Here is a 139694-nt window from a genome sequence, read left to right on the forward strand (position 1 = left end):
TAATTTTTATTTAATTTTAATTACAATTTAATTTTTTATATATTATTTAATTATTAAATCTATCTTTTGTTTTATAAATTATTATTTTATTATTTATTTTCTATTACACAAAAATGACAAAATACAAGATATAAAGGCAAATAATTAAAGAATGTGAACAACGACTAGGAGAATTCATCGAGGAGTGAAGGATGAGAATTGAGAAACAAGGGCAAAGAGCAAACAACCACTACTTAAGTTTCTTTTTGCTGTGGCTAACATGAAATTTTTTAATTTTTGTTTCAAAATTTGTAATTTTTATTATTATTATTTTTTGTTTATCAAATATAGGAGATTCGAACCCACAACCTCTTAATTAAGTATGAAAAGATTATATCATTTGAGTTATAATTCATTGGCAACTTTTATTATTATTTAATTGTAGCTAATTGAACCGTTTTAATAAAAATTATACTTCAAACAATATTTATATACTTTTAATACATGACAAAGATTGTCATAACTAATAAAACAAAATTTTATATATACAAATTGAATACATTATTTTTACATGATTATAACATTTCAAGAAAAAAGACACAATGCTAAAACAATCTATTATTTATATTGATAAACAAAAATAATACAAAATATTAATTTAGTTCTAAACTTCTTTATAATAGCAAATAAGGTTTATTCTAACATCTTATACAATAGATAGAGAGGAGAACGCATTTTACTCACAGTTTTTCTTTTTTTTTTTTTTTTTATAAGTGTTCATGGTGGTGTTAGATTGTGGGCTAGTGACAAATTATCAAGTTTTAGTCACACACAACTGAGTTGGTTCTATCAGGCAGAGGACGAAAAGGGTGCAAGAGAGGGAACGAGTGCAAGAGAAGGAATGAGGTTGGAGAGAAAAAGGAGTGAGAAGACATAGCTCATAATAGAGTTAATACTCAATTTAGTTCCTAAATTTGCACGCGAGTCTCAATTTAGTCTTTAAAATTTTAATTAACTCTATTTAGTCCCCCAAATTTTATAAACGTGCCTCACATTAGTCCCTGAGACGATTTTTAGTTAAAAAACGTTAATGGGCGTTAAAATGAACAATCAAATGAGACACTTAAACATGTAATATGATATAGTTTTAGTTTTGGCATTCAAATAGCTCAAAAATGATGTCGCATCACTTGTTTTGTTAGGTAAAGTTTCAATAAACACCACTTATGATGTTTTTTTGTTATTTGAGTGTCAAAACCAAAATGATATTATTTTGTTAAGTAAAGTTTCAATAAACATTACTTATGATATTTTTTGTTATTTGAGTGTTAAAATCAAAACGACATCATTTTACAGAGTCTAGTGTGGCATCCGTCTGTCTATGACAGCGTTCTATTAATGTGTATATATTGAAAATTCTTTCAAGAACTAACATGAGTCATGTTCGTAAAGTTTGGGGACTAAATAAAGACAATTAAAATTTTAGGGACTAAATTAAGACTTGTATAAAAATTCAGAAACTAAATCGAGTATTATCCCGCTTATAATAAATAAATAATAAAATAATAATTTATCAAAAAAAGAAATTAAATAATTAAATAATATATAAATGATTGAGTTGTAGTTAAAATTAAATAAAAACTATTTAGTTATTAATAAAAAACTTTAAAAAATATATTTTGTTATTAAATTATTTTATGATTCAAATATTTTGGGACCGTTAAATCCTCTGCAATTAGTTAGTAAACTAGTTTGGTACTTTCTGAATATAAATTTCACAAGATTCACAAAGTCAAGCTTCTAATTTTTTTACTCAATGATGAATAAAAAAACTCTCTCTCTTATGTTTTATATCAGTTTCTCTTTATATTAGTTTCAACAATATATATCATAATATGATTTGGCAATTTGTTATAAAATAATGATGTATGAATGACACATAACATATAAATATATACAAAAGTGTCATATATTATAATACGATTTATTTACCTTTTAATTTAAAATTGCGCATTGTAAAATAATTTATTCATATAGCATCTATTTATCATGGTCATAAGTGAATTAAATTATATTAAATAACTTAATTTTAGTCATTAAAAATAAAAAAGTGTGAATCAATAGTGAAATAGTACTGTGAGATTCCTTTGATAACAAAGACACAAAAAAATGAAAAGAAACACAAGGATATAATAATACATAAATATAACATACATAATTTTTTTTATTGTATTTAGTAACAATACATACAACAATATATTAAATTTCTATTCATATCAAAATACCAAATTTATTATTATCAAAAATATCACCACCATTATCACCACTACTATTTGTCTATCTCAAAAAAAAAAATTAACATAAGAGTAAATTATAATCACAGTAACAATCAACCAAAACTAAAAAAATCAAGAGAATGAAAAAGATGGATGACGTCAATAGAATGGGAGAAAAAAACAATGACTACTGCGAGTTGCTGGCGTTGACAGTTGTGAAATGGAGGAAAATGAGTAGGAACGGCACACAAGTATTCCTGTGTCACGAAGGGTGAGCGCTACAAGATGTTGTATCGTGAGGGGTGGACGATGACGACTTTACGACGCGCGCGGCGACTTTCTATTCGTGAGGATTGGATGGCGACGACGTTGCGGCTGTTTTAATGATGGGCGACAGATCTTGAGGAGTGGCTAAGAGTTACGGTAGTAGAGAAAGGAGTGATTGAAGTAAGATGATAAAAGTAGAAGAAGATGGAGAAGGGAAGGGAGAAGGAAAGAGAAGAAGAAACATTAATATAATTTAGGGTTAAAATTGAAATTTAAAGGAAAAAAATCAGTATCTTGTATCTATGTCTTAGTGTCTCAGCTTATAAGTGGTATATAAATTTTGTATATTTATGTTTATCTATATCTTTACGGGTCCATCGAATTTCTAAATCTCACCAAATCGAACGAGGAATGTATATTAGCGTGTCCAAGTCTTAGACTTGATTTGGTAAAACTTTTCAAAGAGATGCTTGTACTTTTTAAAAGCTCAAACTCATCATTTTGTGTTTGGTAAGTAAAAAAGACCATGTACTTGTGCTTGCAATTTTTAAAAGATCGAGATTTTTTTTAAGGCTTAATTTGGTAAAGCTTTTATTTTTCAAAAGTACCTTATAAAAGTTAGCTTTTAAAAAATGGCTTTTTAAAATTTATAGCATTTATGTTTAGTAAATCAAATAAAAATAGCTTTTAATAAACACAAATAACATTAATTACGTTTGGTAAAATAGTTTTTAAAATTTAAAAATACTATAATAAATATAAATATAAGCATTAAATTTGAAAATTAGTTAACGTATGAGGTTATATTAAACTTTTAAATTTTAAAAAGTACAAGCCAACTTTAAAAAGCTCTATCTTAAGTATTTTCAAAAGTATCCCGATATTTTAAAAGTTGTAAACATAAATATATGATCTTTTTGATTTATCAAACACAAAATAAGGAGCTTGAACTTTTAAAAAGCACAATCACATCTTCAAAATTTTTTTACCAAAGCAAGCCTTAATAAAGAGCTTTTCAAAAAATTTTACCTGCTCTGCTACATGATTTGGCTGTGACATGTCCTTTTGGAGAATGAAGATGACAGATTGTGTATGAAAATCCATTGTTTGATAATGGATTGCGTGATTTTCTAATGTTTGATAATTGATTTCATTCGTGTGCATTATTTCTCATCTATTTCCCAGTGTTTCCTCTGTACCAGGGAACTCCTTAAAGGACCACTATATTATGCTGCTACCATTACTTTGGCATCGGTAATATACTGGAGAACTTCACCTATTTTCATAGCTGCAATTTGCAATCTGTGCACAGGAGATGGTAATGTTTTTATGCACAATTACTTATAAGTATTAAATTTGTTACGGACCGCTCTAGGTCTAGTCCACCTACTCGTCGGGTCGGAACAGCACCTCCGATCCAAACTTAAACCAACAATAAGGAAACCCGACGGGTCGATTCTCGGATACCCGACCCGGGCAGCATACGGCCACACTTTTTGTGCGGACCAAATCCCCACCTAGCTAAAATGGTCAGGTCGGAGTCATCGGAACCGGATCCGAATCTCCAACCCGACGGTTAAGACTGCCAACGCTTTCCCATGTGAGCAGGAATAGCACAAAGTATCCTGGACAGTGGGCCAGGTCACCTTTAGGCCCACCCAACACGGTATATAAGGGGAGAGGTCAGCACTACCCCCAAGGTACACATCATCTTACCTAATTTTGCTACCAACTCGTACGGACATTGACTTGCTCGTTAGAGTGTCCTTGCAGGTGGCCACCCCCTCCCCGCTCCACACGTTTCCTCTGACGTCATCAACATCCGAATCCTCACTCCACGTCAATCTAGGGTCTCACCCGTTCTTCCGTGTCTAAGCACCCGACCTATCCAGGACTCGAAGTCTCCAGGTGACGAACAATTATAAATAATAATTAAGCAATGTTATAGCTCACATTAAGTTAAATTTTAGAGCTTAGGGTTTAGAGGACATTGTCGGAAGGTGATTTGGCGATAAAAAGATTCCTTATGAAATAAATACTGATGTTGATAAATTAAAATAAAAATGCAGATGAATTCTGTTAGAGTTGTACAGATAGATAAATTGGTTAGCATTAGTAGTAGTGGAGTGAAATTCTGTTAGAGGAAGAGTAGTGGAATTCTGTTAGAAGAATTCAATTATTCAATTTTTCTTTTTTTCTTTTGTAACTATATATATAGTGCACAACATTTCTTATAGGGTTATGAATGTTCATTCAATTTGGTCACTGAATATTCATCAGTCTCTTCTTCTCTCTTCTCAATTCCCAATTTCCTTCTCTTAATCTGCTGTTATTCAGAGAAGATCTGCAATTTGTTTTTCTTTAGCATTACATTCTGGTATCATTTCACATGGTATCAGAGCCTGCTGAACCCATGGGAAACAATGACAACAAAAACTCGAATCCAAATCACGGATCTGAAGCCGCTGCAGATTTTGAAAGGTTTACAACATTCATGAAGTAATTCTCTCAGTTTCAAGCACAATTCAACAAGTCACCTTCATCGATGCTCATATCAGATCCTTTGAGCCCTTATTTCTTAAATCCAGTAGAAAGTCCAGGAACAGCACTCATTCCTCTTAAACTCACACCTCATAATTATTATCAGTGGTCTCATGATATGTGAAGAGCTCTCAGATCTAAAAACAAAATAAAATTTCTTGATGGATCAATAATCAAACCAACAGAGCATGAACCGAAGTATGAAGCGTGGGATCGATGCCACAATTTTCTCATTTCTTGGATCAATTTGTCTCTCAGTCCAGAAGTTGCAAAGAGTGTCATGTGGATCACTTCAGCTGCGGATCTATGGAAGGACTTGAAGAATCGATACTCTCATGGTGATATTTTCAGAGTTGCTTCTTTGAAAGAAGACTTCTATGCTGCTAAACAAGGTGATCTCTCTATCACTTCCTATTTTGCACAATTAAAGTCAATTTGGGAAGAATTTGAAAGTCTTAGAGCCATTCCTAGCTGTATATCCTGCTCAGATAATTGTACTTGTGGATTGAAAGTTGTTAGAGAATATGCTTCAGAGGAATTTGTTGTGAAATTTCTAAGAGGATTAAATGAGCAGTATGCTGGTGTGAGGTCTCAGATCATGTTATTGAGACCTCTTCCAAATACAGATACTGTTCTGGAAATGCTAACACAGCAGGAACGACAGCTATCTACTGATCTGTTAGACAACAAAATTGTAGCAAATGCCTTTGATGTGTAGGGAGCAACTCAGTCTACTTTCTCCAAAGGAAAAGGGAAAGAAAAGTCCAATTCTGCCACAGGCAAAGGCAGTCACTCGCAGAAAACCTTTGGAAAAGGTTATACATCTAAGCAATGTACTTATTGTAACCGAATTGGATATTTAATTGACAATTGCTACAAGAAAAATGGATTTCTAGCACACTGGAAACAGAAGATAGCTAATCATATTAACACTGAGGGTGAAATTGAAGATTCAGGTGTTGATATGGCTGATTCTGGTCATGAGGAAAGGAATAATGAAGTTCAACTTGCTCTAACTCAAGACCAAAGGGATACCTTAATGGCTTTATTGCAGCAATCATCCATCACAGTTTCGAGTAATGTCAACCACATCACTTCTTCTGCCACCTTAACTCAACCAAAAGGTAGACACATTCTTAGTGCATCATGTTTTTCTGCAAATTCTTGGATTCTTGACAGTGGTGCCATTGATCATGCTTGCTTCATCCAAGATTTTTTTAAAACTTTCATGCATATTAAACCAGTTTTAGTAAATCTACCTGATGGGTCAAAAACAACTACAAACATTTGTGGAACTGTGCAGTTGACAGCAAATTTGATCCTTACCAATGTTCTTTTCATACCTCACTTCAAATATAATTTAATTTCTGTTTCAAAACTTACAAAATTAATGCATTGTGAAGCCAGATTCACTGATTATTCTTGTGAGATACAGGAGCTTCCATCTTTGAGGATGATTGGGCAAGCTAAAGTTATTGGTGATCTCTATGTGATTGAAGCAACACCTCAACAATTGTCATGTCCCTCTGTTAAAGCTTTTTCTACCTCATTCAGTATACAACAAAATCAGGATTTAGGATTTCTCTGGCATGCCAGATTAGGCCATTTACCTCATACTAGGATGATTACATTAAAACAATCATTTTCATTCATAGAATGCATTAATTCTTCTCATGTTTGTGATTCTTGCCATTATGCAAGACAAAAGAAGCTTCCATTTGCTATTAGTAATACAAAGTCAGAAAACATATTTGATTTACTGCATATGGATATATGGGACCACTTTCAATCATTTCCACATCTGGACATAAATATTTTCTTACCATTGTAGAGGATAAAACTAGATTCACATGGACATACTGCATGAAGTCAAAATCAGAAACCAGAAAATTGATTCAGGATTTTATTCAATTTGTTCAAACTCAATTTGTTACAAATATTAAACGAATTCGAAGTGACAATGGCCTTGAATTTAAAATGGATTCTTATTACCTTTCAAAAGGAATCGTTCATGAAACCTCTTGTGTTTAGACCCCACAACAAAATGGTGTTGTGGAAAGGAAACATCAACACATACTGAAGATAGCACGAGCACTTCTTTTTCACTCAAATGTGCCCAAATGTTTCTGGCAATATGCAGTGCAATATTCAGTACACATCATGAATAGATTACCTAGTGCTGCTCTCAAAAATCAAACTCCTTATAAAGCATTATTTAGTTCAAAACCAGATTTAATGCATTTAAAAGTGTTTGGTTGTTTAACCTTCGCATGCACACTTACTAATGGAAGACATAAATTAGATTCAAAGTCTAAAAAGTGTGTTTTCTTGGGTTATAAGCCTGGAACCAAAGGGAGTATACTCCTGGATTTAAAAACTAGAGAAATCTTTCTCTCCAGAAACACTGAGTTTTATGAATTGGTTCTACCTTTTAAACAAATTTTGTCCACTGAACCTACCATTGATAATCCAACACTTTCACTAATTGAACAAAGCACTAATTCTGGTTCTCATTTACATATGGATCCTTTTCTTATTTTTCATGATTTGGACCGTTCTGAATCTGTTTTACCTACTGCATCAACTACAGCTTCTAATGATCAACATCAAACCTTCACACCAGCATCCTCATCTAAAACCAATTCACCTTTGCATGATTTAAATATCTCAGAGACAGCTGCATCACCATCTTATTTGCACAATCATCATGATTCTGACCCTATGGTTTTACCTAATGCATCTCATCCTAGTTCTGCCATTGAAGTTTCAAATTCTGTCGATGTTGCTGAGCTGAGAATATCAACATGGACAAGAAACCAACCCTCGTATTTGCGAGACTATCACTGCCTTGCAGTAAATTCACATAGAGATTCCAAGCACGCTGTTGCTCCATCCTCAACATGTAAGTATCCTATATCCCACTATTTGTCTTATTCATCCTTTTCCCCTAAACACCTAGCCTATACTCTTGCACTCATGAATCACCCTGACCCGAGACATTATTCTAAGGCTGTCATGCATGATTGCTGGAGAAAGGCTATTAATGCAGAACTGGAAGCTCTTGAATTAAACAAGACCTGGACCATTACAGCTTTGCCTCCTGGCAAGAATGCAGTTGGCTGCAAATGAATTTTTCGTACTAAGTTCAATCCTGATGGTACTATTGAGAGACACAAAGCCATGCTAGTTGCACAAGGATTCACACAAATTTCAGGTGTGGATTACATTGATACCTTTAGCCCGGTAGTGAAGATGAGCACTGTGAGAGTGCTTCTTGCAATGGTTGCTGCCAAAGGTTGGTATCTACATCAACTTGATGTAAATACAACCTTTCTTCATAGGGATTTACATGAAGAGGTTTATATGAAGATGCCTAAGGGATTAAAGTATTCAGACCCAAGTTTGGTATGCAAGCTTGATAAGTCATTGTATGGCTTGAAGCAAGCAAGCCGTCAATGGAATATTAAACTATCTGCTGCTCTCGCGGAATTGGGATTTCATCAATCAGAGAATGATCATTCTTTATTCACCAAGTCTGTTCTAATGAAATTCACAGCTATCCTTGTCTATGTTGATGATCTTGTTCTGGCTGGGAATGACTTGGATGAAATCAACTCAATTAAAGGCTTCTTGGACAACAGGTTTAAAATCAAGGATCTTGGTATTTTGAAATTCTTTATTGGGATGGAGGTAGCAAGGAGTAAAGATGGAATTGCTTTCTATCAAAGGAAGTATGCGCTTGATCTAATCAATGACTGTGGTTTGTTGGGTGCGAAACCGGCAACAACACCCATGGAATACACTACCTCATTGTCTAGGGACCAAGGGACACCTCTACTTGATGCTTCAGTATATCGTAGAATGATTGGAAGGCTGCTTTACTTGACAAATACCAGACCTGATCTGAGTTATTCAGTCGGGTGCCTGTCTCAGTTCTTGAATTGTCCAACTGATGTGCACTTGAAGGCTGCTTATCGTGTGATTCGGTACCTCAAACAATCTCCAGCTACTGGACTTTTTTTCTCTTCTCAGAATTCTTTCACCCTATCAGGATTTACTGATTCAGATTGGGGAGCTTGTAAAGATACCAGGAAATCTATAACTGGTTATTGTTTCTTCCTTGATTCCACACTGATATCTTGGAAGAGCAAGAAATAAGTTACAGTCTCTCGATCATCCTCTGAAGCAGAATATCGTGCCTTGGCCAATGACACTTGTGAACTTCTTTGGCTACTGAAATTGCTGCATGAATTTCATATTCATCCTCCTTTGTCCGTGGACATTTACTGTGACAATAAGTCTGTTTGTACATTGCATCGAACCCAGTTTTTCATGAGAGAACCAAGCATGTGGAAGTGGACTGTCATGTTGCTCGAAATAAGTTTAAAGAGGGTGTTACAAATTTGAAACACATTGCTTCTTCTAATCAACCTGCTGATATTTTCACTAAACCCCTAGCCCCAGGACCTTTTGCTCACCTTTTGTCCAAGCTGCAATTACTTGATCTACATAAACCAAGTACTTCCACCTTGCGGGAGGATGAAATAAATATTGATGTTGATAATTTAAAATAAAAATGCAGATGAATTCTGTTAGAATTGTACAGATAGATAAATTGGTTAGCATTAGTAGTGTAGTGAAATTCTGTTAGAGAAAAAGTAGTAGAATTTTGTTAGAAGAATTCAATTATTCAATTTTTCTTTTTTTCTTTTGTAACTATATATATATATAGTGCACAACATTTCTTATAGGGTTATGAATGTTCATTCAATTTGGTCACTGAATATTCATCAGGCTCTTCTTCTCTCTTCTCAATTTCCAATTTCCTTCTCTTAATCTGCTGTTATTCAGAGAAGATCTACAATTTATTTTTCTTTAACATTACATTCTGGTATCATTTTACACCTTACAATAGAAACAAGTCCTATGCTGGTTCAATTGCAATGGCAGCAACTAGATTCTTAACTTCCATCGGGTAACTTCCTATGGACTCTTTTCGTTCCAGGTGGTTAGATGACATTACACTTGATGTCTGTTTGCTTGTAAAAATAAACTAACCTACCTAAGATTTTGGTTATATGATACTTGGCACACTCTCTCTTTTTTAAAATTCGATATTAATCTCGTAAATATGGCACGATCGGAGGTTCTTGTCGTGTGTGATATCTTCTAACTTGAGAGGAGGTCAATGTAATTTACTTTTATTTGTTTTGCACTACAAGGTAAGATCTATTTAATCATGCCATTGTTAACAGTTACTATTTTGACAGGTATATGAGCTATTTTTCGTGGTTTGGATACATGGAGGGAAGCTTGAAGTTGGTTCCGGGTTTTCTAATCGTGTCTGTTGTCACGGCACTTGTGGAGTCCCTTCCTATCAGCACCGAACTCGACGACAACCTCACGGTTCCCCTCACTTCCATATTGGTCGGAAGTGTCATTTTTTGATAGTAAGACCAAATTGTAGTAACAAAGTAAGCTAGTTTAGGAGTTGTTCTTTAGGGCTGCGTTTGTTTACAGACATTGAGACAGGGACACTGAGACACAAAATCATGTTTGGTAGAGGAGACATGGATAGAGACAATATGTCCAGAGACACTGAATTAGTGTATTTTGTGTTCATCGTGACAGGAAGGACACGGAGACACTAACAAGGGACACAACTTATTTTTTATTTTTTTCATTATTCTTGTTAATTTTTTATAATTATATTTTTTATTGTTATATTTTTTATTTCAAATTTTTTGAATGAAAAAAAATGAGAATAAATTGAATTTTTATAATTTATTTTAGTTTATCACCAAACAGAATATAAGAATACAAAATTTTATATCTCTGTCTATCAGTATCTTATTCTATCCTGTTCTTAGAAACAAACGTAACCTAGAGATCTCTTCCACTTTTAATCTAATTGTTATTAGAGAATATTTAGATCCAAAGTAGCCCCATGTGTTGTGTTTGGTTATAACTGAAAAAACGGGGGTGATTGTTATGTTCACTATCAATAATAATATTGTACATGTTCAGAATATGAATGCATGCTTATAATTCTGATTCACAAATTAGACTTTGGATATGTTAAATTAATGGGCAAATTAAACTCTCGAATCCAATTAAATACACCAACAATTGGTTTATGGTAGAGAAGAAACATATGTATATGTGATATTACTAAGTATTGGATGTTAATGAAGGATAAACTATAAAAAATACACTCAAATTTTGCTATCGATAAAAATTTTCTTAAATAATTTAAAAATGCAATAGAAATATTTAACATTAAATATGTATTTCTCAAAAGATGTTTTAAAAATTAAATTTTGATGCGGTCTTTATAAAACAATTTCAATCAAACTCTTTTTTCACTCTAACAAAATTCATTTTTTAATACTTTTAAACATGTTTATTTCTAAAATATAATTAAAATATTTTTTTAAATAATAAAATAAAATAATACAGTATATATGAATAATAATTATTAATTAAAATTAAATATAAATACAACATATATTATTTATTTATTATTTGTTGCAGATCTATAGATATGATCACCAGGATATATATATGATATACGTTATTCGATCCGATTTAATTATTTTGCGAATCAGATCATGTCCAAAGTTACATATTGGATGTAGATAAATACCACTAATTTATATATATGATTCTATTTATAAACATATGGATAAAATAACACACATTACACATAAATATATAATAACTTTGTATATGCATTATGCATATAGCATTTGTGTTAAAAATAAGATTTTCAAAAAATAAAAACTTAAAACATTTTATTAAAGTTAAAAAATCTTCTAAACAAATTCTTTTCTATGGCATAAAAATTTATTCAAAGATAAAATAAAATATTTTAGTATTACATTATAAAACTATAAAAGGATTAGTTTTCACCCAAGCAAAAAATTGTTTTTATTTAAAAAATCATTTAAAATAATAAGATTTATTTTCGGATAAGTTTATCGAAACAGATTCTTAATCTTTTTAGATCTTTCTATGATAGATGCTAATTACTAATTTACCTCTTATTTAATCTATCATTTTTCAAGTCCTTTCTTTCCAAATTCTTTTGTCGACAAGCACCAACGGCTAGAATAGCATCGTCATGGTATAATATAAAATGCTAATTTCAAAAGTTTGAATCTCAAAATCTCAACGCTCTCTTTCCTCTCAAAAACTCATTTTCGAGCAACTATGGCGGAAACGGCTATTGAGAAGGTGGATCCAGAGACGGAGTTTCTGGCGTCGAAGAGGCAAACCGGTTACGAGTGGGAAACCTTCAAGGAGAACGTGAGGCCTCTCAAAAGAGGCCGCAACGTTAACCTCTTGAACCACGCTCTCAAGTCCTACACCGATAACAACCTCAAGAATTCCCTCTACGAACACCGAAGGTCTCTCTCTCTCTCTGTCTCTCTCACTCTCTTTCTCACCGCATGTTTTTGTTCTCAGTTTCTTTTTGCTTTTCTCTCTCTCTCAGGAAACTGATTGAAGCGATTGACGAGTACAAAGGCGAAGATCCTCTTCTGCCGTGGCTGCAGTAAGTATCATGATTTCACGCATATACCGATTTACTTATTTATTTTTATATTTTACACGAAATAAATTGGATTGCACATGCATAATTTGTGATACGATGATAGAAAGCAATAGCTCAACTTGATTTTATTTACCGGCTTGCACAGACATAAATTGTGATGCGATGATAGAAAGGAACAGCTCAACTATTGGATAGCGATTCTGTTGTTGTAGATGTAACTATTAGGTTAAGGATACTAATTATCGATGGGTTAAGTGTTAATTTTGAAAGAGAGGAATATTGTATGTTGTTAGATGTGAAATTTTGTTGTGCTTTCATTTCTCGATATTGTTTTTGTTTTTTTTTTAGTGAAAACAAAAAAATGAAAATACAAACCAAACATCAAGGCCTCAAGGGTGCTTCCTTCACAACTAACCCTTGATTTATTTTTATTTGGAACTGAAGGTGTATCAAGTGGGTTCAGGAGGCGTTTCCTCCCTGCGGCGATGGTTCTGGGCTTGTGGTGATCTACGAGAAGTGCGTGCAGGCCTTCTGGGATTCAGATCGCTATAAGGATGATTTGCGCTACCTCAAAGTGTGGCTTGAATACGTGGGTTTCATTCTATGAGCATTCTCTTTGTTTGAATAGACTTGCTGCAGTTTGTTAGTTTTGAGAACTTGTTTTTGAACATTGAGCAATTGATGATCTTGCAGGCGGATAATTGCTTAGATGCAGAAGTTATATATGCTTTTCTGGAAGCAAATGGAATTGGAAAAACTCATTCTGATTTCTACATTTCCTATGGGTTGCACTTGGAATCTAAGAACAAGATTAAAACTGCTAATCGGATATTGGAACTTGGCATATCTAGGTAGTGAGCCTCATCTTATGAAACTAATTGTTCACTGTTTCATATTCATGCCGGTTGAATGGTTCACTACCATACTACCATCCTAAAATCATGATTATTTGACTAAATAGTTGCTGCTATAAGTAATTTGTAACGTGTGTTGATTTTTTGTGAGAGGATTATTACTTATATTTATATTGGTTTGATTGTGCATAGTGTCTGCCCTTATGATTTAATGTTACACGTACAAAATTTGAAAGGTGGAAAGTGAGATTGTGTCTGTGTTCTTGAGAGGAAAAGAACTCCATTTGTTAGATTTGGACCTTGATGCCGTATTTGGATTCATTGATGATTTCTGCATATGGTAAAGTTGCAACTACCATTTCTCATTAAATTGCCTGTTCTGAAGGAATGCTCAACCTGTTGAGAAATTGAAGGCTGCTTATAGAAAATTTGTTGCACGTTCAATGGCAAGGTCAAAAGCGACAGATGTATGTGATGTTCCCTATTTTCCTTATCTATATTCTAGGATCTATATGCAATTGTTTAACCCTAAGTTGCTTCCACTACGTAGGATTCAATGGAGAAACCACCAGCACCGGTGCGTAGCTTTGGAACTGTCCTTGCCAAGGGACAAAACCGTGAGTCCATTTTCTGTACATTACCTTCTGTCTCAAATTTTGGATGGCAGGTAATTTAACTAGACATGGAAATTTTCTTTGTATCTTGCAGGTACACACCTAGCCCCTTTCAGGTCCGATCCATCTGATAGTAGTAATAGCAGGTAATTGTACTCTTTTTTGAACTGGGCGATGATTTTGCGGGAAATGTGTGATATCTGCACTCTGTAGATGATTTTGTATTGCAAAGCGCTTGTAATTTCCTAAATGATTCTACATGTTTTCCCTTTTATGCAGGAGTGGAGCAGCTCCACTTTCCGTTTATAAAGATTCAGTAGGATGTGATGATTCCATCCCTCATCAGACCGACATATCAAACTCTTGGCACACACTTGGGCCTCGAGCTGAAAGAAACAAGGAAAATAATGCAATCCCTGGCAAATGGAAATCTTACAAGGTGCAAAATTTCCCACACAAACGTTGCCTGTCTTTTTTTCTATGGTTGATCGTATTATTATATTCTTCTTACATTATTGCACTATGATTTCAGATTCCACAGCGACCTGGAACTAGAACTGGAATAGCTACTGCAAGTGCCTGTATTCCAGTGTTTGTTGATGAAGAATGTCAAGAGTAAGTGGAATCACTAGTTTTGCTGTTAGGTTTTCATAGCCATGCTTCCATACTCAATCTTGTTCTTTCCAAATCAGCTCAGCAAAAGGGGGTGAAAATTTTCCATACCTTTGGAATTGTCATATTAGCGTCTAGCCAATAGCATGAAAGAACAAAATGAGTATGCTTTAAAAAGAGCAAAGCTTTTAGCTAAAGCATGTTTTAGTTATAGTAAATACTAGCAAATAGCATGAAAAAATTTCAGCATTCTTATCATTTTTCATCATTCATTTCCTCATATTTTTGGGTACATATTGCAACGGTCCTTGGAATTCTCAATTGCAAATAGGATGAACGAACAAGTCAATTTAAAGCAAGAGCAAAGCATAGCTTAAAACATGTCTATTTTCAATGAGTACTAGCATGATAGTTTATATGCCTCTGTTCATCATTGATATGCCAGTTAATTATTGTTTCCATTAGAAAGCATTGTATACAGCAGTTATTGATCCACCAATTTGCATGACTTACACAGATCACAAAACGTGAAAGAAAAGAGTAAGAAGTCCTCATGTTTGCTGCAGCTTAGGTGGGAGAACGAAAAGGATTTGAAAAGGTAATGCCAACCTTGGAATTTGTGCACTATGATCATATACCGATGTGTTTTCCAGATTTGACGCTTGTGTATTGTTTCTTCTCCCCAGGGAAACAGAGCAAATAAGGAAGAATCCATTACGCAAATTCCCACAAAGCAGTCTCCCCAGATAATTGAAATCGTTGAATCATGCTTGATGAAGCACTTTGCCATCCTTGTCTTAAACGAATTTTAGTAGCTTTCACCTAGAAAGCTTGATCCACGTTTCCTTTTTAAGTTTGTAATGGAATTTCATGTTTGGTTGGGTTGGTTGAATTGAGAATATGCCCAAGTTTGTAATACAAGACAGACATATTTGGTTGCTTTGATTCCATTTCATTATTTGGAAATAAGTTGTGAAATTTATGAATCTGTTGTACTAGTTTTAATATCATTCCTCTAATTGCACTTCTTAAGAATTACAACTACTATAAGATTATTTAAAGGACTGTCTTATATATACCACGGACTTTTGGCACCTAGAATTGACGGGCATGTATCTAATTCTCTTTTAGTAAACTAAAAATAAATAATAAAAATCTTAACCTAATAAGGCTAAGATAAATTCAATTCCATAGATCATGAAAACTCATTTATTCAGTTTGAGTTACTTTCAGATGGGAAACTGCATAAACTCAACATTCTTATGAAAAATTCATCCTTTTTCTTTTATGAAAATCCTTTTTCTTTTTTTTTTTGGAGGTGAAGTGGTTGTTAAAGGTTACAAAAATAGAGCGATTTTTCTAATCTAATTAATATAAAAGTACATAAGAATATAATAATAATAAATTTTAAGTTTTTAATATATCCAATGAATTGAAAATTAATAAAAATAATTTTTAATAACTTTTAATCACACGTTTTCTTTTATAATATTTTAAAATAATAAAAGATAAATAGACTCCTCGTAATATTTTACAAGAACATATAAATTTACAATTGGACTTGTAATAAAATTCAGTAATTATTCCACCAATGACTATTAAAACCAATTTAAATAAATACAAGAAAATAAAATTAATAAATTTTGAAACAAAACAAAACAAATGGAATAAATTTTAAATTCTAAACGATAACCCTAAATAATAAATACTAAATTTTAAATCTTAAATCCTAAACTCATAATTAATTTTAGGATTAAGAGATTTTAGGAATAAAATCAAAATTAATTTAAATTAGATATTAATTTCCTAAACAAGTGGAAAGTGAATATATAAAAAATAATATAGTTAACATTTTAGATTTAAAACCGGATTAAATACTTATGAGTGATTGATTATATAGCATTTTTCCATAAATTTATAACAAAAAATACATGCATACCATATTTTCAAAAAATCATAAAACACTGAAAGAGAAACTAATTATGGCATCGTTATCTATACATAATTGATAATTATTAGCTACTAGCATGTCATTTTAACTATTATTATTCGTATAGAAAAAATATACATTCTTTATATATTTTTTAAAAATAATTTATTTTTTATAAATAACTTTTGATATCAAAAAATAAAATATCACAAAACTTGTTAAAGATTAACCCTTCACTTGTTCCGTTCTTAATTTTTCCATAATAATCCAATCTCACAAGGACTGGAAGCAGCGACACCTCCTTCAACTTTCTCTCAGATCCGGCTTCTTCAGCCTTCACCCATTTCACCAATTACCTCTCCTTTCTCACCAAATAAACCTCCCTCTTCTCTCTTACATTTAGGGTTCCCAAAACCCTATCAAGAATACACAAAACCCTATCAAGAATAACACGGCAAGAAGAAGAGGAGGCAGCATCACATCATGGCGGAGCACCTTGCATCGATATTCGGAACAGAGAAGGACCGCGTCAACTGTCCATTCTACTTCAAGATCGGAGCGTGCCGCCACGGCGACCGCTGCTCCCGTCTCCACAACCGCCCTACGATCTCCCCAACTCTCCTCCTCTCCAACATGTACCAGCGCCCTGACATGATTACCCCCGGCGTCGACCCTAACGGCCAGCCTCTCGACCCTCGCAAGATCCAGCAGCACTTCGAAGACTTCTACGAGGACATCTTCGAGGAGCTCTCGAAGTTCGGCCACATCGAGTGCCTTAACGTCTGCGATAATCTTGCTGACCACATGATCGGAAACGTCTACGTCCAGTTCCGCGAGGAGGATGAAGCCGCCGCCGCACTCGCCGCCCTGCACGGCAGATTCTACTCTGGCCGCCCTATAATTGCTGATTTCTCACCTGTTACTGACTTTCGTGAGGCCACGTGTCGCCAGTTTGAGGAGAACAGCTGTAACCGTGGCGGTTACTGCAATTTCATGCATGTTAAGTTGATTGGTAGGGAGCTTAGGAGGAAGCTTTTTGGCCGGTACCGCGGCGGAGGAAGGTATCATATTAGCCGCAGCCGAAGCAGGAGCCGGAGCGCGAGTCCGCGGCATAGGAGGGAGAGGGATTACGATAGGCGTGACAGGGAGAAGGATTATAGGAAAGGGAGCAGGGACAGGCATGATAGGGACAGGGATAGGGGAAGGGAGAGAGATGGCAGCGGCGGCAGGAGGAGGCATGGGAGTCCTGGGAGGAAGAGCAGGAGCGGCAGCCCCCCGGCGAGGGAAGGGAGCGAGGAGAGGCGGGCGAGGATCGAGCAGTGGAACAGAGAGAGGGAGGAGAAGCAGTGAACCTGAAGTGATTGTTGGTATTATTTTTGAAGTGGTTGTGAATCTTGATGAACCTAACATTGTGTTTTTTAATTTTAAGTTGCTTTGTGACTTGAGGTAATCATTTTTACTGGGTTTTATTTCAAATTTAGTATGAAGTTTCAACTTCTATGAAGTCTGTGTATGTTATAGTAGGGTGGAAGTTATGATAGAACTTCTTATTTTTACTTAGTTTCTGAAGTGTATTTTGTCTTTTACTATGTTGTTGAGCATCCGTATGGTATTGTTCGAACTTTTGGATAGTAATAAATTAAGCGTTAACTAATGATAACATGCTAGCTCGTGGTTAGTTCAGCCTAATGTTAGGTAGCTTTACCTTTAGGTGATTTTTTTAGAGGATCAATTGGTTTGCACACTGAATAGCTTTGGTTTATGTCCTGTTGCAGTAAAATTTCAATCTTGTGTGTGTGTGTGTGTTGTTGTTGAATCTTGATGATGCAGTTTTGCTTTTAACTTTTCAATGTGTTAAATTTGATGCTAAGCCTGTCGATGCCAAACATGCTAGTATGTGATGATTGACCTGAATTTTATTTTTTTATGTTTTTTGGGGGGGTGGGGGGGTGTCGAGGCTCGAGTTTGTGAGAGCAGACTTGATTTGAGTGTTTTCCTAAGTTGGAACCTTAAAACAAAATTTATGAGGTTAGAATATGTATCTTGTTAATAATAAGTAGGTAAAAAAGCTTGGACAAAAGGTCTCTCCTTTGGGGTTGGTGATGTAGACTGTGTAGTACTACTCCCTTACATTTATATTGTCTGCCTTCTGGATGATTCAATTCCTGGTTTCGTAGTGGTTGACAGTGATCTGTTGCAACTGCTTATAGCATCTTATAGTACATGCGTACAATAGGCGATCGCACATGACACGTGGTTTGGCTGTGGCAAGATAGCAACTTTCATTCTGCATCGACAGATAAATGAAGCACCTATTCATTGAGACTTTCTCCATTTGAGTCGCATCTATTCCATACAATTTCTTTCATTCAGGCTATTTTGGAGGAGTATCTGTTCTGATCTCACATCCTATTTCTCATGCTCTGTCATGCCTGTTTGGATCGGTGAAGTGCTTGATGCTACTACCTCTGTTGTTGAAAGTTGGAACTATTGGGCAGTCTGTGATACTGCAGCCCTCTTTTCTAAATCTCTATTCTTTGCTTCTGGGTGTGGGCTATATTGCTTTCCCAATAAGCAATACTTCAGTTGGTTTTTCTTCTGCATCCCATTTTTCTGCTGCACTTGTCCACTAAGTGATTGATTGATGTCTATTTGTCACTAGGTTGGATTTTTGTGCTGTCAGATATACTCTTCATTCTCTCCTTTTCATTCACAGGAGTTAGAGGCTCACATCATACTCATTTTCCTGTGTCAGTGATCTACTTTTCTTCCTTTTCTGCTGTCTCTATTCTAATTTCGCCAGTTTTTGTTTCCTTTTCCTTTTAACACCCTAAAAATACTTTCAAATTTCAGGACCTTTGTTGTTTTTTGTGGAAGTCTTTAAGATGACTATCTAGTTTAATTTTTAAACCGTATTGAGCATTTCATAGTAATGTGATATGCTTCATGTTTATTGAAAAAGCTGCACTTCTCGTATATGCCATTGCTTTAGTCGTGCAAGCCGCCAACTACTGCAAGTGTGCTATTCACCGTTAGACTATTGGCAGGTGTCTATTTTTATGTAGTAGGAGCATTTCTGTGTTTAAACTGCTGGCAGCTGGCAGAAAAACACTCATCAGTTTCTTCCTGCTTGTATATATTTGCTGTTCCCTTTTTGTTCAGCTGTACAATATCAAGAACTTCACATGCGTGCCTTTTCTCATGTAGGATAGGTGCTTAGGGGGATTGGTTGTGCAGCTGGTGTTCTTGGGATGTAGGATTTGCAGTTCAAAAGATTAACCAGATTGGGGTTGAATTGCCTCCTGTAAGATGCATGTTTCCCTTTTCAGTTGTTATTTTTATTTTTGAACACTGGTGATTAATTATAAGATTGAATCCTTTTCTTCGCATGTTAACTCTAGCAGGTCCACCTGTGAATTATAACATGCTTTCTTTGTTGTCTTTACAGCACTATAGGTGTATAAAGGCATGTTTTGAGGGAAGTGTTGTTGATGATTCCAAGTGTAATACTACAAATATGGGACAACTAAGATGGGCTATTTATGATCTGTGGGATTTCTTATTTCTGCCGCTTAGGCTATAGTGGTGTTTGAGCTCTCCTAATTCCTAGGCTGACCAGATACAGCTTAGTCTTTGCCATCAATTTGGCTACTCTGATTGCTTTAGGTTAAGCACTGCAACCTAGTTTTCATCGGCTTCTTGAGCGAAGGTATCACATAAGAAAAAATTGTTGTTCACTCGTCAACAAGGATGGCCACTAATAGCCTATGATGTAGCAGTAGGTACCTGCAACCAAAATCCAAGAAAATGCCAGGTAGTTGTATACTTGGCGTACCATATTCCTAGTTTTCGTTAGGCTTCCTCTGATGATAGCTTAAATTTCTGCTGTAGGGTGTAGATTGATACTTAGGAATTGGCTGGATGTTTGTTATTTTATGGGTAATAGCATTGCTTCCATATGTGTGCACTATCCATGGGGAAGAAGTTTGAGATCAGCTTTATTCAAATTAGGAGTCCCTTCTTAGCATAAGTGAGAGAATTTTTCAAGCAATTCTCTTCTAGACTATTTACAAACTCTTGAGTGAATTTTGGTATCCTCAAACAGGACTAAATAGGCATAGGCTTATTGTGGATTGATTAGTGAAGTTCATCCAGCAGGTCTAAATACTTTATACTAGATTGCACAAAGTTTGGAGATCCCTGTAAAAATTCGTCGTGGATTACGGCGAGAGCAGGCATCATGGGCATTTCTTGGAAAAGGAACTCTTAAACATTTGAAGAAAGGATTTATACTTATTCACCATGTGTAGTGCATTATTGATACATGGAATAACTGTTGTGCATTTTTGCATGTTCTTAATGAGAACCTTTTTAAAGGATCTGAATATGCAAGTGTACACTTCACATTTACATCTGATTCTGCCTGTTGGGGCATACATTATTAATGCTACAGTTTGGTTAAACCGTTAAAGGTTAGTTGCCTAGTTTTAATGTGGTTTCTAATGTTACAGACTTAGGGATTTATGTGGTCGTTTTTACTTGAAAGACCATTGGGAATGGCTTCGGTTATCTTGGATTGTAGTCAGTTGTAATATAAGCGAAATATAAAATATGATTGGAAGACTCTTGTATTGTTTGGAATTGTTTCATGAGTTTTTGATATCCATCAAGCGAGTGTTGATAAGTTTTACATGAAAAATTTAGACCAAAGCCAGAGTCATCCACCTTTTGTCCAAGGAGTTAAAGTTCCTTAACCCAATGGATGTTATGGGATATGTGTTATGGTCTAGTTGTGGTTAATTGCAGCACTCACTGGGATGATCGGATGAACTATATGCCAGTATGTTATGTGTTTTCTTTGGTGGGTCAACAGCTCTGGGATGCCTCAAGCCATGCATAGCTGAGAAAAAATCTTTAGGCTTCAGCTGCTTTTATTGATGAAGAGCCGTTGGGTCTATACTCTATATTGTGAATAAGTAGGTTGAGCAGAGTGATTTTTGTATTTAAATTCACTTGCTTTTGATATGTTATTTAGGTTGTTCTAACTTCTAACATAACTTGACATTACCAAAATTAGCCACTGCTTTTTGTGGAGCTAAAGTGTCAAAAAAATAAAAATAAAAAACTACACTTGTTGTCATTTACCTGTGTATATTTTCTATTTTCGTATGTATGTGTCATCTTTCTAGACATTTATCTTTCACTTCTTTTTCTTCTAAAAAAGTTATTTATCTTATATTTTAATTTTTAAACTTTTAAGTAAAGAAGCTTTTGAGCAAGCTAAAGTTAGGCATAAAAAGAAGCATATAATAGCCTATTATTAATAAGCCACAGATGAGATTATGCTCTGGGTCGAAGAATTTAACGAAGGCTTGGTTAAGATTTAAGAGTTAGAATTAGAGTTAGATTGGCTTCCTTACTCTCATATTGAGCACACAGGAATTCCATGCACTGATGACTGATCCCACACAAAGATGGATTATTTCTCCCATAGGTTAAATCAATTTTGATATGATATCAAATTTATCTTATGCTTGGTGTTGAAGGTCTATATCATGCCTTTACCTCATACTCTTTTTATCTTTTTCTTTTTTAATAGTTTTTCATAGTTTCATTGTGATGTTAGGTTACTTATTTACTTTTTTAGAAAATTATGCTTGCGTTCTATTCCTTGAAAGAACACCATTAAGTCTAGTTACGTTCAATTTTTTTTTTTTTTTTTTGGGGTAGGGGGCAGGTTATATATATGTGAGTTTTGATTTTATTTGATTTTTTCAAGTTAAGAAGCACCTATATTATGGTGACTTTAACTTATTTAGCAAAAACGTTTTTAAAAATGGTTGCATATTAAAATTAGTTACCAAAATCAGTCATTATATATTTATCTACAAATATATATTGTTTAGCTCATGTTGAATTGAATTTGTATTTTGTATTTTAATATATATTTTTTATTCGTGGTCGATTTTGGGATATATCTTGTATGATCGAATATTTTTTCATCCGACACTTGAACTGGAATCTTGGTTAACCAATTTTAACCAATTTTCATTTGCAAGTTTATTTATAGATGATTTTTAATTGAGATTAAATTAATATTTGGTTATTGGGTGAAGCCGTGAAGGTGCTAGATATGCATTTTCAAGGGATTGGAATCCTTTCTCACATTAGTTATAGTTACTTTTATATTAGTGTGCTTGGGTGGAATTTTTATATTTTAAATACAAGGGAAATATAAGAGAATTTAAATGATGTAATTAAGATTTTTTTTTTAGTTTTTTGTTTGGTTAAACTAATTACATTAGTTGTAGTTTTAAAATGTTTTGTTTTTTTCAAATAGTTAGATTATTTAAATTTTAAATTGGTTTTTTGAGAAGATATTTATTTTTCCTATGACAAGAATTCATTTAATCTAACTAGTACGTTATGTCCTATAGTAAGATTTTGTTTAATCTAACACGTACATATTACTTCATCATTGACGTAACATATTCATACTATTTCAAAACGATAGGTCTTACCACACAAAAAAAAAGCTATAGGTCTTATGTTGGTCACATAAGACAAATCTTGAGCTGCGGAAAAGAGGAGAGGAAAAGAGAATTTAATAAAATTAATTTTATAATTTTATCTTAACATAAATAATTTCCTTTTCTATTCTATAGCTAGAGTATTGTTGAGATTTAAAATTTTTTACACAAAAAATATTTTGAGGATTATTTTTATAAGTTTATACTTTAAAAAATGGGACTCTATGAAGTGGAGATATCAATGTGAACACTCATCAGCGGCTAACCATGTTTGAAATCAGAGGAAAAGAATATGAGAAAGAGCCAAATAAATGGAGAAAGAAATGTGGTGCTGGTGCAACATTATTGAACGAGACAACCAAAACCAAAACGTTATTAATCTAGTGTTCTCGAATGCTACAATGAGAATTAGAAGGGAAAAGCTATATCGTAACACAAAATGTCAAATTTTTTAGTTATTAAATTAATTATTATATATTTATATATTATTTTTAATTTTTTTAATATATATTTTAATATATTATATAAATAATTAAATTAATTTAATAGTTAATTTTTAATATATAATTTTTTAAAATGAGAAAGCAAATTAAACCTATTTTTATTATTAAAATTGAAGTGAACTTAACATATGTCAGAGTGTTAAATTAGAACAATGCCAATAAACATGTAAAAAGGTCAGAATCATACAACCACGTTCTTATTAAATATCTCTAAGGCCATGAAAAAGCGATGATAATAACAATAACAATAATAATAAGTCAAATGGTATAGTCTCTTCATTTTTACTTAGAAATATCAAATTTGAGTTTCATTTAGGGTGACAAAAGAGCCTAAATTTATCGGGCTGGCCCGTGTAACCCGTAAAAAAAAGTAGATTGGGCTGAAAAATTGAGACCATCACACATCAAAAATCCGTCTAACCCGCATCGCTTAAACCATGGGCTTTGGTGGACTTTCCTGTCAGAATTAGGGTTTTTTAAAAATGCTCTAATTTAGTGTTTTGAATTATGTTTTATGTTTGATTGATAATATTCTAAACTTGTAGGTGTTTAATTATATATTTTGGACAATGTTAATTTTATTATTTTGTTTCAAAAAACTTAATTTATGATTATGTTTATTACATATTTGTAATTATAAAAACTTTAATGTCTGTGAATTTAAAAATTATAATTTTCTTATGTTTTTAAAAATTATAAATTTATTAAAATAATTATAAAATTATATATATTATTTAATATTTTTTTAGTAATTTATATCATTTAATACTTAATAATAAAAAGAAAATGAAATTTAGTGAATTTACCCCACCAACCCACTATTAAGTGGGGCGGGACGGTGGCCCCTAATTCCACCCTAACTTTGAAAAAAATAATATATCCAAAAGTGAACTGTTACTGTTCATTAATTCTGGCCGCAATGGTCTACCAACGTTGGCAATCATTGACTAAAAAAATAAAAAGTAGAGAAATCTGATATCACACGTTTAATAGTTGACAAAAATATAACAGATTTATTTAAGTATAAAAACTCACAAGACATTGAGATTTGAGACACCAAGCAATAATAACTCTCTCTTCATCTCCACTTTAATCCATCTTACATTTCTGTCTGATCTCCATGGATTCTCAAATCTTTAACTTCCTTGCTTTCATCTTCTTTCTCTTCTTCATCATTGCTGCTCTGAGAATAAGAAAGAAAAGTGATGTAATTCCAAATATACCCCAGGACCATGGAAGCTACCTATCATAGGAAACATACCAAATCTTGTTACATCAACTCCACATAGAAAGCTAAGAGATTTGGCCAACAAATATGGACCATTGATGCACCTTCAACTTGGACAAGTCTCTACCATTGTTGTTTCCTCAGCAGAGTATGCTAAAGAGGTTATGAACACACATGACATCATCTTTGCTTCAAGGCCTGCAGTTCTAGCAGCAAAGATAATTTCTTATGATTGCACAAACATTGGTTTTGCACCCTATGGAAATTATTGGAGGCAGTTAAGGAAGATTTGCACCTTGGAGCTCTTGAGCACGAAACGAGTCAATTCGTTCCGGCCAATAAGAGAAGAGGAGTTCACCAATCTTGTTAAGAGGATTATGTCCTCAAAGGAAGGATCAGTTAATCTTACTGAAGAAGTGCTTTCATCCATATATGGAATCGTTTCGCAGTCTGCGTTTGGAGGCACAAAATGTGGGGATCAAGAGAAGTTCATATGCCTTGTGCAACAAGCAACAGCTGTTGCAGGTGGTTTTGATGTAGGAGATCTGTTTCCTTCTTGGGAATGGCTTCAACTTGTGAGTGGATTGAGGCCTAAGCTTGAGAGTTTCCAAAGACAAATTGATGAGATATTGGAAAACATTGTTAGTGATCACAAAGAGGCAAAGTTGGAAGGTAAAAAGAGCAAAAGTGATGAATCACATGAAGATCTTGTAGATGTTCTCCTTCAATTTGAAGATGCTACAAATCAAGATATTTGCTTAAGTAGAAACAATATCAAGGCTATACTCTTGGTAAGGATAATCTTGCTCTTGCTTACTCTTTAGTTTAAAGCTTCTTAGTATTTTTTGGATGTAACATTTAGTAATATGGTAATGCTAGAGAGACAATAACTCTGTATTTATGATTGCTTGCTTTGCCTAACATCAAGTAATGAATCACTACTGTTTAGGATATCTTTGGTGGAGGAAGCGAGACATCGGCGCATACTATAGATTGGGCAATGACAGAGATGATAAGGGATCCAGGAGTAATGGAGAAAGCACAAGCTGAGGTCAGAGAGTTATTCAACAGAATAGGAAAGGTTGATGAGACTCTCATCAATGAACTCAAGTATTTGAAATCAGTTGTGAAAGAGACACTAAGGTTACACCCTCCAGCTCCTCTTTTGCTTCCAAGAGAATGTGGAGAAGCCTGTGAGATCAATGGATATTACATTCCATACAAAAGTAAGGTCATAGTGAATGCTTGGGCAATTGGAAGAGATCCAAACTATTGGAGTGAGCCAGAGAAGTTTTATCCAGAGAGGTTCATTGATAGTTCCATAGACTACAAAGGGAATAATTTCGAGTTCATTCCGTTTGGTGCTGGAAGAAGAACATGTCCGGGCAGCACATTAGGCTTGTTAAATGTTGAGCTGGGGCTTGCATATTTGTTGTATCACTTTGATTGGAAGCTTCCAAGTGGAATTAAAGGTCAGGATCTGGATATGTCTGAGGTATTTGGAGTTACTGTTAGAAGAAAAAAAGACCTGCAATTGGTTCCCATTGTTTTTAGTCCTTTGCTTGAAACACAAACATAGGTAGATGCTATGCTTTTGATTAAGAAATGCTATGCTGTGTATCTGCTAAGATTCAGTGGTCATTTACTTATGAAATAAGGCTGCATGATTTTGTGATCATTGTTATTGATTACAAAAGAGTTGGAGATTTTGTAATGCAGCTAAAAATCAATTGCAATTATAAGTATTAATAGTTAACAGATTCTTTCTAGCTGAATATTAATTGTTATAGTTAATTTTCATTGATTATTGTAAAAAAAAATAAAATAAAAGAAGATCGTCCACACATAATTTGAATGATAGTTGCTTGCTTCTTGTTGTTATAAGCTATGATGCATGGACAATGACATGGATACGGGACACACGAAATGATACAGGATACACTGACACAAATTTTAAAATCTTATAAGACACGGGGACACATATAAAAGAGTAATTCTCCGCATCCAAGCAATTTTACATCCAAGTTAATTCAAGTGATTTGAGTTACGTATTTTTTTTTCCTGTTTTCTCCCACCCCCCCTGCGCCTTCTTCTTCTTCTTCCCGTTTTCTTCTCCTCCTCCTATTTTACTATTTTTCAATTTTGTTACCATCGTCACCAACAATACCTCTTCCTCTTCCTCTTGGAATTTCGTCTCCTCTTTCCTTTTCATCCTTCTCCTCCATCATCATTATCATCATCATCATTATTGTTATGTCTTCTTCTAATACGTATTTATATAATGGACAATTTTCGGTTCATTTGGTATTATACAATAGTTTCGTTTTGAGCTAATTTTTGGTTCATTCGAGACTCAAGTATTTCTGAATTCAAATTTATATAATGGACCATTTTCAGTTTATTTGGTATTATACAATGATTTCGTTTTGATAATATTTTCGATTCATTCGATCACCACAGAGAATCAGAATCAATAAAGATGTTAGCAAAATATTGGTGTTGTTGGTGATGACGATAACGATGATGGAGGAAAAAGAAGAAAAGGAAGGAGGAGATCAAAAAAATTCAAATAAAAAAGAAATAGGAGGAGGAGGAGAAAGAGGAGGAGGAGATGAATGTGGTGGTATGGTGGTGGTGATGATGACGATAATGAAAAAAAATGAAGAAAAAGGAGAAGGAGAATGAGAAGAATCAGCAGGAGGAGGAGGAGAAAGAAGAAGAAGACGAAAGCCCCGCAGCATAAACTAAATGACTTGGATGTAAAATTGCTTGGATGTGTAGCAGGATTCCATATAAAATATATATTATTTTTTAGATAAATCATAATGATATATCATTTAGACACAGCAGGCACGTGTCGAACGAATGCCAATGAGTATCGTTGTTCGAAATGTGTCCGACAAGACAACTCAGCAAAGTATCCGTGTTTCACAAGAAGTGATAAATAGAAGACCAATACTATGTATGTGTCTATTAAGATTGACTAAGTTTTCCTTTTTAACATTCTTAGTTAATCTTGATTAATATTGTGTTAAAATTGTTATGCAAAAGAAGAAAAAAGCGGCTAGGACTCTTCAAAATTCATAAACTTGAAGATTCTTTAAAAGGTTCCACTCAAGGAAACGATAGAAGCAGACAAAGATACAATAATTTCAACTTGTAGACAAAAATATAACAGATAAAGATAAGTATAACAAATGACAAGACAGTGAGACACCAAACAATTATAACTCTCTCTTCTTCTCCACTTCACCAGCACTTTAATCCATCTTATGTTTCTGTTTGATCTCCATGGATTCTCAAATCTTTAACTTCCTTGCTTTCATCTTCTTTCTCTTCTTCATCCTTGCTGCTCTGAGAATAAGAAAGAAAAGTGATGTAATTCCAAATATACCCCCAGGACCACAGAAGCTACCTATCATAGGAAACATACCAAATCTTGTTACATCAACTCCACATAGAAAGCTAAGAGATTTGGCCAACAAATATGGACCATTGATGCACCTTCAACTTGGACAAGTCTCTACCATTGTTGTTTCCTCAGCAGAATATGCTAAAGAGGTTATGAAGACACATGACATCATCTTTGCCTCAAGGCCTGCAGTTCTAGCAGCAAAGATAATTTCTTATGATTGCACAAACATTGGTTTTGCACCATATGGTAATTACTGGAGGCAGTTAAGGAAGATTTGCACCTTGGAGCTCTTAAGCACGAAACGAGTCAATTCGTTCCGGCCAATAAGAGAAGAGGAGTTCACCAATCTTGTTAAGAGGATTATGTCCTCAAAAGAAGGATCAGTTAACCTCACTGAAGAAGTGATTTCGTCGATATGTGGAATCATTTCGCGGGCTGCGTTCGGAGGCACAAAACGTGGAGACCAAGAGAAGTTCATATCGCTTGTGCTACAAGCAACAGATATTGCAGGGGGTTTTGATGTAGGAGATCTGTTCCCTTCTTGGGAATGGCTTCAACTTGTGAGTGGGTTGAGGCCTAAGCTTGAGAGTTTCCAAAGACAAATTGATGAGATATTGGAAAACATTGTTAGTGATCACAAAAAGGCAAAGTTGGAAGGTAAAGGCAAAACTGATGAAGATCTTGTGGATGTTCTCCTTCAGTTTGAAGATGGTACCAATCAAGATATTTGTTTAAGTAGAAATAATATCAAAGCTATACTCCTGGTAAGGATAATCTTGCTCTTGCTTACTCTTTAGTTAGAAGATTTTTACTTTTTTTAATGTAATCACTACCTTGCTTTGCCTAACCTCAAGTAATTAATCATTACTTTTTAGGATATGTTTGGTGGAGGAAGCGAGACATCGGCGCATACTATAGATTGGGCAATGTCAGAGATGATAAGGGATCCAAGAGTAATGGAGAAAGCACAAGCTGAGATCAGAGAGTTATTCAACAGAAAAGGAAAGGTTGATGAGACTCTCATCAATGAACTCAAGTATTTGAAATCAGTTGTGAAAGAGACACTAAGGTTACACCCTCCAGCTCCTCTTTTACTTCCAAGAGAATGTGGAGAAGCCTGTGAGATCAATGGATATTACATTCCCTACAAAAGTAAGGTCATAGTGAATGCTTGGGCAATTGGAAGAGATCCAAAGAATTGGAGTGAACCAGAGAAGTTTTATCCAGAGAGGTTCATTGATAGTGACATAGATTACAAAGGTAATAACTTCGAGTTTGTACCGTTTGGTGCCGGAAGAAGAACGTGCCCTGGCAGCACATTAGGCTTGCTAAATGTTGAGCTGGCGCTCGCATATTTGTTGTATCACTTTGATTGGAAGCTTCCAAGTGGAATGAAACATGAGGAATTGGACATGTCTGAGGCTTTTGGAGTTGCTGTTAGAAGAAAAAAAGACCTGCAATTGGTTCCCATTGTTTTTAGTCCTTTGCTTGAAACATAAACATAGATTAGATGCTAATATGCTATGTTGTGTATCCTTTGATCAAGATTCTGGTCATTTACTTTTGAAATAAAGCTGCATGATTGTGTGATCATTGTTATTGATTACAAAAGAGATGGAGATTTTGTAATGCTGCGAAAAATCAATGGCAATTTGTCAACAGATTCTTTCTAGCTGATATTAATTAATACAGTTATTTTTCATTGGTTATTATAAATAAAAAAATTGTCCATATATAAGTTGAATGATAATTGTTAGCTTCTTGTAGTTATAAGTAGTGATATATAGAACACGAATACTATATATGTGTTTATTAAGATTGACTAAGTTTTCTTTTTTAATAATCTAATTTAACCTTGATTAATATTGTATTAAAATTGTCATGCCAAAGAAGACGAAGAAAGAAGTCAAGACTCATAAAAGTTCATAAACTTGAAGATTCTTTATAAGATTCCACTCAAGGAAACGATAGAAGCAGACAAAGATACAGTAGTTTCAACCACCCTCCTGTTGCAAATATTCAAATAGCAAGTCTTGACAAAAACCTCTCAATAAAAAATGAAACAGGTTAATGAAATCTCAAACTCAGAAAGCCTAAGAATACTTAGTTAATCATATATATAGTACTAGTCTGGTAGAGTTAACAATACCTAGTTGGTTAATGCACCATGGATTCTCTACTCTTTGACTTTCCAACACTCTTCTGCTTTTTCCTCTTCATGCTTGCAGCACTTAAACTATGGAAGAAGAAGAATCTCAATCAAATTAACTCAACCTCAAACATAGCCCCAGGTCCATGGAAGCTACCTATCATAGGAAACATACACCATCTTGCTACATCCACGCCTCATCGAAAATTAAGAGACTTGTCCAAAATACATGGACCTTTGATGCATCTACAGCTTGGAGAGATCTTCACCATTGTTGTTTCCTGAGCAGAGTATGCCAAGGAGGTAATGAAAACACATGACATGATCTTTGCATCAAGGCCTCAGATTCTAGCTGCAAAGATTATATCATATGATTGCACAAGCATAGCCTTAGCACCTTATGGAAACTACTGGAGACAGCTAAGAAGATTTGCACATTGGAACTTTTCACTTCAAAGTGTGTCGATTCATTTCAGCTGATAAGAGAAGAAGAGTTCACTAGTCTTATCAAAAGAATCATTGCTGCAACAAATAATAATAATGGATCTCCTGTGAACCTCACTCAAGAGGTGTTTTCAACTATATACACTGTCACTTCAAGGGCCGCGTTTGGCATGAAATTCAAAGATCAAGAAAGATTCATATCGCTGGCGAAAGAATTGGCGAAGGTGGGGACTGGTTTTTCTTTAGGAGATTTGTTTCCATCAGCTAAATGGCTTCAACTTCTCTCTGGCTTGAGGCCTAAGATTGAGAAGTTGCATGGACAAACGGATCAGATACTGCAAAACATCATCAATGAACATAAAGAGGCAAAGTCATCAAAATCCAAAGAAGGACAAGGTGAAGTTGAAGGTCTTCTAGATGTTCTCTTAAGATTTGAGGATGGTAATGGATCAAACCAAGATTTCTCCTTAACTAGTAACAATATCAAGGCTATAATATTGGTAAGCATAGTCATTTTTCATGCTGCTATGTTGGATTCCATTTGGTTATCTTTATTATTAATCCATTTGGATAATAATACATCTCTTGATAATACACTTGGTAATTGACAGTAAGAGAGAAATTTGTGAAACTTACCCTGTGAACTTAAATGGTTAAATATTGTAAATAAGAGCAACCATTTTGTTATTTCCAAGAAATAATGGGTATAGTTGTTTATAAATAGTTAAATATATTCATCAGTTTATGTGCAAAATGAAGCATGAATAGTTCTTAAGGCTTTGAATTTGCAGAGAAATACAGTTAGAAATTGTCAATAGTACTAGACTGAGATACTTAACTTTTTCTTCTATTAAAATTCACTTATTCACAAGAAATTCATGACATAATAAACCGGTAACCTTATTATTAGTTGTGCTTGCATATTTGTTTCCATATTAGATTAACATCACTAATAATTACTTTTTAGAATATCTTTGGTGCTGGTGGTGGGACAACAGCAACTACAATAGATTGGGCAATGGCAGAAATGATAAAGAACCCAACAATAATGAAGAAAGCACAAGTTGAGGTGAGAGAGAACTTCAATAAGAAAGGAAGTGTTGATGAAACTTGCCTCAATAAACTCAAATATTTGAAATCAGTGGTCAAAGAGACTCTCAGATTACACCCTCCAGTTCCTCTTTTGCTCCCAAGAGAATGCAGATCCGAATGCGATATAAATGGCTATCACATACCTGAAAAGAGTAAGGTCATTGTGAATGCTTGGGCAATAGGAAGAGATCCAAACTACTGGAGTGAACCAGAAAGGTTTTATCCAGAGAGATTCTTTGATAGCTCTATTGACTATAGAGGGAACAATTTTGAGTACATTCCATTTGGTGCAGGAAGAAGAATGTGTCCCGGAAGCGCATTAGGCGTGATAAATGTTGAACTTGCCCTGGCATATTTGTTGTATCACTTTGATTGGAAGCTTCCCAGTGAAATGAGAAGTGAGGAACTGGACATGACTGAGGCACTTGGAGTTACTGTCAGAAGAAAAGATGATCTGCAACTGGTTCCCATTGCTTCTTATCCATTGCTTGAAGCATAAACCATATGCAAGTACAACTGTTGGAAGTTGATATTTGTTATCTGCTTCTGAAATAAAGCTACCTTCATTATTGCTACTTGCAGCAGAGTTTACTTTCTAGTGAATAAAATCTAGAGTGACAATAGATTCTAGCATAGATCACTTCTGAATCAGTTTGTTGCAAATGTAATCTAAATAAATTAGTTTGTGTCAAATGACTATTCAAGTTGTGAATTTGAAAAGTAGTTACTTCTGCTAAAGTAACAATACATGATTGAAGTCCTTCATGAACCTTTTTTACACAATCAGTACATCAAAATTAAACGTACTAAAACGTATTAGTATATTATTACTAATAGAGGGGCCTATTAAAAAAGATACTTTAATATATTTTTTCTGACAAGTTCTTCATATGATACAATTTAAGCAATAGATATAACGGAAATAACAAAGCAGCAAACAGACAACGAAAATTACCAAGTCTTCTTAGTTGCTGGAGAACTAAATCGGCTAAAACAAGAAGCAATAAGCAGAAACCAAAGCCTCAGTAATTTTCAACTCATCAAACAACAGCTGTTAGTTTTTTTATCTGTGTTGCTCCATGGATTCTCTGATCCTTGACTTGCTAGCTCTTGTCACCTTCATAGTCTGTATTGTTTTGGCCCTGATAATTGGAAGGACTCTCAAGAAAATTGAGTCAACTGCAAACATACCCCCAGGGCCATGGAAGCTACCTATTATAGGAAGCATACACCATCTTGTTACATCCAAACCACATCGAAGATTAAGAGATTTGGCCAATATATATGGACCATTGATGCAACTTCAACTTGGAGAGATCTCAACCATTGTTATCTCTTCACCAGAATATGCTAGAGAAGTAATGAAAACCCATGATGTTGTGTTTGCATCAAGGCCTAAAATTCTGGCTACAGAAATAATGTCTTATGGTTCAACAAATATAGTTTTTGCACCTTATGGAAATTATTGGAGACAGCTGAGGAGGATTTGCATGTTGGAGCTTTTCACCCCCAAAAGGGTCAAGTCATTCCAGCCAATAAGAGAAGAAGAGCTTACCAATCTCATAAAAAGGATTGCATCGGCGAAAGGATCAACTGTCAACCTCACTGAAGAAGTACTTTCATCAGTATACACAATCAATTCCAGGGCTGCATTTGGCATGAAATGTAAAGATCAAGAAAAATACATTTCAGTTATAAAAGAAGCAACAATGGTTGCTGCAGGTTTTGATTTAGGAGATTTGTTTCCTTCTTCCAAATGGCTTCAACTTGTCAGTGGCTTGAGGCCTAAGCTTGAGAGGCTTCAAAGACAAAGTGATCAAATACTGGAAAACATCATCAATGAGCACAGAGAGGCAAAGTTAAGAGCCAGAGAAGGTGAAAATGAATCAGATCATGATCTTGTGGATGTTCTACTAAAATTTGAGGGTTGTAATGCATCCAGCCATGATATATGCATAACTACAGATAACATTAAAGCCATCATACAGGTAAGTTTTAAAAAAAATTTGTAAAATCTAATATATCTTTGCATGAATTGTAAAATAGCTACTTTTCCCTCTTGTATAGTTTAGTGTTTGCATAATTTTTTTCAGGTGTCCCCTTGGATATGTTCGCAGAATTTAATTTTGATGCACTGTTAGTGTGAAGTAGTTTTACACGTACATCTAATTACGTAATGTCACATCAGTAAAAATAACTACATCTCACATTGACGAGTCATCCAAAAGAACGGATGTGATTGCACGAGTATGTAAAATGCTTTACACTGTCAGTGCATCAAAAATAAACTAATTGATCATTATGTACTTCTTAGGACATATTTGGAGCTGGAGGTGAGACAGCATCAACTACTATAGATTGGGCAATGGCAGAGATGATGAAGGACCCAAGAGTAATGCAGAAAGCACAGGTGGAGGTGAGAGAGATATTCGACATGAGTGGAAGTGTTGATGAGACTTACATGGATGAACTCAAGTATTTGAAAGCAGTGGTCAAAGAGACCCTCAGGTTACACCCTCCAGCTCCACTTTTGATTCCAAGAGAATGCAGAGAAGCATGTGAGATTAATGGATATCACATAGCTGTCAAAAGTAAGGTGATTGTGAATGCTTGGGCAATTGGAAGAGATCCAAAGTACTGGAGTGAAGCAGAGAGGTTTTATCCAGAGAGATTTATTGATAGTAGCATTGACTACAAAGGAAGCAATTTTGAATACATTCCATTTGGTGCTGGAAGAAGAATATGCCCAGGCATCACATTAGGCTTGATAAATGTAGAGCTGGCCCTTGCATATTTGCTGTATCACTTTGATTGGGAGCTTCCTAATGGAGTCAAATGTGAGGACTTGAACATGACTGAGCAATTTGGAGTTACTGTTAGAAGAAAAGATGACCTGCAATTGGTTCCTGTTGCTTCTTGTTATTTGCATGAACAACATAAATAACACAACCAGAAGCTATAGCTTTTGAAATGAAGAGATTTTGCTGTGAATGTTGCTTATATAGATTTGTATGTGCATGAATAATACAAACTGATTAATGAAATGTGTGTGAGATGTTTACTTCAATATTCTCAAATCTTGTGCTAGATGAGTTGATTTTTAATTCAACCATGGTTAATTAGCCATAAAATTTAGGTGTAATTTTATGAGAGATTCTGAGAAGGGTTTTTTTTGCTTCATTTGAAACCAGCCCTGTATGTGATTATGTGAGTGGTAATTGTTAACGTTACAAGTGTCAGGAGTAAAATCTATTCTTAATATATAAAAGTAGATACATAAGCATGCACCATATTACTTTTGAGACATTTCTTTTCTCCTACTAATGCCATGTCAGCAATATTGCTTACTTGGCACAATTTTAGAATCAACCACTCAATTCTTGCCAAATCAACTATTATTTCCAAATCAGCAAAAAAATAAAATATATAAAAAAAAACTAAAAAATAGAATCCAATAAATTTGTAACCTCCAAATATATTGAATTCATATTCCTATATTTATTATATCTTACCGTTATAGACAATACAATAAATTTATAACCGCAACAATTAATTTATAAATTAAAAGTTTAAAAAATAAAAATTATATTTTATTACTATAATTATATTTATTATAATCATTTTAATTTTTGCCAATGAATTATACCTCAAATGGCATAGTCTCCCATATTGGTCGCGAGTTCGAGTCTCTGTATCTTTGGTAAAAAAAGTAATCATTTTAATTTTTAGAAGTAACACTAGGTACAAAGAACTATTATTGTAGTTTTTACTTATTATTAAAAACAAATTCTATTTTATTTTACCAATATAAATTTTGAAAAGAATATTTGAAAACTAAAAAACAACAAATTTATTAAAAGAGTATCAAAACGAAACCAAAAAATATATGATATTAGACATACATTTTCATATTAGATACAAATAAAAAACTAAAAAATAGAATCCAATAAATTTGTAACCTCCAAATATATCGAATTCGTATTCCTATATTTATTATATCTTACCCTTATAAACAATACAATAAATTTATAACCGCAACAATTAATTTATTAATTTTTATAAATAACTCACTAAAGGTAATAAACGTCAATATTACAAATGTCATAATAATATTATTAATCATAATAAATTTTACGTTATAAGTATTTAAGTTTCATACCATTTAAACTACATATATAAGTCTCTTATCACTATTCCTTCACATAACATCAAATTTAGCACAAAAAATTTATTTCCGAACTGTAATGAGAATCTAATGATCAGGTATGACAAAAAAATCACAACATGCATCATACATTCATACTTACTTAAATACCATATACCTAATAATAACATAAATTGAATATTGGAATAGGAAAAGATCTTCACAATTTTAGCAACTATAAACGAAATTGATGACAAATTAGGACGGAACTATATTAAATGTAAAAAGGGTTAGAAGAAAGCATATAAAAAAAAAAGAAACAATTACATTTGTGGCACATGTAATCAAACACTACAATATCCAACAATAAGGTAACTCTATATACTTTTCATAATCTCATCTATCAAATTATTAGTTGCTAGCCCAATACTTATTTTAGGTTCAGAATTCAATTAAAAGTTTTAGATCAAAGTGTTACAACAACTTTTGTACTATTTGATGGCAACGCAAAAAACTTATTGGGCACAACTTCTTCAAATCTAATGACATTTCAGAAAAATAATGACATTAAAGCACCATCTCATCAAGAGATTAAAGAGAAAGAAAACCATACAAATTCAAGACACATCTTATAAAGAAGAACATACATACAAAGATGGAACCAAATAACACAATAGAAAGTGCATCAAACTTAACAATTCATAAAGAACATGTCTTCACAAGAACCTACGACAAAAAGAAGAAAGCACCAACTCTAACAACCAACAAACAAAAAAAGGAGGTAAGTCCATTAACTAAAACAAATACAAAAATCAAACCACCAAATAAAAATGTCACTTTGTACAACTCCAACATCCAAATCTTTTGTACTACAAATTATTTAAAATAAAACACCTTTTAAATTTAGCTTCAATTTACACATATTTAATTTATTTCTACAAAACATGACAATTTTTAATATTATTATATACTATCATTAATTTACCGTCCCGCGTATTGCGCGGGTCTCATTCTAGTATGAAATTAGTTTCACATCGAAAAAAATAAAGAAAAATGGGAAGTTTATAAAATTAGAAACCCAATAATTTATTGTCTTAAAATTTTGAATTAGATGTGATATCTCAATGAATACAGTTTGTGTTTGAGGGGGAGATTTTAGAAGAAAAATTTTTGACTATCATATTAATATAACATTTATATTTGAGATTAATTTTTTTTATGGGTATAGTTAAGCAATTTGGTATATATTTCTATATATTCTATTTATCAAATCAATTGTGTCAAATGATTTTCTCCATTTTTTTGAAAAAAAAATAACTAAAACTTTTATTCTCATTTTAATATTATTAACTTCTAGATGCTTTACCTTGATTTCCAGTTCTAGATGCTTTAGCTTTAACAACAGAAGGCATTGTAAGGAAAGGGATAAAACTATTCTGTTCAACTCAGAGAAAATTAAATCTCTCTTCTCAAGTTTAACTTAGTCCCTAGTTTTGGGCTGGGGAAAAAATCACATAATTGGAAGTCACCAAAAACCATGGCGTAGAATGTTAATTTCTCGTTGCTTGGGAAGGAATCAACCATAATGTTACGCAATTTGTCAAAAAGAAAAACACATTTTAGTTATTTACTATTATCTTTTGAGTTCTAGCAGTCAACATTCCTGAAGAATATAATTGACTTTGATTATTAAAAAATAATTTCAATAATTCATTAAAAATATACGACTCTAGGTATGAACATAATTTGAAGGAGGTAAATAACAACTCTAGCTAGATTTTTAAAAGTAAAAATCAATTCAATTTTCTTTTTCTTATTTGATCCAATATAATCTGATATATAAGTTTTTGTAGTTTAGAACTTTAGATTGAATTATTTTAGTCGATTTAAAAAAAACTAAATCAAACATATTTTACATTTACAAAATGTTAATTAATTCAAAATAATATAGGAATAAAATAAAATAATAGAGAGTACAGGATGAAGAGAAAAAATATAATAAAAAATCATAAACATTGATTATTTGACTATTGGTTCCCACCCTTTTTTTATTTTATATTTCAAAATTTAAATTTCTTTAACGTAGTTATATTAATGATAGTTATATTAACTATGTTTAATTAATTTGGGTTGGTCGAATCGTGAGCTTACTTGTCTACTTCAGTTCCAATCTACGACGGATCAGTACTTGACAAATACCGTAAATAACAAAAAAAATTAACTATATTAACATGTCTGACAAATTAATTTTAACTTTTTATAGAATAATTAGTTTTGTTTTACATTATATCAAAATAATTTTTATGAAGCCACCAAAAAAAAATAATTTTTATGTTCCAAATCATGCAAACAATATCTTAAACTTGCAATTTGCATTATTTATTTCCTCTTCCATCCTAATCTTTTCGTTTTGGAAAGACCTTTTTGTGCTAATCATCATGATATACATGGCAAAAAGCAGTTGGCAAGTTCATGAAAATCATATTTTAATATACCACTTGAGTCAATTTAAATTATATTTTATATTATTATTCTAAATCAACACTATCTAGCATAAGTCTAAGTTTCATTCAACAAAAACTTGTCCAAATCCCTTTCATCAGCTTAATGGTGGCATGGCACCAAAGTCCAAAATCATATTCACCAACATACCGCACCAATTATTCCCAAAGCAAAAAATATTCTTCATTCTAGAGGGGGAAAAAAATTCTTTTATTGGAAAATAATTATAAATACAAATTCTTTGCACCCTTCTTTTGTTCAACCCTGGAATATGACAAAAAGCTGACAACGGTAGGTTGAATAAATTACAAAATTTAAACCATGAGACCATAGATTGTAGCTTATTTTGTTTTTTAATTATGTAATTGGGGTTTTGATCTTTAACAATAAAAATAGAATATATTTCATAATTAGTTGTTTATCTTTTTGAAAAACTTTTAGGCAAATGTTAACGTATTTAAAAAAAAAAGTGTACTATTTTTTGAAAATATAATTTGATATTTAAGGTAAAAAAGAGAGACAAACATTTTTAAATTTAAATTATTAATACAAAATATAATAAATTAAGAGTTAAGATTCATTAATAAAGAGTATAATATTGAATAAGAAACATTTAAAGATGAGTTGATTTTCAAAAATATTATTTCTACTCAAAAATAGTTATTATAATTTTGTGTATAAATACATATATTATTTATTTTATTTTTAATACATATTTTATATTTTAATATATATTTTATATTTGTTAGAATATAATTAGGATCAATTAGTATTATTTAATATATTTGAATATTTATTGTAGGAGATTACGTTTTTATTATTACAATTCTCTTAACACCTATAAATATCATTTTATATTGTATCATTTTAGACAACAATAATACACAATTCTCTTGTTTCTATCATGGTATCCTCCTCGATTGTTTTTCTTGCGTTGCACAGTAGTTTTTTACACTTTTTTTATATGCCATTTTCCCTTACCTTTTGTCATTCATTTGATACTTTTTACCTCACTAACTAGCCTGTTCTTTCTGTCTTTATTTTTTTCGAGTTGAATGATCAAACACCATTGTCATCCGCTGCTTACCTGTTCTCATGAAGAAATCATATAGTTTACACTCTCTTTCGGCAGTTCTGTGTGCGTTCTCTTTTGACAGTTCTATCTGCGTTCTCTCATGGCAGTTCCGTTTGTGTTCTCTTGTGGCAGTTCCGTCTGCGCTTCCTTCAGACAAGCGGCGCTTCCTTCAGACAAGCGGCAGTTCCGTCTACGCTTCCTTCCGCCTGTTCTGTCTGCACACTCGCTTTATTAGTTTATGCGGTTTTTTTCCATTTATTTCATTGTTTAAATAAGTTTCAAAATCAAATTGTCACTTGAGTTTGAAGGAAGATGTTAGAATATAATTAAGGATCAATTAGTATTATTTAGTATATTTGAATATTTATTATAGGAGATTAGGTCTTTATTATTACGATTCTTTTAACCCATATAAATACCTTTTTATATTGTATAATTTTAGACAATTTAAATACATAAATTCTTTCTCCCGTTTAGTCTATTGTTTTTAACAATATTATTGGCTGATTTTGACATATATTTAGTATGATTAGTTAATTTTAATATCTTTTAAATTACTACTGTAAATAACTAATTTGGATTTATGGAGTGGTTAACTTATTCGTTCGCTTAAACAAGTGTTTTTTTAAATGAACTCAAATTCGCGATAAATTAGTCCTTACTCTGCTGGATTGGGAATACGGTAGACAACTAAAAAAAATTACTACAATAATATATAATAAATAGTTTATGTTGGAAAAGAAAAAAAAAAAGAGAAACCAAAGGCGTGAATGGGTTCTTGCTAATAAAAGGAGAGAAGAGAATATTCGGATAATGGATAAAGGACCCGAATCCGGTGGGCTTGTTAGGTTGTTGAAATGGGTCACTGGTTTTGAATTTGAAGAGAAAGTTGGGTAAACCATAAAACCAAGGTCGTAGTAGTAGGTGTCTTCTGTTTTCTCTTCTTCTCTTCTCTTATAAAAACAAGGGTACCCAACACTCTCCTCAGTTACACTATCACACATCACACACACTCTTCTACCAACAACAACAACAACATCATCATCATTTGTTTTTGTTCATTTTCTATATTCTCTCGCTGCAAAGCAAAGCAAAGCAAGGAATATTGTGAAATCCATGGATTCTGACTATGGTATTCCCAGAGAGCTCTCAGATCTTCAAAAGATTCGATCTTTATATGAGCCAGAGATTCCTCCTTGCCTACAGGTACGCACTCTTTTTATTCTCTCATCAGATCTCATTTTAACAATTCTTAATTTACTCTCTCTGGAATAAAGTTTATTTATTTGTTTATTTCTGATTTGCATGGAAATGGGGGTTGATTTGACCCTTTTGGTTTCAATTTTAAATTCTTTCAGGGAACCACTGTGAGGGTTGAGTTTGGTGATGCAACCACCACTGCTGACCCAGCTGATGACCCAACCATAAGGAGGGCTTTTCCAAACACTTATGGACAGCCTTTGGCTCACTTCCTTAGAGCCACTGCTAAGGTCCCTGATGCTCAGATCATCACTGAGCATCCACCTATCAGGTCAGTTTTCCAATCATTTCATCAATCCTGTTCTTAAATGATTTGGTTCTTATGATTCTGAATCTTTGTTGGTGTTGGTTGCTGCAGGGTGGGGATTGTTTTCTGTGGGAGACAGTCTCCTGGTGGACACAATGTTATTTGGGGTCTTTACAGTGCACTCAAGATTCACAACCCTGAAAATGTCTTGCTTGGATTCCTTGGTAATTTTCATCATGGATCTCTTTTAAGCTTCTGTTTATTTACTAAAAATATATGAACTTTGTGTATTGATGTTACTTTTAGTGTCCTTGTTTTTTATAATTTTATGTACTTATCTTAGCCTAATATAAAAGTTATCACTTTTGTACAATTGAGTAAAATTAGGTATGCATACACTTTATGTGTTTGTTACTTTTATGCAGTGTAATTCTTAAAGAGTACTTATCTTTACCTTAAAGTAAAATAGAGTATCTGTTGGGAAAATGAGTAACTAGATTGGAGTGCACTTGTTTCATTATGCAGGTGGTTCGGAAGGTCTATTTGCGCAGAAATATCTTGAGATAAATGACGAAATTCTCTCAACATACAAAAATCAAGGTTGGTTGTGACAAGTAAAATTTGCTGCTATTACTGGTTCAATTGTTTGTCTGAAAATTTTTCACTTATTATCATTCTATGGCTGTTAATTTTCTAGGTGGTTATGATTTGCTTGGACGAACAAAAGATCAGATTAGGACAACCGAACAAGTTAATGCTGCACTTGTTGCATGCAATAGTTTGAAGCTTGATAGCCTTGTTATCATTGGGGGTATACCTTTGTTGGAACTTTATATGTTGCTTAACTTTGAGCTCCAAAAGAGGTTTCTAACCATTGAGATGTATAATATTTTAGGTGTGACATCAAACACGGATGCTGCGCAGCTTGCAGAAACTTTTGCAGTAGCAAAATGCCCCACAAAGGTATATTACTGGTTTCTCTGGACTTTTGTAATTATGTTGACCTATGTGCGAAACAATGGGATAATATATTTTGTTGTTCCAATTGATTGGTTTGAAACTCATCAGTTTTTTATTATATCATAAAAGACTAAGGTATTTGGGATTGTGCAGGTGGTTGGTGTTCCTGTAACTTTGAATGGAGATCTTAAGAACCAGTTTGTTGAAACCAATGTTGGTTTTGATACAATTTGCAAGGTACTTGTCCTTCGATCTTCAGTTTGCATGATTCTCAAGTTTCAACGTATGATGAAGCACAATTAATATGGTTCTTATAGGAGATATGTTGCTATTCAGAAGCTTGTAGTGTTGATTATATCACTTATTATAAAATGCAACAGTGGACAACTTGTTTTCAACATGATAGGCAAATGACTTTTGTGCCATGTCAGCTTGGAAGATTGTACTATGAAATAATGATCAATTGATTTTTATATGTTGTTTCTGTATAATTAGGTGAATTCTCAACTCATCAGCAATGTCTGCACTGACGCCCTCTCTGCAGAGAAGGTAAAGAGGCACATTCATATGTTTATATTTTGTTTGCTTGTGTAAGCTCTTTATTCTAGTTAGTTTTCTTCTCACTACCTTTCTGACGAAATCTTCTTTTCCAGTATTATTATTTCATCCGTCTTATGGGACGTAAGGCATCACATGTTGCATTGGAGTGCACCCTCCAGTCCCATCCAAACATGGTTAGTCTTTTCTTTTCTTGCATCCTTCATGGCTGATCATGCTAATTGCTATAGTTCCTTGCTGACAAACTATACTTTAATAATGTATCTGTGCAGGTTATTCTTGGTGAGGAGGTTGCCGCATCAAAGCTTACCCTTTTTGATATTGCAACACAGATTTGTAATGCAGTTCAGGCTAGGGCAGAGCAAGGTGTGGATTATTTGCAGTTCCTTGACTCGGTCTTTATTTATTTCCTTTCATTTCTGAGATCCATATTCCTTTGTCTTTGGTCAGACAAATATCACGGAGTAATCCTCCTGCCGGAAGGACTAATTGAGAGCATTCCTGAAGTGTATGCACTCTTAAAGGTAACTCCCCCTCCTCAGCAGTCTGGCCCACCTGGGCATGAAACATTTCGAATAATTTATATGCATTTGTATACTGTTGATGAAAATGACGGTACCATTTGAGTGTGTATGGAACACAATTATAAAGGAATTGAATTGATTTTACTAATCAATAAAATTTCAGTGTTTGTAGTTTGTAATTTAAAATCCTATCACTTTTGATGGATTTAGATGGAAAATGATTTACTTTATTCTTGATATATTCTATATCTGCAGTTGTTATATACTTATATTGGTGGATTCAGAAGGATAAAGAGAAAAATGTAAACTAGTAAAATCATTAAATCAAATCAAATAGATTTTAGTTTTGATGCTTTCCAAAGATAGTAAGTGATTTTTAAATCAATATATATATATATCATTCAAAACACAATTTTATTTATAAACCATTTCAACTCAATTCAATATATATTCAAATCATTACAGTTTTTCCCCATTCCAAACACCCTTTATGTCATTGATGTTAACTTAGCTGTTATCATTACAGTTTTTCTGTCTTCCATGATAGAGTTTAATGTTACCTCTATCATCTTTTTGTTCCTCAGGAAATTCATGGTTTACTCAGACAAGGTGTCCCCACTGACAAGATATCTTCTCAGCTTTCACCATGGGCATCTGCTTTGTTTGAATTTCTTCCACCCTTTATTAGGAAGCAGGTTGGTTCATTTGTCATGTTAAAAACTGACCTTGTGTAAATTTGGCTCTAATGTGTAATGGTAATGATAAATCTAACAATGATATTAATGTTGCAGCTACTCCTCTACCCTGAATCAGATGACTCTGCACAGTTATCTCAGGTAATAATCAACAGATGATTTGTTGTTTAGATAAATTGTTAGAATTTTAGTCCCTTCATGTCTTCTTTTTAATATCTTGCAGATTGAGACCGAGAAATTACTAGCATACCTTGTGGAGGCCGAGATAAACAAGCGTCAGGTATGGTTATTGTTTCGGTTGCATTGTCTTCTATTCCTTATATTTTGAAGTGTTATGTATTTGATTGTCTGTTCCTTTGTGGTGTTCCCCACTGCAATGAGTCAGATTCCTTGTAAACAATATGGTGGATGCTTTTCCAAAATATTAGTGTTGATTTGAAATTATCAAGGATGAGTTGGTTTTGCACGGCTTGACCTTGAATTGCACTTTCTCCTATCTAGTTGGTTCCAATTTGATCCTTGATGCCAAAAGTAACCTGGTCTTGGACTCTTGGGCCTTAATTGCTTCCTAGTGACATGAAGTGTAAATTATCCTTTTCTGCCTGGATGTTATCGACAGAAAGAAGGCACTTACAAGGGGAAGAAATTCAACGCAATTTGCCATTTCTTTGGTTACCAAGCTCGTGGATCTCTGCCATCGAAATTTGACTGTGACTATGCATATGTAAGTTGATTTGGTTTCTTTAGGACCCTTTCTGATCAGCATCATCTATTCATGTTTCCCTATTTTATTAACAACTTTTCGATATTATTCTAGGTTCTCGGACACATCTGCTACCACATACTGGCTGCCGGTTTAAATGGATACATGGCAACTGTAACTAACCTTAAGAATCCTGTGAACAAGTGGAAGTGTGGTGCTGCACCAATCACAGTATGTATTCCTTTGTTCTTTTCCTGACAACAAACACTTTGATTTTGATACCATCGGTCATGGTGAATATTCACTTGTTTCGTTTGTTTGCGATGCACTTTAGGCTATGATGACAGTGAAGCGCTGGTCTCCAAATCCTGGAGCCACATCAATTGGAAAACCTGCCATTCATCCAGCTACTGTGGATTTGAGAGGCAAAGCATATGAGTAAGACTTTTGATTGCATCCCGGCATAAATGTTTGATTGATTGAACAATTTTCTTTGTTAATTCTATTGATTAGTTAGTTTATTTATTTGATTTCATAAGATTTAATTTACTTTCGGAATTTGGATCCAATAAAGTTTGACCTAATTTAAGTCTCAATAGTTTAAAAATTATATTTGCAATTAGGTTGACTATTTAGATGGAGTTTTGATTCATGATTGTAACTTCCCTTTCACTATGTGATCTAAGTTCTTGATAGTTAAGATGGGCCTAATCTGATGCACAATGATTTCTTGGTTGCAGCCTGTTGAGACAAAATGCCACAAGCTTCCTCATGGATGATATCTACAGAAATCCGGGTCCGCCTCAGTTCGAAGGCCCCGGTGCGGATGCCAAGCCCATAAGTCTTTCTGTTGAAGATCAGGACTATATGGGTCGCATCAAGAAACTTCAGGAGTACCTAGAACAAGTCAGTGCAAGAACCTTTTAAGACATAATTATCTTATTCAGTGTTTCATAATGAAATCTTCAAGCTTGTGCTTCATCTGATTTGTTTTCTTCTTCTTGTTTCAGGTTCGAACAATTGTAAAGCCGGGATGTCCGCAAGAGGTACTGAAAGCAGCGCTGAGCGTCATGGGATCCGTCACGGAAGTTCTGGCCGCGATGTCTGCATCTTCGAGCAACAACCTGTCATCTCTGTGACAACATGTACTCAATTTTCTGATGTAGCCATTTTTGCCTTTTTTTTTTACACTTTTTTTTTTCATTTTAAGTAGCTAGTTGATGGTTGGAAATAAAAGTGTAAAATCTGACATGTTGCATTGTCAACATGAAAGATTGCTGCGAGTGTATTCAAAAGTTTTGGCTCTATAACGGTACTACTACATAACCTGGGTTGATTCTTTTGAGTGAGTGAGGCTTCTACGTGACATAACACATTCTTGGACAATGTAGCTTGGTTTTTTGTTTCAAGTGAGCTCGTTTTTTTTTTTTACAAACTTTTTATGAAAAAACAGTAATTCACTTGTTTTGTTTAGTTTAACTTGGGCAGAAATGAGAAATCATTAGAGATTAAAATTTAGTATCGTGTTTGATTACAGTTGATGAAACTTAAGAAATTTTAAAGAGATAAAATTGGATATTGGAAGATAAGAAACGTGAACATGTTATGAACGCGGTTTAATTAACCATGTGTGTTGTTCCCTAATCCCTTCATCTCTCTTTCAAATGACAAAAATATATGGGATATCAAAATTCAAGCACTAAACTAAATTAATTCTTATGTATATATTGTTTAATTTATTTTTAATATATATTTTATATTGATAATTAATTTAGTAATTAAATTTTTGTATTGATAAATATCGTTGTTTAAATAGTGAAGAAAGTAGAACACAAATTTGGGTCCTTTTAACCATAGGCTACTAATTTGGTAAAATATGTATTTATTTATTATTTGTTTTTTGTTGGCATTTTTGTTCCTACTATTTTGAAAACAGTAACCAAATGTAATCTTACATTTATTAGTTATGAATGGAATTTGGATAAGGATTAATATAAAGTGAAAATTCTTGTGTATTTAACTTGATGTGAAATTAATAATTAAAAATAATTAAATGATAATTTAGTTAAAATTATAAAAATTATGAGTATATATTTATTTTGGTCCTCAAAAAATTTTAGATCATATACTTTAGTCTTCAACTTAAATTAATTACTTAATTGGTCTTTAATAATTAATTCCGTCAGTCACTTAAGTCTTTTGCAATTCTAACAGAAGACAAAATTGTCCTTGATAACTCTAACAGAGGACAAAATAGTCCTTGGCAACCTCTGTACAAAAATAACACTGTTCTCTCTTAATTTTCATCATATCTGGCATAATTCTAACAATCTAACATTGCAACTTCAAGTTACATGTGCATACTCTACAACTTTAAGTTCACAAGAAGAAAAATCCTCAATTTGTTTTCAACTAATTCATACTCAGGAAACTAATGACTATATCTCTTAAGTACTTATCGTTTTCGATGGATCCCATGAATCTAGACAGTAAGTTCGATTTGTTAAGACCCTTCGTTGTCGTCGACATCTCCCTCCTCCTCTACCCTATTATTTCTATGGCCACATTATCCACCACTCCGATCGCTTCTTTCATCTTCTTCTCCGAATTAATATTCAGTAATTGCTTCGGTTTCCATGAACGATGACGGTGACATTGCTTGCTATACTGATAGTTTGGATGCAAGGTTGAAGCTGTCTACCAGCTTGGACCTAGGAAGAGAAGGAATAAAGCACTTAGAGTCTATTCTAAATGAGAATTTACATATGATGTTTAAGGAGAATCTTCTCGTGATGTTCTAGTGTCCAACAATCTATATTGTTTGGTAGATAGTGAAAAAAGACGTGCCATTAGGGTAGTTGTAAAATTCGATCTTGAAAATGTGGTGGACGTTGTCGAAATTGGAAGTGATGCTGTTATCAAGGATGTGGAGGTGTATGTTTTTGGTAGGAGAAGTGTGGAGGAGGTGGGTATACTATACTAGTCACAGATATCCATGACATGTTGAGGTAGGTGTGACACGCGTGACAGTTATATCATGGCTTGATCTTGGAGCTGAAGAGCAGGAAGGAGAAGATGGAAAAGAAGATTGTGAAGGTAAAGAAGGAAAGTATAAATGTTAAGGTTATACGTATATGATGGAAATTAGGAGAAAATAGTGTCATTTCCGAATAGAGAAGGTTAATGGTCATTTTGTCCTCTATCAGAGTTGTCAGAGACCATTTTATCCACTGTTAAAATTATCAGGGATTATTTTATGCTCCGTTAGATTTGACGGAGCAAAGGATCTAAGTGTCTGACAGAATTAATTGTTAGAGACTAATTGAATAATTAATTTTAGTAATTTTTTAAAGACCAAAATAAGTATATACTAAAAAATTATTAAATGATAATTTAGTTAAATTTATCAAATCATTTAATAATTTTTAGCTATCAACTTCATATATAAAATTAACTGTAACTAGCTGACTTTCCATCTACATATAATCACTTGATAACAATTTTATTAAAAATAAAAACACATGGAAGTGGGGGTGGGCTAGAGTGTTAACAAGCTAAAAGAAGTAGTAATAAGCCACAAACACCCGCACTCTGTTGCTTCTCTGTTATCTGGGTTGCTCCTCCGTAGACCTTAGCGTAAGGGGGTTCACTGTATCGCATAATTTTCTAACATTCCAAAATGCGCCATCGCAACGTTCCCCAATCCATGGACCTCGAGATGGAAGCCACAGGATTCGAATCCGAAGAAGAAGAAGAGGAAGAAGACGATGAAGACGACGAAGAAGAACAACATCCTCAAACCAATAACAACTACAACAACCCTTCTTCCTCCAACTCAAACCCTAACAGCACCACTGAGCCCTACATCGGCATGGAGTTCGACTCCGAGCTATCCGCACGCGCCTTCTACAACGCCTACGCGCGTCGCATCGGCTTCAGCACGCGCGTCAGCGTTTGTCTCCGCTCCCGAAAGGACTCCTCCGTCATCCGCCGCCGTGTTGTATGCTCCCGAGAGGGCTTCCGTCGCAACCCTGAGAACCACGACCCTAAGCGCCATCGCTCCGTGACACGTGTCGGCTGCAAAGCTCAGATCACCGTCAAGAAGAAGGGCCCACTCGGCAAGTGGTACATCTCCAAGTTCATCAAAGACCACAACCACGACCTCGTCCCTCCCGATAGGGTCCACTGCCTCCGCTCGCACCGCCGCGTCAACGGTGCCGCCCGCAGCCTCATCGATACTCTTCACGCAGCTGGCATGGGCGCTGCCGAGGTCATGACGGTACTCATCAAGGAGTCTGGCGGCATCGACAACGTCGGCTTCACAAAAGTTGACTGCCAGAACTACATGACGTCATCTTCTAAGAGGAGCCTCGGGAGTGGGAACCAGCTTGTCTTCGATTTCTTGAAAAAGATGAGTGAGGAGGATCCTTCTGGATTCTTCTACTCCTTCCAGGGCGATTCGGAGAGTTCCTCAGGTAACATCTTTTGGGCTGATGGCAATGCCCGGAGGAATTATGAATATTTTGGAGATGCTGTTGTTTTCGATATGGCGTATCGGAGGGGACGCTATAAGGTCCCCTTTGCGCCTTTTACTGGATGGAACCATCACGGGCAGCCGGTGCTCTTCGGCTGTGCCCTGATGCTCAACGAATCCGAGGCGTCCTTCGTGTGGCTTTTTACCACATGGCTTCAAGCAATGTACGGCCGGCATCCTGTGTCCATTACTACTGATCAGGACAGGATAATTCACTCTGCTGTCTTGCAGGTTTTCCCGGATACTCGTCACCGGTTCTCCAAGTGGGACGTGTTCGGTGAGGTTCAGGAGAGGCTGATTGATGTGTGTGGAGTGCATCCTGAGTTTGAGTCTGAGTTTCGACGGTGCGTGAACTCGGCAGAGACAGTTGATGAGTTTGAGTCTAGCTGGAAGTTCCTCGTTGGGAGGTATGAGCTTCTGGATAATGAATGGCTTCAGTTGATGTACAGGAATCGCCATCAATGGGTGCCTGTTTATCTCCGCGACACCTTTTTTGGCGATTTGTCTGCCATCCATGGGAGTGATACTAGCAGCTCGTACTTTGATGGGTTTATTAATGCCACGACTACCGTCCAGACGCTGATTAAGCAGTATGAGAAAGGAGTCGCGGATCGATATGAGAAGGAAGTGAAGGAGGATTATGATACGCTGAATACCGCACCAATTTTGAGAACTCCTTCTCCAATGGAAAAACAAGCGGCTGGTCTCTACACGAGGAAAATATTTGCAAGGTTCCAAGAGGAATTGGTTGAGACCCTTGCATATGCTGCTACGTTGATGGATGATGCAAGATCACAAGCTACTTATCGAGTGGCAAAGTACGGGGAGGAGAATAGGGCGCATTTTGTTAGATTCAATGTCTTCAGGAAGAAAGCTAGCTGCAGCTGCCAAATGTTTGAGTTTGCAGGTCTTGTCTGTAGGCACATATTAGCAGTTTTTAGGGTCATCAATATTCTTACGCTTCCGTCCCATTACATCTTGAAAAGGTGGACGAGAAACGCAAAGAGTATCTTGTTGGATAAAGGAGCTCGAGAATTGCAAAATAGTCTGGAAGAGTGTTACTCCTCTCGCTACGATAGTTTGAGCCGGGAAATTATGAGTTATGTAGAAATGGGGGCAGAATCATCGGATACTTATAGCGTTGCACTGAATGGTCTACGTGAGGCTGCGAAAAAGGTTGCGGATGCAAAGAAACCTCGTCCAGCACCCGTGCAAAGTACTTCAGATAATAATGAAAACCATGAGAGTAGTCAATCTAGTGATACAGTCAGTACCTTTTCCCTTCCAATAGAAATTTTCATATTCCTTTTGATGTCATATTTGTTAACAAAGCATGCATTATACTTTGGACTTGTTATAGTTTGCAAAACTAGACTCGATTCATTATTACACGCACGTACCCAAACATGCAGTTTGATTGCTTTAAAATCTGGTTACTGTCTCAGCTTATCTTGCATATATGTAATTGTTTATATTTGATCATATGTTTTTCTCTTAAGGATTGTGAGAAGGGAGTTAAGTTTTGAATAGTGACAGACCGGAAAAAAATTAAAGGGGATGTTAAACAGGACACATTTGTTATTTAAAACGCAGTGATGAGCATACATTGCAATCTATTATCATGCCCAAGATAGTGGTTTTAGTGGGTTGTTTTGGCTGCAATTTATGAATCAAAAGGATAATTTAGGTATTAGGAGGAGTAAATAAATCAACAGAGCTTGATTTATGTAGATGTCGACTTCCAGATAAAATAATCCGATAGTTAAAAGTCTTATGAGGGTGTATTTGAAATGGATGTCTTTCTTTTTGTTGAGCATGAAAGATCTGTTGGAAATCTAGACATGCTTATGACTGGACAGCTTTTGCATCAATAAATGTATGTGTTACCTATTAAGTTTATTTCATATTAGACACTATAATTAAGAAAATTAAGAATTGATCTTCTGTCCCTGTTCTCAGTATTAGGTATATATATATATGGACCTCTATTTGTATCAATCTGTTCTGAATGTCTTTTTGATGCATGTTGAATGGTACATTTGGATTTTAATTTCTAAAGAATGCCAGCTCAGATATAACATCCTTATTGAAGTTAAAAAAATTTTCTTTGTAGGATCAGGATAAGAAAATTCAAGAGTTGACTACTGAGTTAGAGGGTGCTCGGCAGCGATGTGAATCGTATAGGCAAAACCTGTTTGGCTTACTAAAAAATATGGAGGAGCAGAAGTTAAAAATATCTGTTAAGGCTCAGAGTGTTAGGCTAAATCTAGGAAGTGAATTGGTAGCTGAAGAAAGTAAGTAGCTGATGGAGGTAAGTTTGGTAACTGGATTCATATCTAGGTAATTGGATTTAAATCTGATATCTATTGGTGCATATATGATGAAAGATGATACAGATGTTTTCTGCAATGAAAGTAGTTAGTTACTTTGTTCATAGTTATTTTGTAGCCATAGCTGATCCTAAATTGTATTTAAGGGTTGAGGTAAATGTTACGGTTTCTCTAGTATCCTTACTGTTAGGCAGAATTGAGTGTAGAAAATAAGGGTAGAAGGGAAGAACAGAATAACTGAACAGAATATTATAGATTTAAATGAAAGAAAAACAAGAATAATTGACTTTCGAGAGGTCAATTCTCTCCCTCTAGATTTTCACTCCACTTATTTTCCTCCTACTAGCTTTCCCAGCCTACCTATTTATAATATCTAATCCTATAACTACTGTCCTAAAGATGTGGAGTTTCAGAATTTAAAATTTAGTTTGCTACTTTTTCTCCTCTCCTTTTATAAGTATATTTAAAAGGAGTTAAATCCCTATTATCTCTCTGGTTTGTTGCAATACCCCCCATGAAGAGCCACCTTGTCCTCAAGGTGGAAAGAGGGAAATGTTGTCTTAATTTTGCTGCTGACTCCCAAGTATTCTCGAAATCTGGCAGTTCTCTCCATTTGATAAGGACCTCAAGATCTCCCTGATTGTTGTAGCGGCTGTCAATGGCTTGTTCAGGTTCTACCAGCAATTCCCCTTCTTCAGTGAGTGCTTCGGGTAATGGTTGAGGATGTAAGGAAGGTCCAACACTTTTCTTCAACTGGGAAATATGAAAAACAGGGTGTATTCTTGCTGTGTCAGGTAATTTCAGCCTGTAGGCCACTGCTCCAATCCGTTCTAGCACCTCAAAAGGACCATAAAACCTTGCACCTAACTTTTGATTTGATCTGGCTGCCAAAGATTTCATCCTATATGGCTGAAGTTTGAGATACACAAAGTCTCCTACTTCAAAAGACACATTACGTCGTTTCTTGTCTGCACTTTGTCTCATTCTGTTCTGAGCCCTATTAAGCTGAAATTGGATTTCATCTAGCATCTGATTTCGTTCCTCCAATAAGACCCTTACTTCTTCTACTGAAGATTCCATCCCTCCTCGTAATAAAGCTGGAGGTTCCCTGCCATATAAAGCTCGAAAAGGTGTCATCCGAATAGAGCCATGGTATGAGGTATTATACCAAAATTCTGCCCAAGAAAGCCAAGCGGGCCATTGTTTAGGTTTAGCACCAGTTAAGCATCGCAGGTAGGTTTCCAAGCATTTATTCACCGCCTCAGTTTGGCCGTCGGTCTGCGGGTGATAGGCCGAGGACATCTTCAAGGTAGTACCGGCCTGTTTAAAAACTTCAGTCCAGAAAGCACTCATGAATATTTTGTCTCGATCGGAGACAATTGATGATGGAAAACCGTGGAGGCGTACCACTTCCTTAATGAACAAAACAGCAACATCCTTTGCCGTAAAGGGATGTGAAAGTGGGAAGAAATGAGCATATTTAGTCATGCGATCCACCACCACAAATATTGTATCCATTCCATTGGCTTTGGGTAATCCCCCTATGAAATCCATTGAGATGTCAGCCCATACATTGGAAGGAATTGGCAGCGGTTGTAGGAGACCAGCAGGTTGCAAGGTAGAATGCTTGTTCTGCTGACAAATTTCACAGCCTTTAATAAAGTTCATCACTGCTGCCTTCATACCCTCCCAATAAAGGATAGCAGAAATCCTCTTGTAAGTTCTAAAGAAGCCCGAATGGCCTCCCAGCCTGGAGCTATGAAATTCCAACAGAATTTTTGGAATCCATTTAGAGGTTTTTGCAAGCACTAACCTCCCTTTATATTTGAGTTTTCCATTTATTAATGCAAAATCGGGTGTAGTTTCTTCCCCCACTAACAACTTCTGCATAATCCCATTTAATTTCTCATCAGCCAATACTTCAGCCTCCATATCATCCCATTCTGCTGCCATGGAAAAAGACAGGGAGGAGAAATGAAATTTCCTAGAAAGGGCATCAGCCACCCTATTTTCTGTCCCTGCCTTATATTTAATGTCAAAATTGTATCCCAGTAACTTGGATAACCATTTCTGCTGGCCTTCGTCTGCTACACGCTGATCTAATAAAAACTTCAAGGACTGTTGATCAGTAAAAACTGTGAACTGCTGTCCCATGAGATAGTGTTTCCACTTTTGAACAGCTAGAACAATTGCCATCAACTCTCTTTCATAGACAGATTTCTGCTGGGCTGTTTCCGAGAGTTTTTGGCTCATAAAAGCAATTGGCCGACCCTCCTGCATCAAGACAGCACCCACTCCCTTTCCGGATGCATCGGTTTCCAGCTGGAAAGGTTTAGAAAAGCATGGAACGGCTAAAACCGGAACGGAAACCATAGCTGTTTTGAGCTTTTGAAAAGCAGAGTCAGCATCCTTACCCCAATTAAAAGAGTCCTTTTTGAGAAGTTGGGTGAGAGGAGCAGCAATAGTACCATACCCTTTTACAAAGCGGCGATAATATCCGGTTAAGCCCAAGAAACCCCGCAAGCTGCGAATATCTTTTGGTGGAGGCCAGTCAAGCATATCTCTAAGTTTCTTAGGATCAGCCGCCACCCCTTCGGCAGAAATAACGTGGCCAAGGTACTCAATACTCGGTGCTTCAAAACAGCACTTCTTTTTATTTACCAATAAATTGTGTTGCCTCAGTACCTCAAAAATATTCTGCAAATGACCTCTGTGGCTAATGAGATCCTTGCTATAAATAAGGATGTCATCGAAGAAAACTAAAGCAAATTTTCTGAGGAACGGACGAAGTACAGTGTTCATGAGGGCTTGAAAAGTGGATGGAGCGTTTGTGAGGCCAAAAGGCATTACAAGGAATTCGTAATGGCCGTCGTGGGTGCGAAAAGCTGTCTTATGAATATCCTCCTCCTTCATTCGAATTTGATGATATCCGGATTTGAGATCCAATTTGGAAAACACTGTTGCACCATCGAGCTCATCCAATAGCTCCTCTATAATAGGAATAGGAAATTTGTCCGGCACCGTGATCTTATTGAGGGCCCTATAGTCGACGCAAAACCTCCACCCACCATCCTTTTTCTTTACCAAAATTACCGGGCTCGAGAAGGGACTTGTGCTGGGCCGAATAATCCCAATCTGCAGCATTTCATCAATTATTTTTTCCATTTCTGCCTTCTGATAATGTGGATATCTGTAAGGTCGAATGTTTGGGATCTCTGCACTGTCTTTTAGTACTATAGCATGATCGTGTGTTCTTTGTGGAGGAAGACCATATGGGGACTGAAAGACATCCTCAAATTGCTGCAAAATTGCCAAAGTTGCTGACGAAACAGATAGTTGGGCTTCTGTAGAATCGGCAATGAACACAGGGGTTACGAGAAAGCCCTCTTCATTATTTCTCAGGGCATTTAAAGTCACTTTTGCACTAGCTCGACTTCTCCCTAAAGAGGGATCACCATGCAAAGTCACCTTCTTCCCATTCAACATCCAGCTTAAGGATAAGGCGTTATAATCCCCTTCAAATTTGCCCAAACTAGCAATCCACCCCGCACCCAAAACAACTTCAGAACGTCCCAATTCCATCACCAAGAAGTCCTCCACAATAGAAATTCCCTGTACCAATAATTCCACTTTTTCACAGCCACCTAACCCATGCTCTATTGCTCCATTTCCAACCTCAATTCGGAAAGGAGGCAGGTGTACCAATGGCAAACCCAGTATGGAGACAAGAGAAGATGAAATAAAATTCGCCTCAGCCCCTGGGTCAACCAACACGACCACCCCAACACCATTTATAGTAGCTCGTACCTTCAAAGTTTGGTGTGATGTAAGTCCCCAATAACTTAGAGAAGAGAGACGAAGAGAAAGACTGTTAATGGTTACGACAGGTTCGTCCGAGGCCAAATCTTCGCAACAATCCTCGGGTTGTTCATCCTCCTCCCCCAGGAGAATGAGTTGTTGATGTCTGAACTTGCATGTGTGGCCAGGATTCCACTTGTCCCCGCAGCGGAAACAGAGACCTTTGCGCTGTCGCTCACTCCATTCCTCATGTGAAATCCATCGTGATGAAGGCTTTGTGATATTAGTGGTGGAAGGGGCCGAGGAAGTATTGGATTCTGTTTTACTATGAGGGATGGATGTGGGCTGTTTAGTTATGGAAGGAGATTGTGAAGTGTGCTGAGCCCAATTATTGGATCTGGCACCGCTCCAGCCCAAACGGTTAGTATTTTCATTTCGTCTTCCTCCTGGGTGCGTTCCTTCTGTACGCCACGCTTCATTCCTCGACTCTAACATCATGGCCCTATCCATCAGGGCCTGGAGGTTTTCAAACTCGGCAACTCTCATCTCCGCTTTGATCGACGGTTTGAGTCCTTCATGGAACATGCACAACAAGGTATCTCCCCCCAAATGTCTATGTGCCCTAGCCGCTATCTCAAAGTCTCTCCGATACTCCATAACCGACCCATGCTGTCTCACCTGCAATAATGGCGCAAGAGGATTCGCATCTGCACCAGGCTCAAATCGTTTGAGCAAATCTTGTTTGAAACGAATCCATGAAGGGAAGGTGGATTGAGACTCCCACCATTCAAACCATGTTAAAGCTTCCCCATGAAGTGCAAGCACCGCGTACTCGAGTTTCTCTTCCACCTGAATCCTTGATATGCGAAAATAACGATCCATTCGAACCAACCATCCGCTCGCATCCGAGCCATCAAACGAAGGAATGTCCACTCGGCGATTGAGATCACCCCTGGTTGGAGGTGGATCTCGCTGACGCCCGCCACCCGGATCGTTGATGCGCGAGTTCCCACCGCTCGAATCCTGTTGTGGGATTCGCATTACTAATTCATCCATCCTTTGCGTCATCGTTTCCATTATTCTGTTTTGTTCAGAGCGAAACTCATTCAACTGTTTCTCCAGACTCTCAACCCGATCCTCCATCGCACCTCCGCTGCGTGTGGAAACCATTCACAGGAAGAAGCCCAGATCGAACGCTCTGATACCAATTGTTACGGTTTCTCTAGTATCCTTACTGTTAGGCAGAATTGAGTGTAGAAAATAAGGGTAGAAGGGAAGAACAGAATAACTGAACAGAATATTATAGATTTAAATGAAAGAAAAACAAGAATAATTGACTTTCGAGAGGTCAATTCTCTCCCTCTAGATTTTCACTCCACTTATTTTCCTCCTACTAGCTTTCCCAGCCTACCTATTTATAATATCTAATCCTATAACTACTGTCCTAAAGATGTGGAGTTTCAGAATTTAAAATTTAGTTTGCTACTTTTTCTCCTCTCCTTTTATAAGTATATTTAAAAGGAGTTAAATCCCTATTATCTCTCTGGTTTGTTGCAGTAAATTTCTGGAAGGAGGTTTGAAGTCATGAAATCTTCTGTTAGTCTTTAATAGTTGATTTTAAGTTAACACAAATTTTGCAATTCTTTTTAGCAGTTACCTAAGCCATAGAGTATACGGCCTGAATGATGATAGTAGTTAGTTAATTTGATTTTATTCTCACTTTAATGACCTGAATAGGACTTGTCTTTAGGAAGCTAACCACTGTTATCTTTTGAGGTAGGAATCCTCTTTTTGATAATACTTATTTACTTGGTTTCCTTGAAGGCATACTATACATACTTCTCAAGAACTGTTTTAAAGATGGTAAAAAAGAATTTAGATTGTGAAGTGTTTTTCTGACTGGTCACTCATTAAAATTTCTAGTTTATATACAACCAAATAAGCATGATAATACAACTTGAAACTGTACAAGTTAAATGGAGCAAATGGCATACACCATCTGCTATTGGAACAAAATGTAACAGATTTGGATCCCTTAATTGCAGGGAATTCTTGTTTGTGAGGTTTGATTTTTGGAGGAGGAAGGAAAAGGCGTGAAGTATAAAGTGTAGTCTTTCTTTCTTTGGACCCTTCCTTTTCATCGCTCCCTCCAAAATTCCCACTAGCACATATCCCTAGGTTCAAAAGACTTATGATACAAGCCACATGAAATACGTTGACCAAAAGGTTAGAGAGATTGAAGCCACAAGGTAAGACCACAGCAGGATGACAGAACACTCTTTCTCTCCTATCCCAAACAATTGAGTGATAGCTCCTACACAAGATACATAGCATGATAGTTTTAGCTCCACGTCAATTCAGATATTACCTTAGTGTTAAGTACTATTAGTGTAGCATAAGCACCTATATTCATGGATGGTGGAACTGCATACTGGATCAGAAGAACAAACTGATACAATGGATCTAACTGCACCATGCCTAGTTGAACTGCCCATTTAATAATGAAGATTCCAGACACAGGAAGGATTATATATCTTGAAATGATGATGCCTATAATGATACTTTTATCAATTTCTGATCCTTTCAAACCTGTAACAAACCTAACCACTGTTAGGTTCCTGTAATCTTATGTAATGGGGAATTTAAACATGAAAATTGAGGAGTTAGGACTCTTATGAAAAAAGGAAAAGAAAATGAAGCATTAGGAGACTCTCTGTCAATTACCACCTTTAAGGAGATTTCCCCCAACTATCAAAGTGAGAGAAGGAATCGCTGCATCTCTGCCATCATTAAAAGATATTATTATAAAGGAGTGGATTAAGTCAACTAGAGAACTGAAACCAATTTTACATCTCAAATATATAGCAATGCAAGACTATAGTTTTATACCCTAAGAAGGATGTTGAGTCCTGAATCACATGTAGTGGAGCTTCATTGCCAATCAAAGCCTTTTGCATTTGGGGGACCAATCCAACCATAAACCCAACAATCTACACAGGATGTCTCAATGTTAAATAGAACATAGATTTAAGTGTTAGATTAGCTTATTTTAGGTTCATAATCAACTTTTTTCTCCCGCCATTGAGGCTATTTTCGTAAAATTAGATATTTGCTAAATCTGCTCTAAGTACTCAGAAATTAACTATGTGAAGTAATTTCAATAGTGAATGGTTAGGTCAATAACAAGCTGTTTTATCTAATTCTGACTTTTGATTCCATGAATGAAATTTTCATTCAATGTATTGTCTCCTTTTTCCTCTTAATAAATTTAACCATGTTCTAGACTTCTAGTGTTTGGTACAAGTTGTTCAACCATGTTATTAGCTTTCATGATTAAGGAGATGTAATGTAAACCATACCGCTCCAATGGTGGATGGAGCAAATGCTTCTTTCAGACTGGCCTTTCTAAGGAATAATTGCAGACGCTTTGACATGTTAGCTGTACCTGCCACCTGCCATTCAGCAGTCTATTCAGTACTTTGCTTCAACTTCAATAATGCAGCCAAAACTAGTGAAGTAATGTTGTATATTGATGTTTTATCTTTCAGTATTTGTTTATCACTTTATCAATTATAGATATGAAAAATTTAGTGGTCTCACAAGAAAATGTGGTTCCCTATTTCATTTGGATATTGGATTTTAATACGAAAGCTTATTGCATTCCAAGTATAATAAAGGTGAAATAACAGCTATGGCCTACATATCTTAAATTACTGCTGTCTACTATTTTATTTGACTATTTCTTTCTTTTTTCTTCCTTTTTTTTCAAAAAAAAAAAAGACAATTTACTACATAGAACTATTAGATAGAGAGATGGGGAAAAAAGGGGAAAGAAACATGAGGACTAGCATTTGCGTAGTTGGTTTTTGCATTGGAAAAAAGAAAGAGAAAAAAAAAAAACCTCATGTGTTGCTTCAGAGGTAGTGCAGGGTAGGAGAACATATTGATCCTTAACATTCTTGTTGGATACAAGTAAAGGTTCTGAACAACTAAGGAGCTCTGGTTCTGAGTACTTTCTTGGAGAATCGTTGTGGTCGTTTGCAGCATTATTGCAATTGCTTGTTCCTCTTGTAGAGACCCTGACTATGTTATATACATAGGTCCACAAATATACGTTTCCCATCTGAACTATCACGATAAGCGCACAAAGTAAATTATAGTTTAGTATGAATTGAGTTGGAGACTTGAAAGGGTTGAAAAGCTAAATTCTAAGTTTGTCAATAATAATAATAATAATAATAATAATAATAATAATAATAATAATAGATAAGTCTTGCATGGGAATTAATGTTATAATCCAAATTCCATTGTGTTTTTATATCTGTGATTCTCATAAATTTAACATGATTTATATATGTGCAATGGGATGGGAAAATTACATTGTTACCAAGCAAATTTATTTTAGAAATGTTATTTGCATTATTTTCGTATTATATGCTAAGTTGATATACATTTCTCTACTATTTAAGGGGGGCGTGAGATTTGTCTCATTTAATGTGGAATCTAGTTTTACATTTTGTTTAATGGTAAATAAATATGCATAAACTTTATATGCAAAATAGAATGTGTAAATTAAATAAACAATTTTACCGCAAGTGAGAGGGAAGCATAAGCTATTCCATAGGTGCTACAAGTATGAGGATCCCCAAACGGGCTTCCTTTTTCTTGACACACTGCTGGGACTATAATCAAAAGCAAGTTCCCTAAATTACCTGTTTCAAGAACCAAATAATAACAATACTCAGGTGATGCCCACATATTTTTATTTAAACAAATTTGAATAAAACTTTAGTGCGCGTTAAAAATACCTGCAGCAGTGCAACCAATAATGATACCCCTCAGATGCTGAGGTGCTCTGCTTAGGTGAATAACCAACAATCCAAGAATTGAACCAATCACAAATGTGATAAGTATGTTTATTGGCATGAACCACCTATGTCACACAAATTAAAAGACTGGTGTCTCAAAATACAATACAATAATGGAAAATGTACTGAGAACATAAATGGTAATGACAATTAATATAGAACTCTTAAGATAATTGGTTGTTCTCGCTTTGAGTTGACAAATGAATGAAACAGAATCTCACTCACAGTTTCACCATACTATTGTATGTAATTGTGCTGGCTAGATTGTCTGCTATCAGGGCTGGATTTAATACGTAAAACGCTAACTGTTGATGCATAGAAAAAACTTATAAGCAGTAACCAATTTGAATATATAGAAATGGACCAGTATTTTTAAAAAATAAAGGAAAAGTATGTGGAACCAAAAAGGGATCAGCCAAAAAATAAACAAAACAATATTAAATTAATTAATTTAATTTTTATTTAATTTTTAATGTTTGTTATTAATTGCCGTTTTGAATAAAATCTTTCATTGACTAATATGTTTCAAATCCCCAATAATCACTCCTGGGATCACGAACCCTTTCAGCAAGCCCGATCCAAAATTTATTTTCCCTTTTGTCAAACACAAATTCGAAAAATACATAAAAAACATCCATTTAATATGAAAAAGAAACATTCTCATACTTAGTAGAAGAAACATCCATATATATTAACTCGTAAAGATTTTGAATTCATTGAAAGGTATTTGGCTGGATTTTGGCTGATATGCTTTTGGTTCCCTAACTTTACTCAAAAATAAATGGAGTTAGAAGAGTTTCAAAACATTATAGTATGAAAGAGAATAACACATAATGAGTGAATAAAATAGAAACTCACAATATTTAAGTGCTTCCTTGCATCTGTTCCCAATATATTAATACTATCTAAAGCAAGAAATGAACCAAGTGCTGTGATTAATAAAACTTTCAACACCGGCATGGATGAAGCAATGAAGATATCTATAAGCCCCATTATCTTTATTTAATCTAAGCTTTAACTTGTAGAGTGCTTATATATATACAAGTTTTCTCAATGTCAAGTTGTCAAGTAGCCAAGTATGCTTAAAAATACTCTTATCATAAAGGAAAGGTGCAAATAAAAGTGCAAAGTAACAAACTCTGATCTACGTTGTAGTCTTGACAACATTCTAGTTCCAACCTTATGTGAAACTAGTGGATGAGTTCTGTCCTCCACTTTCAGCTGACTAAGCCTAACAACTATGGTCCATATTAAAGATTTTGCATGTTATATTTTCTTTATGATGAAATATTAAGGTTAATAATACACAAACGCCAATCTCTTTTCCATGCTACGAGGTATGAATGTCTAGTTCTTCTTGTACACTTTCACTGGCCTATATATCTCTATGCTGGGGAGGTTCTAACTTGAGAGTGGGACACATCCTCAGTGCCCCACCACAACAAATTTCTATTGTTTTAAAATTAAAGTTCCAATTAAATAGGAACCATAAATTTACCGGACAAACAACTGCATTGATTTTTTTTTTTTTTTGGGTGCAACTCGCGGTAGAGACAATCTTAATATTTGTCTCTTATTTTTTAGATTATCTCTTCAGAATGAATATTGTTATTTTTATTTTAATAGTGTTTTATTTTATTTTATAAATTTATGTAAATATACAATATAAAAAATTATATATAATCATGTATAGCGTGATATTATCAAAAATAGAAAAGACAATATTATTTTCTTTATTTATTTTGCATTTTAAAATCATTCAAATTTAATATATTTGAATAAAAAAATTTTGTTTAAATATATCTATTTCTCATTTACTTTAAAAAATAAAAGAAATAACTAATTTAAAAATGAATGAAATCAAGAAAATGCTAACTTTCACTTTTTTTAATAGAAATTAACAAATTTTACTCTTTTAGTTTGATATAATTATCTTTTTTATACTTTTTCTTTATGAACTTAAATGAGGATAACTCTTCTTATAAACAAATTTATAAAGCATTAAGTACAAACTTCATAATTGCTCGCTCTAAAATAGCTGTGTAATTTTTTTGGGTATTTTTCCCGATTGATAAAACTTTTTTGTAATGCATTTGAACAATAACTTGAAAATTTTCAACTATGAGTAATCTAGGTCATTTATTAGCAAAACCCCACAAATAAATGAAAGAATGTATATTAATATAAGAAAGTATAATTTATTAAGGGAAGAAAAACTAAGCATGTAATTACTATAATGATCTACAAAATTAAATAAATAAAAAACATGGGAGATTGTCTATAAATAAAAATTGAACTGTGATAGTATTTAGGGAATGAATTCTCTTAATTTTTTTAATTGAAAATTTAAAATATGATTTCTAATCCTTTAATATTTTTTCTCATATTCTTTTTAATTCAACTAATAAAATATATGATAAGAGATCATACTTTACATTCTTGAATAAAAAAAAAACTGAGAAGATCTAATGTAGTAGCATTCATCCTTTAGAGGATAAAAGTTAGCATTGCCCTTAATTAAATTCCCAATTTTAAATAGCACATATATTGAGAAAATAATTGAAAAATTATTAAAAAAATTACAATACATTAGTTATAACCGTTATGAAAAAGAATAAAAATAAATAAATAATTAGATAGAATCTACATAATTGAATTTCTTTTTCTCTAAATAAGATCAAATACCCATAAAGTCTTCATACAGGCATACAGCACAATTGCATATTTTCTTATTTGCAACAATACAATAAAAAGGAAAAAAGGAAGTCGGGACTTGTCAGTCAAATAGAAGCAAAAATCTGCTGAATGAACAAACTGATTCAACTCCTCAAAGTTCCACTGCTTCTACCTTTTTTTTTTCATTATTTATGTATTTGTTTATTTATTTTTTTGGGAAGTACTCGTAAGTAACTGGAATACTACTTGCATGTAAATGCCATAAAACATCATTATCATACTCTTTTCTTCTTTTATTTTCAATGTGACAATGCTCTTAGCACTTAGCAATTGGCATGCATATTATATATATAACCTAACTGTAAACTTAAGGCAGGGAAAAAACTCAAAAGTGGTTGTTGAAAAAAAAAAGTTGATGTTAGATTTGCTTCCTTTTCTCATGTCAGTGTATCCACCAGCAATATTGTCAAGAAGGCTTCATGGGCAATAGATCTGCTATTGATTCTGCTCCATACATCTTAACCAGTTCAGCCTGTTCCTCAACCAAATCACACACTTTCTGTTAGTATTGTTTCCTTGATATAAAAAGCTCTTTGCCTTCACGTTTAAGCATTTAGAGATCATGAAAAACGGAGCAAAAAAACCATCATGAGAACAAATTCAGCCATGCAACAAACAGTTCCATGTTTCCACAAGTACTAATATAATTGATAACATGGAGTACCAATTTTACCAATAGTTTATTCACCTATGTTGCAAACTTTGTAGCGAGAATATAACATAAGGCTTATCGTATAGAATGAATCTAATTGCTTCAGTAGAATGAAAGAAATATGACTAAGAAAAGATATTTAAATTAAGCACCTGGATAGAATCGTTTTCATTGCTGAGATCCATACATTCCTCTGAAAGCCTTATAAGCATGTGTGTGAGTGAGGAATTTTCATCCTTTAAATTGTCCATGTTTCCACGTAGCTCTTCGCATTCTTTCTGCCAAATACAAACGTTTAAGACATCATATGGAAGACTGATTAAAAAATCACTATATACAATAGTATATGAATACAAAGCTAGCAAAAATAGGCAAAAAAAAATATGACAAGAAAGAGAAGCACGAGAAAATTTACTACTTCCACTGTGATAGTATAAGAATTGAATCAACAACTCGATTTTAACCTTTTATTTAAACAGTGCTTAATTCTTAAAAGCAAAACATTTCATATTTAATTGACCATGCTTGCTGCCTAGCAAGTCATTTTACTGGTATATATAGTATACCTGTTTTCTTAACCTTGATCTCTTGGCTGATTCGCGATTAGATAATCTTTTTCTTTCTTTCCTTATTTCATCATTTTCCTGTAAAAGAAATAAAACAAGATGCACTTGGTAAGAAACAATAAGCCTGATCACATGGGTAATAATATTGAGGATACCTTGGGCAAGGATTTACTTTCAAAAGTTTACAAAGGATAACCTAGTTTTCAATGCAGCACAGATCTCTAGGTAGAAGACTAATAACAAAATGCTAGTAGCATTTTATATGAAAGGCTCTTAATTGACAGGAACAGAATATGGAAAGCAGAAAGAACAAGTACAAAATTACTCATATGAAAACCTTAGAGAATTTGAAGATATAACTTCTTTAATGATCACTTGAAATGAAACAAGAAAACAATATAAGAGCAATGACATAAAATGAATCTCATAGATTTAATGATAGTACAGGACAGATAGTGTAAATATAGTAGTATCTAGGATCGTAGTAATTTAAAAATAAATGTCAACAATCATGCTAGGTGTACACCAAAATCAGCTACTAAAGTCAACCACCAGAGTAGAATATAGATTGGAATATAAAGTATACATTAAAAATGAGTTAAACTATATTTGTATTGTACACAAATACACAGTGGCTGATTTTAATGTATAGATAGCATTTTTGAAATGCCAAACACCGATTAGTTCATCATCCTCATAAATTTTACCAAGCATTATCAGCCGAGTATCTAGTCATATGATATACCAAGGTTAGCGTTTACGACAGTAAAGCGCAGCTTAAAAAATATATCTCATGCTTAAAACTCAATTTAGATTATAGCAAGCATGAGATATATGTTTTAAGCCGTACTTTACCATCATAAATGCTAACCTTGGTAAACAACCATGTGTCAAAGGAATTTACAAGATAGGTCTAAAATTGAAAAGCGGAAAACCAGCATGTCATTTCTTTCTTTTGGTTGGCTTTTCCGTCTATCTCAAATTGAAATCTAAAGTTGATTGGTGGCATTGCATATTATAAATTTTGTGATTAAGAGATAACCACTTCAACAAGGCCTTTTCAGTACACCATAGGCATGCTAATTCACAAAGAATATTACTCAGTATCTCCGTTAATAACTAGATTGTGTTCTTTGTTTTGTTTAATAAATTAATCAAACAGGACATGTAATTCCCAAACCCTTTTAAAAAGAATTTTACCAGTTTTGCAAGTTTAGCAACACTGGCAGAAGCATTCAGACCAGCCATTGTATCCTTGTGTTGTTTTCTTGAATTTACTGCATATGGGAAAATGCAAGATCATTAGTCAAATTAACTACACTAAATTCTAGTTACTTTAAGTGCATCTTGTCTTCAAAATACAGCAGATAATAAAACATGAACTTTCATCCCTTTTCAGAACTAAATCACGGCTTTAAAGTATACCATTTTCAGACACCACATTGCATTTCTGCTTTGGTGAAGGGAAATCCTGCAACAGAAAACAATCAGTTAACCTTAAGTATTAATAGTAAAAAATATGTTACATTATTCAATTGTACACGTATTAAAGGGCCGGAAAATATAAAAACTCAATTTATCCACATACATGTTTACTGTCATGGCCTTCATCTGAAGGTTCTTTGCCTCCACTTGCTCCACTCATGTCATGGTTTGGAGTTGAGCAGATGATCTTAATTTCTTTTGCTTCCTTAGTGATTGAGCTTTTAGATTGTAAGCTTCCATTACATTTTTTAATTGAATCCTCGTTATTTGCACCAAACATCCTTTGTATTTTTTCAGAAAAAACTGATGCAGCATCCTGATCAAAATGCGAAGCACTTGTATCATACATACGCAGTTCTACTTGTACAAACTCGTATAACTATAATTTTTTTTATGGTTAACAAGAGCTCAAATTGAGCATGGTAGTCCAAAACTTCCTCAAAGAAGAACCAACACAAAACAAACAGAACAAACAAAATACCCCAGTAGCTTCACCAAAAACAAATCTAAGCTAAAAAACTTAAATACCCTCAAAGCAACACCATAACTTAGCAGACTATCCAAGTATCCAAATACTATCCTGTCATACTTGAAGTACCATATTAGCATAGTCCAACACCTAATTCCTGATCCTTTGCACCTCCTGCATCATCTCATGTTAAAGTACTTTTCTAAACTTGAACTCCATGCATTGCCAATATTATATCTGCCTTCTGCACTTAAATATCATCTGCATTTCTAAAACTATATCACAGTCCAGCATCCATTTTCTCACCGGTAAACAAAAACTTCAAATAGTCAACATCTTATCAGATAGATTGCTCTAGGAGAATGAATTATTCATGAACTATTAACCAGTACAATATGAAAATATGCTTAAATCCCTAGAAAAATAAATTACAAAATAGTTCAAATAGATTAAGGATTACCCCAGCAGGCCCAACTACTGGGACAGCACTTGGTTGTTGCTGCTGATTTGGAATCACTCCAGCTATAGCAGAATTATTAGAAATCCTCATGGACTCATGCAAAAAATTATATTGAGAGATGGTTGACTGCACCAAACAACATAGAATTATAAATTGAAGCACATGATTTATTGTTTAGTCATAGTCAAACAGAAAGCAACCTAGTACAAGAAGCATTAACACTACTATATCATTACCTGTTTTGGCCAAATGAATTGGCCAAAGTAAGGACCATAATGCGGGTTTAAGAAGGGGATTGGAGTAGAACCAGCATTATGATATGCCTATTTATAAGAGGCATAAATTATTAGTTATTTTATCTATGTTTGAGTAAAACTAGCAATAGCTTATATTGTCTAAAAACCAGAAAATCATTCAAACCTGCATAGAACTAGTCCAATGTGGCTGCAAAGACCTGTTTACAGTTTCCTATTAAGGGAATTAAAAAAAAATAGAGAGAGAAAAAAAAAGTGAGTTATGAACAGACTGCAGATAGAAAAACCTAGCTGAGATGCTAAATAGAATGTTTTACTGACATCTTTAGGCTCCATAAATTTGAAAGATGCACCAAGTTTATCAGATTCTTCTGTTCCCATCTACCTCCAGAAACTTGTGAACTCTATCTTCCTAAATGAAAAATAAATAAATAAATAAATAATTCAAGAAAATGAAAATCCAGTAACAGCCTTAGAAGTTAGAAGCACACCAATCAATCAATTGACTAAACCCAGCCACATTAGCGTTACTTGTTAATGGTTGTTTAATTTTTAACAGATTCAAATGCTCAAGGAACAATGACATTAAATAATTGCACAATGAAAAATAAAAATTAACTTATTTGCAACTTATTAGTAAAAAATTACCAATCAGCTTCTCTTTCTCCCTCAATTTTTTCTTTCTTGTGTTTTCCGAGTAAAGCCAATAACCCGAATCAAACCATTCATACGAGTGAAATCAATGAGATTAGCTGAAAAGATTTCATGACAAAAAAAAAATTCAAAATAGAGCATCCTAATTAATGCCGATGGATTAACCAAATCAAACAATTAACACGAAATAAGATGTCGCTAATGTTTCCAAAAAAGAAAAAGAAAATGCGAAACAAAAACTCAAATCATGTAATTTGAATGGCTACTAAGGCATTAACCGGAAAACCGAAACAAAAAAAAGGTTTTTAAAAAAGATTAACTAGTGAATAGAAATTGAGAAGTGAAGAAAAGCTTCAAAAATTTACCAGAACTGAAAAGTGGAGAGAGAGAGAGAGAGAGAGGTGTGGCGCGAAAGGGTAACGCAAGCGATATATCTAAAATAGAGTATTCATCACGATTTTATTTTAATTTTCATTTAAATCTTTTCATAGAAAATGATTTGATTTTAATATACATTTTTTATTGAATTTATTGGCACTAACAATGGTAAGATGATCACGTGTTATAATCACTCAATTAATTAGGGGTATATTTGGAAAAGTTCTGCAATTAGATTTATTTTATCAATCTTTTATTTATATTTGTATTTGTATACTTTAGCTTAAAAAATTCAAAATAATTTATTTCGTTTTTGTTGTATGAAAAACACTCTATTTATAAATTTTTTGTTTATATTAGCTTAACAAGGATATTTTTTTAATTGTAATGTTAAATTTAAATATAAAATATTTTAATTTAAAAATTTGATTTTCTAGAAATAGGGATTAAGACAAAAATATAAAAATTCGATCCTTTAATTTTTGAAATCGAACATTTGAATTTCTATTTAAAAAAATTTAAAATTAGCCTCCACGGTAAAGCCATTCCTTGACTTTTCCTAATTTTTTTTCTCCATATTACTAATTCCTACACTTAAATTTGTAGCGAAGGGAGCTCCCCCATAACCTTGTCTAGAAGTGCATATGACCTGGATCGATTCAAAAATTTGGTCCGTACTCAAATATTTTAGAATTAATTTAATATAATTTTATTAGATTTATGATTGAATAAGTGTTTTAAAAAGAGTCTCGATCATTATTTAGAATTGAATTTTGAATCGAAATAAATTAGACTTTACTTGGTCTATATATATTTTAAGAAGACTAAAAAATATATATATTTTAAATTAATTCTAATATTATGTTATATTAATTATAAATTTATTATTTTATTTTTTTATCATATTTATTGAATTATGAAATAGATAAAAAAACATTAAATTAAAATTTGTAGATAAGTTTAAATATGAATATCAACTTCTCAATAACAAATATTTTTTTTTGTGAATGTTATAGTGTCTATCACTTTATATTTAAATTACTAAAAAAATAAATAAATAATATTTAATAAATTTTACATGATTTATTTTTTACTTTAAATATTTTATTTTTTATTTTAAAAGAGAAGTAGACAATTTAGACATCATAACAAAAATATTATAAAATTCACCTTTTTTTATAAATAAATACATGATAATATTTTGATATAAAATTTACCAAAACTCGAATTTTATCCAATTTTAATGTAACTCATAAATAATGTGATTTTATGGAACTTAGGATTGAATAAAAATTTCAAAAATCAATTCAGCCGTTATTTAAAACTGAATTCAAATCAAGGTGAATTTGATTTTATCCAACTAACCATGTCTAGGAAGGTGAATTGACAATCAAACCCAAATAGTGCAGCTAAGGCTTTGATCCAGCGGCATAATTAGATGTCTCACAAAGAATTACATAAGGGTTCGGATCTGGGATAAGTTCAGGAAGTAGAATATAAAATTCATAGAATTAGTGTATGTGTTGGCTGTTATGTCAGACCAAAGAAAAAAAAAATAGAAAAAGACAAATAGATAAAAAACTATATATATAAAGGAAAACGAACTATGTTAGTTATTAGTTATTTCAAAGTGAAGGGGGTTCCCTCTTTATTAGGCATCTCCACATCCTTTGCTTGTTGGAGTCATATGTAACGTTGCTTTAGGCTGGATGCATTTAATATAAGTTTAGAATTTCGAGTTTAAATTTTTGGATGCGTTATTTAATTTAAATTTATAATTTAAATTTAAAATTTTTGTATCTTATGTGTAATACTTTTATTATGATCATTATTGATAATTGCACCAAGTCCCGTACAATTTATCTTGTTAAAAATTTGTTTAATTTGTAGTGATCTTTACTTATTCTGACTTCTGAGTTTGGTCTTATACACTTAGTATTTAAGCATATATAAGCATAAATGATATGAAATTATATTAATTTTCATTAAATAAAATGAATATACTCGAACGAAGGGGATTTATTCTTTCTTAATCGATAGTTGATAGTTTAATAAGTTTTTTGAATATAAATAAACTTTAAAATTTTATATCAATGTATATAGTATAACTACAAGTTCAGGCTTCTCATTCACGCTTGTTATTTTTTATATGGGAGAGAGAGAAGTGTATAACAAGAAGCTGTGAACAGAAGTGTGTTTCACATTGGTATGGGATGTACAAATTGGATGCACCGATTTGTTTGTTTTATTTTTTTTTTCAAATAAACAATCACAAATCGGACGGTCCGATTTGTGAATTGAAAAAAAAAATTTAATGTTGAAATCGGACCGTCCGATTTTTATTTTAAAAAATAAAAAAAATAAAAAATACAAAACGGACTCTCCGATTTGTAATTTATTTTTTTCTCCAAACAAATCGGACCCTCCGATTTGTAATTTATTTTTCTCTTCAAACAAATCGGACCGTCCGATTTGAATAAAATACCATATAAAAGAAAAACACCCAATCTTCCAATAATAATGTATTACACATATATTTAAACAATATAAAAAAAATTAGCCCCATTCATTCATCGTTAGTTTCATGTCATGAAACTTATTTAAAATAATAAAAAGAAATGGTATAAACTGACCAAATAGCTGCAAACAAAATTGTCAAAACATAGTGTAGACAAAATTATCAAAATTAAGTGTAAATAAAATTATAGAAATAGAATACAGATAGAATTGTCAAAGGAGTTCAGATATAACTGTTAAAAAAATATAGACAAAATTGCCAGAAAAATACAGACGAAACTGTTAAAAAGAAACACAGCCAAAACTACTAGAATAGTAATGAATTGTAAAAAGAAAAAAAAATTGCCAAAAAAATGACAAATTGTCAAAGAAATAGCGAATTATAAAAAAACTGTCATTAAGTGGCAAACTGTAGAAAAGATGACGTACTATAAAAAATAGTAATAAATTGTTAGAAAGTATGGTCCAAACAGAATGGTTGAAAAGTAATTGGTTTTTTCACGAAAATTGTAAATATGCCAAAAAATGTGAAATCAACAAGAACAGAGTAAAAATTCTAAAAATAGGGAGCAAAATCGAAAAAAATAACACAAAAAAATTTAGTAGGAATCCTATTGTTACGGTGGGTAACCGGAGATAAATAAGATGGATGGCGTTGGGTGGCCCAAATGTATGAAGGAGGAGGACTCCGGATGGATCTGCAACTCGGGAGGCTCCGTCCGACTTGTGCTCGTGAGCGAATGGGGGGTGGTACCTGCAAAGACACTCCGATGCCTAAGTTAGCAAGAGTGTGAGCAGGTCTAGAGAGTATTGGGCTTAGAGATACCTGAGGGGTGTCAGTGTATTTATAGTGGTGAGCCAATAACCACCGTTGGAGTAGTGCCGTATCTTTAGGGTGTTAACCGCCCCCATTATCTTGGGGAGGTTAAGATATGGCTTTATGAAGCGGTTAGAGAGATTTTAGGGGCGGTTACTCATTTGAATGAGTGTTTATCTGCCAGCTAATCTCACATCCGACTTCTTCAGGCTAAGTCGTGGTCGATACCGACTTCTTATGTGAAGGTCGGTACTTAGCTAGACTTAATCCTTCAGATTAGGCCTTTTATTTGGACCTGGGCCTTTATCGTTGGGCCAGGGTATGAACAGTGCCCCTACTTGAGCCCAAATTTTCTTTAAAGTTTGGGTTCAAGTATTTAATCTCGGGTTCGTAGCCGACTTATTTGGAGGAAACGTGGGTCTTATAAACCGACGTGATTTCGCGACCTTTTGTTTCTGACAGTTACGTCATTTCAAGCGTCGTGTCCGTTGGGGAAGTATTGAGGGCTTTGGTAACGGTGCAATCTCATTAATGACTGCTCCGTTTTTACCATTATGCCCCTTGGTGTGTTTATAAATACTTTCCCTCTCTTTCATTTTTCCGTTTTTGCAATCTTTCAAACTTCTTCTTTCCTTGCCCGTGCTGTATTCTTGTGCTCGAAGATTTCTGCTCTTTCCAACTTTCACCTTTCGGATAAAGGTTAGTTTTATTTCTTTCACGTCATGCCTTTCGTTTGCATGTGTCTATTTTGTGGGTAAAGAGGTTGGTCTGTGGATTCTGGCTTCGTATCTTTCCTCTTTAGGGACCGTGTTTTTTGATTTTCCTTTTCTTTTTTCCTTTTGTAGGTTTCTGCCACCTTTCTTTATATATAAAAAATGGCTTCCGTAGATGTTCTTTCTCAGTGGGTTAATGTTACAGTCCTTGGGGAGGAACCCCTGGTCGATGCTGAGTTTATCACTCATCTTCGTACCCACCATCGGCTTTGTACTTCGGAGGAGGACGAGCCAAAATATGAGTTGATAATCCCGGGTCCGGAAGACCGGGTTTGTTTTGGGAGAGTTAATGAGGCGGCCCCTCATTTTTTCTTTATGTATGAATGTATGATCACCCGCTTGGGTGTTTTTCTTCCTTTCTCGGATTTCGAAATGTCTGTTTTGCGCCACTGTCGAGTTGCCCCTACTCAACTTCACCCCAATTCTTGGGGTTTTTTGAAGATCTATCAGTTTATTAGCCATGCTCTGGACTTTCCGACCTCTTTGAGGATTTTCTTCTTTCTTTTTCATATGACTAAGCCCTTTAGTGGGCTAAACAACAAACAGCAATGGGTATCCTTCCGAACCATACAAGGTCGGAGGATTTTCACCCTTTTTGACGAATCCTTCCATGACTTCAAAAACTATTTTTTCAAAGTGCAAGCTGTAGAGGGTCACCACCCCTTCTTCCTTGATGAGCACTCTTCCCCTCGCTTTCCCCTTTATTGGCTGGAGGCCTCCCCTTGCGAAAAGTATGGTCTAGATGACCTAGACGAGGTGGAGGCCGCCATTGTGGGGTTTTTCCGAGAAGCGTGGGGGAGGGCCCCATACTTGGATACAAGGAAAATCCTCCAGGGGACGCCAACTTTTGTTCAGTCTCAACTAGGTAGTGCATGCATCCCTCATTTCCGACTTGTTGTCTTCCGACTTGTGTTTTACCGACTTGTAACTTTTGCTAGTTGTTTCTTTTGTAGATATGGCGAAGAAGAATGCTCAGGAGTCTTACCAAAGAGTCCAGGAGGCTAAGGCGAAGTCCCGGGCTAGGTCCGGCGGTGCCAGGGCAATCATCTCTCCTCCTCTTCCTCCTCCTCCTCCTAAGAATGTAGGCACTCCCTCTCAACCTATTATAATTTCTTCTTCAACTTTGTCTCGGCCACTCCCTTCCGCCCAACTTCTTTCCGAGCCAGACAAGAAGAAGCGCAAGACTTCAGAGTCTGGCTCTTCTTGGGATGGTGGGGTTAAGGCGGATGCTCTTGCATTCGTCCGAAAGAACATCTATCCTTTTATAAATATGGATGATGCTTCTGTTCGAAACCACCTCACCACTCTGGCCGAGGAGAGTTTTAGGGCGGCGGGAGTTTGTGGCAAACTTTTGGACATTTTTGAGAAGAATCCCCTCAGCTCTTTGGGGGCAACCTCGAAGGTTGAGGAGTTGGAGGGGAGGCTTCTTGTTTTTCAAAAACATGAGAGGGAGTTGAAGGAGGAGAGAGATAAATTGAGGGAGGAGAGAGATAGCCTCCGGGAGAAGGAGAGCCAGCTGCAGGCCCAACTTACTATGGAGGCGAATTTGAGGAAGGCAGCACAGGAAAGTTACCAAAGTTTATTTCGAGATATTGTGGCTGTGAGGAAGGATTTGCTGAACTCTCGGAACGCTTATGCCGAGTTGGAGGACTCTATCGCTGATGGCGCCGAGGAGTCTTGGAGAATTTTCCTGGAGCAAGTCAGGGTTATTGCTCTCGACTTGGATCTTTCTCCTTTACATCCTGATAAGGTAGTTATTGATGGCGCCATCGTGGATCCTCCTGTTCCCGAGGTGGTTTCCAAGTCAGAATTGAAGACTCGGGGACAGAGGATTATTGAGTCTCCTCCCCGTTCCAAAGATGCACAGAGTTCCTCAGTCGTTCCTCCGACTTCCTCTTCAGCTTCTCTTCCTGGTCCTGGTGGCGTTCCTCCTGGCTCTGGTGGTGGTGATTCCTCTACTCCTTTGAAAAAATGACTTTAATTTTTTATGGCTATATGGGGGCCCGGCCTGTGGGTCCCCCTTTTTTAGACTTATTTATATGCTTGTGTTGGTGACCTGTGAACAATTTCTCTCTGGCCTTTCGAGGCCATTAACAAAATATTTCTGGCGGGTGCCCTTTTGAATAAGGGTGTAGAAAAATAAATGCCCTTTTTTGGATAAGGGTTCTAAGTTACCTTGTGCGTGTATGCTTTTTCTAGTTTCGATATTTCAAGAATCCTCTTGATCTTTTTTCTGAAAACCTTTTTGTTGGCTTGCATTGTTTTCTCGAGCCTTTTCGTTCAAGGGCTTTTGTGCAGCCTCTAAACTTTTCTCAGGTTTTTCCGATCTCTTTTGCTATCCTTTATACTCGACTTTGCTTTAGTGAGTTTTCATGACTTAGGTTATTTTTGTGATGTGTTTTTCATCTACTCGGAGTGTTTCCGAGTTTGTTTTACCCGGGTTCTCATTTCGACTTGAGAGTCGATTTGTTCCCGAGTTTTTACGATCAACTCATATAACCTCTTTACGCCGACTTGTACCTCGTCGTTTTATCCTGACGACCATCTAGGTCGGTTCATGGGATTTTCACGTTTTGTCGAGCTTAAGTCGGCGCGTTTCGTAGAAAGACTTAGAAAAATAAAGAAGGATATTATAAGAGATATTGTAAAAAAAAGATCTTTATTAATTGTGGAGGTACCTTCTTGCTACTAAGGGTCTTCATAACTTATTTCCCTTAGCCTCTACTATGATGCCTCGTTAAAAACCCTTCTCCAGAAAAAACCCTTTTGGGAAAAAATCATGAAGTTGGGAAAAGAGTACATCAGGGAGTAGAGTTCGCTTTTAACTGTAGTACCTTTTCATATTACAAGCATGCCACGACCTTGGTAGCTCAGTGCCGTTCAGGTCGGTTACCTTATAATAACCTTTCCCTAACACTTCCTGGATTCTGTATGGTCCCTTCCAATTTGCGGCGAGCTTTCCTTCTCCTGATTTGTTGACTCCAATGTCGTTTCTGATTAGGACCAAGTCGTCCGAGGCAAATGTTCTTCGAATGACTTTTTTGTTGTATCTGGTAGTCATCCTTTGTTTCAATGCTGCTTCTCTTATCTGGGCGTCTTCTCGGACTTCGGGGAGCAAGTCGAGCTCCTCTTTGTGTCCCCGCACATTTCTGACCTCGTCGTGGAGAATTACCCTTGGGCTTTGCTCATTGACTTCTATTGGAATCATGGCTTCTATGCCATAGACTAGTCGGAAAGGTGTTTCTCCTGTGGCGGATTGGGGAGTTGTCCTATAAGCCCATAGCACCTGAGGGAGCTCTTCAGCCCAAGCTCCCTTTGCTTCCTGTAGTCTGTTCTTTAGTCCTGCCAGTATGACTTTGTTGGCTGCCTCGGCTTGCCCATTTGCTTGCGGGTGTTCCGCCGAGGTGAACTGGTGTTTTATTTTCATACTGGCTACTAAGCTTCGGAAAGTGGCGTCGGTGAATTGGGTTCCATTATCCGTAGTAATGGAATAAGGTATCCCATATCTTGTGATGATATTTTTGTAAAGGAACCTGCGACTTCTTTGAGCGGTGATAGTGGCTAGCGGCTCTGCTTCTATCCACTTTGTGAAGTAATCTATTCCCACGATCAAGTATTTGACTTGTCCTGGCGCTTGGGGAAAAGGACCTAACAAATCCATTCCCCATTTTGCGAAAGGCCACGGAGAAGTGATACTAATGAGCTCTTCTGGGGGAGCCACGTGGAAATTTGCATGCATCTGGCACGGTTGACACTTTTTCACAAATTCTGTGGCATCTTTTTGTAAGGTCGGCCAGTAGAATCCAGCTCGGATTACTTTTCTGGCTAGTGATCTTGCTCCGAGATGATTTCCGCAGATCCCGCTATGTACTTCCTCCAACACCTTGGCGGTTCTTGAGGTCGGTACGCACTTTAACAATGGTGTTGATATCCCTCTTCTGTAGAGGACATTTCTCATCATAGTGTAATGTTGTGCTTCCCTTCGGATCTTTTCAGTTTCTTTCTCCTCTTTAGGGAGGATGTCGAATTTCAGGTATTCGACTAAGGGATTCATCCATCCGAGGTTTAAACCGACTACCTCAAGTACCTCTTGCTTATCTTCTGTTTTTGCTACCGAGGGCTCTTGGAGGGTTTCTTAAATCAGGCTTCTGTTGTTTCCTCCTGGTTTGGTACTTGCTAACTTGGATAGGGCATCCGCTCTGCTATTTAGATCACGAGTTATGTGTTTGACCTCGGTTTCTGCAAAGCGCCCAAGGTGCTCCAAGGTTTTTTCCAAGTACTTCTTCATATTAGGGTCCTTGGCCTGATATTCTCCGCTGATTTGGGAGGTCACCACCTGGGAGTCGCTGTATATCATCACCTTTGTAGCACCGACTTCTTCTGCCAATTTTAGTCCGGCTATCAAGGCTTCATATTCTGCCTGATTATTTGAAGCCGGAAATTCAAATTTTAAGGAAACCTCTATCTGGGTTCCTCTTTCATCAACTAGTATTATGCCTGCACCGCTTCCTGTTTTGTTGGAGGATCCATCTACATAGAGTTCCCATGTAGTCGGCTTTTCCTCTTGATCTCCTGCGTATTCTGCCACAAAGTCGGCGAGGCATTGGGCTTTGATTGCTGTCTGAGTTTCATATTTCAAATCGAACTCGGAGAGCTCTATCGCCCATTGAACCATTCTTCCTGCAACATCCGTCTTTTGGAGGATTTGCTTCATGGGTTGGTTCGTACGGACTCTGATTGTGTGTGCTTGAAAGTAAGGTCGTAGCCTTCGTGAGGCTATCACTAAGGAGTAGGCAAACTTTTCTAGTTTGTGGTACCTTAGCTCAGGGCCTTGTAGGACCTTACTGACGAAGTAGACCGGGTGTTGTCCGACCTCGTCTTCTCTTATTAGGGCTGATGAGACAGCCCTGTTTGCCACGGATAGGTATAGGACGAGGTCCTTCCCTAGTATTGGTCGGGTTAAGATAGGAGGCTGGCTTAAGAATTTTTTGAACTCTTGGAACGCCTCCTCGCACTCCGGAGTCCATTCAAATTGGCATCCCTTCCTTAATAAGGAAAATAGTGGAAGGGATTTTGGTGCCGATCCTGCCAAAAATCTGGAGAGAGCTGCAAGTCGGCCATTGAGCTGCTGAACCTCTCTCAAACAAGTCGGGCTTTTCATTTCTAGGATGGCTCTGCATTTATCGGGATTGGCCTCAATCCCTCTTTGTGTTAGCATGAATCCTAGAAATTTCCCTGCCTCGACCGCGAAGGCGCACTTTGCAGGATTTAGTCTCATCCCATGCAACCTTATGGTATCAAAGACTTGTGAGAGGTCAGTTAAGAGGTCGACTTCTTCCTTGGTTTTTACTAACATGTCGTCGACGTATACTTCCATTAGGCTCCCCAAGTGGGGAGAAAACACTTTATTCATCAACCTTTGATACGTGGCTCCTGCATTCTTTAATCCGAATGGCATGACCACGTAGCAATAGTTTGCTCTCGGTGTGATGAAAGATGTTTTCTCCTGGTCGGGCTCGTACATCGGGATTTGATTGTATCCCGAGTAGGCGTCCATGAATGATAAGTATTGGTACCCTGAGCTGGAGTCTACTAGGGTATCAATGCTTGGTAGGGGATAAGGGTCCTTAGGACATGCCTTATTTAAGTCGGTATAGTCGATGCACATTCTCCATTTACCATTCTGTTTTTTGACTAGCACTACATTGGCTAGCCATGTTGGGTATTTGACCTCTCTAATAAAGCCGGCTTCCAGGAGCGCCTGTACTTGCTCCTCTACTATTAGGGCTCGTTCCGTGCCGAGCTTGCGTCTTCTTTGTTGCACAGGTCGGGACCCCGGGTAAACCGAGAGCCTGTGGGACATGAGCTCGGGATCAATCCCGGGCATGTCAGAAGCCTTCCATGCGAAGAGGTCGGAATTAACTCTTAGGAGTTCGGTCAACCCTTGCTTTAGGGTTTCCCCTAGGTTGGCTCTTATGTAAGTGTTTTTTCCTTCCTCCCCCCCACGACTTGTATCGCCTCGGTTTTTCCTCCCGGTTGAGGTCGTAGCTCTTCTTTGGCCCTTGCGCCACCGAGCTCTATGGTGTGGACTTCTTTGCCCTTTCCTCTCAGATTTAGGCTTTCATTGTAGCATTTTCTCGCCAATTTTTGGTCTCCTCTCACCGTTGCTATTCCTGCTGCGGTCGGAAATTTCATGCAGAGGTGGGGAGTGGATACCACTGCTCCGAGCCGATTAAGGGTAGTCCTGCCAATTAAGGCATTATAGGCTGACCCTTCATCAATGACTATGAAGTCTATACTCAGAGTCCTTGATCTTTCCCCTTTTCCAAAAGTGGTGTGAAGGGGTAAAAATCCTAATGGTTTTATTGGCGTGTTCCCTAATCCGTATAAGGTGTCGGGGTAGGCTCTTAACTCTTTTTCATCTAACCCTAGCTTGTCGAAAGCGGGCTTGAAAAGGATGTCCGCCGAGCTTCCTTGGTCTACTAGGGTTCTGTGGAGATGGGCATTGGCTAGGATCATAGTTATCACCACGGGATCGTCGTGCCCGGGGATTATCCCTTGCCCATCTTCTTTTGTGAATGAGATGGTAGGGAGGTCGGGTGACTCCTCCCCGACCTGGTAGACTCTTTTGAGGTGTCTTTTGCGAGAAGACTTGGTGAGTCCTCCTCCCGCAAATCCTCCTGAGATCATATGGATATGCCTCTCTGGAGTCTGTGGTGGTGGATCTCTTCTATCCATGTCATCTCGCTTTCTCTTTCCGTGACTGTCCGACCTTTCCATGAGATATCTATCAAGCCGACCTTCTCTAGCCAGCTTTTCTATCACATTCTTAAGGTCGTAGCAGTCGTTAGTGGAGTGACCATATATTTTATGGTACTCACAGTAATCGCCGCGGCTTCCCCCTTTTTTATTTTTAATAGGTCTAGGGGGTGGCAGCCTTTCGGTGTGGCAAATCTCTCTGTATACATCCACTATAGAAGTTTTTAGAGGAGTATAAGAGTGATATTTTCTGGGCCTCTCGAGACCGAGTTCTTCCTTTTTCTTGGCTTCCCTTTCCCTCTCCTTAGTTGAGGGAGGGGGCCCAGATCGCCAACTCAGGTCCCTTAACTTGGCATTCTCTTCCATATTGATGTACTTTTCAGCCCTTTCTTGTACATCACTTAGAGAAACGGGGTGCCTTTTAGATATGGACTGTGAGAAGGGACCTTCTCTGAGCCCATTGACTAGCCCCATTATGACTGCCTCTGTGGGCAGGTCTTGGATCTCTAAACATGCTTTGTTGAACCTTTCCATATAGGCTCGTAAAGACTCTCCGACCTCCTGTTTTATTCCCAGGAGGCTCGGTGCATGTTTTACCTTGTCTTTCTGAATTGAGAACCTCATCAAAAACTTCTTTGAGAGGTCTTCAAAGCTAGTGATTGATCTCGGGGGAAGGCTATCGAACCACTTCATCGCCGCTTTTGATAAAGTGGTCGGGAAAGCTTTGCATCGAGTAGCGTCGGAGGCATCGGCTAGATACATCCGACTCTTGAAGTTGCTTAGATGATGCTTTGGATCCGTGGTTCCATCATAGAGGTCCATATCAGGGCTTTTGAAGTTTCTTGGAACTTTTGCCCTCATTATGTCCTCGCTGAAAGGATCTTCTCCGCCCGAGAGTCGTTCTTCTTGTTCGTCGCGGGAGTTGTGACTCTCTAGGGAGGATTCTAGCTGTAAGAGTTTTCTTTCTAACTCTTTTCGCCACTCCATCTCCTCTTTGAGGTACTTTTCAGTTTCCTATTGCTTCTCCCGCTCTTGCTCCAATTGTTCCAGGCGGCTGTGGACTAATCCCATCAGTTCAGCTACGTGGGATGGTCCGCCTTTTTCTGATTCGCGCCCCTCTGAGGAATTCACCTTCGGGTTCTTCACTCCGGAGGTGCCTTCTCTATGTTGATTATTACCTTCCTGGTGTAGGGCTTGATCCGCATCGTTATTGCTCATGTCCAGATTCTCTTGTTCGGAATCTGTTTCGACATGGCCTTCTTCGTGGGATCTGTCCGCCATCAAGGGATGATCTCTCGGTTCCCCGGCAACGGCGCCAATGTTACGGTGGGTAACCGGAGATAAATAAGATGGATGGCGTTGGGTGGCCCAAATGTATGAAGGAGGAGGACTCCGGATGGATCTGCAACTCGGGAGGCTCCGTCCGACTTGTGCTCGTGAGCGAATGGGGGTGGTACCTGCAAAGACACTCCGATGCCTAAGTTAGCAAGAGTGTGAGCAGGTCTAGAGAGTATTGGGCTTAGAGATACCTGAGGGGTGTCAGTGTATTTATAGTGGTGAGCCAATAACCACCGTTGGAGTAGTGCCGTATCTTTAGGGTGTTAACCGCCCCCATTATCTTGGGGAGGTTAAGATATGGCTTTATGAAGCGGTTAGAGAGATTTTAGGGGCGGTTACTCATTTGAATGAGTGTTTATCTGCCAGCTAATCTCACATCCGACTTCTTCAGGCTAAGTCATGGTCGATACCGACTTCTTATGTGAAGGTCGGTACTTAGCTAGGCTTAATCCTTCAGATTAGGCCTTTTATTTGGACCTGGACCTTTATCGTTGGGTCAGGGTATGAACACCTACGAATAATGACACATCAACTGCCACATCATTTGCCAAATCAACATTGCGATAACACATGGCAACATAATATAAGTTGACGATACCATGTCAGCATGCTAATTACGAATAAGCCCTAATCAACGTAAGGTCAATGGCGAAGAATGTCAACCAGAAACATGGGTTAGAACATAGAAACGTGTTGGACTAATAGGTGAAAGATTTGGACCATTGATATGGAAGCAGATCCAACGGCGAAGATGATGTAAAATCAGAGCTGTTGATCTGACCCATTAATTAAATGATCTATAATGAATATAGAAATAGATGGAGAGAGAAGGAGCGATCGACTTCTGGAGGAGTATATATAGATGCGTATGGAGGCTCTGAGAATAGTGATTTTAGATGCGTTGAACTCGGGATGGAGAGATGAACATAAGGATGTGAGTGGTAACGAGTGAAGACGCTGAAAAATTGATAAAAATGGGTGAAAATATTGCGAAAGGTGATAAAGGTGGTGGTTGACGTGCAACAGCACTTCAAGTAATGCATGTGAGCACATTTCGCAGCAGCAGCAAATGGTGGAGATGGATTCTGTCATCTCAAAACGCAAGACAAAGATAATGGCAAAGTCTGGAAGTATACTGCGAAAAAAAGCAATGCTAACGGCCTAGTAACATTTGTAATTAGTAGCCATCAACTAGCCATCAATGATGATTTGATGGTGTGAGATTGATGTGAGATTTCATCCAATGGCTCACTTTTTTCTGCTGGTTATATACTGGTCAAAATGCAATAAAATTGTTGGCCCTCTAGACTTTTCCAAAATTTAATCTATGAAAACTGAAACATCGTGAAGGATTAAAATGTAGTTTATGACAAAAAAGAGTATTGTTAAAGAATGATTGAAAAATAAGAGAAAAATACTGCAATAGAAAAAAAAAGATTTTGGCCATAAATAAAAAAATTCGAAAAAATTATAAAAAATACCATGACTCTCATCTCATGTTAGAACAAGAGAAAAAACTAAAAAAATAAATTTATTCAAATGTGTTGATAATAAAACCATACAAAACTATTTTATAAATGCATATCTAACTACTATTGTAAGTAAATCTATCCGTTACACGTACTAACAACTTTAATAATACTCTAATAATTTTTATAGTTTCAAATATGTACTTCACAAGTTAATTTGAAATAACGAAAAAAGAAAAATATAAATTAAACTAAAGAAACCAAAAGAGAATGATGCATCTCAATGCTAAAGTGTGAAATAACAACATTCTTTGGTTTTATATTAAATTGCATTTGGTTGTTAGTTAGCATACGAAATACTATTCTATTTTTTTTCTTTAATGAAAATTTGAACTCTTTTAAGTATCTGAAATAGGTGGAGTTCATAGGATTCCCTGAAGCATCTCCAGATACATAGAAGAACAATATAATGTATTATATTATTCAAAGGACGATTACACATATAATATACTAATCACATTCCAGCTGTTTCATCATGAACGTGTGGAATCCTTATTTTTTGTTACAACTTGTGTATCCCAAAAACACAAAAAGGAAAACGAAGAGAAAAAAGAAACTAAGAAAAGGATTATGTTTTTTTTTTTTTTTTTAAACTAAGAAAAGGATTAAAATGTGTAAATACTGCATAATATGATATAGAGTAAAGCATATCTTTTGTTTCTGAAATTTGACAAAAATTTTAAAAATATCATTAAGTTTTGTTTTGTTTGAATTTTGTCTCAAAAATTTTCGATTTGCATCGAATATATTCTTGATGGCTAAATTTTAAAAAAAATTTAAGACCAATTTAATAATAATGCATGGAAATTATACTTAATTTGCTTGTGTTGAGGGTTGTTCTTATAAAATTATTGTTGAATTAGTCTTAAATTTTTTGAGAAATTAATCGTAAGAAGTGTATTTGATACAAATTAAAAACTTTTGAGATAAAATTGAAATAAAATAAAATGTAAGGATATTTTAAAAGTTTTTGTCAAACTTTAAAGATAAAAAATATATTTTACCCTATGATATATTTAAAAGAAAAGAAATATATTAGATAAAATATACCATGGGATATTGTATTTTTTTCTTTTAATTTTTATTGACCAAATAATTTTTTTTTTTTTGCAATAGCTAGTGATTATATTTTAATATTTTTCTTTTTAAAGTATGCTCAGATTAGAGTAAGGATTTTGACTTGAGAATTTAAGGTGTTATACTCTTTTACATTAAGTATCAATTGGAAAAAAACACAAATGCTTAGTATATAATTTACATTCAAATGTTTAGTATATTTATAAAATATATAATACGCAAAAATGTATTATTAAGGGTAAGTATTGTTTTGGTTCCTAACGTTAAGGATCAGAATTGAAATTGTCCTCAATGTAATTTTTTATTTAGAATTATCCTTAACATTTTATTTCGTATTAAAATCCTCCTTTTAAATTCTTATGGACAAAAATATCCTCTACCACTATCAGCACCTTTACCACCACTACTACCTTCCTTACTTCACCACCACCACCTTCCTTACTCCCATTAAATAGTAATAATCAGATTTAAGAACACCAACAATAATACATTCAAATTCAAAAACAACAACATCAAATTCAATAGAAAAATAAAAAATAGAAAAATCAGAAACAGATGCAGAAAAAGAAGCAAATTCAACAGCAAAATTTAACAGATGTAGAAGAAGAAGCAAAATTCAGATGCAACAGCAAAAACAGATGCAGAAACAACAAAAATAACAAATTCAACAGCAAAAACACCAAATTTAACAGCAAAAACAGCAGAATCAAAAACAAATACAGAAGTCGAAGCAGATGCAGAAGCCGAAGCAGACCCACTGGCGCTTCGTCCTCTCTCCTTTCTCGCGCATCTCCTCTCTTCGCTGTTCTGCTTCCCCGACGGCAGCTCGTGGGCTAATCGACAGCGACGGCTCAGCGGCGTGGTCTCCCTCCAAGGCCAGATGACGACGCAACGGCGGCGGTGAGTCCTAGCAGCGACGGCGGCTGCGAGCCCTAGCAGCGACGACGCATCTCCTTTTCCTCTTCTCTTCTCCCCCTCCCCCTTTCTCCTTGCACCTTTTTCTCCCCCTCCTTTTTCCTTTTCCTTTCTCCCCTTTTCTGGCGTTCTTTTCTTCTTCTTTTTTTTTTTAAATTTTGCTTATTTTTTATTTATTATAATAGGAATATTTTTGTAATAAAATAAAAAATTTTATTAAAAAAACGATTTTAATACGAAATAAAATGTTAAGAATGATTTCAAATAAAAAATTATATTAGAAACAATTTCGATTCTGACGTTTAAACGTTAGGAACTAAAACAATTCTAATCCTGTTATCAATATATAAGAGGCGTATTATTTTATCATTAAAATTTTAAAAAATATTATAAAACCTAATAACTAAGTATTACATTAAATATTACTATTAGTATGTATTAGTTAGTGAGAATTGCTTAATCAAAATAAATTAAGAAAAAAAAAGACCAGATTTCGATAAAGCAAAAAATCCAGAAAGAGATAGAGTGAGTCATCATTCAACGCAATATGACATTCAGTCAATGTCAATTTGTCAAATCCGGACAGAATTTCTTTCAGGTTTTTACTTTTACTTTTAGTTGCAAAAAATATTGTTTTTTTTTTCAATGACTAATAATCTTGGGGATGTTAACTTTTTTTTAAAGAAAAATTGCCAATATTATTTAATTAGGGTTTTTTATATATGGAGAAGATCGAAAAAAATGTAGGAAAATATTATATAATTACAGATCATCTATTTTTTCATAACCAAAATTCAAGTAAATTAAACACTAATCATTTCATTAGGTCAAAGTATGTCTCTTTAGTCTTTACTCTAAAGATTTACACAAATTCTTACAAAAATACTTACAAATAATTATCCATTACAATGATTATTTACCATAATTTCACATTTTCATATAATTTAGTTGGCATTTTACTTTGTTAATTCATAGTAAGAATTTATATCAATGTATAAGTATTACTTTTACTAAAACAAACCTTACAATATAAAAAAATAAAAATAAAATCTTAAAGCTAATATAAAGAACTACTTTTGAACCCCAAAAAAATAAAAATAAAAAGAGGAAAAGCAGTGTATTTGCACATAGAAAAGTTGTTTAAAATGGGCTTATATGTTTATTGATACTAGATTACTAGTGCATGAAAATTTAAATATCATTTAAAATTAAATATTAAATAAAATGATAAATAAATTTTTAAAAATTTATACTTTGGAGATATTAGTTCCTAAAACAAAATACCAATAAAGTTTTACATGATAGTAGATGTAGACAGACTACTTTTAAATTAGCCGCTATGATTAGAGTGAAAAATCTTAATTTAAACTAACTTGTCTACGTTTATTATCTTAGAAGGCTTTATTAGTATTTTTTTTAAGAACTAATCTGTTCGAAATATAAATACCCATGAATTTATTTGTTATTTTACTCTAAAATATTTTACAAATAATTTTTTAGGTTTAATTACTCTGTTGGTCCTTATAGTTTTACGAAATTTTTAATTAGGTTCCTATATTTTTTTTCCTTTTAATTGAGTCCTTGCACCAATTTTTTTTAATTTGGTCCCTACACTTTTTTTTTAATTTATTTAGGTCTCTATACCAATTCTTTTTTTTTTAGTTGGGTTCCTATAAAATTAAGCCAATTACTACTAAGAAGGGTTTAATTGAAAAAAAAATTAGTACAAAGACTCAATTAAAACGAAAAAAAGTATAAAGATCTAATTAAAAATTTTACAAAATTATAAAGACCAATAGAGTAATTAAACCAATTTTTTTTTTATTGTGAAGGGGCCAGAGGCCCAAATTAAACCAATTTTTTATACAGAATGTATTATAAACAAAATAAATATAAAATATGTGAAATTAATGAAATTATGATTGAAATGGTGATTGGTCACAAAAGAAGACAAAGCAGCTGCTTGTGTCTGCACTCTGCACTCTTATTAGTTATTACACAAAAATATAACCCAAAAAAAAAAAAAGATATCTTTCTTTCTCTCTCTTTCTCTTTGTTCAATCACTTGAAGCCTCTTACTCTAATAATGTGTGTTTGTGTTGTGCTTTGTGTCAGAAACACACTGTGAGTTTCAGAAACACATTGTTGTGTTCCTTCCTCCAATGCCTTCTCTTCTTCACTCTTTACCACTTACAATGCCTCTCCACAACTTTCTTCACTTCACTCTCTCTTCTTCAACTACAGGTTTCTTAATCTTATGTTAATCTCTCTTGCATTTCTTCTTCTTTTGCTCCTATGCTTTCTAATCTGATCTATACTCTTCAACTTTCATTTTTCTTATTTTTTTCAACTGTTTTAGCTCAGATATGAGTTAGATCTTAATTACTGTTAATAAAATCTTACATGCTCTAAATTTTGCTTAGTTTGAAGGTTGGAAATTAAGTTGTTACAAGTTCATGAGGAAAAAGGAAAATTAGAATTTTTTAGTTGTTGAATCTGGTGTGTTGGCTAATGAGATTTAAAAACTAATCTGTTTAGTTTTAAAATAATGTTCAAAAAATAAAAACATCACAATCATTCCTTGTCTTTTGGAAAAAGCTGATGCTATTAGTATTAATCCAAATTCAGGTTATTAGTTACTTAAACCTTTTGAAACAATCTTTGAATTTTATTTCCCCCTTCTTCTTGTTCTTATTTTTCTTAAGATTCCAGATGGGACATCATTACTCTTACTGAAACAATCTATGAAGGCATAGATGGTTTAAAATAAAATAAAACTGAAGTATAATACTATACTATAAAAGAATCCAATGTTAATGTCTTTGAATTATTTTGTGGGCACTGCATAAGCATATGCTATGCTTCAGATACTGCCTTTTTGTTTGGCCCAAGTAGGGTCATATATACTAACAAATTGATAATATAACCAAAAGATCTTCACTATTTGTGTCTGTTTGAAAAAGATATAACAAAAAATCTTTACTATCATAGAATACTCAAAGCCCCTTGTGCGGTCTCTTGCTTAAATTCCAGTGATTAGTCTCAAATCCATGATTAAAATTCCACAGATTTTGAACTGTGTATGAAGTTTGAACATAAACTACTAAACATCCTTGTCTTATCAGAGTACATAGCTGATATTATTGCGAATTATGTGGCTTGCAATGATAAGAAGTATCTTAAGTTGAAGAACATGGATCTAGGTTGATGATAGTATCATTTGAACTACCTAGGTAACATGATAACTTAGTACTTAAAATGTTCTGTCCTTGGTCTTAAATTTATATGCTGATATGCAGGTAGGTAATATAGTTATTAACCGGCTCCGGGTACCATCACTAAAATGAAATCAGGATTTAAGAGTAGCTGGCATTCTGTGGTCCGTCTTCGGCTCAAAGACAAATCAGCCACCCCATTTTGCATATTCTCTAAAGTGAAATCAGCTGGAAGCATTATTCCTGGGAAAGCACCTGTTTATCTCAATGTATATGATTTGACAACAGTAAATGGCTATATGTATTGGGCAGGCCTTGGAATTTTCCACTCTGCTGTAGAAGGTAAGCTTTTACAAGTTACTTCCCTTTTTGTTTCCATGATTATTGTCTGAGACAGAGTTGTTCTGTTCTTGCACTGGCAGTTTATGGAATAGAATATGCATTTGGAGCTCATGACTATCCAACAAGTGGTGTGTTTGAGGTTGAACCAAGGCAGTGCCCTGGCTTTAAGTTTAGGAAGTCTATATACATGGGAACTACTAGCTTGGATCCTCTCCAGATTCGAGACTTCATGGAGCGCCAATCTGCGAATTACAACGGCGATACATATCACTTGATTGTCAAGAACTGCAACCATTTCTGTGAGGATATTTGTTACAAGCTCACTGGCAATTCTATCCCAAAATGGGTCAATAGACTTGCAAGAATAGGTACATGAAATTTTCTTCAAAAACCACATTTTTTTATGAACTAATTTGCACTCCACAGTCCACTCCATCCTAAAATCTTAGCCAAGGAACTGAGTTACTTGATGATAATTTTCCAGCCTCTATAGCAAGCAAGATTACTACATGTGTTTAACTGACTTAAGATGTGTTTCTTTTAGGTTCCTGTTGCAACTGCATACTTCCAGAATCCCTTAAAATAACTACAGTTGAGCATGATCCAAATTTTGAAGGGTGTGATAATGAAAAGAGGAGGCTAAGAACAGCCTTCAGTTGCTTGTCATCAATCTCAATGCCACAGAGGGAAGTATCAATGTCTTCATTATTTATGCACTCTCATTATAAAGGTTGCCTACCACCTTGGGAGTTAAAGAGATCCAAAAAGGGATCACCAAAGCAAAAATGATAACTATTCTTCTTCTTCTGTAGAGTATCTATTGTGTTTCTGGTTAACTCAAATCTTATCATCATCATCATATAATTCAGCAACTCTAGAAGTGCAAAATTTTCTGTCCATAGTCATCATTTTGAATATCTTAGCTTAAGGATTTGGCAGTTTTCATTATTTCTTTTCTTTGTTTATTTGTTTTGGGTTGTAATATTTTCCTGATTGTGAATTCATGTCAAATGTATAATGTATTATTATTATTGATGTGCTAGAAGCAGAGCTTCTCTCAACTAAGATACTTCATTTCCTTCATATCCAGATCCAGCTGCTGCTTCTTTGATGAGAAGTAACTCAAAAATCAAAGTCAAAGTCAAAGATAACGTCAACCTTAACAAAAAAATCAATAAACTAATCTGTATTATTATTATTATTTAAAAATAACTAAAGTGAATCTTTTAAAGTTAGTTTGTATTTTTTAAAATTTAAAAATCTAATGTACTTTATATATTAACTATTTTTTAAATGTAACAATTAAATTTATATTTTTTATAGTATTTTTAAATTTTAAAAATTATTTTATCAAACGTAATTATTGCTACTTATATTTATTAAAAGTCATTTTTAATTTAATTTACCAAACATAAATATTACACTTTTTAAAAAATAAAAGCATTATAATGCCTGGCTCATTTTTTTGGATATGAGAAGTATGTATGTGTTGTGCATTATTATAGAAAATATGAGTACTAGACATGGATATGAGAACAACTTTTTCTAAAACAGGAATGAAAATTTCTTTGTAAAAAAAATTAAGCTTACTAATCGGACAGTCTGATTATTGTAGAAGAAGGAATTTAAATTTTAGTGAAGGTAATCCAACCCTCTAATTTGTGTACTCAGAAATCGGACGGTCCGATTTTTACTACTGACATCACACTTGCGTAAAGCACCTATACACTCCATATCTGCGTCCTACACCATTTCTCCCAAAACTACCTTTGCAATTGCATTTTGAGGGCATGCACATGGCGGCTCAACACCCAACAGCGGCGCTCCTCTTGTGTGAAGTGGTGATGGAGATCCTCTCTTGGGTTCCAGCAAAGCCTGTCACGCGCCTCAAGCTTGTGTGCAAGTCATGGAACTCCATCATCTCCCACCCTCACTTCGTCAAACTTCACCTTCACCGTTCACCCAAAAATGCCATCCTCCTCTTTACGCGAACACAAGCGCTCACCCTCGGCGAAAAAGAAAAACAGGACTTAGTGTTGAGTAGCGTTGAATCTTTCATCCGAAATCCATCATCCTCTCTTGATGCTCAAGAGAATCGCCACTCTCTACATGTAGATGACCGGGTTTCGGGTTCATGCAACGGGTTGGTTTGTGTGGCCCGTATGCTTTGCGACCACAACAACGGTGTTTGCGATATCTGGTTTCGTTTATGGAACCCTCTCACAGGGTTTGTTTCAGAGAACTCGCCGTGCTTACGTGTCAATGTGTATAATTCTTTAGGGTTTGGGTATGATGAGTCAAGTGACAGTTACAAGGTAGTGACTCTCATTCGGGATTCTGTAACTGCGCAAGTTTATAGCTTCCGTGGCAGTTCTTGGAAGACGATCAACAGTCTCCCTGCTTTTCTGCTTTTCGCTGAAGATATTAATGGCCACTTCATCGGTGGCACTCTTAATTGGCTAGTTCTCCGTAACCCGCATGGACCTGGTTATGATTGGGCTGATGTTACACTTGATATGTTAATGATTGTTTCTTTTGACCTGAAATCGGATACACATAAACAGATTCTGCTTCCAAAGGGTATCGATGAGGTCCCCGGTCAAACGCCAATTCTGGGAGTTTGGGGAAATAGGCTGTATCTTCTTCATAATTACAAGAACACTCATTTTATTGCATGGCAAATGAAGGAGTTTGGAGATGAAAATTCTTGGACTCAATTGCTAAAGATTAGTTTTCACCATCTCGGTGTTGAAATGCTATCATTTCCGGAGTTTATATTTGAGAATGGAAATATCTTCATGTTGAGAGGCAGGCATAGTTTTGAGGAAGTTTTTTATGACCGAAGAGATAATAGTGTTAAACGCTTTAACATCAACAATCTTGACTTCGATGCATTTGATTATGTTGAGAGCTTGGTTCAGCCTTGTTAAAATTCGGTTCCTATTCAAAGTTTTGCTCCTGCAGCTTTTTGTTCTGTTATTTTAAATCCTTATATTTCATGCAGGCCCAGCAAAGTTCAGGTCATTGTGATTATTTTGGTGTTTCCTTACTTTGGCTACTTTTTGTTGTTGGATTTAAATTTGTAGACTGATCACTTTTATTTTGGCTGCAAACTTTATATATACAAATGCATAAAATTCTAGCATTCTTATCGTGACTACTTGTGCATAAGTTTATTATTTTTGCTAATTGTTGGATGAAGTTTACAGACAAATTGAATTTTTCATTAGTAAGAATCTAGAACATGATTTTCATGACATATGTTTTGTATGGTGAACAAGCTTGATGGCAAGCTGGAATCTTATTTATAGTAGTCATGGGATTGTACTAATAGGAATGAATAATATGAGGATGAAAATAAATTATGATATCCTATTACCCTGCCAAAAGTACCCTAAGTATGCCCTATCTATGATGTAGATGCTCTATTTATGATGTATATACATTCATTGGTTTTTTCTGTGGAAATTATGTGCTATGTGAATGTGGTTTTGATCCTGTGTATCTTCATCAGACTCCATTTCCAATAGTGATGGAACCAAAAAACTAGTATTGTTTTAAGTTCTTTTTTTATTCGGAGTAAATTTGTGATGCAGCATATGATTTCTTGGATCTTTAGATACATGTCTAATAGGATAGCAACTAAAATAAGATTGCTTTCTTAGATTGTTACATACATGTCTAATAGGATGGTAACTATGTGTATTCTGAATTTTATTGCTGTAAAATAGTTAATACGAAAAAAAGATGATGAAATATTGACTAATGAGAGAATTTTTTGCTACTAGAAAAGTTAGATGTACTTAAGATCCTAAAATGATGTTGTAGAGGGATGGTTGGGAGGGGAGGGGTATCATAACAAAATGAGGGAGCTGCTTTTAGTGTTCTATTGCTGTTTTGTCAACAAAATGATAAGTTTGATGCTATCATTATTTGCTGACATTGCTGCACTGCTAATACTAAATTGTCCCCTGTTACATTCACTAGAAACCTCAGCTCATGAATTAACCATTTGAGTTGTCAAATGTTTCTTATAGCTATCTTACATGGTGAATACTACGGTGCCTTTGATATTGTGCCTAACTTACTAAAAAAGGCAAATAGATAATATTTAATAAATTTTAAATATTTTATTTTTTGTTTTAAACATTTTATTTTTTACTTTTAAAAGAAAGTTAGTCAATTTAGGCACCATAGTAAAGGTACTATAGAACTCACCATCTTACATTCCCAATTTGATAAGAATAGCAACTGCACAATGCAGCCACTGGCATGTTTAGTTTGCTTAATATAAAAGCCAGGTACTGTAACTATCATGTACGCTATTTTGACAACTGAATCTATGCTTTGTAAGATCAAATCGTAGACTTGTAACCAATTTTTGGCATCACTTATGCAAACAAAATATGAGTATTTTGAATACCAATTTTAAACTCTTGAACCATTATGTCTTTTTTAAAAATCCTTCTTTCTCTCTCTTTGTTTAAACTCTATTCCAACAAGTTTGGATCAATATTTATTTATTAATAGCTTGCAAAACTTTCATTGTGGAAGAAGTGAATGGAAAAATAATTGCATATATCCAAGTTACTAAATTACGGACTTAGTTGTTAATGGAAATATAAACAACAATTTTTGAGAATTCAGAAGGAATGCCTTCGATGTGTAATTGTTCAAGAGAATTAATTAAGACCAAGCATTAATTCACTGATAATGTTTCTGTTATCTACTTGAACAGAAAATTGTGACTCAAGTAGAGAACAACTGGATAAATGAAGTTTAGTCAAGGAAGGAAGGTTGTTGGGTAGATTTCCTTTGAGTTTCGGACAATGGCTTAGAGACAGATGAGAAAGACGAGGGAAGGGTGTAGCTATATTAGTAGGAACTCACTCATACAAAGACGTTTAAAACATCTTTTTTTTAAAGATATTTTTTAGTAATTAAAATTTAACACATATAATCTATTAAATTGTATTATTTATATTTAAATTAAACCGGACAAATCAATTTGACTAAAAATTTGGTAAATCAAATATGAATTGGTTCTAAATTAATATTTTTTTATAAAATATGACTACAATATTTTTATTATAAAAAATGATTAAAATACTTATATATATACATTAATTATTTTTATAATAAGAGTATTTTAGTTATTTTTTATAAAAAAATATTAATTTAAATCGATTCAAGGTTTGATAGTTTTTCGATTAAACCGATTTGTTTGGTCTAATTTAAAAAAAAATATTACAATTTAATTAATTATGTATATTAAATTTTAATAATTAAAAAATATTTTGTAAAAAAAAATATTTTAAACGTTTTTATGTGAGTAGCTCTCGTATTAGTAGAAGAGGTTTAATTTTTTTTGGTTATATTACAAATTTTTTTACTATAGAAAAATGCAAAATGTATTATGTATGTTTGAAAAGTTGACGGTACACAGTGCACTTTAATGGGCATAGTGCATAGTAGAGAGGGCAGTGTCTTGTCTTGTACTCTTTATTCTTCCCAAGTTAGAAAGCCTCCTTTTGAATCGAGTTATGAGTTTGAGTAAAGTGTCGTTTTCGTCCTCAACGTTTGGGGTAAATTCTATTTGTGTCCCTAACATTTAAATTGTTCTATTTGTATTCCTAACGTTTGTAAAAGTGATTCAATGTTATCCTGCCGTCAATTACACATCATGAACGCTTTAATTTGAGTTTTAAAAAATTTCTTCTTGAAGTTAGAATACAAATATTTGGGATAGAATCGATAATCCACTCCGAAAAATAGCTCATCAAAAGTTGAAACTAATTCCTATAACATTTACGTAATTCACTTTTCTAGGCATATAATTGAATCTAAACACAAATAATGGGTATAATATTAAAGTCGAACGCATCCAAGTGCGACCTAATTGAGAATGAATACATCCAAATGAAAATAATTGAAAAATATAATCTGATTTGTTAGTATAATTGATAGTAGAATAATATTGAATCACTTTTATAAACATTAAGGATACAAATAAGACGATTTAAAAGTTAGACACAAATAGTACTTACCCAAACGTTGAGGAAAAAAACGATACTTTACTCTCTGAGTTTTCACCGTCACGGCGTCACTCGATGCAGCTCTGCGCGTAATTATATTGTAACTCATACGTTATAACGCTGCATTTTCCTTCCCGCGTTCTTTTCATTTTTCTCTTCTTCACTTTCTTTCTTAAGCGTGCAAGCCATTTCTTTTTTCATTCTCAACTCTCAACACTCTTCCATTCCTTTTCCCCTTTCTCTATTTAACTCCTCTCTCTCTCTCTCTCCTGGATTTCTTCGTCTTTTTCTTCGGTTCCTATTATAAGGTTTGAACTTCTCAAACATCTTTTCTCCTATGCTTGACTTCCAATTCTTCATCAATTTCGTTATTATTTATTATTATATAGTGCGATCTCTGATGTATGCTAATCCATTAAAGTAGGATTTTATTGGATAGATCCTAGATTAGATTACTTAGCTTCGTGTAGTGACAAATTAGGTTTCTGGATTTGAAATTGAAAAAAACTAGATTATATCGTGATTGAAGCAATGGGGATCCATTTGAGCAAGAACACCACTGAAGCATCATCTTCTGCTGGCATCAACTTCAATTCCAATGTAGCCACTGAATTGAGCTCTTATGAGGCTGCTTGCAAGATTGACTCTGATATGCAGTCCTTTGATGCCGCCCTTCAAACTCGCACGAATCAAGCCATCAATACTATTGCTCTTGGCGTGGAACTCCGCTCCCTTTCGTTCGAATCGCTCAAGCAAGTTACCAAATGCCTCTTGGATATGAATCAGGATGTTGTAAAGATGATCTTGAACTGCAAGAGAGATATTTGGAAGGACAAAGAGCTATTTGATCTTGTTGAGGAGTACTTTGATAACAGTTTGAAGACATTGGATTTCTATAATGCGCTGGAGAAGTGCCTGAAGCGCGCTGCGGATAACCAATTGCTTATCCTTGTTGCCTTCCAACTGTTTGATGAGGAAACTGAGGTTGGGAGCAGCCGGTTCGTGAGGACACTGCAGGGTCTGAAGAATTTTAAGGCTGCTGGTGATCCTTTTACTGAGGAATTCTTCCAAATTTACCAGTCTGTGTATAACCAGCAGATACTTATGCTTGAGAAGTTGCGGCTGAGGACAAATAAGATTGATAAGAAGCTGAAACACATACATACTTGGAGGAAGGTGTCGAGCGTTATATTCGTGGTAACTGTTGCTGCTGTATTGATATGCTCTGTTGTGGCAGCAGCCGTGGCCTCGCCTCATGTTGCAGCAGCTCTGGCTGCTGCTACTGCGATCCCAATTGGCTCAATGGGGAAGTGGATTGACTCTTTGTTGAAGAAATATGAAGATGCACTTAAAGGGGAAAAGGGGGTAGGTATCTCGGCACAAGTTGGCACTTATGTTGCTATAAAAGATTTGGAGAATATCCGGGTTCTCATTGATCGGCTGGAAGTTGAGATTGAATCTCTGATGCAGAATGTTGATTTCGCCATCGAGCAAGAAGCTGTGAAGGTTGCAATAGAGGAGATCAAGAGGAAGTTGGGAGTATTTATGAAGAATGTTGAAGATTTAGGAGTCCAAGCCGATTCGTGTAGTCGTGACATCATGAGGGCAAGGACAGTGGTTCTACAAAAAATTATAATGCTTCCTCACAGCTGAAGTCCTTCTTCTGCATTGGCAACAAGTAACTCTTAATTTGTTGAGGAATTGATGTGTCCCTTATTTATATTTATGAAATTTCATTGATTTTCTGTTATCATAGGTCCATAAAAACTTGGGGGTATATGTTTGTAGAGGAGTTTCAGTCATTTGACATGTGTAGACAGCTAAAATATCTTTGTTTGCAGACCAAAAAGGACGAATGTATGTAATTGATTCATTAGTGTCTGAATATCATTTGTTTGTTGATGAACTAATTCTTTTTAGTTTTACATACAAAGTAAAAAAGAATGACCTTTTCTACAAGTTTGGTGCAAGTAATTCTCAGCTATGATGGAATTGCATGGACTCTTCAGTTAGTTCAAGGGAACCTCCACCATTACATTCTAACATATTTTATTGTTCATAATTATGAACGGAAACATAACGTGTTCTATGCTGTCTGTCACATCTTCGAGGAATAAATTTAAGGGTCGTTGTTACTCATGGAAGATGCGAATCATTGTGATAAGAAAAATTAAAAAGGATAAAGTCAAAAGCAACTTAATTCTTTATTTAGTACTAAACTAAAATCCATTATTCTTTCTACATATTTTTTAATAAATGCAAAGATTCCTCATTATCACTTAATAATTTCAATCTTCGCCTAACCTTGTCCAACGAGAATTCTTCTATAAAAGAATGTATCTTCCTTCATTTAATATTAATGAAAGGATTGGACCTTCATAAGCCGTAGTTACAATGCAACTTACAAAAAGGTTAGTTGAGGTGCTATGCAGTCTTTAACTCTTAAATTAATAGAAGAGAAAAGGACAAATAGGTCTTTGACCTTTTGATCCGCAGACATTTAAGTTCTCGAAGATATGAAAATATATTTAAGTCCCCTACCTTTTTAAAACTTGGACATATTTATCCCTCATGTTCATTTGAATTGTCAGAATCAACAGAAAAATAAAATGTGACTCCCGTTGTACTGACTTGGTTGATACGAATGCACACGTGAGAAAGTTTCTAAAATTGGACAAATTAGACTCAGGAATCGATATGTCCAGATTTTGAAGAGATCGGAGATTTAAATGTATTTTTAAATCCTCAGAGACTTAAATGTCCGCAAACCAAAAAATCGATTTGTCATTTTCTCTTAACATAAAGATTGACATTCTAATACAAAAGTATGTCTGGTTTCGATTCTAAAATATATAAAATCAGATTGAAGTATAGCTCATTTTTAACTTTGATGGGAAACTTGGTGTGGTGTATATTGCTAGATAAATCTAGGATAGGATTAAAAAATGGCCAATAACCAATTAATAGGGGATTTTAATATGTAGTGTTTGGATTTTAAATGTGTATTTAATAAATTTGTGGATATATAATTCTTTTTCACTGATTTTATTATTTCAAAGCATAACCGGTGATTGTCAATATCACAATATCCTAAGTCATATGCTAGTACATGCCATTTTCCTATATTGTTTTGGCATTGACTATTGAACTCTTAAAAACAAAATGCATATTCATAATAGTGACATATGATCACAAAATCCTTAATAGATTTTAATATTAAGTTTGTGTTTAGATTGATGTTAAAAAATGGTGTGCGATGAATAGGAAATATATGAGAATTTAGTCAACACAAGCAACAAAGAATAAAGAATAAGCTAAGGAACAACAATTATTCATTATACTTATACATATCCATTAATAGCCTTTATTTTTGCCAATGCAAACAACATAAAGATTTTTATTTAATCTGAACATGCATGGTTGAACTGAAATCAAACTTCAAATAGTGTTTTTAGATTGTATGGACCTGTAGAAGTTTGATTTCCACTCCACATAATCTGAGAAAAAATCTTATTAACCCTTTCAGTAGGATGAACCGAATCAAAGAACACATAATCACTTGGATTCTTACACAAATCATAATCTTTGGATGCTCTTTTGCCTCCACAAGTGTAATCACCATTGTAAAGGCCACTCCCACAGCATGCCACACCACTTTCTTTAAATCCTTCACAAAATTTTAGAGGCATAAAAATTAGATCATATAGGATATCATTAATTTATGAAAAATATACTCTTTTGTTCTTAAATAATTTTTTACTTTTAACATTTTATTTTCAACTCATAATGGTTAATTTAAGAAATGTTGATATTTTTCTTTTTCTCTCTCAATTATACCTCTATTCAATATATAATATGATTGGAATATGTAAATGAAATATGATATTTCACACACAAATAACACAAATTTACTTACCATATTTTGAAGGGTGTTTTATTACATCAAAAACCCAATTATAGTAATCAAAGTATGAATATTTAAATCCTCTGAGCTGTGTCTTTAACTTTTGAAGTTCCACAGAAAGAACATTGTTATGCATTTTGGCTAATGATGAAGCTTCTTCCACGCATGAACCCTTGGTTCCATTTAGCCTTAGCTTCAGTGCTAGAATGCAACCAAAAGGTGGCTGGTTAAGAATCCCCACTTTCCTTCCTCCTACTTCATGGATTCCCTATTAAATATATGTGATACATATATTAGATACATTAATTAATTAAGAAATTGTGACTAAATAAATGGTATAATTACTTACTTTTATTACGTTTGAAATATTGCCTACTACCATGCCTACATATTTCTCATATGAGGATGCACTTGTTGAATTTTTTGACAAGGGGACTAAATAGTCATTGCTTCCAATATTAATAAGGTAAACAGCTTTGGCTAGCAGGGTTTTAGCTTCTGTATCTCCAAGCTTCTTCTTCAATACTTTGCTGACTTTTTGAAAATAACTTAATTGAGTTTTTAGATCTATCACCTATAAGTGGAACAAAATAATATGAATAACAAAAAAAAAAAATGTTATACACACAAAAAATTAATCACTAAATCAGCTATTATGTATTTATGCATAATAATTCATTCTCAATATGTATATTATATTATATGAAAATATTTTATACAGAAGGCTGATTTAGTAATTGATTTTTGTGTACCCGTAATAATAATCTAGCTATGACTTGATATATTTTAAGGTGATAATAACTTCATACGTGCAGGATCATCATTAAAACCATCATACTTGCCGACCATCGATGAACAGATCGGATTAACCAACCAAAGTTAGCCTCAGTCATTATATATTGAACCGAAGCAAAAGCCTCAGTAACGGTCGGACGATAATAAAAGGTCATAGCAAACCCCGTTGCTACTTGGACTAAAAAGCAAGTAAGTGTAATTCCTCCTAAACAATAGAATATGTTGACATGAGGAGGGACATATTTACTAGTTATATCATCGGCAAGCTTGTAGAAGATTATATAAAAAATGAAATAAAAGTTGACCTTACTTATTTTGATGATTTAATATTTTCAAAACTATTGAAAATTTTTAGATGACTAATCTTATTTCATATTTGAAAATTAAATTAAACGAGAAAAGAAGTGATCATGTAAATTAAACAACTAAGAAGAGAATAAATAAGTGAGATTGCATTGAGAAAGGAACATTAGTGTAATTAATTTACTCATATAAATATAAATGTAGTATGCAACATGACATGTCCTATTAGCTAATGTGAGGAAAGTAAAGACTTGGCCTTTAATTTCCACATTCAAATCCTTTGATTTTCTTTGTTTGCTCTTATCCTAATAACTTGCAAAGTCAAATAAAAGTGATATCATCCATACTTTTTCCTAAATAAATATTTCCAAAATCATTTAATAGAGAGACAGAGAATATGGCACAACATTTAAATCAAGTTCTTTTCTTAGTTTCAAAGTATCTAGCAAAATAATTAATAATAATAACAATAATTCTCAAACAAACCAGTCCTTGATAGGTTTCAACCAAAGCTCCAGCTCCTGCTGATGCAAAATTGATTCCATCACTGTATATTTGATTACCAGGAAATAGATATGGTTGGATCAATGGCAACTTAGCATACTCAGCTGCAACAAATAAAATTACATTAATTAAAATCAAAATTAATGTTTAATTATCTTATAAATTCTTATGATTCCACTTAATTTTTTAATTGAACTTTTATGATCTAAAATTTTTTATCAAACATCTAATGTGCATGCAATACAACTTTCAATCAATTCTGAGCTTTCTAAGCTATAAAGGTTAAAAGATGAACATTAAATACTTACCAATAAAATCTGGAAGCACACGTCCATCAGAAAATCTACCTGATGGGTAGTTGAAGAAGGTTTCACCATAAGGTGGATAATTTGACTGAAAATCAGCAGTGGTATTTATGTAATTGTTGTTTCCAGCATCAAATAATGAATCTCCAAACACAAATAGTGCAGCATGTTGTTTTCTTACGAGGCACATATCATCATCTCCATTGCCGAGGCACAAAGTTGGATCAAGGATGATGATATTGCTAGCAACAAACAAAACTAAGAAGCAGAAATAATTGAATTTTGGACTTGCCATTTAGTTTATATGTTTTGCTTCAATTTTCATGTCAATTTGATTTGCTTATATATGCATGAGTTGGTGGTACAATGACAAGGATAAGTCAAAGAATAATACTACACATCTAAGTCTTTTTATTAATTAAGTTCAATTAAATTAATTGAACATAATAAAAATTAGTTATAACTAATATTATTCTAAATTTTATTGTTTAATTTGGTTGGACTTAATTCATAAAAAAATTGGACATGTAATATTATTCTAAATTAAAATTGACATGAAAGTGGCCAGCGATAGACTCTTAAATAGAGCTCAGATCTACGATAAATTAGTCATTGATCTGTTAAAATTAAAGAAGACCGTGAACAATAAAAAAAATAACATAAAAAAATTATTCCACTTTTAATTTAATTTTTTATTCAATTTTTTGACGTAATAATACTAAGAAAGGACTCACTCTTATTCCGAGTTTTTTTTTCAATGTAATAATAAGTGATGTACTTAATTTCACTTCTCAAATTTGTCTTATATGAAATTACGTTTGTGACAAGAAAAGATTTGAGAGCAAGCTTAAAATATTGATCAAGAAAGTATTTAATTTCTTATCTTATCTATCAAAATTTTTTGTTCTGTTTAACATTTTTAACTAACAGTCAATTTTAATGGATTTAGATTAGTGGAATGATTAATCATCAATTTTGAGCTTAAGCCGTTCTCTTACGTGGCAAGTGAAACAAAATCTACCTTGATTGATGTGGCGGAGAAGCTTAACCACCACCACAGCCGCCGTCACAACCGCTTCCAATTTCAGGCATAAAAAGTGGGACGCTTTAGTCATCGGCGGTGGCCACAATGGACTCATCGCCGCTACTTACTTGGCCCGATCAGGCCTCTCCGTTGCCGTCCTCGAGCGCCGCCACCTCATCGGCGGCGCTGCCGTGACGGAGGAGCTGATTCCAGGCTTTAAGTTCTCTCGATGCAGCTATCTCCTCAGTCTCCTCCGTCCTCAAATCATCAGGTACACAGTTACATTCACTTCAATTCAGTCATCAAAATTAATATTTAATAATAAAAAAACCAGAATTTAAGGTGGAAATTCCGTTGTTAATTTATCATTTTAGTAAGATGATGAGACTAAAGGGTGAGTTTCATTGTTACTTTGAATTGAAAGAGAGTTGGAGTTGAAACGACATGGTTTGAAGCTGTTGAAGCCAATGGCATCGTCGTTTACACCCACTCTTGATGGACGTTACCTTCTACTAGGGCAGAGTGATGAGCAGGATTATTTACAGATCTCAAAGTTTTCAAAGAAAGATGCTGATGCTTATTTCAGGTACTCTATATGAATATGTATAATGATTTTTTCTTTTTAGAATGTTTTTATTCACCTGTTCTCCAAGTCAAATGTAAACTTTTAGAAAAAAAAAAAAATCTTTCTCTCCCCTTGAATCTGCATGAAGCTGGAAAGAGAGGTTTTTTTCCCTACAAAAAGGAAAAAAGAAAAGTTATGTAGATGCTGAGAGAGCTAATGATTTGGAAGTTGATGACTTGATTCATACTCATGTCTATAAAATATATATATACACGAGTTCAGAAATGCTGTATTTATTACTTTTCCAATATTTTTGCTGCTAATTGTTCTGGATATGAAGAGAGGAAATAACAGAAAAGTGAAGTTGAAATTTAGAAATTTGAAGAGAAGTGAACCAAATCGAAGCTCCTCAATTTCTTAGCCATGACCAACTAAGGTCTGCAATTGGAGTGGATGCTCCTTTTAGTGGTTATGCCTTTCTAAGATACCAAAATGCATTTGTTGCTTTAGGCATTTGATTCTTCATTTTAAACTCTTGAAATCTATTATTGGAACCAAATAATCCTGGTGATCTTTGAATGTAAAGATATCGTCATGTTCTAATTTATGCGGAAAAGTTTGTTCTTATCATGTTTCTAGATACGAAGCTCAACTCCAAAAGTTCTGTAACTTCATGGATTTTGTTTTGGATTCGCCTACACCTGAAGCTCTGCATGGGAGTGCTTCTACAGTTGACCGGTTGAAGTATAAATTGGAGAATTCTAAGTTTTGGGCTCAGCTCCTGCGGCGTACACTCTCCTTGGGACAAAAAGGCATAGTGTAAGATTTATTTTCTCCAGATCAGTTTTAATTTCATTGGAACCGGGACTTCATCTTCTCAAATAGATGTCTTATCTGTTGACGTATACTCTGATTTTGACTATAATACATCATTACTTGTCAGGGATTTGATGGAGTTGTTACTGTCTCCAACCTCAAAAGTCCTGGACAAATGGTTTGAGGTTGTCATCTGCTTAATTACTATTTACATAAATTTTTAACTTTCAGTTAAATCTGTTCCCCAGATTGATGATGTTGAACATTTTAGTGCACTTAATTGATTATTCTTATTTGAGTGAGATAAGATCCAGGAGGATATTTCTTCTACATTATTTATATTCGTTTCTATGTGTGGCTTTGAAGTATTGACAACGTGACAGAGTTAATGAATGTGGTTATCGTACATGTATCATGTCTATGCTCAAATATTTAACAGTGCTTATGGTTTCTCAACTTTTTAGCTTAGAGACCAAAGTGCATATGATTCATAGTTGAGGAGGGTGAAATAGAGGTTTCCTAATGTTATTTCACTTGACCCAAGTGTTTGACCTTCGATATTTCTAACTTACTCCCCTTTTTTTTTCTTTTTCTTTTTTGGGTGCGGGAGGGGCTGCAGTCAAATTTATTGAAGGCTACACTTGCTGGAGATGCGATTATTGGGAGTATGGTAAGAGTTTTCTTATTTTATTTTATATTATTAAATTTTGTTTTAGTATAGTGTACTTTAATCAATGTCTTTGTTAATTTGACCTACAAAACACACACACACACACACACTTTGTTCCTCTTATAAATTAATCTATCCTTGCCATATATAATTAGGAACGATATATTTTCCTCCAATGATTCATTGTGTATATTCTCTGTTAAACTAGTTCCAAGAAAGTTATGCTCACATATAATATGGTAACAAGACGTCACTTTAGGTCCTCTTGCATAATATTTTCTTTGGTGAAGGGTTTCTGTTAGACTTGATTTGAAATAAGCTACACATGCATATAACATAAAGAACGTTGTTTCTCTACTCTTCTGTACTTATACTCATGAGTTTGTGCTTCTAAAACTAACATATTTTTCCTTTCTTAATTCTTTAATTTCTATTTAGTAGATGAACATTAACACTCCTGGAAGTGGATATGTTCTGCTACACCATGTTGTGGGTGAAACAGACGGCGACCGTAATATCTGGTCGTGAGTATCAGACTCTGTTGGTTAATTAATTTTGTAGGGAAACATTGAAGAACAAAACTGGCTGCTGGTTTTGCATCATATTGTTTCAATGAGTAGTATTGAAGAAAGGATTATCCAGTTGTATCATTAAACTAAATGGACTGGAAAGAATAAATAATGCAGGTTAAAATGAGAATGGATTTCTTTTATATTTCAGCAAGTTTCCACCGTTATAGTCTTCAGAAGGTGTAGTCTTGCACATGAAGACCAACATCCTTTCTAAGTCTGGAGCCTAGTGTGCATTAACTCAATCATTTATTGAGTAAGCAATTAATATAATACATTCATGTGTAGGCATGTTGAAGGTGGGATGGGTGCTGTATCCTTAGCTATAAGTAAAGCCGCTAAGGAAGCTGGAGTTCTTATTGAAACAAATACAGAGGTGTGTTTCCCACTAATGCTTCGCTGTCTCATATGAAGTTACTGGATTTATCAGACATATACCTATAAATTTAGCGCGCCATTGAGTTTTTGTACATGAGTATTTTGTTATGTTTTCATATATTTGATTTGTTAATATTTCATTCTAAAGTGTTTTTTCATAAAGAGAAAGCACTAAGTTTTTCTCAAATGGTGATTATTTGTTCCTTCCTCTCATTGCTGGCAACTGAAACAGGTTTTAAAGGTGATGGTGGAAGACTCTGGAAGGGCAAATGGAGTGGGTTGGCTAGCTTTACTTTGTCTCCAAAAAAAAAAACAAAAACAGCATTTGTTATAAGATTGTGATTGTTGATTATTATTGCTGAAAATCTAGGTATTATTGGCTGATGGGACTAAAGTGCACTCTTCAATTGTTTTATCAAATGCTACTCCTTATAAGACCTTTATGGTAAGCAGTTTGAAATAGTTTCATTTTATATGAGGCTAGACCGGAAAATCATATAGTTCATACTAGTATAAAGTAATTGCATTTCTCAACTCTTAGTTATGTTCGGATTGTGTGGCAGGAATTGGTACCTCATGATTTTCTTCCTGTTGAATTTCTTCGTGCAATTAAGTATTCTGACTACAGCTCTGTAAGAAACTTTCTCTTAAACATCAAATCTTTGATAATTGCTATGAGTAAATATTTGAAGAACATATTAACCTTGAGTTGGTTATTCAGCATTTTCCTTTGCTCTGCAACCTGTCATTTTAGATGCATATATCTCTTTTGCTCATTGTCCAAATTGTCTTGATTGAAATCAGAAAATCAAGTAATTAGGTACCACAGTTTTCTAGGATTCGCTGTTAACTGCATGAAATCTTTTGTTCGAGATAGGGTTAATATTTGAAGAAAGTTAACATCGTGGTTTTTTTTCAACATTTTATTATGCCCTGAAACTTGGAATTTTTACATGTAAATTTCTCTATTTCTTGGGATTACTTTTTCATACACCATACAGATAATTTTTGTATATAAATAATGTGTATTGAATTTGAATGAATAAAAAGAAAAAGAAAAAAACATTTGAAGTTCTTGGAATTTCTGCTGACTATTTTGATACCACTTCGAATGTGATATTTTTATTTGCTTTACTTTATTAGCAATTTGCAAGTCAGAAGATAGCATCAAATATTGCAAGGAACAACATTAATAGGCTTGCACTACCCTCATATTATATCTTCTTCCTCTTTATCCTTTTTTTTTTCCCCTAAATCATTTGGAATAGGGAACAACAAAGATCAACATAGCTGTCGATAAACTTCCCCAATTCCACTGTTGCAAGCTAAATAACAAAGAAGTGGGTCCTCAACACACAGCTACCATCCATATTGGTTGTGAAAGGTATGCTACAGTATGGAGAAGTTGAAGACTTACTTTTACTCTCATTTGGCCAATTGTCTGAGCACCAGAAAGATGAATACCATTATCTATGTTGAGGATAGAGCCATATGTTGTGATTTGAGAATTAATATTAAGTTTGGCAAGAGGTTGTGATTAGAGATAGTTAAGACACATCGAACAAATAAACACCTGATATTAGTAGTTGTGCTGAATGTCTTTTATTTATTTATGCCAATTAATGGAAATTAAAAGTTTACTAGTTGATGACAAGTCATGGCATTGTATTTCTGTGAAATTTGTAAATAGAATGTTGACAATTGGCTGTTGCATTTCCTTCTGTATATGATTGCTATGCCAGTATGGAGGAGATCAGATCAGCTTGTCAAGATGCTTGTAATGGCTTACCATCACGAAGGCCTGTGATGGAGATGACAATTCCTTCTTCATTGGATACTACAATATCACCACCTGGTATGACTTCACTTCAGCTATGTATTTTTATCTATTTGGATGTAGTAATTAGAATCATTTAACCGCCTTTTGTTATAAAATTGAAATAGTAAATAGCAGAGCATGGTTTATAGGTTATTCATATACACCTCCTCAGTTCTCATGTATTATAAGTTTATTTATGTAATCTCATGGAACTGAACTAGAGAAACACAAGACGTGCATTATGATTCTACTACTTAAAATCTTGTTTTAACTGGGAAATTTTAATGCACATGCATATATCCATCTTCGTAGAGACATACTCTTAAGTTGCAAGGTTTGGAGGTGCCCACCAAAAGAAACAACAGTTATTCTATTAACAAATAACCATTTTTTTTTCTTATTTTCATGAGACCTGATTATTTCATAATTTTAGTTTTCCTGTTTTGCATGTTATAAAAATAGCACAATTGTTAAGTAATGTCCTGTCTTATAGGTAAGCATGTCATCAGCTTATTTACCCAATATACTCCTTATAAACCCTCAAATGGTAGCTGGGACAATGCTGAATATAGAGTAAGTTATGCTTGCCTAAAACTGCTAAGATTCACTATGTTGAAGAACTGTTGATTTTTTAAGCAACAATGTAGTTGATATTACCAGACTGATCTTGTTATATATATATATTCTGCGTCTACCTTCTTTGACGTCATTCCTGAGTTTTCTTTTGCATTTTTGTTTGCATAGCTGTTTAGATATTTATCATATTTGTGGGCTATAGGAATCATATGCAAAAAGATGTTTCGACTTGATCGATGAACATGCACCTGGCTTCTGCTCGTCTATCATAGGTTATGACATGCTGACACCACCAGATCTGGAAAGGGAAATTGGACTGACAGGTAAGATGAAAACTGAGTTTTCCTTCTCAGAAAAGTGAAGCCTATTTATGTCGAAGATGGATTTTGAAAATTCCATAGAATAAGAGAGAACTAATCTACACCCAATTCTGCTGCTTTTCCTTCGCTGCATGTGTCTTGGCTACTTCTCAAAAACTATTCTCCCTCCCCTCCGTTCAAATGGGATTACATTGCTTGAACCATGATCAGAAAGTGATGCTTGAGATGAAATAACTTCCAAAATCATGACCCCTTCTGTATATCTTGTTTCTTAATTTATTATTTAAGTCATCTAGACTTGCATTGAATATTTAAACGAATTCCTGTTTATCACATCATACAAGTATAATTGCTCTGGCATTTTCTTCAGGCCATGAGTTTCGTAGGGTGCAGTTCTTTGACAATGAAAATTAACAAATGTGTGTAGGAGGAAATATTTTCCATGGTGCTATGGGTTTGGATTCACTCTTCTTAATGCGACCTGTGAAAGGCTGGTAAGATTATTCTGCACATGAATCACAAGTTATATGTGTGTGTGTGTGTGCGCGCGACCTTGCCTGCTTACGTCTTTATAAAGAACAATATTTGTGAAACAGGTCAAATCATAAGACACCAATCAGAGACTTGTATCTATGTGGAAGTGGAACTCATCCTGGAGGGGGTGTCACGGGAGCTCCTGGGAGAAATGCTGCACGTGTTATTCTCAATGATTTTAAGAAGCATTATCAATAAGCACGTCCTTCTATTGCATTTGTTCCTGTGTATATGCTGATAAGTTTCACTAGTTACTATCAACTGGATATTCGTGTTTCTTATCTTATGTCGCTGTTATTGTGTCGGTTTATGACATTCTTTGGTCAACCTCGTAAAGAAGTTAGGAGTTGTTGCAACAACCAATGTTGATTAATGGACCAGAGAATTACAGTAACTACGTTAATTGTCTAGCTAACTGAAAAATGGGATTCATATGTCCAAATTTGCTGCGGTAACTTTATGTAAGAATGTCATAATGATAGAACACAATTAGCAAAGTTTGGAATATCAAAATTTCTTTCTTAGGAAAATTATTATGACCACAGAATGTTCCTGCGAATTATGACCTTCGCCTGGAATGTGAGCAAATCATACCTTCACTATCTTCTATTGCTACTATTCCAAGACATAGAATATGCAACAAATCTGCAATAGGAGAGAATTTCAGATTTTGAGAAAAGATTTCTAGTTCATTTATGGACAATGGAAATACACTGAACTGGTTTATGTAGTTCTTTAAGTGGTAATAACGAATTTAACTAAATGCTGTGCTTATTTCAGTTGTTTACACGTTCATACAGAGTGAGATCCTTTTATCAAGCGCGTGACATCAGTGACCCTGCAATTCCGGCAATGAGAGCCGTTGGATCTCCCAAGACGGCGGATACAACTGCCTGCACCGTCATCCCAGCTATCTCGCAGCACTTCCTGACCTTCTTCCCTTTGCTCCTACTGCTGTTGTTATGAGCAGCCTGAAGAGTGTTCTTTATGGTGGGAATCCCTGTTGTGTCTGCCATTTTTCTCCCTTTGCTTTGTCCTATGTAAATCTCGTGCCAACTCTCTATGATCATGTCCCTCACACATGCCACGTGCAGGTTGTACTTCTTGCACTTTGATCTGTAACTCCAGCTCCGCCCCTTTTGGCCGCAGCGGTGACATGGCGAAGATACCTTCTTGTAGAGATATAGCTTCACCTCTGTCGAGTACAAGAGATGAAATAAAAAAAATTGTTAATTTAAGAGTAAACTACCATTTTTACTTATGAAAGTTCAAAATCTGACATATCTACTCACGAATGAATAAAGCTAGCATTATACCCACAAGTACAAAGTTAGTTTTGTTCGTTCATAAATAAATTTGTCAGCGTTCTAAACTTTCGCAGGTAAAAATAATAGTTTACGAATAACTATCTTATAAATAATCACATTTCTTGCAATAGAAGGTAATTAACCTTACCATCATCCTCAAGAAGCATTGGAAGCTTGGCACAACAAGGGTGAAGGTCGAACCCACACGACACGCAATGGTAGAGGAAGCCGGCCACGACCTTCTCACAGGCATTGCAGTAACGGGGGATGTCCCCCGGGGGGCGAGACAGGAACCGAAAGGAGCACTTTGGATAGAAAGGGTGGAAAAGAGTTGGGGAAGGCATGGCACATTGCATGTGAAGATCATAGTCACAAATGGAGCATTTGTAACGTGAACCTATTCCAATTTCCTTGCATCCATCACACTTGAATGGAAATTCAGAGTACTCAAATCTAAGCTTGTGTTTTGGGTGCCCAAAATGGGATATCTCACTATATTTCATGCTACTCATCATCATGCTATTGTTTGTGTCCTTGTGAAAAGAATTGCTTGAAGAATACATTATGATGATCAATTATGATTTATGATGTGAACAAGGCATAGTTATATTGGACTATGTAAAATTTTCTTAGGTCATAGCTGAAGAAAATGGAGAGGGAATTGTGGTGGTAAAAATAGAGTTCAAAGGGGATTGGAATGGAATCTCCATAGGCCATATCAACATTATTGTTGTGAAAGATAGAAAGAGGGAAACAAGAGGCATATTATTAGGCCATCCCCACAAAGAATATATACCAAATTTCTTTATTACTTTTGATTAAATATTATTCTAATCTAAACTGTTATTGTAATATCTAAAACCTGTTACACAAGTTTTCATTTTGTATACATGCATTAATTAATATTAATGTAATACAAGACCATGTTAAAAAAGAAGGGATAGAGATGGGAAATTTCAGGGGATGGTGGTTTATGCATCTAGGAATTTTGTTACAGAAAAAGAATTTAGCACCTCTGGACTTTGATTAAGAAAGGAATCGCATTATTTGGCAATATACTACGTTTTTTAAATGATCACTAGTGACATATTCAAATTTGTTAGCTTACTATTTATTATGGGAATATGAAACAGAGTTGGCATACAATATTTCATTATTTTGAAAACTAAAAGTTAAACACATGCCTTTTTGGTTCTAGTATAATATGTTTATTATCTTAGCTGATATCAAATTCAAATGTGTTATTACTATTATTATTCATATTAATTTATAATAATAAGATAAATTAATAGCAGATTAGTGTAATATTGATATAGTGTACAAGAGTAAGTGTAAATAACACCTAAGATATGCTAATTATTGGATTCATTGAGACAAAAGTTTAGGATAATATAGAGCATAACATGCACGCAACCTCAAAGTTTAGAAAGAAAGAAAGAACACGAATAAATTCCTTATCGTGTCTTCATAGTTTTCTAGCTTCTAACCTTTCAGGTACTATTGACTCTTAACAAAAATTCAAGCCTGTTTCATTGTTCTTAATTGTTATGACTTTATCCACTTGTATATTCAATTACGACTATATTACGTGTACATCAAAATCAGCCACCAAGTATCCCCCAACCCGACAGGTCGAGGACTAATCCGTCGGATCTGAGCTCCATTTAAGGGTCTGCCGCTGGCCAATGGGTTGCTGCATACACAAGGCGGGATTCGAACCCCCGACACTTGCTTAAGCGGGCGAGTGAGTTGACCACTCGACCAACCCAAGTTGGTTACTAGTATAAAATACATGTTGGGATACAAATACACATTAAAAATAAATTAAATCACACATTTTTATACACGAATACACTGGTGGCTAATTTTAGTAGTTAATTTTGGTATACGAATAACATTTTTGATTCAATTATTATCTAGAATGCCAATAACTAAATATGAAGAACCATTCCTTTAAATATATTATCTTTTATAACATTTAATAAGGTACAGAAAAAAAAATTGAATTAAACTTATGATGAGGCTATGGAATTTGAATTTTATGGTCATGCATTATCATCACACCATTTTTCAAAAGCATAACCAAAGATGCACAATAGTTGCCACGTGTCACAAGGAGAAAGGTGTGTTCATATTGGGTAAGAGAATCTATGTATACTCTCTTACTCAGTAGAACTGCTTTAAGAACAAGGTGACACAAGAATCAAGCAACCCATCAACCAAACAAGAATGAGAAGGTAACACTTTTTCTCATTTAATTCTTTTACTTTCGAATTTATGTTTTGACCATATCTTTTGTTTTTCTCAGCAGAGAAACAAATAATATGAATATTACAGAAAGAGAAAGTTATTATGTACGGTACCTGTTTGATACAATGCTTCTGAAACAATTGTCTTATGACATTTGTACTTATCTCTGTTTTACCCCTGTCATGGATAAAGTTATTCCATCCCAACTTCCATTTTAACCTTCCAAACTAAGTAACACTAACAAACAATTATGAGCACTAAAGATGAAACTTTATTGTTTATTTGTATAATTGTGAAGAACAATAACATGTTCTACAAGAACAAGGTTTCAGTTAAGAACAGATACTGACACAAACACAAAACATAACATACAGATGCACTAAATGATGAGGATATCATCCATTCCATATCACAAGATCTCAGGAGATCTTAATAGAGGTCTCCACTGCCATGAAAACACTTACCATGTGCATTATTATGCAGTTGACAATGTAAAGTTCAATCTTAACAAGCAATATAACTATTTCAATATATAAGACCAAACAGTATTTAACTATTTCAATATAACTTGGTCACACATAGTTGCACTTACCAAAATATTAGAACTGCACTCCAAAACACACATTGACAAAATAGAAAAGATTCAAGGGAGACTATCTACAAGCATAACAACTTCTTGATTCAAAATAACATCTTAAGATAATGTCAGTCATAAGATCTGCATCTCGTTCAAAATGTCACTTCCATATGCAATCTTAACAGGGAAAGATGCATGGAGGACTATCTAGTCTTGGCCATGATGGGTTCAAAATGTCACTTACACACATTTTTCTAATCTTCACTCACATAATCTCATACCTCTTTCTCTTTTTTTTCCTTTATTTATTAATTTTTTGTACAACAAGAATTGGATTAAAAATCATACTTTTTATTTGTTTAATTTGCTAAATGTATGTACTTGTGTAATTGTATTCATTAGTTTTTTTAATTTCTTTGTATAATTATATTTATGAGTTATATGGTGTTTTTATTATTTGTATATCATTTTTTTTTCTTTCAACAATTTAAATTTTTTTAATATTATTTAATTGTAATAATATTATTGAAAATATATGTTATCATGATTAATAAAAAATAAAATTAGAAAATTAAAAATTATTTTTAATTATTAAAACATTAATAATATTCATATTTATATTTCATCTAATAATTTTATTATTGTACTACAGCATTTAAATATAACCTAAAAAAAGAAAAAAAATATTTAAAAGATGAATATATAGTTTATTCAATATCATGAATCTTGAATGTAATTTTTCTAAGGAACCCTATATATCACAAACTTTGTTACCATGTTAACAACCAATCTTTAAAGCATAACTATAAGAGTGTGTCTATCATTCAAGATTATTATTGAGCTGTGCTTCTGTCCCTATATATTATTGGTATACAATTAAATAATGGTTTGTAGCATACAAATTGGACAAGGTTGAAACTCAAATCCAGTTAACTTCATGTGAAGTTGATAGCTAAGAGTCCGTTAAATAATTTGATAGATTTGACTAAATTGTCATCTAACGACTCTAAACTATCAACTTCACATGAAGTTAACTGTATCTGAGTTTTCATCATTGGACAATGAGAACTTGCACTTTATAAGAAAAAGACTTTTGAGGTAGAAAGGAGACACAGTATTTTCCACGAAAAATAAAACCAAAAAACTATTTAACCATTTCAATATAACTTGGTCACACATAGTTGCACTTACCAAAATATTAGAACTGCACTCCAAAAACACATTGACAAAATAGAAAAGATTCAAGAGAGACTATCTACAAGCATAACAACTTGTTGATTCAAGATAACATCTTAAGATAATGTCAGTCATAAGATTTGCATCTCATTCAAAATGTCACTTCCATATGCAATCTTAACAAGGAGAGATGCATGGAGGACTATTTAGTCTTGGCCATGATGGGTTCAAAGATGCCCTTCAGGAAATTCTCAAACTCTTTGATTTCTTGCGGCTGGTTATCACCAACAAGCAGATTTCTGGCCTTAGCAATTGCAGACTCGATCTTCTCCTTGTCCAGAGGGCAAAGCTTAGAGCTGATGTCTTTATCCTTTAGAGCCTTTTCCATCTTGTAAACATAATCATCCAAAGCATGCATTGCTTTAGCCTTCTCAAGGAACTTTTCGTCTTCAATCTTGTAATTCTCAGCTTCCTCAATTAGTCTTTGAATTTCCTTGGCTGAAAGTCTTTCCTTGTCACTGGTTATATTAATTTCATTCCTACAACGATTGGTTTCTTCCCAGGCAGATACATTTAGGATACCATCAGCATCTATATCAAAGCATACATATAAAGGATGACCACGAGGAGCATGAGGAAGACCAGAAAGATTAAACCAACCAAGCAAGTTGTTATCTGTGGCTCTTATCCTCTCACCCTCATAAACACTTATTGGAACAATGGTATGGTTATCTTTAGATGTAAAGTATCTTTTTGTTCCCTTTGCAGGTATGGTAGTATTCCTAGGAATCACTACACTCATGAGGTCCACAGTTGGTGATGTCCTTATCTTAATACCAAGCGACAGGGGTGTAACATCTAGTAGAACCAGTTCTGGAGCTTTCTTGATGTCTTCACTCAATAAAGCAGCCTGAACTGCTGCCCCATAAGCAACAGCTTCATCTGGGTTGATACTCTTGCAAAGATCCTTACCTCTGAAGAATTCCTGCAATAGCTGCTGCACTTTGGGAATCCTAGAAGAGCCGCCAACAAGAACAGCATCATGTATACAAGACCTGTCTATCTTAGCATCAGTGAGACACTTATCTACTGTTTCCATACAATTTCTAAAGAGTTCCATGTTTAGTTCCTCAAACTTGGCACGGCTGAGTGATGAATAAAGGTCAATGCCTTGATATAAAGCATCAATTTCAATAGCAGTATCAAAAGCAAATGAGAGTGTCCTTTTTGCCCTTTCGCATGCACTTCTCAACCTTCGCAAGGCTTTTGAATTCCCACTAATATCCACATTGTTCTTCCTTTTGAACTCTTCTACGAAGTAATTCACCATCCTGTTATCAAAGTCTTCTCCGCCAAGGTGAGTATTTCCTGCAGTAGCCTTAACTTCAAAGACCTTATCTTTAATGGTAAGCAGAGACACATCAAAAGTACCACCACCGAGGTCAAAGACGAAAATATTTCGTTCTTCTTTACAATCAGCTAGCTTGTCCAGGCCATATGCAATTGCTGCAGCCGTAGGCTCATTGATAATTCTCATGACATTGAGGCCTGCAATGGCACCTGCATCTTTTGTGGCTTTACGTTGAGAGTCACTGAAATAAGCAGGCACAGTAATTACTGCATTATTGACAGGAGCTTCCAAATATTTCTCTGCAATGTCACGCATTTTTGTTAGAATCATAGAGGAAATTTCTTCTGCAAAAAGACGCTTCTCCTGGCCCTTATATGTAACAACAATCATTGGTTTGTCATCAACACCAGGAATGACTTTAAATGGCCACATCATCATGTCATTCTTGATAATGGAGTCACTATATTTCCTACCAATCAACCTTTTAGCATCTGAAAAAAGAGAAAAACAGACAAAAATTTATCAGCTATTACCTAATACAATGTATAGAAAAAGAAGGCATTACGAAAAGAAGATCAATTACCAAAGACAGTGTTAGCTGGATTGGAAGCAGCTTGGTTCTTAGCAGCATCACCAATCAACCTTTGCTTATCAGTAAAAGCAACACATGATGGTGTTGTTCTATTGCCTTGGTCATTGTGGATGATCACCACTCGTTGATACTCATCCAGCCATACAGCAACACGAGTAAGTCGTACCAAGGTCGATTCCCACTGCACATCCCCGATGTCTTTTCGCCATCTTCCTTCAAGCTAACAAAATAAGATTAAAAAACCACTTTCACTCCCATACGTGTAATATGAATGAATTGCAAGTAAGCAAAGAAACTAGTTATGATATATATTAGCTTCTGAATTATTATCCCATTTTTGTAACTGATTGATTAGTATTTCAAGAATGAAGATAATATGAAATGTATGGTAAATACCATACCAGCATGAAAACTGGCTAAGGCTAGCTAATACTCCAACAGTCAACAAAATTTACGTTTTTTCTATATCAAGTTAACAAAATATCTTTTATAACAAGAACAAATGTGTCATGAAGGAGAATATTATGTATTACGTGCATTTCCATAGTGGCATAGTGCATAACAAATTTAAATAAGAAATCACATCAACTAAAGTTGGCAATAATGCTTGATTAAAAACTTTCCGACTATTAACTTCGACAGTGACAGATTATCACTTTGCATGTCAAAGCATTCCGAGTACTTCCATGAGAAATGCATCAAAGAACAAGCTTTTGTCCGGATTGAGCAGCAAATTTCTAACTTATTTCAAGGGGAAAATGGTGTAATATAATTTCGAAAGTAAAAGTGAAAGCTTCTGAAACTTTAAACCATTTCTCATATTAAAAACTATTGGGCTTCTTCAATTCTTTTCTTTTAGGTTTCTGTTCTACTCTGAGTAAAGATCTGCCCGAAAACAATAAAGATTTATTTTTCGACTCAACCCTGGAGTTGAATACCCCCCTCTGTTTTTGATCCAATCCGGAGGAATCAATAGAAAAGGCAAATTGCACGCACTCCCTTTCCAAAAAAACCAATACACCGAGCTCTACACTTAGATTTATTGGATTTGTTATTTGGTGGGTAATATCGATGAAGCAACTGCGAAGGCTAAGAACTTAAAAATAGAGGGGAAATTGAAGAAATGACTTTAAATCTTTGTTTACTGACCCCAATCGAATTTACAAAGGTGGGAGAGTTTACACACCACCCCTTCTTATTTGAGAATACAATTGGAATACGTAATAAAGCTAGTATATTTATTAAACCTGCACAAATCTAACTTCCGTTGCTATAGCTAGCCATATATCTAATATCCGGATTAGATACATGTCTCTTAGAAAAAATTAATATCGAACTCGAAGTGCCATGCTATTATTACTTAATATTTATTTGGCGAAGGCATAGTCTTCTTTTTTTTTTTAAAGGACTCATTGGCGCCAAGCGTGAGGTAGTGCCGTGAGGGAGTGCCATTCGCTCCCCTAGCTTTCGTCTCTCTCTCTCAGTGTCAGTGTCGGCCCAATAGAGTGCTTTCGCCGTTGGTGTTCTTTCCGATCTCTACGCATTTCACCGCTCTACCGGAAATTCCCTCTGCCCCTACCGTACTCCATACGTGCTCAAAGGCGGAAAACTATTACTTGGAAAATTTTTCAAAAAAGTCTGTATTAAGTTTTTTTTCAAAATTTATTTTAAAAAAAAATCGATGCTTTAAGGAGTGTCAGAGTGATTTGTTAGCAAAACTATTTATTTTTAGGTCTAATTTTTTAACATAGATGCTAATCCGTTGATGTGACCAGTTTGGTAAGGCTTCTTCCGTAGAGAAAGTATATTCAGAGTTGTAAGGTTCAGGTTACTTTTTGAATTATAGAAAAATTGAGAGTAAAATTGTGAATTGAGAAGAGAGTGACCGGATGAATGGAGAACCCAAAACTAAAATTGTGAACCTCCCATTCTCATAATCTAAATTGCTTCTTTTTCAGGGTTATTAACACAAATTGTAAAATTTGTGTATAGAATGAATATTAGCCACATAAATAGAATATTTTGGTCTGGTGCTTTAAAGGTCCAACTTTTAGTTTCCCCACCAAAGACAAACTCCTTTGTTTAAAGTTAAGAGAATTACAACTTGGAAGAGTAAATGAAAGCCTTGGGCAAGTACACAGTAGAAGTAAAAACCCAAACATGATATAAGTTTTGGAATATTTACCTTAAAGGGTGGACGGAATGGGGAAGAAAATGCCACAAATTGTTTCTCTTGATGTCACTTTGGAAATTAGCCCTTTCTTTTTGCTTAGCCTTCGCACTAAACTATCCTTAGCAAAGAAGCAAACTCTAATGACCAAAAAAGGGTCCAGAATTGTAGATGCGTGGTCTGCAAGGATGATGATAAGAAATAAAAAGATGCACAAGATCAGAATTGAACTTGAATAAAAAGATAAAGTGTAATTAATAGGTTGAAATTGAATACAAAGAAAATCGCTCTATTTTCTATCCAATTTTTCTTAACCTAACTTGTCAACAATATAAAGAACTCAACCTAATTTGTCAACGCGTAACTATTCTAGTTTACGAGTTATTTATAACCTTTTATTAAGTTAAAATATACAAAATCTTGAACCCACAAACATAAGGCCCAATTTAATAATTAAATAAACAAAATTAGAATACATTAAATTTTTTCTTTATAACATAAGACCCAATCTATATATCATTTTTCTTTCTTTCAACAATTTAAATTTTTTTAATATTATTTAGTTGTAATAATATTATTGAAAATATATGTTATCATGATTAATGAAAAATAAAATTAGAAAATTAAAAATTATTTTTAATTATTAAAACATTAATAATATTCATGTTTATATTTCATCTAATAATTTTATTATTGTACTATAGCATTTAAATATAACCTAAAAAAGAAAAAAAATAACTATTTAAAAGATGAATATATAGTTTATTCAATATCATGAATCTTGAATGTAATTTTTCTTACAAATCCTATATATCACAAACTTTGTTACCATGTTAACAACCAATCTTTAAATAATAACTAAGAGTGTGTCTATCATCCAAGGTTATTATTGAGCTGCTTCTGTCCCTATATATTATTGGTATACAATTAAATAATGGTTTGTAGCATACAAATTGGACAATGAGAACTTGCGCTTTATAAGAAAAAGAGTTTTGAGGTAGAAAGGAGACAGTATTTTCCAGGAAAGATAAAACCAAACAACTATTAACTATTTCAATATAACTTGGTCACAAATAGTTGCACTGACCAAAATATTAGAACTGCACTCCAAAAACACATTGACAAAATAGAAAAGATTCTAGGGAGACTATCTACAAGCACAACAACTTCTTGATTCAAAATAACCTCTTAAGATAATGTCAGTCACATGATTTGCATCTCATTCAAAATGTCACTTCCATATGCAATCTTAACAAGGAGAGATGCATGGAGGACTATCTAGTCTTGGCCATGATGGGTTCAAAGATGCCCTTGACCTCCTTCAGGCAATTCTCAAACTCTTTGATTTCTCGCTGCTGGTTATCACCAACAAGCAGATTTCTGGCCTTAGCAATTGCAGAATGGATCTTCTCCTTGTCCAGAGGGCAAAGCTTAGAGCTGATATCTTTATCCTTTAGAGCTTTTTCCATCTTGTAAACATAATGATCCAAATCACTCAATGCATTAGCCTTCTCAAGGAAATTTGCATCTTCAACCTTGTAATTCTCAGCTTCCTCAATTAGTCTTTGAATTTCCTTAGCTGATAGTCTTTCATTGTCATTGGTTATAGTAATTTCATTCCTACAACAATTAGTTTCTTCCCAGGCAGATACATTTAGGATACCATCAGCATCTATATCAAAGCATACATATAAAGGATGGCCACGAGGAGCATGAGGAAAACCAGAAAGTTTAAACCAACCAAGCAAGTTGTTATCTGTGGCTCTTGTCCTCTCACCCTCATAAACACGTATTGGAACAATGGTATGGTTATCTTTAGCTGTAAAGTATTTTTCTGTTCTCTTTTTAGGTATGGTAGTATTCCTAGGAATCACTACACTCATGAGGTCTCCAGATGTCTTTATACCAAGTGATAGGGGTGTAACATCCAATAGAACCAGTTCTGGAGCTTTCTTGATGTCTTCACTCAATAAAGCAGCCTGAACTGCTGCCCCATAAGCAACAGCTTCATCCGGATTGATACTCTTGCAAAGATCCTTACCTCTGAAGAATTCTTGCAATAGCTGCTGCAGTTTGGGAATCCTAGAAGAGCCGCCAACAAGAACAAACATCATGTATACAAGACCTGTCTATCTTAGCATCAGTGAGACACTTATCTACTGTTTCCATACAATTTCTAAAGAGTTCCATGTTTAGTTCCTCAAACTTGGCACGGCTGAGTGATGAATAAAGGTCAATGCCTTGATATAAAGCATCAATTTCAATAACAGTATCAAAAGCAAATGAGAGTGTCCTTTTTGCCCTTTCGCATGCACTTCTCAACCTTCTCAAGGCTTTTGAATTCCCACTAATATCCACATTGTTCTTCCTTTTGAACTCTTCTACGAAGTAATTCACCATCCTGTTATCAAAGTCTTCTCCGCCAAGGTGAGTATTTCCTGCAGTAGCCTTAACTTCAAAGACCTTATCTTTAATGGTAAGCAGAGACACATCAAAAGTACCACCACCAAGGTCAAAGATGAAAATATTTCGTTCTTCTTTACAATCAGCTAGCTTGTCCAGGCCATATGCAATTGCTGCAGCTGTAGGCTCATTGATAATTCTCATGACATTGAGGCCTGCAATGGCACCTGCATCTTTTGTGGCTTTACGTTGAGAGTCACTGAAATAAGCAGGCACAGTAATTACTGCATTATTGACAGGACTTTCCAAATAGGCCTCTGCAATCTCACGCATTTTTGTTAGAACCATGGATGAAATTTCTTCTGCACAAAGACTCTTCTCCTGGCCCTTATATGTAACAACAATCATTGGTTTGTCATCAACACCAGGAATGACTCTAAATGGCCACAGCATCATGTCATTCTTGATAATGGAGTCACTATATTTTCTACCAATCAACCTTTTAGCATCTGTAAAGGGAAAAAAATAAATTAACAAAAATTGATCAGCTATTATCTAGGGATAACAAAAGAGTAGAATGTGTAGAAAATGAAGGCATTAACAAACGAAGATGAATTACCAAAGATAGTGTTAGTTGGATTGGAAGCAGCTTGGTTCTTAGCAGCATCACCAATCAACCTCTGCTTATCAGTGAAAGCAACACATGAAGGTGTTGTTCGATTGCCTTGGTCATTGTGGATGATCTCAGCTCTTTGGTGCTCTTCCTGCCACACAGCAACACATGAATAAGTTGTACCGAGGTCGATTCCTACTGCACATCCCTGATATCTTTTAGCCATCTTCCTTCAACCTAACAAAATAGGAAAACAGAAGAAATGATCTCGGCTTTCACTTCCATATGTGTAATATGAATGAATTGGAATTGAGCAAAGAAACTCATTATGATATATATTAACTTCTTAATTATTATTCCAATTTTTTAACTGATGGATGATAATGTGAAATGTTGTATATATGATAAATACCATTACCAGCATGATACTAAGAACTGAGACTATCTTCTTGTTTCTAAAACTATCTTCTAAAATTAAATACCATTACCAGCATGATAGCTAAGGCTAATTACTCAACAATCAACACAATTTACATTTTCCTATATCAAATTAGCAAACTATCTTGTTATTAAAACTAAGAAATGAGACTATGGTTATATAGTCCCTGATTACACTACAGAATATATCTATAAATTAACCTTTTTTTTAATATCATTATGTGAAGATAGCATTTTTTATCCAATATCCATTAACTTAAAATAACAAAACACATTGATTGGAATAAGAACAAACGTGTCATGAAGGAGAATATTACCTATTAAGTGCAAATAACAAACTAAAACAAAAATCCCATCAATTAAAGTTGCCAACAATGCTTGATAAAAAACTTTCCGAGTATAACTTCGAGTGTCACAGATTATAACACCGAATATAAAAGCATTCCGAGTATTTTCATGAGAAATGCATCGTAGAACAAGCTTTTGTCCCAATTGAGCGGCAAAGTTTCTAACTTTTCATGGGGAAAAATGGTGTAATGTAATTTTGGAAGTAAAGATGAAAGCATCTGAAACTTTAAACCGTTTCACATATTAAAACGGTTTTTTTTTTCAAATTAAAAAAAAAATTGCTTCTTTAAGAACTGTGATAGAGACTTATTAGCAAAGCTATTACATTTTTTAACATAGAGGCTAATCCGTTAATGTGATCATTTACTTCAAACTTCAAAGTTTAGAGAATGCAAGAGTAAATGAAGCCGTTGAACTAAGGTAAGGTGCTTGGTAAGCAAGTACTCATTAGAAGAACAAAATCAAAGCATAATATTGTTGATTGTTGTGACATTATTATTTTTTTAAGGAATAATTAGTATAGTTTTGGAACATTTACCTGAAAGGGTAGATGGAGTAGGAAAGAAAAAGCCAGAAATTGTTTCTCTTGATGTCACTTTGGAATGAGCCCTTTCTCGTTGCTTAGCCTTCACACTATCCTTGGCAAAGAAGCAAAGTCTTAACTCTCCCTTAATAACTCAAACGACTTTTGATATTAAAAAAAAAAAAAAAAAAAGAAAAAGAAGAGAAGTTCACTGTAGAGTGCATGTAGACCGTAGAGCGTAGTGGTGAGTGGTGGTGACTTAAATATTCAATGAATACGAGTGTATTGGACTAACTCGAGATTGATTGGATGGTTGGATATTATTAGGTGTTTTTTTTTAAGTTTAATTATTCTGTAAATTCTCCTCATTTCATCAAATTTTTAATTAGATTTTTTTTTTTTTCAGTTGAATTTTTATACTATATAATTTTTTTCAATTAAATTTCTATCGTGACAAAAATATTTGAAATAAAATATTCTATTAAAAAAAACAAATATTCTTTTTTTTTTTGGTGACTTGAATATTCTCTTTTTTGGGATAAGAGACCTCGTTCATAACACTTCTATATTTCAAAAATTCTAAAAAAAAACCCCACACTCGTACATCCCTAGCCCTGACCTCTTCACCAAGCCCCCTCCTCTCAGCGTTCTTCTCGTGCCTCGTCCCTTGTATTTTGCTCGTTCTTTCGTGCCTAGTGTGCTCCACTGCTTGTATTCTGCTCGTCGCGCCTCTGTCCTTCGCTGTGTCACGCCTATGTGCCTCCGTGCTTCCATGCCTAGCTCCCTCGCGCCTGGTTTCGCTGCTTGAAGTGCTGCTTGTCGTCAACGGTTCTGCCTCTGCGACAGGTGATAATTTAATTTAGATTATTTCCAATTTTGTCCTCACGATGGATTCTTTGATGTTGTTTATGTGAATTTTATTGTTGATTGATTTATTTCGACGTTGTTTAAATGTTGAATTTGGTTTCTGAATTGGTTTATGAATATTGGACCATACCAACAACCTCGGCTTTCGAAACAATAAACGAGTATGAATCAGGCTAACGGAGAATCCTTGGTAAACCAAAACAATCGAGATTCTGGCTCCACTAAAGCTCGTATTCAAAATCATAGTCAACCTCCCTAAAAAATTTGACCACTACCTCTGCAAGCCGTTGCAGAGACTAGCTCCATTCGTCTAATAACAGGCCGAGCTAACCTTACAAAACACACAACAAATACAGCAACACTATCTGTTCTGGAAAACAACTTCAATCCCATCACAATAACGTACTAGCTTATTTTTCTTGTTCTAAAGGAAGTTACTGACTTGAGCGTTAGAGTCTTTCTTGCAGGTTCCACGCCAGAGTCCAAGTTCCGAGGATAGCTCTCCACAGATTACAAAAGCTTGCGGAGCAGCGTACTATCGAGGTATAACTCGGAAGAATATCCTTTGATAGAACAATTGGCGCCCACCGTAGGGCCGAGTTTATCTAACCCCACTATCTTCTCTGCCCTACTTTTACTTTCTTTTGCAGGGTTACCAATCCTCGCGTATGGCGGACAACGGGGTCTAGCAGCCCATGCAAGCCGAGCTAATGGCTCAGATTGCCGAGCTTCAGGCTGAAGTTCGGAAAATAGCTGAATGGTCATCCAAAAGCTAAAACAAAAAGCATGGCCAAGGTGACCCCAAGAACCCTGGTGGGAGCAGTACACAATCGCAGGAAGCAGAATCCCACAAAATCACCCCATCGAAGGAATAGCTCACAATAGACAATCCTTTCTCAGAAGACATCGTCAAATTCTAAATACCGAAGAATTTTGTGCTGCTAATCTGTCTCAAATCATATAAAGGATTCGGTGATCTCCGTATCCACATTAAGAAATTTTAATCCATGATATTTTTTAATGGTGCCTCTGAACCTATATTTTGCCGAGCATTTCCTACTTTCTTAGACGGTGCTGCATTACTTTGGTTTTCTGAGCTGCCTGCAGGTTCAATCTCTTCTTTCGAGGAACTGGCGCGATCTTTCATTGATTATTTTGCTGTATCAAGGATATATGTATACGAATCAAACTACCTAAGCACCATTAAACAAGGGCAGCATGAGAGTTTAAAGGACTACATGACGCGGTTTGCCAAGGCGACCATGGAAATCTCCGACCTAAGCCCAGAGGTCCACCTACATCCTCTCAAAAGCGGCCTCAGACCTGGCAAGTTCCAAGAAACTATTGCCGTGACCAAACCGAAAACATTAGAAAAACTTCAAGAAAAGGCCACAGGTCAGATGGAAATCGAGGAGCTCAGGGAAGCTCAGCAAGCTGATAAACAACAACCTCGTCGGGAGGATGAGAAGCATCCCAAGACGGCAAATCACAAAGATCACAAGAAACCTTTCAAACTAACACCAAAGTACGACGCATACACATAATTCAATGCTAGGAGGGAAGATATCATCAAAGAGATACTAAACGCAAAGATCATCAAACCACCGAGCAAAGCAGATTCATACCAATATCAGAGATACATTGACAAATCAAAGCACTGTGCTTTTCATCAAAAGTTTGGTCACACCACCGACGAATGTGTGATCGCGAAAGATCTTCTAGAAAGGCTGGCCAGGCAAGGCCATTTGGACAAGTACATAAGCGAATGAATACAGCAAGGTCAACAAACTGTGCAACGGATGTTCAATCCGAGCAAAGCCCAAACACCATAGAGAAGACTAGGTTCCAACCCCCACCAACAAGGGAGGTTATCAATTGTATTTAAGGTGGATTCGCAAGTGGCAGACATACAAGCTTGGCAAGGAAAAGAAGCTACCGAGCAATGATAATGGTCCAGGGAATAGCAGAAGAAGTCGTCCACCCACCATGCATGTCCACCATATCCTTTGAGTAATCTGACTACAAACCAAAGGCTACCAATTTAGACGATCCCGTGGTCATTTCCATCCAAGTAGGAGACCTCCTAGTTAAGAAAGTCCTACTTGACCCAGGCAGCAGTGTCGACGTTCAATTTTACTCCACTTTCCAAAAAGTGAAGGTAAGTGAAAAAATAATGCAACCTTTCTTGAGAACCAAAATGTTTCTTTGATCCCTTTTTTTCTTTTTTCTTTGTAGGTTTTTCTAGAAAAACAAAAATGTCTTCTGTTGAAATTCTTGCTCAATGGGTGGATGTTACAGTTTTAGGAGAAGAACCCCTTGTTGACACGGAATTCATCACCAACCTCCACACTCATCATAGGCTTTGTACCTCAGATGAGGACGAGCCAAAATATGAACTGATTGCCCCGGGTCCGGATGACCGGGTTTGCTTTGGGAGGGCTTCTGAGGCAGTCCCTCATTTTTTCTATATGTATGAGAGTATAATTACCCGCCTGGGCGTTTTTCTCCCATTTTCCAATTTTGAAATAGATGTTTTAGGTCACTATCGTGTTGCTCCTACACAGCTCCACCCCAACTCCTGGGTTTTTTTGAAAATTTACCAATTTATCAGCCATGTTTTGGACTTTTCGACTTCTATGAAGATTTTCTTTTATCTCTTTCATATGACCAAGCCCTTCAGTGGGCAAAATAACAAGTAGCAGTGGGTGTCTTTCCGAGCCATACAAGGTCGGATAGTTTTTACCCTTTTTGATGAATCCTTCCATGACTTCAAAAATTTCTTTTTCAAAGTTCAATCTGTAGAGGGTCACCACCCCTTTTTCCTGGATGAAAATTCTTCTCCTTGCTTTTCCCTATATTGGTTAGAGGCCTCTCCTTGTGAAAAATACGGTCTGGATGATCTGGATGAGGTGGAGGCGGCCGTTGTGGGGTTTCTCCGAGAAGTATGGGGGAGAGCCCCCTATCTGGACACAAAAAAGTTTCTCCAGGGGTCTCCGACCTTTATCCAGGCTCAACTAGGTAGCTTTTCTTTGTTTTATCGTAGTTTCTGACTTGATACTTGCACGAATATTTCTTCCGACTTCTTTTACTGACTTTGGCTACCAAATTGTTCTTGTAGAAATGGCGAAGAAGAATTCCCGGGAGTCTTACCAGAGAGTTCAGGAGGCCAAAGCGAGATCCCGCGCCAGAGTTGGTGGTGCCAGGGCAGTCGGTCCTTCCCCTCCCTCCTCTTCTCACAGCTTGGGGACCCCTACCCGACCTATTGTTATTTTTTCTTCGGCCCCTTCTCTGCCGCCCCCTTCTTCCCGACCTTCTCCTGAGCCAAAAAAGAAAAAGTGCAAGGCTTTAGAGTCTGGCTCTCCTTTTGAAGGTGAGGCTAAGGTGGATGCGCCTCAGTTTATCCGGGAGCATATCTATCCTTATACTCGTATAAGTATGGATGATGTTTCTCTTTGAAACCACCTTACTATTCTGGCTCAGGAGAGTATCAGGGCGGTGGGGGTGTGCACCAAGTTTCTTGATATTTTTGAGAAGACCCCTCTTAGCTCTTTGGGTTCGTCCCAGAGGGATGAAGAGCTGGAGGGGAGGATTCTCTTATATTAAGAGGCTGAGAGGGGCCTGAAGGAGGAGGTCACCAAGCTGAGAGAAGAGAGGGATAATCTCCAGAAGGAGGGGGAGAAGTTGATGGGCCGGTGCTCTATGGCGGAGGGTATATGGGAGAAGGCGGAGCAGAGCTACTCGAGTTTATTTCAGGACCTTGTGGAGGTCAAAAAAGATCTTGTGAGAGCTCGGGACGCTTATGCGGAGCTGGAGGACTCTATTGACGAGGGATCCAAGGAGGCTTGGAGGGTTTTTAAGGAGCAGGTCGGAGTTTTTGCTCCCGACCTGGATCTCTCACCCTTGGACCCGGATAAGGTTGTAATTGATGGGGCCATTGTGTCTCCTTCTCAACCTGTGTCTGAATCTGAGTTGAAGACTCGGAGTCAGAGAATTATAGAGTCTCCTCCCCGACCATATGACGCTCCGAGTTCTTCCAAGGCTCCTGAGACTTCCCCTCCAACTCCTATGGATGTTTCTCTCCCTGACTCTGGTGGTGCTCCGACTACTCTTCCCGATTCTGGTGGTGATGCCCTTTGAAAATCTCAAAATTTATCTTCGGTTATATGGGGGCCCGGCCTGTGGGTCCCCACTTTTTTAAACTATTTATTATTATGTTGTCGTGGTATGCAGTTGACAATATCTTGGCCTTTTATGGTCATAAACAAAATATTTAAAAATACCTTTTTTGACAAGGATTTAGGTTATTTTTTGTTGGTTGTGTGCATGCTTTTTCTGCTTTAGGTTTTCAAAGAAAAAACTCTTTTTTGATCTTTTGTTTTTAAAAACCTTTTCTTAGCTGGCTGTCCCTTCTTCTAAGTTTTAAATTTTTCCTTGAAGGTTTGAGACAACCTTTATTGCTTTCTATGGGCTTTTTGATCTCTTTTCAGTATTCCTTGTGCTCAATTTTTGATATATTGAGTTTTTATAACTTAGGTTATTTTTGCGATGCATTTCTTTGCTTCTCGGAATCTCTGACTTGTTAATCAGTTAATTTCCGAGTTCATTCATGATCGACTTTTATAACCTCTTTACACCGACTTGTACCTCGTCGTTTTATCCTGACGACCACCTAAGTCGGTTCATGGGATTTTCACGCTTTGTCGAGTTTAAGTCAGCGCGTTTCGTAGAAAACGGGTAGGAATTTATAAGAGATATTTGAAAAAGATCTTTATTTATTTGCAAAGGTACTTTTATAGCTACTAAGGGTTTTGGGCTATCTATGACCCCTTAGTCTCTACTATGATGCCTCGTTAAAAACCCTTCTTCAGAAAAAACCCTTTTACTTTGGGAAAAAATCATGAAGTTGGAAAAAGAGTACATCAGGGAGTAGAGTTCACTTTTAACTGTAGTACCTTTTCATATTACAAGCATGCCACGACCTAGGTAACTCGGTGCCGTTTAAGTCGGCCGCCTTGTAATAATCTTTTCCTAAGACTTCACTAATCTTGTATGGTCCTTTCCAATTAGCGGCGAGCTTTCCTTCCCCAGACTTGTTGACTCCTATGTCGTTTCTTATTAAGACCAAGTCGTTTAGGGCGAAGCTCCTTCGAATGACTTTTTGGATGTATCTGTTTGTCATCCTTTGTTTCAATGCTGCTTCTCTAATATGGGCTCGTTTGCGGACTTCAGGGAGTAGTTCAAGTTCTTCTTTGTGTCCCTTTATGTTTCCAACCTCGTCGTAGAAGTTTACCCTTGGACTTTGCTCGTTGATTTCAACCGGTATCATGGCTTCTATGCCGTAAGCAAGTCGGAAGGGTGTTTCTCTTGTGGCAGATTGAGGTGTGGTCCGATAAACCCAAAGTACTTGTGGGAGTTCCTCGGCCCAGGCTCCCTTTGCGTCCTATAACCTTTTCTTCAACCCTGCCAATATGACTTTGTTTGCTGCCTCGACTTGTCCATTTTCTTGTGGATATTCCACCGATGTAAATTGATGTTTGATGTTCATACTGGCTACCAGGTTTTTGAAGGTTGAGTCAGTGAATTGAGTACCATTATCAGTGGTGATGGAGTGGGGTACCTCATATCTAGTGATAATATTTTTGTAGAGGAACTTCCGACTTCTCTGAGCGGTGATGGTGGCCAATGGCTCTGCTTCTATCCACTTTGTGAAGTAATCCACTCCCACTATTAGATATTTTACTTGCCCCGGCGCTTGTGGGAATGGTCCTAGCAAGTCCAATCCCCACTTTACAAAAGGCCATGGGGAAGTTATACTAATGAGTTTCTCGGGTGGGGCTACATGAAAGTTTGCGTGCATTTGGCATGGCTGGCACTTTTTCACAAATTCCGTGGAATCTTTTTGTAAGGTCAGCCAGTAGAATCCAGCTCGGATTATTTTTCTAGCTAACGACCTTGCTCCAAGATGGTTCCCGCAGATTCCATTGTGCACCTCGTCTAGCGCCTCAGTTGTCTTTGAGGTCGGGATGCACTTTAGTAGTGGTGTTGATATCCCCCTTTTATAGAGGATATTTTTCACCAGCGTGTAATTTTGTGCTTCCCTCCGGATTTTCTTAGCCTCTTTTTCCTCTTTGGGAAGGGTGTCAAATTTCAGGTATTCGACTAAGGGCTTCATCCATCCGAGGTCTATCCCGGTGATTTCAAAGACATCTTGAGCAGCCTCCGTTTTGTCCACGGAGGGTTCAGGGAGAGTTTCTTGAATCAGGCTTCTATTGTTCCCTCCTGGTTTGGTACTCGCTAGCTTGGAGAGGGCATCTGCCCTACTGTTGAGGTTCCGAGTTATATGCTTCACTTCGGTCTCTTCAAAGCGCCTGAGGTGCTCCAAGATTTTGTCCAAGTACTTTTTCATGTTGGGATCTTTGGCCTGATACTCTCCGTTTATTTGGGAGGTCACCACCTGAGAGTCGCTGAATATTATTACTTTTGTTGCACCGACTTCTTCTGCTAGCTTTAACCCCGCTATGAAGGCTTCATATTCCGCCTGATTGTTAGAGGCTGGGAACTCGAATTTGAGGGAAACTTCAATTTGCGTTCCCTTTTTGCTGACCAATATTATGCCTGCCCCGCTTCCAACTTTATTGGAGGACCCATCTACATATAACTCTCATGTAGTGGATTTCTCCTCTTGATCTCCCGCGTATTCTGCTAGAAAATCAGTGAGGCATTGAGCTTTTATTGCCGTTCGGGCTTCGTATTTCAAGTCGAACTCGGAGAGTTCTATTGCCCATTGAACCATTCTGCCCGCAATGTCCATCTTCTGAAGGACCTGCTTCATGGGCTGGTTCGTTCGAACTTTTATCGTGTGTGCTTGGAAATACGGTCATAATCGGCGTGAGGCCACTACTAAGGAGTATGTAAATTTTTCAAGTTTTTGATACTTTAGTTCTGGGCCCTGTAGAACCTTGCTGGTGAAATACACAGGATGCTGCCCGACTTCATCTTCCCATATTAGAGCTGATGCTATAGCTCTGTCTGCTACTGACAGGTATATGACGAGTTCTTCCCCGACTATGGGTCGGGTCAGGATCGGAGACTATCTCAAGAACCTTTTGAACTCCTGGAAAGCTTCTTCGCATTCTGGAGTCCATTCGAACTGGCATCCTTTTCATAGTAGGGAGAATAGTGGAAGAGATCTTAGTGCCGATCCCGCCAGGAACCTGGAAAGGGCGGCAAGCCTTCCATTTAATTGTTGGACCTCCTTCAAACAAGTCGGGCTTTTCATCTCCAGGATAGCTTTGCATTTATCAGGGTTTGCTTCGATTCCCCTTTGTGTTAGCATAAACCCTAGAAATTTTCCCGCCTCCACCGCAAAGGTACATTTTGTGGGATTCAGTCTCATCCCATGCAACCTTACGGTGTTGAAAACTTGCGAGAGGTCTGTCAGAAGGTCGGTTTCCTCCTTAGTTTTCACCAGCATGTCATCCACGTAGACCTCCATTAAGTTCCCAAGGTGGGGAGCGAACACTTTATTCATCAACCTTTGATATGTGGCTCCGGCATTTTTTAACCACCAAATGGCATACCACATAGCAGTAGTTTGCTCTCGGTGTGATGAATGAAGTTTTTTCCTCGTCCGGCTTGTACATCAGGAATTGGTTGTATCCCGAGTAAGCGTCCATGAATGACAAGTATTGATACCCTGAGCTTGCATCTACTAGGGTGTCAATACTGGGAAGTGGATATGGGTCTTTGGGTGAACGTCATCCTCTGTCTTGCTTGTTTCTTCATTGCTTTGCAATCTTGCAGATTTTCTAGAGGTTTGGTACTTCACAGTCCAACCTCTTTTGAGTGGTAGCGTGGGTTTTCTACCCTTGCCTTCTGGATCACACCTTGCTTTAAGTTTGTGTTGACAACCCTCTGCTTTGGCGAAGTTTATCCTTGCGGCTTGATATCCGGGCTTTTAGTGACTTGTCCAATGACTTTTTAGTGTTCTTTATATAGAACCTTTTTTAGTCTCAGATGACGTTCGTAGCCCTGTTTGAGATTGTGCCTTCTTTGAGTGGAGTTGTATCCCTTTTGGCTAAGCACATTTGAGCCTTAAGTTGTTTCGCAACCTTTTGGCTTGTTCTTTTTTGAGATCGTACTTGTGCCTCTTCTTAGCTGACGTCGACCTGTACGACTTTTGTTCCGAAGGTTACCTGAAACTGTAGGTCGATCTCGGACGAGATCTTCTGTGCTGGTCGGAGCTGTTGTGTCTGACTTGATGATGGTGGCTGGAGCCGCCGTGTCCGACTTGTTGGACTTGGTGATGGTGCTGATCCTTCATCCCCGGAGGGTGGAGGGTACCTGCAAGGGACTCCGATGCTTAAGTTAGCAAGGGTGTTAAGCAGGTATTGAGTAGAATCAGAGTTTGAGTTATACCTGGGTGCTCCAATGTATTTATAATGGTGAGGAGTGACCTTCTGTGGATAAGATAAGTTAGTTATCTTTATCTTATCTTATCTTTATCTTTGAGTGAGGTCATCTTATCTTTAAGGGAACCGCCTTTATCTTTCTGGGCTTTGGCTGCCTTTAAATTGGGCTGTGTTCCTTCATTTTGGGCCTGGTTTGGGCTCCTTTGGCGAGTTGGCCGAGCTCTTTGAGAAGAGGTCGGATAGTCTGACCTAAAGAGGTCGGTCGGCTTGTCGCTAAACATCCCGGGTCGGACAGCTTGACCCAGGGTATGAACAGGTGTCAATAATGGGAAGTGGATATGGGTCTTTGGGGCATGCTTTGTTCAGGTCGATGTAGTCGACGCACATCCTCCACTTGCCGTTTTGCTTTTTGACTAGCACTACATTTGCTAGCCATGCCGGGTATTTGACCTCTCGGATGAAGTCGGCCTCCAAAAGGGCTTGCACTTGCTCCTCCACCACCTGAGCTCGTTTTGTTCTGGGCTTGCGCCTACACTGCTGTACGGGTCGTGATCCGTAATGTACCGACAGCTTGTGGGACATGAGTTGAGGGTCTATCCCTGGCATGTCGGAAGCTTTCCATGCAAAGAGGTCGGAATTATCTCGTAGGAGCTTTATCAGCCTTTGCTTCAAATCTCCGTCTAGGCTGGCCCCTATGTTGGTGTTTTTTCCTTCCTCTTTACCGATTTGTACCTCTTCGGTTCTTCCACCTGGTTGTGGTCGCAGCTCTTCCCTCGCTTTTATTCCCCCGAGTTCTATGGTGTGAACTTCCTTGCTTTTTCCTCGGAGGTTTAAACTTTCATTGTAGCATTTTCTTGCCAACTTCTGGTCTCCTCGTGCCGTCGCTATTCCCTTAGGTGTTGGGAATTTCATGCAAAGGTGAGCGGTTGACACCACCGCTCCGAGCCGATTTAACGTAGTCCTGCCGATTAGGGCATTGTACGCCGATCCGACATCGATGACGATAAAGTCGATGCTCAGAGTTTTGGAACTTTCCCCCTTTCCGAAGGTCGTGTGGAGCGGGATGTATCCCAGTGGCTTAATGGGCATGTCTCCTAGTCCATACAGGGTGTCCGGGTAAGCTTTTAGCTCCCTTTCATCCAACCCTAACTTGTCGAATGCGGGATTAAAAAGTATATCAGCTGAACTCCCTTAGTCCGCCAAGGTCCTATGGAGGTTGGCATTTGCCAAGATCATGGTTATCACCACCGGGTCGTCATGCCCGGGCACGATCCCCTGTCCGTCCTCTTTGGTGAACGAGATGGTTGGGAGATCGAGAGATTCGTTTCCAACTTGATAAACTCGCTTCAGGTGTCTTTTGCGAGATGATTTAGTGAGCCCCCCTCCTGCGAATCCTCCAAAGATCATGTGTATGTGTCTCTTGGGGGTTTGTGGTGGTGGGTCTCTCCTGTCTTCATTGTCTCGCTTTCTTTTTCCAGAATTCTCCGACCTTTCCATGAGATATCTATAAAGTCTGCCTTCCCTGGCCAACCTTTCTATCACATTTTTAAGGTCGTAGCAATCATTTGTTGAGTGACCAAACATCTTATGGTACTCACAGTAGTCGCCGCGACTTCCTCCCTTTTTGTTTTTGATGGGTCTAGGAGGCGGCAACCTTTCAGTGTTACAGATTTATATGTACACGTCCACTAGGGAGACTTTTAGGGGAGTATAGGAGTGATATCTCCTCGGCCTGTCGGGGCTGACCTCCTCCTTTTTCTTGGGCTCCCTTTCTTTCTCTTTTGCTGAGTGAGGGGGCCCCTGTCGCCAGCTGGGCTCCCGTAGTTTGGCATTTTTCTCCATGTTGATGGACTTTTCTGCTCTCTCTCTTGTGCATCACTCAAAGAGGTGGGGTGCCTTTTTTATATGGACTGAGAGAAGGGGCCCTCTCTAAGTCCATTTACTAGTCCCATGATAACTGCCTCTGTGGACAGGTCTTGAATCTCCAAACACGCTTTGTTGAACCTTTTCATGTAGTCACGTAGAGGTTCCCCGACCTCCTGCTTAACTCCCAGGAGACTCGGTGCGTGTTTTACTTTATCCTTCTGGATGGAGAATCGCATTAGGAATTTTCTTGAGAGGTCTTCAAAACTGGTAACCAACCTCGGAGGGAGGCTATCAAACCACTTCATCGCTGCTTTCGACAGGGTGGTCGGAAAAGCTTTGCAGCGAGTTGCATCAGAAGCATCAGCCAGATACATCCGACTTTTTAAATTGCTTAAGTGATTCTTCGGGTCTGTGGTCCTGTCATAGAGGTTCATGTCAGGGCTTTTGAAGTTTTTTGGAACTTTCGCCCTTATGATGTCCTCACTGAACAGGTCCTCCCCTCCTAGGGGCGAATCTTCTCGGTCGCCGCGGGAGTTCCGACTTTTAAGGGAGGATTCGAGTTTCAATAGTTTTTCTTCCAACTCTTTTTGTCGTTTTATCTCTTCCCTGAGGTTTTGCTCTGCCTCTCGTTGTCGTTCTAGTTCCTGCTCCAGTTGCTCCAGACGACCTTGGTGGCCGTGGACCAGCCCCATTAGCTCGGTTGTATGGGGTGGCCCTTCCTTTCCAGACTCTCGTCCCAGAGAAATTTACCTTTGGGTTCTTAAGTCCGGAGGTGTCTTATCTATGATGGTCGTTGGTTTCTTGGTGGAGGGTCAGGTTTGCGTCATTGTTTCCGGTATCAGGATTTTCTTGTTCGGAATCAGACGCTGTATGACCATCTTCGGGTGAGTTATCCGCCATTACTGGTTGATCTCTCGGGTCCCCGGCAACGGCGCCAATGTTACGGTGGGTAACCAGAGATTGTTGGGCTGGACTCGCTGGGTTGGCCCAATCGTCTGAGGAAGGAAGCCTTCGAGTGTGATCGCACCTTTAGGGCCTCCGCTCGACTTGTACGTATGAGAGAATGGGGGGTGGTACCTGCAAAGACACTCCGATGCTTAAGTTAGCAAGGGTGTGAACAGGTCTAGAGAGTATTGGGACTTAGAGATACCTGAGGGTGTCAGTGTATTTATAGTGGTGAACCAATAACCACCGTTGGAGTAGTTCCACCTTTTAAGGTGGATAACCGTCCCTTTATCTTAGGGAGGTTGCGATATGGCTCCTGGAAGTGAGTTGAGAGATTTTAGGGGCAGTTATTATCTGCCAGCTAATCTTTGCTCCCGATTTCCTTAAAGCAAGTCGTGGGGAGCACCGACTTCTTAGGAGAAGGTCGGTGTTCTGTGAGGCTCAACCATGCGGATTGGGCCTGTCGTTTTGACCTGGATTTTAACGTTGAAACAGGATATGAACAAAACTCTATTATGATTCCCTCATACTTAAATTTAATCAATCTTTATTCAAAATATCTTTATTTTTTAACTCAGTCAATTTGCATAAATACTTAAATAGCAAGTAACCGAGATAAGCTCGTCCATAATAATTAACTAACTAACTCAGGCTAATTAACTAAAGTCCCGCTAATAGCAATTAATTAACTAACTAACTAAAGTTAGATGACATTATCAGAATTAAAACTTAAAAGAGAGCTTGCCTAGCTTAAAAGAGAGCTTGCCTAGCTCATGTACCATTCATTCTTTCGTTACTTTTGTATCATATATATGTATTATACCTTATATAGCTTATACTTTATAGCATCAAATTAAACTACCTCCAAGGCTCACTAAGAAATTTGGAATAGAGAATATTTATTTTTGATATAAATCATCTGAATTATATACAAAGTACAAACTCAAAGTCGTAAATGTATATAAATAAGCGAATTCTAGAATAAAGATGAATTCAATAACTATAATAACTAAATTGTTGACCACTTAATCTTTAATATATAGTCGACAAATATAATTAAGTTTAATTATTTAATTACTAGAGTGATACCTGTGCCAATCTACAGAGTTAAATAAATAATAGAAATAATTAATAAATATTGTAAAAGTAATTTTAACTATATAATATGAATATGTATAAAAATTTATTTTTTAAAAAATATATTTATTAAAATTATGGGGTTTAATTATATGAAAACATATATTGTGAATATGTGAACATTTAACTAAAATTTTATGTAAGATATAGTTATTTGTGTAATTTCTAAGGTTAATTTTACTAATTTCTATTTCAAAAAGTAAAGCTTTGTATATTTATAATTCTTAAATTTAATATGTCTATCGATTTTTTTGGTTATATTTATAAAATGTGATGTACATATCAAACCAACCCCATAATTAGCCATAAATAGATAGAAGCTAATTAAGTTAACTACTTAGCTCCAATTTGGGTAAATAACTTAAATAAGTTTTTTTGGAAAAAGAGTTTAAAGTATAAGGACTTTTATTAATAGTAATTTATAAATAAGTTATTTTGTATTTAAATTTTTTGTTATAGAAGTACTTATTTTAAAGTTGTAGTGTTTGAATAAATAACTCAAAAAATATAATTTTTTTACACAAAAAAATAAAAATTAAAATAACGATGATAACGAATATTTTTCAATATTAAATGTTGATTTTACATAACCTAATCACTAAAATTACAATCGTTTAGCCAATTGATTTTTTATTTGCTCTTTTATTAATTCTATTTTTTAGACAATTAGTTCTTGTCTCGTAATATCATTAGAAATTGGTTTTTCTACTTTACCTTCACCCATAATGGTGTTCTTGTATGTGGTGAATAGTAATAAAATTTTAATTCACAATAATTTTGATGGCAATGACAAAGAAATTATTGTGTAGTTAGTGTTTGTTGTTTTATCGTGTATGATATGGTAGGTGAAAAAAAATAAATATAAAATGTGTGTCAATGTAGATTTCATTGTTGTTTTCTTTTTTTACTCATATTAGCCTCCTCCTTTATTGAGGTTAAGACTTGTTATAACCAACTATAAAAATAATAGCAAGTTATATAAAAATAAAATCACATGTGAAAATAATAAAATAAAATAAAAATCTAGAAGGAATATATACAGTAAGTAAGTGGTTCAGATGGAACATTGTTTTAAGATGGTGGTGGAAGGTCAATAATTTAAGTAGAAGATGAATCATTACGTAAAAATAGTGGTGGAGGACCAATACTTCTAACAGATGGAACATTATGTGAAAATGATGGTGAAACGCCAATGCTTCTAACAGATGGAATTTCCGTAAAAATAATGGTGGAGGACTAGTATTTTCAGCAGAAACAAACAATATTTTTCCAGAAGTGATAGAATGACTTATAAAGAAGAAAAGTCATATATTTTTACTTCTTCAAAAAACTATCAATTAACCTTTTGAAAAATTAAAATTTTTTTAAATAATGCCAAACACTAAAAAAATAGCTTCTGTTGTTTTTCAAACAGGCTCTTAGTTGTCTTTGTAAAGCTGCTATTATTATGTGTATAACAAAAATATATATAACCAGCACATAGTTAATTAATTAAGTTGCATTGGTAGGCTTTACATGCAACTAATTAATTCAGAATAATTAGTCATTTAATTACATTGTTGTTACAAGTTGCAACAAGAACCTACACAATATTACAAACGAAAATGTTTGGAGTCATAGTTTGAGAACTAAAGAAAATTATAAATTTTTTTAATGTATTTATTTTTTTATTTTGTATTCTTTAATCATTGTTAAAATAAATAGATAATTTTAAATAATATAAATACACAATTATAGATGTTACATATAAAAAATGATGAATGTTAAGGTAAATTAAAGCTAAGTAACTGTATTATCTTCATTCACTAATATATACTATACAAGAAAAAAAAAATATCTTCGTTGATGTGATTGCTTATAATTAGTAGACATAGAATATCAGCAAATGTAAAACGTTTTGATTTATATATGTGGTGGGTATTCATCTAATCTATCTACATTACTATCTTAAATAAGTGAGGATAAGGTTCCTGGAGAGAGAAAGTCTAGGGACCAGTAAATTTTGTGGTTTTTAGTCATTAATTAATTATTAATGATATTTTTAATAGTGTGAAATTATATTTAATAATATATAATTATTTAATTTTTTTTATGGTTAAGTGCTGATCAGAATTTAACAAAAGTGCTGTCCTAGCACTCCTCTCCTAGAAATACTACTTATCTAAATATCTAACTGTTTAGATATTGTACTTGAACCACAAATATTGAGAATTTGAACACCTGAGACCAACACTAAATTTTTGTGTTCTTCCATAATAATTGCCTATATATTTTGATATGTAAATCCAACTAATTAAGACATAGATATAGAAAAAAAAAAGCACTTATTAAGTCCCTCTTAGATCTCTCTCCATGGATTCTTCTCTACTCTTCAACTTATTATCAGCATTTATCTCCTTAATTATTCTCTTCATCACTGCTTCACTCAAAATAGCAACAAACCATAAAAAGAAAAGTAGTGCAACTTTAAACATACCTCCAGGACCATGGAAACTACCCATTATAGGAAACATAATACCCCATCTTGTTACATCCACACCACATAGAAAACTAAGAGATTTGGCCATCAAATATGGACCACTGATGCACCTTCAACTTGGTGAAATCTCTGCCATTGTTGTTTCCTCTCCAGAGTATGCAAAGTTGGTAATGAAAACACATGATGTTATCTTTGCTTCCAGGCCTAAATTTCTATTCTCAGAGATTGTGACATATAATTGCACAGATATAGCTTTCTCACCATATGGAAATTATTGGAAGCTACTAAGGAAAGTTTCCACATTAGAGCTTTTCAGTCCAAAGCGTGTGAATTCTTTCAAATCAATAAGAGAAGAAGAGTTCAATAGTCTTGTCAAAAGGATTATGATTGACTCGAAAACACAGAGCATGATCAACCTCACCGAAGAAGTGATTTCAACAACATATGCAATCGTTTCAAGGGCTGCGTTTGGATCAAGATGCAAAGATCAAGAGGAGTTCATAACAGTTGCAAAAGAAGTAGCAATGATTGGGGCGGGTTTTGACATAGGAGAGTTGTTTCCTTCTTCCAAATGGATTCAACTTGTGAGTGGTTTGAGACCTAAGCTTGAGAGGTTGCGAACAAAAAGTGATAGGATATTGAGAAACATCATCAATGACCACAAAGATGTTGAAGAAGTCCAAGGTGGTGATCATGATTCAAATGAAGATCTTGTAGATGTTCTACTAAAATTTGTGGATGGTGCTAATGGTATCAATCAAGATATTTGCTTCACTGAGGACAACATCAAGGCTATAATCCTGGTAAGTGTAATCACAGTAATTTTATTGAAGATAATAATATAATCCTGCTGCTTAATTGTTCATTGACTTAGATAAATGCTTAGTTGCATGAACTTCCTTTACAACATTAAGAATTTAGTTTTGATGAACAAAGGAGTTTCATATATGTATTTAATTATAGAATAAAGTATATTTTTTATTTTTAAATTTTTTAATTTTTTAAAAATGTTCTTAATGTTTAGTTTCGTTCAATTTTATTCTTGATATTTTTAATTCATTTAATTTTATTTTTAATATTTTTAATTTGTGTCAAAATTATTCCTAAAAATTTTTAAATTTGTCCGTCATATTTCACGTGAAGCTAATGTTTACGGATAATTGTAACCCAAATTAAAAATATTAAGGATAAAATTAATGTAAATAAAAGTTAAGAATATTTTTAAAAGAATCGCATACTTTAAAAACAAAAAATATATTTTCTGGTTAAGTATAAATATCGTAACGTCAGTAAAAACTAAGTATTTTTTTCAAACAATTATTGTGTGAACGATTATATATTAAAAAATAGATATAATTAAATGATTATTGTTTATAACTATTTATACTATTAATACATAAAATTAAACTCGTAAAATTAAAATGCGTCTAGATTTATTTTTTTTTTATAAAACCTAAAAGTAACTTCTTTATGTTATAAAAAAGATTATCCACAACAATGGCTTACAAATATATTATTAAACCAAAGAAATTTATCTATGTATAGTGACAAACATTGTCAACTAGAAGTGAAATTATTTGTCACGCTATGTAACTTAAATAAAATAATTACACTTAATCATGTTATATACTTATATATATTCACCATTGATGAAATTCTTTTATCAAATAAGGTAGAAATTCAGTAAATGAAGTTAATATTTGAGAACTGTTAAATAAAAATTTAATTTAAATTATTTAACGATTCTGAACTATCAATTTCATCTGAAGTTGAGTTTTCACCGTCAAATAAAGTTACTTATTAGAACTTAACCTCATTTATCATGGTTACATTTTAGACCATCTTTACTGCTGGAGGGGAGACAACAGCAACAACCATAGATTGGGTAATGTCAGAGATGATGAAGAATCCAAGAATAATGCAAAAAACACAAGCTGAGGTTAGGGATATATTCAACAAAAGTGGAAGGGTTGACGAGACTTGTATCCATGAACTCAAGTATTTGAACTCAGTTGTGAAAGAAACACTAAGGTTACACCCTCCACTTCCCCTCTTACTTCCAAGAGAATGTGGAAAACAAGAATGTGAGATCAATGGATATCACATACCCTACAAAAGTAAGGTGATAGTGAATGTTTGGGCTATTGGAAGAGATCCAAACTACTGGACCGAACCTGAGAAGTTTTATCCGGAGAGATTCATGGAAAATAATTCTTCTATTGATTATAAAGGAAATAATTTTGAGTACCTCCCATTTGGAGGTGGAAGAAGAATATGTCCTGCAAGCATGTTTGGTATAATGAATGTTGAGTTGACACTTGCATTTTTGTTGTATCACTTTGATTGGAAGCTTCCCAATGAAATGAAATTTGATGATGTGGACATGACTGAACAAGTTGGAATTACTGCAAAAAGAGAGCAAGACCTCTACTTGATTCCCATCACTTCTCGTCCTTTGCTTTTACCATAAATTAAACCAAGCTTCGCATGTAAACTTAATTTAAGTGAAACATTAATTAGAATTTTAAAAGTTGTGATTTTTATATTTAGATTGATTGTCATAATAAATTTTAGTTATGATATATAAAGTTAAATTTTAAAATTGATTTTTTTTTTTCTGTTAAATGTTCGCTAGGATAATAGTTTTTAGTATTTTAGTTAAGTAAAAATTATAAAAATGTAATGTATTTTAAGCAGAGAATAGTCCATCTTTATATGTGTATGTCATTACCTTTAGATTTAATATATCTATTAAATATTAACATTAACAAATAAAATAAAATTATTAATAATTTAAAAATAATTATAATTAAACCACAACTGAAGTTTATTTTCAAGAATGCAAAGCTATGTATGTCGTCCATTAGTTTAATTATAAAATAAATGTACTCTATAATTTGAAATAATCAATGTTCTGTAATTCTATTATCATTGTCCAGAAATTATCAATATTTTTATTCATCTTTTCATTTTTCAATGAAAAAAGTTGGCAACAATGACATTTTTTTTTATGAATTGGCAGTCCCTAATCAATGTCAGTCTCTAACCATTTGAGTGGTGGCAGTTAGGGATGGTAACACCACTCAAATTCGCGAGTATCTACCCGTTTTTATTTGCTTGAAATGGGTAATCACCCATCTTACACTGGGACGAATTTTTGATGGGACGAGTTTTTTGAGGAATGAAACAGGGTCTGGTTTTGATAATATCCACCCCTACTCGACCTGATATATATATAATTTTAATATATAATATTATTAATATGTATAAAATAATTAAAAAATGATTAATAATATTGTATCATATTTAAATTTTTACTTTAATTTATGTTATGTATGTGATGATGGTTATATAAATTTTGAAATTTAATTTAATTTATTAAATTTTAATAATTATAAGATCGGATAGGGGTGGGGCGAATACCCACAGGAAGGAATTACCGAATTAGAGTTTAACGTTTTATTACCCATAAGTAAATGAGAGACGAATTCTATACGAGTTATTGTACGATGGGACTGGATCAGGTAGAACAAAAATCTACTCTTATCCACCCCGTTGCCACTCCTAGTGACGGTTAAATATTTAATGGCCATGTCATCAGTTTAACGATTTACGTTTATTAACCTTTAGCGATTGAGTTGTCTTAAGCATTAGAAGGTAAAATTTGAATTGAATTTTTTTTTTAGACAAAAAAATTTTGTCCTTTAAAATAATAATCACGAGCTAAATTAGTGTTTATTCTCCTCTTTTCTTTGTTTGAGTTCGAAATAAAATAATACTTTTTCTAAAATTATAGAATTGATAGAGCTGCATAGAAAATAGAAAATAACAAGAAGTTGGAGAACTTTTGTGGTTATCTACTAAAAATTACGAAAAAAAAAAGTAGATTATATTATAAGTTTGTAACATATATTAATCATAAAAGCAATTGTTCAAGAGTTGGTTTTAAAAAATGAAAACTAAAATTACATGTTTATAACGAAATAAAAATATTTTAATTA

At 35.1% G+C, this 139694-nt stretch overlaps 16 protein-coding genes, 1 long non-coding RNA gene and 4 pseudogenes across 34 annotated transcripts; 15 read left to right on the forward strand and 6 right to left on the reverse strand.

Moving 5' to 3' along the window:
* Positions 1-4911: 4911 nt before the first annotated feature.
* On the forward strand, positions 4912-8192 carry LOC114924565 (uncharacterized). The gene is made up of 5 exons (XM_029289452.1): positions 4912-5003; positions 5322-5694; positions 5782-6393; positions 6499-6616; positions 7204-8192. The coding sequence occupies exons 1-5, from the start codon at positions 4912-4914 to the stop codon at positions 8190-8192; spliced, it is 2184 nt and encodes a 727-aa protein (XP_029145285.1).
* Positions 8193-12086: 3894 nt separating this feature from the next.
* Positions 12087-15708, forward strand: LOC112717108 (mitotic spindle checkpoint protein BUBR1). The gene is made up of 11 exons (XM_025769210.3): positions 12087-12472; positions 12559-12618; positions 13063-13207; positions 13312-13469; positions 13858-13939; positions 14023-14089; positions 14181-14232; positions 14366-14525; positions 14619-14701; positions 15216-15296; positions 15385-15708. Exons 1-11 carry the CDS (start codon positions 12276-12278, stop codon positions 15446-15448), a joined length of 1149 nt encoding a protein of 382 aa, XP_025624995.1. The 5' UTR covers positions 12087-12275; the 3' UTR covers positions 15449-15708.
* Positions 15709-16802: 1094 nt separating this feature from the next.
* Positions 16803-21768, forward strand: LOC112717109 (splicing factor U2af small subunit B). Of its 6 annotated transcripts, none has more exons than XM_072205571.1 (4): positions 16834-18074; positions 19836-19932; positions 20077-20442; positions 20520-21292. In XM_072205571.1, exon 1 carries the CDS (start codon positions 17112-17114, stop codon positions 17976-17978), a length of 867 nt encoding a protein of 288 aa, XP_072061672.1. In that variant the 5' UTR covers positions 16834-17111; the 3' UTR covers positions 17979-18074; positions 19836-19932; positions 20077-20442; positions 20520-21292. The 6 variants fall into 6 exon arrangements, with proteins under 6 accessions (XP_072061674.1, XP_072061672.1, XP_025624996.1 ...); XM_072205574.1 differs by having other exon boundaries at positions 16846-17995; positions 20520-21768; XM_072205573.1 differs by having other exon boundaries at positions 16803-17995; positions 19841-19932; positions 20077-21768.
* A 2931-nt stretch (positions 21769-24699) lies between these two features.
* On the forward strand, positions 24700-26664 carry LOC112717111 (cytochrome P450 71D11-like; annotated as a pseudogene).
* Positions 26665-28017: 1353 nt separating this feature from the next.
* LOC112717113 (cytochrome P450 71D9) lies at positions 28018-29897 on the forward strand. The gene is made up of 2 exons (XM_025769214.2): positions 28018-29068; positions 29180-29897. The coding sequence occupies exons 1-2, from the start codon at positions 28181-28183 to the stop codon at positions 29801-29803; spliced, it is 1512 nt and encodes a 503-aa protein (XP_025624999.1). The 5' UTR covers positions 28018-28180; the 3' UTR covers positions 29804-29897.
* A 416-nt stretch (positions 29898-30313) lies between these two features.
* Positions 30314-32671, forward strand: LOC112717112 (cytochrome P450 71D9-like; annotated as a pseudogene).
* Positions 32672-32912: 241 nt separating this feature from the next.
* Positions 32913-35065, forward strand: LOC112718390 (cytochrome P450 71D9-like). The gene is made up of 2 exons (XM_025770160.3): positions 32913-33977; positions 34304-35065. The coding sequence occupies exons 1-2, from the start codon at positions 33069-33071 to the stop codon at positions 34931-34933; spliced, it is 1539 nt and encodes a 512-aa protein (XP_025625945.1). The 5' UTR covers positions 32913-33068; the 3' UTR covers positions 34934-35065.
* Positions 35066-40522: 5457 nt separating this feature from the next.
* Positions 40523-46066, forward strand: LOC112717116 (pyrophosphate--fructose 6-phosphate 1-phosphotransferase subunit alpha). The gene is made up of 19 exons (XM_025769219.3): positions 40523-40916; positions 41069-41241; positions 41329-41441; positions 41743-41817; positions 41915-42028; positions 42113-42180; positions 42331-42414; positions 42673-42726; positions 42831-42911; positions 43008-43101; positions 43186-43259; positions 43844-43954; positions 44051-44095; positions 44178-44234; positions 44574-44678; positions 44772-44888; positions 44992-45095; positions 45398-45563; positions 45668-46066. The coding sequence occupies exons 1-19, from the start codon at positions 40827-40829 to the stop codon at positions 45794-45796; spliced, it is 1854 nt and encodes a 617-aa protein (XP_025625004.1). The 5' UTR covers positions 40523-40826; the 3' UTR covers positions 45797-46066.
* Positions 46067-47990: 1924 nt separating this feature from the next.
* Positions 47991-59029, forward strand: LOC112717114 (protein FAR1-RELATED SEQUENCE 5). 5 transcript variants are annotated; one of them, XM_072205578.1, is made up of 3 exons: positions 47991-50457; positions 51305-51531; positions 57365-59029. In XM_072205578.1, the coding sequence occupies exons 1-2, from the start codon at positions 48337-48339 to the stop codon at positions 51491-51493; spliced, it is 2310 nt and encodes a 769-aa protein (XP_072061679.1). In that variant the 5' UTR covers positions 47991-48336; the 3' UTR covers positions 51494-51531; positions 57365-59029. The 5 variants fall into 5 exon arrangements, with proteins under 5 accessions (XP_072061679.1, XP_025625001.1, XP_072061680.1 ...); XM_025769216.3 differs by having other exon boundaries at positions 58715-59029; XM_072205579.1 differs by having other exon boundaries at positions 51305-51502.
* On the reverse strand, positions 57194-61536 carry LOC112717117 (protein PIN-LIKES 3). The gene is made up of 10 exons (XM_025769220.3): positions 61046-61536; positions 60413-60492; positions 60128-60252; positions 59910-60031; positions 59221-59442; positions 58679-58771; positions 58209-58309; positions 58047-58099; positions 57723-57908; positions 57194-57633 (listed from the first exon to the last, which is right to left on the reverse strand). The coding sequence occupies exons 1-10, from the start codon at positions 61178-61180 to the stop codon at positions 57509-57511; spliced, it is 1242 nt and encodes a 413-aa protein (XP_025625005.1). The 5' UTR covers positions 61181-61536; the 3' UTR covers positions 57194-57508.
* A 1295-nt stretch (positions 61537-62831) lies between these two features.
* On the reverse strand, positions 62832-67917 carry LOC112717118 (G-box-binding factor 1). 6 transcript variants are annotated; one of them, XM_025769223.3, is made up of 12 exons: positions 67829-67881; positions 67458-67561; positions 67131-67221; positions 66976-67023; positions 66792-66878; positions 66556-66681; positions 65730-65942; positions 65567-65612; positions 65342-65418; positions 64142-64219; positions 63728-63853; positions 63121-63395 (listed from the first exon to the last, which is right to left on the reverse strand). In XM_025769223.3, the coding sequence occupies exons 3-12, from the start codon at positions 67188-67190 to the stop codon at positions 63330-63332; spliced, it is 927 nt and encodes a 308-aa protein (XP_025625008.1). In that variant the 5' UTR covers positions 67191-67221; positions 67458-67561; positions 67829-67881; the 3' UTR covers positions 63121-63329. The 6 variants fall into 6 exon arrangements, with proteins under 6 accessions (XP_072061678.1, XP_072061677.1, XP_025625008.1 ...); XM_029289340.2 differs by having other exon boundaries at positions 63121-63460; XM_072205577.1 differs by lacking the exon at positions 66792-66878 and having other exon boundaries at positions 62832-63395; positions 67829-67917.
* A 17615-nt stretch (positions 67918-85532) lies between these two features.
* On the forward strand, positions 85533-88165 carry LOC112717122 (deSI-like protein At4g17486). Its single transcript, XM_025769227.2, has 4 exons — positions 85533-85810; positions 86866-87123; positions 87204-87491; positions 87668-88165. The coding sequence occupies exons 2-4, from the start codon at positions 86910-86912 to the stop codon at positions 87910-87912; spliced, it is 747 nt and encodes a 248-aa protein (XP_025625012.1). The 5' UTR covers positions 85533-85810; positions 86866-86909; the 3' UTR covers positions 87913-88165.
* A 754-nt stretch (positions 88166-88919) lies between these two features.
* On the forward strand, positions 88920-90053 carry LOC112718086 (F-box/kelch-repeat protein At3g23880). Its single transcript, XM_025769989.1, has one exon. It carries the CDS (start codon positions 88920-88922, stop codon positions 90051-90053), a length of 1134 nt encoding a protein of 377 aa, XP_025625774.1.
* A 3230-nt stretch (positions 90054-93283) lies between these two features.
* Positions 93284-95117, forward strand: LOC112717121 (UPF0496 protein At4g34320). Its single transcript, XM_025769226.3, has 2 exons — positions 93284-93466; positions 93670-95117. The coding sequence occupies exon 2, from the start codon at positions 93690-93692 to the stop codon at positions 94809-94811; it is 1122 nt and encodes a 373-aa protein (XP_025625011.1). The 5' UTR covers positions 93284-93466; positions 93670-93689; the 3' UTR covers positions 94812-95117.
* A 1344-nt stretch (positions 95118-96461) lies between these two features.
* LOC112717119 (GDSL esterase/lipase 1) lies at positions 96462-99963 on the reverse strand. The gene is made up of 5 exons (XM_025769225.3): positions 98973-99963; positions 98647-98768; positions 97412-97636; positions 97075-97330; positions 96462-96825 (listed from the first exon to the last, which is right to left on the reverse strand). The coding sequence occupies exons 1-5, from the start codon at positions 99262-99264 to the stop codon at positions 96590-96592; spliced, it is 1131 nt and encodes a 376-aa protein (XP_025625010.1). The 5' UTR covers positions 99265-99963; the 3' UTR covers positions 96462-96589.
* A 35-nt stretch (positions 99964-99998) lies between these two features.
* On the forward strand, positions 99999-107218 carry LOC112717123 (uncharacterized). 4 transcript variants are annotated; one of them, XM_025769229.3, is made up of 17 exons: positions 99999-100264; positions 100418-100579; positions 101198-101377; positions 101502-101559; positions 101994-102044; positions 102486-102568; positions 102902-102989; positions 103224-103265; positions 103362-103436; positions 103555-103623; positions 104260-104375; positions 104734-104846; positions 105304-105383; positions 105589-105709; positions 106134-106200; positions 106303-106438; positions 107041-107218. In XM_025769229.3, exons 1-16 carry the CDS (start codon positions 99999-100001, stop codon positions 106436-106438), a joined length of 1707 nt encoding a protein of 568 aa, XP_025625014.1. In that variant the 3' UTR covers positions 107041-107218. The 4 variants fall into 4 exon arrangements, 3 of the variants coding, with proteins under 3 accessions (XP_025625014.1, XP_025625015.1, XP_025625013.1); XR_003811905.2 differs by lacking the exon at positions 107041-107218 and having other exon boundaries at positions 105555-105709; positions 106303-106770; XM_025769230.3 differs by lacking the exon at positions 107041-107218 and having other exon boundaries at positions 106284-106770.
* LOC112717124 (uncharacterized) lies at positions 106739-108288 on the reverse strand. The gene is made up of 2 exons (XM_025769231.3): positions 107696-108288; positions 106739-107435 (listed from the first exon to the last, which is right to left on the reverse strand). The coding sequence occupies exons 1-2, from the start codon at positions 108108-108110 to the stop codon at positions 107056-107058; spliced, it is 795 nt and encodes a 264-aa protein (XP_025625016.1). The 5' UTR covers positions 108111-108288; the 3' UTR covers positions 106739-107055.
* Positions 108289-109588: 1300 nt separating this feature from the next.
* Positions 109589-112731, forward strand: LOC140175917 (uncharacterized). Its single transcript, XR_011867009.1, has 3 exons — positions 109589-109784; positions 112114-112217; positions 112319-112731. It is a non-coding gene; the product is annotated as an uncharacterized lncRNA (long non-coding RNA).
* On the reverse strand, positions 111495-113702 carry LOC112717125 (heat shock cognate 70 kDa protein-like; annotated as a pseudogene).
* Positions 113703-116677: 2975 nt separating this feature from the next.
* On the reverse strand, positions 116678-120193 carry LOC112717127 (heat shock cognate 70 kDa protein-like; annotated as a pseudogene).
* Positions 120194-135447: 15254 nt separating this feature from the next.
* LOC112718391 (cytochrome P450 71D11) lies at positions 135448-138242 on the forward strand. The gene is made up of 2 exons (XM_025770161.3): positions 135448-136496; positions 137531-138242. The coding sequence occupies exons 1-2, from the start codon at positions 135567-135569 to the stop codon at positions 138161-138163; spliced, it is 1563 nt and encodes a 520-aa protein (XP_025625946.1). The 5' UTR covers positions 135448-135566; the 3' UTR covers positions 138164-138242.
* The last annotated feature ends 1452 nt before the right edge of the window (positions 138243-139694 follow it).

The sequence above is a fragment of the Arachis hypogaea genome, chromosome 10 (assembly GCF_003086295.3).
Source record: "Arachis hypogaea cultivar Tifrunner chromosome 10, arahy.Tifrunner.gnm2.J5K5, whole genome shotgun sequence".
In the NCBI taxonomy this organism is placed as follows: domain Eukaryota; kingdom Viridiplantae; phylum Streptophyta; class Magnoliopsida; order Fabales; family Fabaceae; genus Arachis; species Arachis hypogaea.

Excerpts from the sequence above, each read along its gene's own strand:
- LOC114924565 (XM_029289452.1), top strand. The coding sequence starts at position 4,912 with ATGGTATCAGAGCCTGCTGAACCCATGGGAAACAATGACAACAAAAAC. Across the intron at positions 5,695-5,781 it reads CTCTTCCAAATACAGATACT|GGAGCAACTCAGTCTACTTT; the intron begins GTTCTGGAAATG and ends TTTGATGTGTAG. Across the intron at positions 6,617-7,203 it reads AGCTTTTTCTACCTCATTCA|TGCAATATTCAGTACACATC; the intron begins GTATACAACAAA and ends GGCAATATGCAG.
- LOC112717108 (XM_025769210.3), top strand. The coding sequence starts at position 12,276 with ATGGCGGAAACGGCTATTGAGAAGGTGGATCCAGAGACGGAGTTTCTG. Across the intron at positions 12,473-12,558 it reads TCCCTCTACGAACACCGAAG|GAAACTGATTGAAGCGATTG; the intron begins GTCTCTCTCTCT and ends TCTCTCTCTCAG. Across the intron at positions 15,297-15,384 it reads AACGAAAAGGATTTGAAAAG|GGAAACAGAGCAAATAAGGA; the intron begins GTAATGCCAACC and ends TCTTCTCCCCAG.
- LOC112717109 (XM_072205573.1), top strand. The coding sequence starts at position 17,112 with ATGGCGGAGCACCTTGCATCGATATTCGGAACAGAGAAGGACCGCGTC.
- LOC112717113 (XM_025769214.2), top strand. The coding sequence starts at position 28,181 with ATGGATTCTCAAATCTTTAACTTCCTTGCTTTCATCTTCTTTCTCTTC. Across the intron at positions 29,069-29,179 it reads ATATCAAAGCTATACTCCTG|GATATGTTTGGTGGAGGAAG; the intron begins GTAAGGATAATC and ends ATTACTTTTTAG.
- LOC112718390 (XM_025770160.3), top strand. The coding sequence starts at position 33,069 with ATGGATTCTCTGATCCTTGACTTGCTAGCTCTTGTCACCTTCATAGTC. Across the intron at positions 33,978-34,303 it reads ACATTAAAGCCATCATACAG|GACATATTTGGAGCTGGAGG; the intron begins GTAAGTTTTAAA and ends TGTACTTCTTAG.
- LOC112717116 (XM_025769219.3), top strand. The coding sequence starts at position 40,827 with ATGGATTCTGACTATGGTATTCCCAGAGAGCTCTCAGATCTTCAAAAG. Across the intron at positions 40,917-41,068 it reads AGATTCCTCCTTGCCTACAG|GGAACCACTGTGAGGGTTGA; the intron begins GTACGCACTCTT and ends AAATTCTTTCAG. Across the intron at positions 44,096-44,177 it reads ACTCTGCACAGTTATCTCAG|ATTGAGACCGAGAAATTACT; the intron begins GTAATAATCAAC and ends AATATCTTGCAG.
- LOC112717114 (XM_072205578.1), top strand. The coding sequence starts at position 48,337 with ATGCGCCATCGCAACGTTCCCCAATCCATGGACCTCGAGATGGAAGCC. Across the intron at positions 50,458-51,304 it reads GTAGTCAATCTAGTGATACA|GATCAGGATAAGAAAATTCA; the intron begins GTCAGTACCTTT and ends TTTTCTTTGTAG.
- LOC112717117 (XM_025769220.3), bottom strand. The coding sequence starts at position 61,180 with ATGGGGCTTATAGATATCTTCATTGCTTCATCCATGCCGGTGTTGAAA. Across the intron at positions 60,253-60,412 it reads TACAATAGTATGGTGAAACT|GTGGTTCATGCCAATAAACA; the intron begins GTGAGTGAGATT and ends TGTGTGACATAG. Across the intron at positions 57,909-58,046 it reads TGGGGGAAATCTCCTTAAAG|GTTTGAAAGGATCAGAAATT; the intron begins GTGGTAATTGAC and ends GGTTTGTTACAG.
- LOC112717118 (XM_025769222.3), bottom strand. The coding sequence starts at position 67,190 with ATGGGAACAGAAGAATCTGATAAACTTGGTGCATCTTTCAAATTTATG. Across the intron at positions 65,943-66,555 it reads CAGTAGTTGGGCCTGCTGGG|GATGCTGCATCAGTTTTTTC; the intron begins GTAATCCTTAAT and ends CATTTTGATCAG. Across the intron at positions 63,461-63,727 it reads ATGAAAACGATTCTATCCAG|GCAAAGAGCTTTTTATATCA; the intron begins GTGCTTAATTTA and ends TTAAACGTGAAG.
- LOC112717122 (XM_025769227.2), top strand. The coding sequence starts at position 86,910 with ATGAAATCAGGATTTAAGAGTAGCTGGCATTCTGTGGTCCGTCTTCGG. Across the intron at positions 87,124-87,203 it reads TTTCCACTCTGCTGTAGAAG|TTTATGGAATAGAATATGCA; the intron begins GTAAGCTTTTAC and ends TTGCACTGGCAG. Across the intron at positions 87,492-87,667 it reads CAATAGACTTGCAAGAATAG|GTTCCTGTTGCAACTGCATA; the intron begins GTACATGAAATT and ends TGTTTCTTTTAG.
- LOC112718086 (XM_025769989.1), top strand. The coding sequence starts at position 88,920 with ATGGCGGCTCAACACCCAACAGCGGCGCTCCTCTTGTGTGAAGTGGTG.
- LOC112717121 (XM_025769226.3), top strand. The coding sequence starts at position 93,690 with ATGGGGATCCATTTGAGCAAGAACACCACTGAAGCATCATCTTCTGCT.
- LOC112717119 (XM_025769225.3), bottom strand. The coding sequence starts at position 99,264 with ATGGCAAGTCCAAAATTCAATTATTTCTGCTTCTTAGTTTTGTTTGTT. Across the intron at positions 97,331-97,411 it reads ATATTTCAAACGTAATAAAA|GGAATCCATGAAGTAGGAGG; the intron begins GTAAGTAATTAT and ends TATATTTAATAG. Across the intron at positions 96,826-97,074 it reads AAAACACCCTTCAAAATATG|GATTTAAAGAAAGTGGTGTG; the intron begins GTAAGTAAATTT and ends AATTTTGTGAAG.
- LOC112717123 (XM_025769229.3), top strand. The coding sequence starts at position 99,999 with ATGTGGCGGAGAAGCTTAACCACCACCACAGCCGCCGTCACAACCGCT. Across the intron at positions 102,045-102,485 it reads ATGCGATTATTGGGAGTATG|ATGAACATTAACACTCCTGG; the intron begins GTAAGAGTTTTC and ends TCTATTTAGTAG. Across the intron at positions 105,710-106,133 it reads AAGGGAAATTGGACTGACAG|GAGGAAATATTTTCCATGGT; the intron begins GTAAGATGAAAA and ends AAATGTGTGTAG.
- LOC112717124 (XM_025769231.3), bottom strand. The coding sequence starts at position 108,110 with ATGTATTCTTCAAGCAATTCTTTTCACAAGGACACAAACAATAGCATG. Across the intron at positions 107,436-107,695 it reads AATGCTTCTTGAGGATGATG|AGGTGAAGCTATATCTCTAC; the intron begins GTAAGGTTAATT and ends TGTACTCGACAG.
- LOC112718391 (XM_025770161.3), top strand. The coding sequence starts at position 135,567 with ATGGATTCTTCTCTACTCTTCAACTTATTATCAGCATTTATCTCCTTA. Across the intron at positions 136,497-137,530 it reads ACATCAAGGCTATAATCCTG|ACCATCTTTACTGCTGGAGG; the intron begins GTAAGTGTAATC and ends GTTACATTTTAG.